At 43.5% G+C, this 143,573-nt stretch overlaps 1 protein-coding gene across 1 annotated transcript; it reads left to right on the top strand.

The window, feature by feature from the left end:
- The first annotated feature begins 22,818 nt into the window (after positions 1-22,818).
- On the top strand, positions 22,819-143,349 carry LOC137324454 (calpain-2 catalytic subunit-like). Its single transcript, XM_067988735.1, has 22 exons — positions 22,819-22,921; positions 79,113-79,722; positions 82,702-82,771; positions 100,952-101,070; positions 101,794-101,927; positions 103,647-103,815; positions 105,411-105,494; positions 107,513-107,598; positions 109,874-109,948; positions 117,202-117,362; positions 118,004-118,173; positions 120,188-120,199; positions 121,448-121,659; positions 124,168-124,210; positions 125,956-126,015; positions 128,552-128,609; positions 129,506-129,570; positions 132,589-132,657; positions 136,115-136,193; positions 138,161-138,277; positions 140,430-140,488; positions 142,416-143,349. Exons 2-22 carry the CDS (start codon positions 79,486-79,488, stop codon positions 142,437-142,439), a joined length of 2,103 nt encoding a protein of 700 aa, XP_067844836.1. The 5' UTR covers positions 22,819-22,921; positions 79,113-79,485; the 3' UTR covers positions 142,440-143,349.
- The last annotated feature ends 224 nt before the right edge of the window (positions 143,350-143,573 follow it).

The following is a 143,573-nucleotide window of genomic DNA, read 5'->3' as shown; positions in this document are numbered from 1 at the left end:
GCCTTTATTCCCCCGCCTTTATACCCCCGCCTTTATACCCCCGCCTTTATACCCCCGCCTTTATACCCCCGCTTTATACCCCCGCGTTTATACCCCCGCCTTTATACCCCCGCCTTTATACCGCCGCCTTTATACCCCCGCCTTTATACCCCCGCCTTTATACCCCCGCCTTTATACCCCCGCCTTTATACCCCCGCGTTTATACCCCCGCGTTTATACCCCCGCCTTTATACCGCCGCCTTTATACCCCCGCCTTTATACCCCCGCCTTTATACCCCCGTGTTTATACCCCCGCCTTTATACCCCCGCCTTTATACCCCCGCCTTTATACCCCCGCGTTTATACCCCCGCGTTTATACCCCCGCCTTTATACCGCCGCCTTTATACCCCCGCGTTTATACCCCCGCGTTTATACCCCCGCCTTTATACCCCCGCCTTTATACCCCCGCCTTTATACCCCCGCGTTTATACCCCCGCCTTTATACCCCCGCCTTTATACCCCCGCCTTTATACCCCCGCCTTTATACCCCCGCGTTTATACCCCCGCCTTTATACCCCCGCCTTTATACCCCCGCCTTTATACCCCCGCCTTTATACCGCCGCCTTTATACCCCCGCCTTTATACCCCCGCCTTTATACCGCCGCCTTTATACCCCCGCCTTTATACCCCCGCCTTTATACCCCCGCCTTTATACCCCCGCCTTTATACCCCCGCCTTTATACCCCCGCCTTTATACCCCCGCCTTTATACCCCCGCCTTTATACCGTCGCCTTTATACCCCCGCCTTTATACCCCCGCCTTTATACCCCCGCCTTTATACCGCCGCCTTTATACCCCCGCCTTTATACCCCCGCCTTTATACCCCCGCGTTTATACCCCTGCCTTTATACCCACGCCTTTATACCCCCGCATTTATACCCCGGCTGCATTTATACCCCCGCATTTTACACTCCGGCCGCGTTTATACCCCTGCCTTTATACCCCCGCGTTTATACCCCCGCATTTATACCCCCGCCTTTATACCCCCGCGTTTATACCCCCGCCTTTATACCCCCGCGTTTATACCCCCGCATTTATACCCCCGCCTTTATACCCCCGCCTTTATACCCCCGCGTTTATACCCCCGCATTTATACCCCCGCCTTTATACCCCCGCCTTTATACCCCTGTGTTTATACTCCGGCGTTTATACCCTGGCCACATTTATACCCCCGCATTTATACCCCGGCCGTGTTTATACCCCCGCCGCGTTTTATACCCCGCCGCGTTAATACCCCGGCCGCATTTATATCCCCGCCTTTATACCCCCACCTTTATACCCCCACCTTTATACCCCCGCATTTATACCCCGGCCGCGTTTATACCCCCGCCTTTATACCCCCGTGTTTATACCCCCGTGTTTATACCCCGGCGTTTATACCCTGGCCGCATTTATACCCCCGCATTTATACCCCCGCCGCCTTTATACCCCCGCGTTTATACCCCCGGATTTATACCCCGGCCGTGTTTTATACCCCGCCACGTTTATACCCCCGCCACGTTTATACCCCCGCCACGTTTATACCCCCGCAGCGTTAATACCCCGGCCGCGTTTATACCCTGGCCGCGTTAATACCCCGGCCGTGTTAATACCCCCGCCGCGTTTATATCCCGGCCCGTTTATACCCCCGCCGCGTTAATACCCCCGCCGCGTTTATTTCCCGGCCCGTTTATACCCCCGCCGCGTTAATACCCCCGCCGCGTTTGTACCCCCGCCACGTTTATATCCCAGCCCGTTTGTACCCCCGCCACGTTTATATCCCAGCCCGTTTATACCCCTGCCACGTTTATATCCCAGCCCGTTTATACCCCTGCCACGTTTATACCCCCGCCGCGTTAATACCCCCGCCACGTTTATATCCCGGCCCGTTTATACCCCCGCCACGTTTATATCCCGGCCCGTTTATACCCCTGCCACGTTTATATCCCGGCCCGTTTATACCCCCGCCACGTTTATACCCCCGCCACGTTTATATCCCGGCCCGTTTATACCCCCGCCGCGTTTATATCCCGGCCCGTTTATACCCCCGCCGCGTTAATACCCCCGCCGCGTTTATTTCCCGGCCCGTTTATACCCCCGCCGCGTTAATACCCCCGCCGCGTTTGTACCCCCGCCACGTTTATATCCCAGCCCGTTTGTACCCCCGCCACGTTTATATCCCAGCCCGTTTATACCCCCGCCACGTTTATATCCCGACCCGTTTATACCCCCGCCACGTTTATACCCCAGCCCGTTTATACCCCCGCCACGTTTATATCCCGGCCCGTTTATACCCCCACCACGTTTATATCCCAGCCCGTTTATACCCCTGCCACGTTTATATCCCGGCCCGTTTATACCCCCGCCACGTTTATATCCCGACCCGTTTATACCCCCGCCACGTTTATATCCCAGCCCGTTTATACCCCCGCCACGTTTATATCCCAGCCCGTTTATACCCCCGCCACGTTTATATCCCGGCCCGTTTATACCCCCGCCGCGTTTATACCCCCGCCACGTTTATACCCCCGCCACGTTTATACCCCGGCCGCCTTTATATCCCCGCCTGCGTTTATGCCCCGGCTGCGTTTATACCCCCGCCGCCTTTATACCCCCGCCGCGTTTATACCCCCACCACGTTAGTACCCCGGGTGTGTTTGTACCCCGGCCACGTTTGTACCCCCACCGTGTTTTATACCCCGCCATGTTTTATACCCTCGCCGCGTTTATACCTCCACTGCGTTAATACCCCCACCGCGTTTATACCTCCGCCTCGTTTTATACCTCCGTCGCGTTTTATACCCCTGCCGTGCTTTATACCCCCGCTGCACTCAGTCGCTGATCCCGCTCTCGCTGTGTCATTTTACATTTGTCATAAACCCCTTTTCTCTGTTTCATTTTAATTTCTATATCTTTAGTTATCTAGGGAGCTCTAGCTTTGGATGCCCTTCCTTTCCCCCTTTTGGGAATGTGTCTACTCTGTAGCCATACCATTTCCTCCTTGAAGGTCTCCCATTGTTCATTTACTGTTTTTTCTACCAATTTTTGATTCCAATCCACCTGGGCAAAATCCCTTTTTAACTCACTGAAATTAGCTCTCCTCGAGTTAACTATTTTTATGCTTAATTGTTCCTTGTCCTTTTCCATAACTATTCTAAACCAGATGTTATTATGATCATTGTTCCTCAAATGCTCCCCCACTGAAACATGCTCCACTTGCCCACTGCTTCCTCCCTCATACCTGCACTGTAAACATGGTTAGCCAATTTTGCTCATCAACCACCACAGCAGTATGCTACATTTTAATTTTTTGAGCTGGAGAAACAAAGCAGCTCACCAGCTTTGTATTTCTTACCCCTCTAATGCCAATCCTTCACTGTTCTGTTCTTTACACTTTTGGTGCGTCTGATCTTGTGTGCCCTATTACAATTCTGCTACCTCGCCAGTTAGCTCCTTGTCAATACCAAAGATATATTTAAGTATTTTTAAGACGAATTTTCTTTGGTTAAAATTCAAGTAGCAGTTTTCAGTAAGTGGCAACTTAAAGGTAAAAACTAAATCTGCAATTGGAGGAAATCAGAAAAAAACCCAGAAAATTCTGGAAATACATAGCAGGTCAGCATTGAAAAGAGTAAAGATAGGCTAATGTTTTAGATGGTCAGAGCCAGAAACTGGAAAATAAGAAGTTTCTTAATCGGACTGAACAAAACAAAGATAGGAGAGGAGGAATCATGGATGTAAGTAGATAGAGATTTGAAAGGAGGAAAGAGGTGCAAGTTTGGTAGGACAGAAGCAAGCTGAAACAATGGGTCAGCCAAGGAGATGGTCAAAACAAGCAGTGTGAGAATAGCAAGATTGGAGGCAGTTAGGGGAACCTCTGAAAGAAATAAGATCAGTGACAATCTAGAAAATGGTGACTTGATATTTGATAGTGGGGTCGTGGTCTGGAGGGAGAGAGGAAGGGTTTATTACTTGCCGTTTGGCCTCAGTCAGGTAGAGGCCCTTGTGCCACACAACAGCACCATTCTTGTTATCAGGTTTAATGTTGTCAGTGTTGGGATTAAGAAGAGTTAACAGTTCAGGGAGAGAAAGATTAGAGTGAGTAAATTGAGTAGAGAAACTCAGATGACCAATATTGCAGAGACAGTTGACACCAAAAAATAGACAGAAGGCAACCAAATGGAAGGGTTGAGAAGGTTGACAAAATTTATGTCTAGTTTTAGTTTTTGGCTATTCCTTTAAGTTCAGTCAGTTATACATAAGTGGGCCAAAAATTCCTCTGCCCCAACAGTATTACCATGGCACAAGTCGAACTGACGTTGGTGGGATTTTGCATGGGACCCAAGGATGCCAGGTGTCTTCTCAGAATCTTATTCATATCCTGTTTATTTAGGGATCTGAGACAGAAGGAAATTTCTACCACCCTAAATATTTCCCCTGACATTAGAGGGGCAAGGCCAAGGGGAAGGAGTTCCCATAACAGGAATTTTCACAGCACCAGCCTCTCTACTGCCCAATGATCTGGATGCCAGGAGAAACTAGGCGTTCAGCTCATTTCAAAGACAGAAGTGGCCTATATCCTGCCCTGAGCCTCTATCAAAATGCCAGCATATGTGAGTAATAAATAGTCAATCGGGCGGCAAAAGAAAACATTTTCAAAGAGCTCCTTGCCAGCTCTGCTCCTCCACCGCCACTCCTGAAGAGGATGTCAAAGATGCATTCATATTGGCAGAGGCACCCACCCAACAAATGCTAAACAGGTCACTCCGCCCTAACCTTGGATACTCTGATGGAATCAGGATTCAGAAGTCACTGGTGCCTAGTCTTCGGTACTTGTGCTGGCAGAGCAGGGCCATGGGTTTTTGGTTCCAGTTTTACAGATCCCTGTACCAAGCTTATTTTTATATATATGTTGCAAGGTTGATTCAAACTGGCTTTCGAATTGTTGGCCAGAGGGGAGAAAAAGTTAACTTTGAGCAAACACAGACAATCGGCTGTAAATTTCCACTGGAGTTCTCTGACGGGAGATCTGTGGAACCCCCGAAAAACGTGTAAATGGCTCTAAACAGTCATTTATGCCATTTCTCCATGATTTCTGCTGATCTTCCTCCAAGAGATTGAGAGAACCACATGGAAATTTAGTGCCAGTGTGACTTGTTCAATTGAATTTATGACAGCCAATTATTTTGAATCTGAGATACAAAAGGGTCCAGAGGGGCAATTTTTTCACTCAAAGGGTGGTGAGTGTCTGGAACGAGCTGCCAGAGGCAGTAGTAGAGGCGGGTACAATTTTGTCTTTTAAAAAGCATTTGGACAGTTACATGGGTAAGATGGGTATAGAGGGATATGGGCCAAGTGCAGGCAATTGGGACTAGCTTAGTGGTATAAACTGGGCGACATGGACATGTTGGGCCGAAGGGCCTGTTTCCATGTTGTAAACTTCTATGACTGTTTGTTATGAAAAATCAAAACAAGTGGAGTAATTTTGTGATCTGGCATCAAACTTTGCACATGTTCCTAAAATTGCTTCTAAGTGATCTAATACACAATGACACACTGACCCAGTATTAGCAGTTTATTTCCTTGTTAAATAGCAAATGATGAGGATTGTGCACATTTACTCAATTTGCACACTGTGTTAATTTCCACAATTGGTGCTGACTACAATGCAGCAGAGGAGCTGAGTTTAAGGACTAAGCATAGTTGGAGGAAACTTTAGGCATTTAGCAAAAAGGAATCTTTCTGTGAACACAGTAGTAGTAATAACAAGTCTCTCCTTTCAAGACTCTTTGGAGGAGGAGTAGGACCATCAGGAAACGACAGCGCGGAATTTCAAGGATACAAGAGGAGGATTTTCAGGATTCACTAATACATGTGCACAAATCTTTGAAGTTGGCAGGACAGATTGAGAAAGCAGTTAAAAATGCACATGGGATCCTGGGCTTTATAAATAGAGGCAAGAGTACAAAAATAAGGAAGTTATGTTTATAAAACACTGGTTCGGCCACAACTGGAATATTGTGTCCAATTCTGGGTACTGCACTTTAGGAAGGATGTGAAGGCCTTAGAGAGAGTGCAGGAAAGATTTACTAGAATGGTTCCAGGGATGAGGGACTTCAGTTATGTGGATAGACTGGAGAAGCTGGGTTATTCTCCTTAGAGCAGTGAAGGTTGAGAGGAGATTTGATAGACGTGTTCAAAATCATGAAGGGTTTAGATAAAATAAATAAAGAGAAACTGTTCCCATTGGTGGAAGGGTCGAGAACCAGAGGACACAGATTTAAGGTGATTGGCAAAAGAGCCAAAGGTGACATGAGGAAAAACTTTTTTACGCAGCGAGTACTTATGATCTGGAATGCGCTGCCTGAAAGAGTGGTGGAAGCAAATTCAATCGTGGCTTTCAAAAAGGAACTGGATAAATACTTGATAGGAAAAAATTTGCAGGGCTACGGGGAAAGAGCGGGGGAATGGGGCTAACTGGATTGCTCGTACAAAGAGCTGGCACAGGCTCGATGGGCCGAATGGCCTCCTCCTGTGCTGTAACCATTCTATGATTCTATGATGATTCTACATGATGCAGAGTAGTGCCACCAACTTAGACCTTAGCGAGTAATGGTGTGTACGGAAGGTAACTAAACTGTTATATTATTGAATCATTCCAAGCAGGGAAGATAGAAATCAGAGCTTTTTTAATTCTCTGTCATTTGTTCCACATGTCATTTTAATATGTAATCATATATAATGGTTGTGATCTTTACAATGCTGAGTGGTTACTTTTATTAATATAAGCGTGCATGCATTCAGTATGTTTAATGTGATGCATCACTACACTACCTCATTGTTCTATGTGTACTGGTGTTCCTGTATACTACTCCTAAGTGATGGTCTCTTGAGAAGAGTAGGTGTAGAGGATTCTGCCGATCGCCTACTTCTATGTGTTGAATAATCAAAAAGTGTTAGTCTTGGCTCAGTGGTAGCACTTTCGCCTCTGCGTCAGATGGTCATGGGTTCAAGCCCCACTCCGGAGACTTGAGCACATAATCTAGGCTGGTATTTCAGTGTGACACTTGAGCACAAAACCCAGGCTGACATTCTCAGTGTGGTACTGAGGGAGTGCTGCACTGTCGGAGGTGCTGTCTTTTGAATGAGACGTTAAACGGAGGCCCAGTCTGCCTCCTCTGGAGGACATAAAAGATCCCATGGCACTATTTCAAAAAAGAGTAGGGGAGTTCTCCCTGGTGCCTTGACCAATATTTGTCCCTCAACCAACATCACTAAAACAGATTATTTGGTTATTATCACATTTCTGTTTGTGGGACCCTGCTGTGCGCAATTTGGTTGCTGTGTTTCCGACATTACAACAGTGACTACACATCAAAAATACTTAATTGGCTGTAAAGTGCTTTGACATGTCCTGAGGTCGTTATGGCACTATATAAATGCAAGTTCTTTCTTTATTGAAGGAGTGCTGCACTGTCGGAGGTGCCGTCTTTTGGATGAGACGTTAAACTGAGGTCCCATCTGCTGTCTCGGGTGGATGTAAAAGATTCCATGGCACTGTTCGAACAAGAGCAGGGGAATATCCTTGATGTGGCTGTTTGTGGAATGTTGTTGTGTGGAAATTGGCTTCCGCATTTCCTATGTTACAACAGTGACTACACTTCAAAAGTACTGCATTGGCTGTAAAGCACTTTGGGGCGTCATTTGCCCCAAACCATGCACTGGCAAGAGACTGGAGATGAATTGAGACCCATCCACCTGTTCTGTGCACACATGCTACTATTGGAGACTGAGCTCTTTGAGCAGACACTATTGCACTAGTACAAGGTCTCTGAATCCCTCCTTGAAGGATGTCCCAAGTGTGCCTCCAGATGCCTTAAAGCTAGCCTTACCACCTTTTGAATTGTTGATCACAATATCTAAGCATCTTCAATGGGAACATTCCTAAGAGATGCTCCAAGCATGCTCGTCACATGAATATCTTACATCTGCCTTTCATATGCCTCTGTGGCATATGCCTCTGTGGCATCTGCCTCTGATGCTGTATGTTGCTCAATGGCAGTCTGCAGATCTGACACTTGCTTCACAATATTGACTAATTGAACTGTAGAATTCACCAGGTAAATTTTAACCATCAAGCGGTTAACTGGCAGAGTGCACTGGCCAGCTGCCTGATAGTACCCGCGGGAAACCTGGTCCATTTTGAGGGCTGACATCAGTGCCGTGCCCCTAGCAGGCTGTGGGCACCAAACAAGCGCACTATTACAGCTCGCCAGCTCTGGTCCAATGCAATATTGGGCGGCTCGGAGGCTGACCTAGTTGACAGCAAAGGTAGGTTCGGGTAAGGGCAATCGCAGAGGAGGGAAGCCCAGTGCAGCAGGTGCCCACATTATTCTTGTGGAGCCCAAAAGAACACTCAATTAAGGTGCTCACCTCAATTAATGTGCATGCTGCAGAGTGCTGAGCATTTTATTCTTGGTGGACCAGTTTCATCTTTCTGGGCTTGTGGCTTTTCTGTAAAAAAAAACAAATGGTACAGGATGAGCACTATGTCACTGTTACTCATAATGTTGTGCAATTTTCATCAAATCGGACATCTTCTTTAGCACATCCTTCTAAGTGCAGTGAGCATAAATATCCAGTACAGTGCCCATGATTAACTCCCATCTCTGTTTAATAATGAGTTGTTCTTCCAACCCATAGAAGCCATTTTACCACTGGATTGCTGCAATGATGGTCTTTATAATATTTACATACTTATTAGAATGCTTAATACTGAGTAAGCAGCATTTTTACTGGTGTGTCGTGATTGACACCTCAGTTGTGCATTAGTTGTAAAGCATCCAACTCCTAGAAAGCACATTAAACAACCTTGTGTATTCCTGTGAATGCATTAAAAAGGAAAAATAAACACCCATTTAATGCACAGTATGCTAACAGCAAATGAAACCTTAAATGTGTGTAGTGTCTCTCCTGACCTCAGAAACCGTTTAAACAGCTGTAGTTAAATCTACAGTATTTAAAAATAATGAACCACATGATGAAAGACAAATTTTTTAATTACCAACTTGGACACACCATCAGCAGGACGTAAAATACATTTTGACTTGGTTTGTTTCATTGTTGTATGTAACTAGTAAAAGACTTTAAATCGGTATTTGTTCAAAATTTAATTAGTGTACAAAGCAAAAACAATGACAAAGACAATGTGATTGCAGTTGCCTATTGTGAGTGCAAGCCTGGGACTAATTATATTGGCTGATCGTCTAACTCAGTACCTTGTTCCCGCTTTTTCCCCATATCCCTTGATCCCTTTAGCATTAAGAAATATATCTATCTCCTTCTTGAATACATCTAATGACTTGGCCTCCACTGCCTTCTGTGGTAGAGAATTCCACAGGTACACACTCTCTGAGTGAAGAAATTTCTCCTCATCTCGGTTCTAAATGGCATACCCCGTATCCTGAGACTGTGACCCCTGGTTCTGGACTCCCCAGCCATCGGGAACATCCTCCCTGCATCTAGTCTGTCTAGTCCTGTTAGAATTTTATATGTTTCGATGAGATCACCTCTCATTCTTCTAAACTCAAGTGAATATAGGCCTAGTCAACCCAATCTCTCCTCATACATCAGTCCTGCCATCCCAGGAATCAGTCTGGTAAACCTTTGTTGCACTCCCTCCATGGCAAGGACATCCTTCCTCAGATAAAGAGACCAAAACTGCACACAATACTCCAGATGTGGTCTCACCAAGGCCCTGTATAACTGCAGTAAGACATCCCTGCTCCTGTACTCAAATCCTCTTGCAATGAAGACCAACATACCATTCGCCTTCCTAACTGCTTGCTGCACCTGAATGCTCACTTTCAGCGACTGATGCACAAGGACACCCAGGTCTCGTTGCACATCCCCTTTTCCCAATCTATCACCATTCAGATAATAATCTGCCTTTCTGTTTTTACAACCAAAGTGGATAACCTCACATTTATCCACATTATACTGCATCTGCCATGTTCTTGCCCACTCACCCAACTTGTCTAAATCACATTGGAGCATCTTTGCATCCTCCTCACAGCTCACATTCCACCCCAGCTTTGTGTCGTGTTGCAGCTTTCTCTGAAATTTAAATTTTAATAAGCTGCATACTCATTTTATTTCAGTTTCTATTTAGAAATGTAAATTAATATGCACTCATTCCTAATGAAGGTGCTTAAAAATAATCAATGAATTGATTATTATATCCAGCCAGACCTACCTCCCTTTTGTATTGCTTGCCATATAACAGGCTGCTGGGTGGGCATCATATGCAGAAACAGTCTGCTCAGTCCCTTTGCTTGCACAATTGCAAATTACTAGGATCACCAGCCCAGTGAAGGTATTATTTCTTCTTGCTTCTTTTATTTTGTTGGCATTTATAATATCAGTGATTCTACTACCAACTAATACCAGAATGAAGTAGCGTACGATGCGTTTAATCAATGATCTTGAAATTACACCATGCAATACTGGTGTATGAACACTTAGAGCATTTATCTGAACTTCCATTCTCCGCTACTTTAGTGGAGACATTAGCCCACTTATTTTAAGTAGGCTAAAGCCTCCTCCAAATAATAGAGAGCAATTTCAGATAAGTGCATTAAGTGTCAGCATGCTACCACAGTGTAATTTCAGGGTCAATGATTTTATTGCTATGAAAGGATTTTGGTCGGCAATCCTGACCATTGAATAGGAATGGTTTGATTTAGAGACATAAGAATTTTATTTTGTTTGCAATGTTGATTTCTTGCCCTTGAAGACCAGATTTCATAATTCTCATTTGAAAATGGTAACATCTTCCAAAATCATAGCCAAGGCTCATGAGGTTGGATTAATGGTAGCATCACGTTGCAATATAAAATATTGACAATGGCAAATTAGAATGAGGGAATAGTTAGATGTCCATCCTAAAGTGAGTTTTAGGGCCTAACTGGGGTAATTCTGGCAGACGGGTATCTGGATAAGCTAGCTGTATATAAATTCACAATTGGAGGAAAAGTCTGACGAAAGGTCTTCGACCTGAAACGTTAACTCTATTTCTTTCTCCATAGATGCTGCCTCACTTGCTGAGCTTTTCCAGCATTTTCTCTTTTTATTTCAGATGTCCAGCAGCCGCAGTATTTTGCTTTTAATTAGGAGGAAGGAAATCAGTAAACAGTTGCAGAAAGCCATCCAGGAGGAAAAGTCTGTTTGAGGAACCAATTGGATGAGGAATATGAACGCAGGGTTTCAATTTTGTTTTATTAACGATCTTTACTGAAGTTAGTTTCAAAAATTCACAAATCATATACAATTACTAAAATGTGTAAGTGCATGAAAATTACACAATATTCCCCCTCTGCCACTCCATCTCCCACTCCTCCTTTAAGGCCCTTTTAAAACTCACCTCTTTGATCAAGCTTTTGGCGACCCCTCCTGACAGCTCCTTATTTGTGTCGGTGTCCATTTTTGTCTGATTGCACCTATGTGAAATGCCTCAGGACATTTTTCTATGTTAAAGACACTATATAAATGCAAATTGTTGTTATAACATGTTATGAAAAGTTCCAGATTAAATAAGGTAAGCCCAAAATTTTTTAAGACTTGCATTTATATAGCGCCTTTCACAACCTCAGGACGTCCCAAGGCGCTTTACAGCCGATGAGGTACTTTTGAAGTGTAGTCACTGTTGTAATGTAGGAAATGGGGCAGCCAATTTGTGCACAGCAAGGTCCCACAAACAGCAATGAGATAATGACCAGATAACTTGTTTTAGTGACATTGGTTGAAGCATAAATATTGTCCAGGACACCAAGAATATCCAGAACAACAAAAGGCTATTCATCCTTTTTTAGATGCAGATCAAGAGACAACCAATAAAGAACTCTGTTCAGGATTAATACTAGGACTGATTTTATGAAATTGCGCTGTGTGGGAAGTCTTAAGTCAGGAGCTCATATTGAGAATTCTTGCATATGCTCCCCATGATTCACCATCATGGGTGGAAAATTACAAGGGAAGGTCCAAATTCCTGTTACGTGCACCCAGCAGGTGAAGCTCCACACCTGGACCTGGAGTGCTAACTTGTAAAATGACCTCTTATGTTTTCATTGAACTTGCCTATGCATTTAGGAAAGTTAAAACCAATTATTTTGAAAATGGTGAAAAAGTAAGGAATCTCTTAGTTTATACTATTAAGAAACTACAAATTGGTACTAATTGAACTAAAATAAACAAGCAGTTTGAAAATTTCCATAAAACTCCATCCTGTGCCATAATTTTAAATCAATGTTGACAATAAAACCCTTGGCAAGATTTTTGTATCGTATCTGGAGCTTTCCCCTCTGTTGTCTATTCAGATCAGGTGGGGTTTGTAATGGGCAGGCAACCATTGGATTATGCAAGAAGATTCATAGACTTGCTGATTTCATGCAAGCATCTCTATGATTTAATTCAATACCAAGAAGACCTATACTCATTACAAAAGGCGGCGTTTCAATAAATATTTCTCAGTAAAAAAAAGTGCTACTGAACTTAAGACTGTTTAGTCCACTGACCAGTATACATCATAATTAAAAACAGAAAATGCTGGAAACATGCTCAGCAAGTCAGGCAGCATCTGTGGAGAGAGAAACAGAGTTAGCAGGGCAGAAATTGCTTACAAAATAACAGTGAGCTCAACAGCGTTCTCCGATGTTAGTAACAAACCTGAGGAGCAAGTTCCGGCGTTCGCATATGCACAGTGAAGCGCAGAAATCCGGAACTTGCTCCTAGTGGTGCGCTGACGATATGACAGCTTTGAATTAAAGGTATATCACACATTGCAATCAGAGAAATCATTGAAAGTGCCAACTTATTTATCTGCCCTGTTGGAAAGTAACTAACTATGCCACAAAACAGGTACACTTAAAAATACCAGGTTTAAACTAAGTTTTAACAGCACGATAAGTCTTAATGACTGCCAAACAACTGAAAATTAACTTTTAAAAATGTGGACTCTCATTACTCCTTATTTTAATAGTTTTTGGTCATTAATTTTTTTTTTAAAAAATTAAAGAATTAATTCTTTTTTACTTTTCCTTTCTGTCTCTTTTATTTAATTCGATTATTTCTTACCCTCTCTTTTTTCACTGTCTACAACTGTTTTTACATTGATTTTAATGTTTTACCTTTCACTTCCTGATTTAACATTCCAAGCCTACAGAGACTGTTAACGCAGCTTGTCAAAAATGCTGCAATCTGATTGGACAAGGGGAGAGATCGATCCTCTCGCTCTTCCCAGGGTCCTAGCTTCGCTTGAACTAACGCTGGGCTCTTCTCCGCTTCCTATTTGAGGAAGGGCTCGAAGAAAAGTTAGTGGGTTTGTATAAATCTGTGGAGTGGTTGATTTGCCTTTTCTATGGCCTTATTAACCTGCGTTGCTACTTTTAATGATTTGTGTATCTGTATCCCTAGATCCCTTTGCTCCTCTACCCCATTTAGACTCTTATCCAAGCAATATGTGGCCTCCTTATTTTTCCAAGTTTGTGCTACCAGTGTGGAGCCTCGTCCACTAGCTGCAAATATTGGGAAACTGCAGGTGCTCAGAGCTAATGCTATCTTGCTCTCTTTTCTCCCTTACTCACTAACTCACAACAGACACACACAAATACAAAATCATATATTGCAATGTTGCACTGTTTGAAGGGACATGTTGCAGCTTGCATTGTGATACATGTTCCTTTTCTGTTTTTGTAGTCTTGGAAGAACAGCCGTACAGCACTCCTAGTGGTCCAATCAAGTCAGCATCATTCTCATTAAGTGTCACAAGCACCAAGCACAGCGACACACACTCTAGAGGACTTAGATAGCTTGAAGAGGTAACAAGAAAAGGAGTCTGCTAGCTGCATCTCTGCAGGGAGGTTTCTTGAAACAGCAGTCTATGGACCTCCGATACTTCTGCAGCAAAGCATCCAGTGGCACAGGTCCTAAGCATAGTAGGAGTATCTCTCGTGAATGCTCACGCTGCTGTTATAGAGGCCTTGGTCTCTAATCTACAAGAGACCTTGCCCAGCTTCAACATGGTGGAGGGTCAGATTGAGATCTCAGGTCTACTCCAACACAAATTATTGGACATGCTGAGAAAGTGCTCAGGAGCAGCTGTGGCAAAGCTGGAGAAAGCACTGCGCACTCTCTCTCTCAGGGTGGCATCATATCCTGCCCATCCAGCCCCCTGCACAAGTGATAGTAGATATGCCAGAAATTGCAGGACCAGCTTACCACAGCAGGAGCAGCAGATGTGGCAGTATTAATTCTAGAGCCATTTCAGGAACCAGCATAAGGTGATACAGCATGATCTAAATCCCAATCCTGGAGTCAGCCAGCAAACTTACTTCTTCCACAAGGGAATTCTTTAGAAGAAGTGCCAGGTTGGGAGTTAAAAATCACACTCAATACACTAGCACGACCAGTGGGTACCACAGGACATCAATTGTTTACTTGGCCCTGACTGGCAAATGGTAATATCACCCGGAGATAATTTTTATTTTTAATACGCTGCATGTATCTTATCTTTAACATTCAGTACTGGATGAGCAAAAATTTCCTCCAATTAAATATTGAGAAGACCGAAGCCATTGTCTTTGGTCCCCGCTACAAACTCCGTTCCCTAGCCACCGACTCCATCCCTCTCCCCGGCCACAGTCTGAGGCTGAACCAGACGGTTCGCAACTTTGGCGTTCTATTTGACCGAGATGAGTTTCCGACCTCATATCCTCTCCATCACCAAGACCGCCTACTTCCACCTCCGCAACATCGCCTCCTAACGTCTCCACTCCTGCCTCAGCTCATCTGCTGCTGAAACTCTCATCCATGCCTTTGTTACCCCTAGATTGGACTATTCCAATGGTCTCCTGGCTGGCCTCCCATCTTCCACCTTCCATAAACTTGAGCTCATCCAAAACTTGGTTGTTTGAATCCTAACTCTCCAGCCAGGGGACACAGCCTCTCAGCATCTACTCTGTCAAGCCCGCTAAGAATTTTATACATTTCAATAAGATCACCTTTCATTGTTCTAAACTTCAGATTATATTACTTAATTGGGAGTAAACTGATTTCACATTAGGGTAACTTATATTTTTCTTTGATTAGAAACCTATGTAAATGGCCAAGATTGAATCTAGGTTTCTAAACAAGAAAAATGGATTCATGTCTAACTCTAGTAGGCTAGATTTAAAAATAGGTTACATTTCCTGAGACTGCACTCTTTGTACTGTGAAGTTGTGGTACCAGCACTTGGAGTCCTGTGGAGGAGGAGGGAGGAGGAATCCCAGTCCCTAATCAAAAGGATGTAGCTGCAGAAATACCAGCACAGCCAAGAAGACTGGTGTACCACGTGTTCATCCAAGAGACTCTCACCAAGAGCTTGCGTTGCCCCTTTAAGGAACGTTGCTGTCAACTGCAATTGTTTGCTCCACTGCACGATCAGAAAACATTCTCCAATCAAAATTCAAATAGAGTTCGACAAATCGATTAACCTACTTTATGTCGTGTCATATTAGTGTCTTTTCCCCACAGTGCGTCTCCTTATTGCTGGTGTGTTGAATGTAATTTCTAGCCTCGAACCTGTGATGTCTTCTAAGTATTTCTCTCATGGAAGGGGTGAGTGTTCTGACCAACTCGGGTTCACTGGGGGCTGGTTGAGATTCAGGTGGTTCTGTGCTTTTTAGTGCTGGCTTGTGAAACTGACCTAGCCAAGTCTACAGCTGCTGTGGCTGGCTGGGCTTGCTGACTTTCTTGCACATTTACTGTCAATTGCGCTGGGGGATTGGAAAAGCTAGACGCGGTATCAATCTGAGAGATGTGAGCCTCGTCTGTGCTTACTCCAGCCATGCCCTACTGCGAGGCCCTCCCTCAGCATCTCCTCTGATTTGTGAAGGAGCACACAACAATGAAGTCTGTGAACTCCTGCTTCAAATTCTCTCCACCTGTGAGCCTCTTGGAGATTGGAGCCCAAAGCTTCTATAATAGCAGTCTGAGCGTTCACAGGAAATCCTGGTGTTCCACTGCATTTGCCCCTGGAGTTGCCGTACGTTTTATGGTGGACTGCAGTGCAGATAATCCTTCCTGCACAACTTCCTAGATGTGGATAGCGGACTTCTTCATACACCTAGCCAAAATAGGCAAGGTTTTCTAGACAAGTACAATTAATTGCTGTAGACAATCCTGCTCAGACAATAATCTCCTTTTATATGTTGGTCCTGTGGTGTCAGAATCGCTGGGCACTGCAGCTGGCTGGCCTTCTAGCTAGCTTGTTCCCACTCCTCCTCTGCAGACACCACCTGCTCCTTCTCACTTATGCACTGTAACTCACCTGATTCTACTTCCTCAAACTCACTACCTACATCTTCCGCGGCCATTCAGCCTCTTCTCAGGTGGATCTGAATTTAGATTTTAAATGAGACCCCAAATCAATTGCATTCATTTACCATGTGATTTTATGTTTTTTGGCCGCATATTGTGACACCACAAGTCCTGGCCAGAATGGAGATGATTGGGTAATTTCCCCGTCAATCATGCCCGGAGACCGCACTGCTCTAAGTAACTGGGATTGATTTTACACACGTAATTTGTATCATGTAACTATCCTGCATTTCACTGGAGAAATAATCCTGCTGTATTCGGGAGACTGTTTGCTGTAGTTTCAGTCATGCGTTCGGAAACTCTCAAGTCCCGCCCCACCTTCATCTCATTGGCTGACACAGTGGTGTCACTATTCACTCCGTTTTTGTTTTCAAAAAGAGTCCCTTTTCTTCACTCGTCCTGTAGGTAACTGGCTTCACTGCTCCTAGCACCCAAGGCCTGCAGCACAATTTTCACCTCCCCCACCTAAAGATGACCTCCCCCAGCACAGACAGACGCTTCACAAGGACACCACCCTGCTAAGTAAGTTCACCTCAGAAGATTCACTGCAGACAGAAGTAGGTCAGGTGGGGTAGACCCTAATAATTCAAATAACTTTATTAAACATTTCTCAATATTAAAGATACTTACACAAAAAAAGACCATCAGAAAAAGATGAGATAGTAAGGCATAAACATTTTTTTATTCATTCATGGGATGTGGGCGTTGCTGGTGAGGCCAGCATTTATTGCCCATCCCTAATTGCCCTCGAGAAGGTGGTGGTGAGCCGCCTTCTTGAACCGCTGCAGTCCGTGTGGTGAAGGTTCTCCCACAGTGCTGTTAGGAAGGGAGTTCCAGGATTTTGACCCAGCGACGATGAAGGAACGGCGATATATTTCCAAGTCGGGATGGTGTGTGACTTGGAGGGGAACGTGCAGGTGGTGTTGTTCCCATGTGCCTGCTCCCCTTGTCCTTCTAGGTGGTGGAGGTTGCGGGTTTGGGAGGTGCTGTCGAAGAAGCCTTGGCGAGTTGCTGCAGTGCATCCTGTGGATGGTACACACTGCAGCCATGGTGCGCCGGTGGTGAAGGGAGTGAATGTTTAGGGTGGTGGATGGGGTGCCAATCAAGTGGGCTGCTTTGTCCTGGATGGTGTCGAGCTTTTTGAGTGTTATTGGAGCTGCACTCATCCAGGCAAGTGGAGAGTATTCCATCACACTCCTGACTTGTGCCTTGTAGATGGTGGAAAGGCTTTGGGGAGTCAGGAGGTGAGTCACTCGCCGCAGAATACCCAGCCTCTGACCTGCTCTTATAGCCACAGTATTTATATGGCTGGTCCAGTTAAGTTTCTGGTCAATGGTGACCTCCAGGATGTTGATGGTGGGGGATTCGGCGATGGTAATGCCGTTGAATGTCAAGGGGAGGTGGTTAGACTCTCTCTTGTTGGAGATGGTCATTACCTGGCACTTGTCTGGCACGAATGTTACTTGCCACTTATGAGCCCAAGCCTGGATGTTGTCCAGGTCTTGCTGCATGTGAGCACAGACTGCTTCATTATCTGAGGGGTTGTGAATGGAACTGAACACTGTGCAATCATCAGCGAACATCCCCATTTCTGACCTTATGATGGAGGGAAGGTCATTGATGGAGCAGCTGAAGATGGTTGGGCCTAGGACACTGCCCTGAGGAACTCCTGCAGCAATATCCTGGGGCTGAGATGATTGGCCTCCAACAACCACTACCATCTTCCTTCATGCTAGGTATGGCTCCAGCCACTGGAGAGTTTTCCCCCGATTCCCATTGACTTCAATTTTTCTCGGACTCTTTGGTGCTACACTCGGTCAAATGCTGCCTTGATGTCAAGGGCAGTCACTCTCTCCTCACCTCTGGAATTCAGCTCTTTTGTCCATGTTTGGACCAAGGCTGTAATGCGGTCTGGAGCCGAGTGGTCCTGGCGGAACCCAAACTGAGCATCGGTGAGCAGGTTATTGGTGAGTAAGTGCCGCTTGACAGCACTGTCGACGACACCTTCCATCATTTAGTTGATGATTGAGAGTAGGCTGATGGGGTGGTAATTGGCCGGATTGGATTTGTCCTGCTTTTTGTGGACAGGACATACCTGGGCAATTTTCTACATTGTCGGGTAGAAAACTGTGAGAAAAGCAATGATAGTGTCGCGCAGATTCACTAAAGAGGATTACATAATTTCCAAGATGACTTATTGGGTTAACGTGTTACATATTAATTAAAAATAACCTGTATGTGTTAACCCATTCTCATCACATTAGCAAGATGTTATTAAGAATATAAATGGTACAACACACAAAAGCTCAGTGGGACTTCTAGCTTCGACCAGCGTAAACAGAGTAGAACTAGGCACTTACAACGCTTCCTGATTCGTCCCCCATGAGTATGTCTGTACCCAGTATTCTCATGCTCATTATATATGGTGGGTTGTGTAATACGATTAAATAGCATTAAACCGACGACTCATTGTTTCCTAGTTTCCGAGCATGTTTAAAGGGGTCTGGATACAAATTATGTTGTAAAACCCAATGAATATTTAGCTTATAACTTAACATTTACTAGGGTCAGTAGCAGACATTTCATGCTGTGATCACATGAGAAGAACCATCCTTACCTCAGTAGATGTGAATGTTCACTCTCTGAACTCTCTCATTTTCATTATCTAAGGCACTCAGATTCAGACTCTTTGCCTGACTCCTAGGGGCTCGATTTTACCGGCGGGTTTCCTGTGGGTTTCCAGCGGGGGGGCCCCGAAAATCCCGATATCCAGGCACGTGACCGGATCGCGCCACGATCCCGCCCACTTCCGGGTTCCCCGATGACGTGCGGGGGTGCGTGCGCGGCCCCCGCTGGTGGGAATCCCGCAGGCAATTAAAGCCAGCAGGATGCCACTTGAGGTTATTTATTTTGCTTGTTCAGGTCATTAACTGACCTGATTAAGGGACTGTGTGTGATTTTTGAGAAACATGGGACTGTTTCACACACTGGGGGAAACAGTCCTAGTTGAACTGGACGTGTTGCAGCCGTCAGCCTGTGGCAGCTGCAAAGGTCCATTTGACAGGTGGTGGGGTGGGGGGGAGACCCTCACCCATTGCAGGAGGCCGCTCTGTCAGTTAGGACAAAGTGTGGCCTCCACCACCCCCCTCCTGACGGTCAAAGTCACCAACCTGCACACTCACCCCGGGGTCCGGAGACATGTGCCTACCTTGCGGACCCCCTCAGATGTACATCTTCCGGATGGGGGCCGTCGTAGCTGCAGTCATGACCCCCTCGGAGGGCGAACAGCATCACCAGCCTCGCCATCCACGCCGTCCGCCTCTGACACGTGGAGCTCCACAACAGAGTGCTGTGACACATCCACCTGTACAGCAGGAGGGAGAGCTACCGCAGAGGGAGACGCGTCGCAGAGGGCACTACCCTCGCCACAGGGTCCACAGACCGAGGCGCAGCTCCCCGGACCTCTCCGAGCAGCAGTGCACACGGAGGCGCAGATTCACTCGACATGTAGTCGTGGACATCTGCAGCCTCTTTCATGCCGAGCTGCTCCTGGCTGGCCCCAGCACCATCTTCTTACCTGTCGCTGCCAAAGTCACCACTGCCCTCCACAACTTCTCCTCCGCATCCTTCCAGGGTGCAGCTGGGTACACCGCCGATGTCTCTCAGTCGTCTGCGCAGAAGAGCCCTGCAAATACACCTGCACCTACTCTGCAGTAACACAATGGGTGGCATCAGTGGTGGGTCCTCATAGTGATACCCAGGAGCGGGCATTATTGCACACAACAGACAGGATTCGCGGAGACATGGCAGTGGTGGTGCCAATATAATGTGTGATGTTTGTTGCTCTGAAATTCAATATAGGTAACACCCATGGCAAACCCTCAGACACTCTTGTGCATCCCCTTCATGCTCACGACACGTTTGCCTTACACTGCCTACTGCACATATGTGATGCATGCCCTGTGGCTGCAGCACAGGTGGTGGCAGGTTGAGTGAGGCTGGCCGTGAGGGAGATGCACGAGAGGGTGAGTATGGGATAGAGCCATGAGATTGTATGAGGATTGGGTTGCGTGTTAGTGGCGGGGTGAGTACTGGCGAGGTGAGTAGGTGCAGGTAAGATGAGGATGGGGTTTGAGTGGGTATGAGGGGTGATGTGACAGAGTAGTGTTGGCGGTGCCGAAGGAGATGTGGGGTGGGGGCAGTGTTGTGGCAGACGGAGTGTCGGGGAAAGACTACGTGTTCTCACTGTGGCTGACCTACTGCGGTCATTGGAGCGCCTCCTGCACTGTATGCAGGTGGGCGATATGTTGGTGGCGCAGGTGACCCCCTCTGCCACCTCGAGCCAGGCCTTCTTGGTGGCAGAGGCAGGCCGCTTCCTCCCGCCCGCCGGGTGGAAGATCTCTGTCCTCCCCCTCCTCCTCACCCCATCTGATGATACCTGGGTTGAGGCATCATTAAACTGGGAGCAGCCTTCCCCCTGGGCTGCTCCATGCTGTAATTTGTTACATTGGTTGCAGCATCTGTCAGTGGAGGACTGCCCCTTTAACTAGAGAGCCTCCAGCTGACAGATCGTACTGCGCATGCGCAGCCCGCCCGACGCGCCGACCAGCAGCGCGGAGCCCGGAGGAGCAGGTAATTGATTCCAATTAGTGGATTGCCTGCTACGATCGCGCGGGCAACCCACTAATTTCACCGAGCGTGTTGACCACGCTCCCGAAACCCAACCCGCCGGAAACCCGCAGGCCTGGTAAAATCAGGCCCCTAGTCTATATTTCCCAGGTCTGCTGTGAATTTAACCCCTTAAGAGCTACATTTAATTTAAAAGTAAATTACACTGAGATCCTCCTGTGGCGGTATATTCAGAAATCCCAAAATATGACGATGCCTTCAGTGAAAATGAGGACAGCCAACCCGTCAGATCCATCAGCATCAGATCCACTGCAACATAACCAAATCTGCACAATACAAATGCTCCATTAGATGTTCCACTGCATGGGCAGTTGCTCAAACATACACAAGATAAGCAAATCCTGAAGATCAGAAGTAAACAGCCATTCGAAACGACTCACAATGTACTGTTTACCTCCATTTGTGTGAAAACAGGAATTTCCAGGTTTATATGTACCACATCTGCATAATGCAAAATAGTCACTGAATCACTGTGCTTACTCAGGTGAAGTATTGTTCTGTTAAAGGGACTCGCATTGTCCTGGCTCCAGCAGGTCCTTGATCAGTGCCAGCAGGGTGACATAGGTCAGCAGACACAATGTTCGAGGCAATTTGTCTTCGAAAGGTTAGGAATGTCCCATGATGAATGGAAGTGGGGACGCAGCATGCTGCAAAGAGCTGGCATATCTTCAAAGAGAAATATTAAACACTGGAAGACTGATATATACATCTGAATCACATTTTCACCAGTTCAGATATCCTCTCAGTAAAAGTGTAAATTGTTCAATGCGCTATATCGTAATTTGTCTTTGGCAGATCAACTGTATTCAAAATCAGTTCTCAGCTCTATCTTCAGCCATTAGTCAGTGTAACCCAGAAACTAATTTCTAAGGCAGTAATAGTCTACATAATTGAAAGGGAGAACAGCTAAGATACGCAAGCTATGAATAGATTCAAGCTAGTTAGCAAACATGTGAGTGGTAATGTTCTCGACATCATACGATATGTGGATGTTTACTCAACATTATAGGTTTTGATAACAATAAGCAAACTCAATCAAGAGAGGTCCATTTGTGCAATATTAACATCCTAGTTCCTAGAATAATAAGTTATGATACAGATCAATTATTTTCTTGAATGGCTCCTGGGGAGTCGTAGGGAAACATGTGAGGAGATGTCCCCTCTTCACCAACACAGCTGGATACAGGTACACATAGTGATTGCTCCATGCAGCCTGGATCCAGCAGCGTAAAGACTGATAGATGAGATCATTTTCCCTCCTACCAGCATGGCTGAACAAATAACGTGAACTGATTTTAAACCAGCCTATAATTCTGGACAGATATCAATAATTGATTCAAAATCTTTTTCTTCCACTGCCATCTACAACCATTTCTACAATCTGATTAGATGCTGCATTGCTTACATCAGTTTTGTACTGGACTTATATTGTTTATAATAGCTTAATGTTGAACAAAAAGCAAAATACTGCAGATGCTAGGAATCTGAAACAGAAAATGTTGAAAATACTCAGTCAGGCAGCATCTGTAGAGAGGAAAGTAGGGTTAACGTTTCAGGTCTTATGACCCTTTGTCAGAAGCACTCATAAATGGATCCATAACAGGGAGGGTGGAATTTAAGCCACGGGGAGTGAGTCAGAGCCGATGACAGTTGCTGAGAAAAGAGATGTGGCTGGAAAAGTGAATTTTAGCGAACACATTATCAAACACAAGAGGGGAAACAGATAGCAATGAAGGTCAACAGGGTAAAAGAGAAAAATGAAAATCATGTCAAAAAGAAGAGCAGAACTTCTTCAAGGTGGGCATTCTTGGAAGAGAAGTGGCCGTGAATTAAAGAACAGTACAAAAGCAAAATACCGTGGATGTTGGAAATCTGAAATAAAAACAGAAAATGTTGAACACACTCAGCAGGTCAGGCAGCATTTGTGGAAAGAGGAAGGTAGGATTAAAATTTCAAATCTTATGAATGTTCATCAGAACCCGTGATTCTGACAAAGGGTCATAAGACCTGAAGTGTTAAATCTACTTTCCCCTCTCCACAGTTTAATGTTGAGCTAGGCCTTTCATATATTAACATTATAATTGGTCAAAGTAAACTGCACAGGGGCATATTTCACAATTTATAGGTCCCACATTTGGATCTAGTTCAGGGAGATGAGGTGGGCCAAGTGTCAGTGGGGGATCATTTAGGGAACATTGATCATAGTATCATAAGATTTAGATTAGCTATGGAAAAGGACAAGGACCACTCTAAAGTAAAAATACTCAATTGGAGGATGGCCAGTTTCAATGGGATGAGACCGGATCTGGCCTGGGTAAATTGGAATCAAAGATTGGAAGGCAAAACTGTAATTGGACAATGGGTTGCCTTTAAAGAGGAGATGATCTGAGTACAGCGTAGATACATTCCCACGAGGGAGAAAGGTACGGAAAATAAAACCAGAGCTCCCTGGATGACAAAAGAGATAGAGAGTAAGATGAAGTAGAAAAAAGGGGCATCTGACAGATGTCAGGTTGATAATACAAGTAAGAACCAGGCTGAATATAGAAAGTTCAGAGTCGAAGCGAGAAAGGAAGTAAGAGGGGCAAAGAGAGTATGAGAATAGACTGGCGACCAACATAAAAGGGAATCCAAAAGTCCTCCATAGGCATGTAAACAGTAAATGGGTAGTAATAGGAGGGGTGGGACCGATTTGGGACCAAAAAGGAGATCTACGCATGGAGGCAGAGGGCATGGCTGAGGTACTAAATGAGTACTTTGCATTTATCTTTACCAAGGAAGAAGATGCTGCCAAAGTCACAATATTTCCACAACATTCACCTGAGGAAGGAGGAAGCCTCCGAAAGCTTGTGAATTTAAAATAAAATTGCTGGACTATAACTTGGTGTTGTAAAATTGTTTACAAAAGTCACAATAAGTGAAGAGGTAGTTGAGATACTGGATGGGCTAAAAATTGATAAAGAGGAGGTACTAGAAAAGCTAGCTGAACCTGAAGTAGATAAGTCACCTGGTCCGGATGGGATGCATTCTAGGTTGCTGAGGGAAGTAAGGGTGGAAATTGTGGAGGTACTGGCCATAATCTTCCAAACATCCTTAGATGCAGGGATGGTGCCAGAGGACTGGAGAATTGCAAATGTTATACCTTTGTTCAAAAGAGGGTGTAAGGATAAACCCAGCAACTACAGGCCAAACAGTTTAACCTCGATAGTGGGAAAACTTTTAGAAACGATAATCCGGGACAAAATTAAGAGTCACTTGGACAAATCGTCACTGGGTCAAAATCCTGGAACTCCCTACCTAACAGCACTGTGGGAGAACCTTCGCCACACGGATTGCAGTGATTCAAGAAGGCGGCTCACCACTACCTTCTCAAGGGCAATTAGGGATGGGCAATAAATGCTGGCCTTGCCAGCGACACCCACATCCCATGAACGAATTTTTTAAAAATTGATTAATTAAAGAAAGCCAGCATGGATTTGTTAAAAGCAAATCATGTTTAACCAACTAGATTGAGTTTTTTGATGAAGTAACAGAGAGGATCGATGAGGGCAATGCGGTTGATGTGGTGTATATGGACTTCCAAAAGGCATTTTATAAAATGCTGCATAATAGGCTTGTCATCAAAGTTGAAGCCCATGGAATAAAGGGGGCAGTGGCAGCCTGGATACGAAATTGGCCAAGTAATAGGAAACAGAGAGTAGTGGTGAACAGTTGTTTATTGGACTGAAGGGAGGTATACAGTGGTGTTCCCCAGGGGTCGGTACTAGGACCATTGCTTTTTTTGATATATATTAATGACTTGGACTTGGGTGTACAGGGCACAATTTCAAAATTTGCGGTTGACATAAAACTTGAAAGGGCAGTGAACAGTGAGGAGGATGGGTATAGACTTCAAGAGGATATAGACAGGCTGGTGGAATGGGCGGACACATGACAGATGAAATTCAACGCAAAAAGTGTGAAGTGATACATTCAGTAGAAAGAACGAAGAGAGGCAATATAAACTAAAGGGTACAATTCTAAAAGGGGTACAGGAACGAGAGATCTGGGGGTATATGTGCACAAATCGTTAAAGGTGGCAGGGCAGGTTGAGAAAGCGGTTAAGAAAGCATATGGGATCCTGAGCTTTATAAATAGAGGCATAGAGTACAAAAGCAAGGAAGTCATGATGAACCTTTATAAAATATTGGTTCGACCACAATTGGGGTATTGTGTCCAGTTCTGGGCACCGCACTTTAGGAAGATGTGAAGGCCTTTGAGAGGGTGCAGACTAGATTTACTAGAATGGTACCAGGGATGAGGGACTTCAGTTACGTGGATAGACTGGAGAAGCTGGGGTTGTTAGAGCAGAGAAGGATGAGAGGAGATTTGATAGAGGTGTTCAAAAATATTGAAGGGTCTAGACAGAGTAGATTGAGAAACTGTTCCCACTGGCGGACATAGATTTAAGGCAATGCAAGTGGTTGTGATCTGGAATCCACTGCCTGAGGGGATGGTGGAGGCAGATTCAATCATGGCTTTCAATAGGGAATTGGATAAGTCCTGAAGGGAAAAAATTTGCAGGGCTACAGGGATAGGGCCGGGGAGTGGAACTAGCTGGATTGCTCTTGCAGAGAGCTGGCATGGACTCGACAGGCCGAATGGCCTCCTTCCGTGTTGTAACCATTCTATGAGTCTATGATTTAAAGACTGAAGTGCGTCTAAGTTGGATTGGGAGTCACTGATTCCCATTAAGTAAGGAGCTGAGTCAGCTGGCCTAAAAAAAAATCAGCATTATTTCATTTCCTGGATGCCAGGCCAATGGCAATGTAGAAATCCATACTAGCAATCATTGACTTTGATGAAAAATAAAACCGGGCTGCCTGTAAAACAGGCAGCCGATCTGATCTCGTCAGTTTCCCACCAGGCATGTAAGGTTAATCTTACCCCCATGGATTAGGACAGAACTTTCAATGTGATGGATAATTTGAGAGCTAACAGCAGCTTCCATAACTTTGAAAAGTACCAATGTGATGGCAATATGGTGGTAGGGTAAGAGAAATCATGGTCCTTAGGGATAAGATGAACAGATTTCCTATGATGAGGAAAGGTGCAGAGGTCAGCAGGTCTGATCCACACCACGCTCTGTGAAATTGGGCACAGAGGTCAGCATGTCTGATCCACACCTGATTCTTCAATCCATTTTCCTGTTGAGTAAGGCTCTCCACCAGGACAGCTGCCACAAACAAATTTACCCTATGGTGTCAAACAATGTGGAGTTGATTTATAGAGTGTGATTTGTTGCAGACTATTCTGTAAGAGATAGGTATGAGATAGTAGTCAGAAAAGCCCAGATAGGGGTAAAGTTTACAAGTTAGGGCTCCCAGTGCAGATTCTCATTTAATAGGAAGGCAGGTTGGACATTGAGACACAGATGTTAGCATTGCCTGATTCATAGCCCAGCAGATTTTCTGATCAGAAAATGTAGAGGGCTGTACATCAGGCGCACTGACCTGTATGCCCGATTGTCCAATCTGCCTTCCTGTTGAATGAGCTTCCATGTCAGTGGTGTTAACCCATAAAATTTAATCAGTGGAGTGTAAGAGTTAGAACTGGAGATGAGGAAAACATCAAGGAGATCAGCTGAATTGCTGCAACAATCAGGAATACTGATCAGGAAGGCCAACTGACAAGTTGCTTGAGGTCAGTTAAAATAGCAAAGGAATTTGCATTAGTGCTGTCCTAACCAGTAGATGAGCCATTATTAATTGTAAATACCGAAGCCGCCAAGAATGTTGCTTTCAGAAGAGGAGAAATTGAAATTGTTAGATTTGATTTTCCTTTTATAAAAAGTTGAAACGTTCTATAGAGCTATCGGTGTTAGGAAAACAACTGAGACAGGAAATGAATTTAATGATGTGTAATAAATATATATTTTTAGTCCCAGGAAATTTAAGTTCATTGACTAAAGAAGCTAATGAAAGTAGGCAAGTTGTCAAAATGTGTTTAACTACCGGGATATTGTTTTGATTGGAAGTTGGAATAAAAAGTTTAAGAGGGAAATTGGAAGGAGTAAACTTGGGTTTCAGTGAGAAACTGAAGACAGGATTAAGAAGACTGGAGATAGAAATGGACAGAATCTAGATTTGAGAAGATTACACATATATTGCAGATGAAATAGTCAATATAGCACTTAGAGATGGTGTCCCAGAGACTGTGGTAAATTGTAAATATTTAGGTTGAACTTTCATGTTGTTTATGATGTCAACTGAGAAGAAAAAGCAAAGATAAGGAACTGTCATGATCAGGTAGCCCTGCTATTGAAGCTCATTTGATGGTAATTCCTTCCAATAGGAGCAAGCCTCCTAAAACTTCGAGTAGTGACAGAGCAGAAGGAGAAAGTTTGATGAAAATTTGGGGAACTAAAATGGTGGACTCGGAAAGAAAACAAAAAGTTCAACCTTATGATTATTAAAAAAATGGGTTATTGCCTCCATAAAACAGCATGCTAAAGAACTTTGTATAATTGTGTTTAGCATTCAGACACTAATATTTGCTTTGCATAATTTCCAGGGCCATAGTTTCTCTTTGTTTCCTTTCCCATTTGAAGTAGTCAGCAATTATCATGCTGGCATGATTGAAATTGGGGAATCTTTGACACCGGCTGCATCCTGTCACTACTATGGATTATGTTGATGCATTCATAAGTCTGATTCTCAAGTAAGACAATGTTTGGGATTGTGGCTGTCAACAAAAAGTTAATGAAACAACATTGCCACAGACTCTCCTTCATCATAAAGAGGTATAAAGTGGCATGTTTACTGTGAATGGGTGGCAGAGAGTTACAGGGCAGTGATTCAACAGAGTGCTTCTGATGAGATAATTTACCACAAGAGAACAGCTTAACCACTTTATGGATGTCAGCAGATTAAATTACTACTTAAACTGATACGCAAAATAATATTTTTTAAACAGATAGTGTATGTTTACATTTTAAGTACCATTGGTTTCTTTAAAAATTCCTTTTGTTTGCTTGGGAACATTGAATTCAATAGGTGAAAGGGTAATAAATGTGTCATCACATGATTGGTATTATAAATGTTAAATGTCTTCTAATTAACAGATTACTGGGAAGTAACTGGGTATCACAAATTTTATGGAAAGTTTACATTGGCTGGGAGTGAGTAATAAGAATTTAGTGGTATTCCAGAGCTCAGATGGTGTTATAGGGCACCTCAAGGTTGAAGGTTGAGCGGTTTACAGTCATCTGATCCCCTTGAGTGTGGTGTAGCCTTGACTGCATTTGCCAACACTGTTTAATTCCTTTATATGTGTGGTTTAGTTCTGATCTTTACAGAACTTTCCTGTTGAAGTTTTCTCTTACGGAGTTTGTTACTGCCCTTAGTACATCACCAAGTTTTCCATGCAGATTCTTAGCGAATGACAACTAAAACTAGATGCTCGACCAGCTTTATAATACAGCCGGGTAATAAAAAAATGACAGTTTTACTGAAAAACATTAACCAAAAAACATTTTTGGACAAAGTTACAACATACCTGGGGGCGATATTCCCGCTACTTGTGTGTAATGAAACCATAAATATGTTAATTATATACAAGTTTGCAATTTCACCTCAAATAGTGAACAGAGGAAATCTCCCCCCATATTATATTATATACTCTGTGTTACAGAAGCATTTCATTCTGTGTATATTATATAATCTATGTACAGAAGTATTATCGCTGTAGATCTTTTAGATACTATGTTACAAAGGTATAACATTCCTGCACATATTCGTCAGGAATCACCTCGAGGGTTGTCCTGCTCAGCCACCATAACTTTGGTGGAAATGCTGTGGATACCCCAGAAAATAGACACAAATGCCGTTGAGGCTGTTTTTGCATGGTTCCAGCGGTACTTCCAGCCAAAGGTACAGCAGCCGAGCAGGAAAACCCACCGAGGAAATTCCCAGCCATTATCTAATACACACTTCTGTAACACGGTGTATCTATAAATATTAGCATCGCTCAATGGATCAATACATTCCATTTCAAAATACACGGAAAATTCCTGTGTCAACCTCTCCTCAGAACTCTCTTCATTTTAAAAGTGTCCACATTTACCAGCAATACCTCCTCCATATGTAGATGGTTCTCTGATAGGCTTTTACAATGTTTAAAGTCACCTCATGTAACGTTACTTTCAAAAAAGTAGTAGCTGCCACTGTGTATAGGAGTAGTCTGTACATACAAAAAACACCAGTTCCCAGTCTAGCAAAATGATTTCGGTATTGCCAAAATTTCTTACATTTTGTAAGTCTGTCATGAATTGGAACGATTGTATTGTAAATTAAATTAGTTATTTCAAAGTAGAAGCTCACCCTCTCTCTACCACCAAACTATGTTTTAGGTGCACTGATAATGCCTGCCTAAAAGCCCCTGTGCAAACTGATAGTCACTCCTGAGTCAGGACAGAGTTGGTGCTGGCGCCCTGCATTGTCGTGACCCCGACCTCCCAAAGTCGCCACTCAACATCTTGAGATATTGTTGCCGGTTCTCATCTGCCCATCCCAATGGGAACTGCCCGAGCTCACCTCCATCTGCTGAGAAAGCTCCCCCACCCCCCACTGAGAGAGATTCCAGCCGACACCCCCACCTGGGAAAATACTGGAATCTATTATTAAGGACATGGTAACAGGGCACTTAGAAAATCATAATATGATTAGGCAGAGTAAACATGGTTTTATGAAAGGGAAATCGTGTTTGACAAATCTACTGGAATTTTTTGAGGATGTAACTAGCAGGTTAGATAAAGGGGAACCAGTGGATGTAGTATATTTGGATTTTCAAAAGGCATTCGATAAGGTGCGACAGAAAAGGTTGTTTCACAAGATAAGGGCTCATGGGATTGGAGGCAATTTTTAGCATGTATAGAGGATTGGTTAACGGACAGAAAACAGAGAGTAGGAATAAACAGGTAACGAATAAATTTTCAGGTTGGCAGACTGTAACTAGTGGGGTGCCGCAAGGATCAGTGCTTGGGCCTCAGCTATTTACAATCTATATTAATGACTTAGATGAAGGGACCGAGTGTAATTTACCCACGTTTGCTGACGATATAAAAGTAGGTGGGAAAGCAAGCTGTGTGGAGGACACAAAGAGTCTGCAAAGGGATATAGATGGGTTAAGTGAGTGGGCAAGAAGGTGGCAGATGGAGTATAATGTGAGGAAATGTGAGGTTATTCACTTTGGTAGGAAGAATAAAAAAACAGAATATTTTTTAAATGGTGAGAAACTATTAAATGTTGGTGTTCAGAGGAATTTGGGCATCCTTGTACATGAAATGCAGAAAGGTACAGCAAGCAATTAGGAAGGCAGATTGTATGTGGGCCTTTATTGCAAGGGGGTTGGAGTACAAGAGTAAGTCTTGCTGCAGTTGTACAGGGCTTTGGTGAGACCACACCTGGAGTACTGTGTACAGTTTTGGAATCCTTACCTAAGGAAGGATATACTTGCCTTGGAGGCGATGCAACAAAGGTTCACTAGATTGATTCCTGGGATCAGAGCGCCCCCGCCCCCCCCCCCCCCACACCGTCTTTCCCAAAAGCCAGAGGGGACCGTCCCCAACGGTCCCAGGATCAGGCTTTCTACCGCTCGCTTTCCCGCCTGGCAGCCAGCCAGCCTGTCAATCTGGCCAGCTGTTGGGCGGGAAAGGGAATTAAAAAATAATAATGCTGTTAAATTCAGCAGGACCTCCGCGTTCCCGGGATTTCCGAGTTTCCCTACTGCAACCGCACTCCCCCACTCCATCCCTGCCTCCCCGTAAATATCAGGGCCATTGAGTGGGCACGTGTGTTGGTAAACCTGGATTCAATTCCAGCCCAGAATGATGGGATGAAGTTGTCTCTCTCTGCTAACAGTAAAGATCCTTCATGAAATGTGTTTGTATACTTCCACAACAAAAAAAAATGGCATTAATTAACATTCTCATCCAAAGAGGACAAAAAGATGGCTGAAATGAGAAATTAAAAAATCACACCAGTGCAATAGGGAGAGCTTTGCTCTATAGCTGGCTGTGCTGTTCCTACACTGTACAGTGCTTGATGCTGGCACTGGATGACAAAATTGAAGAAAAGTTCCACACCAAACACTGGCTGCTTTCACCTTCAGGAGCACAAAATGTGCCCCCTCCCATACATTGTGTTTAAAGAAAAATCAATGTAGTATTTAAATTACTATAACATTTGCAGTATTCAATTACTAAATTCTGCTAATACTTTGGACACATTTACACAGTTCCTTGTTTATTATTCAAGGTCTGAGATGGTGTACATCAGTCTCCAAAGTCAAACTGTATTATCCACATTCTCCTTTTGTTGAATAGCAATGTCCTTCATAGATGTGTCAAGTAAGAGAGTACAGTTTATTCATTTTGCAAGGACACATTGACTATTGTTGCATAAATTTAGCAGTGCTGAAACAAATAAATTCTCCCTCCTCTCCTGACGATGTGGGCTCTTGCTGGGGTACAGCTCTTTAGGCATCATCAACTCTTTGATACCTTGTGTGTGAGTCTCGACGGTGAGTGTTTGCAGTCTATTCAACTATGAAAGTCATCATAGTTGAGTCTGACTTTGGTGTCACCTGATATCCATCCACATGCAGGGGTATCCGTATGGATCTGTCAGTAAGCTGTCTCCTTATGTTTGTGCTTTGTTTATTTGTGGGTTTATTTTTCCCTTGGATGCCTTTACTTTACTGTCAGAGTAATGTTATAGTGGATATCATTTTCTTTCTTTTGCAGCCTTGATCATTTTATAGAATCACTTAAGTATTGCTTTGAAAGAACATTATGATTTTTGTTATTTATATAATGGGGAAAAGTTGGATTACAAATTCTGGCAAGGCAATTAAAACCATAAATTCTAATTATCTGGATAAAATATAAAGCACACAGATGTTGACATGATAATAGCAATGGAAAGTGGCTGAGTTGTAAAGAGCAAGACGATCCCATGATCGGCCCCCAACCTGTAGTGAGAGCTGACCTCAGGGGCGATGGTAGGAATGCTACAACTGCCTTCAGCTTCCCTGGTTTAGGGAGGGGAAAACCAGCCAAGGTTTCTGATGCTAACTGCTATCCAGCAAACCCTACTGCAAGTGCACATGTATGGACATCAGGTAAGGATGGTATCAGGGTTGGCTGTGATGCCCCAGAAGTTGAATACCTGCTAATACTCAATGTCAAGGTTCACATATGATTAAGGGCCACTTGGATGAGATGCCAGAGGGCAACTTTCACAGTAGAACTGCTCCGCAGCGAGGAGTGAACATTACCAAGAGAAGGGGGAGGGAATACAATTGGTGGAAAACCAACAGAAAAAATGTTTTTAAATAAAAACAGGAAGTGTTTGAAATCCACAGTTGGTCAATTAACATCTCAAAGAAATGATAGATTAGCATTTTTGTTTTTACTTCAGATGTTAATTGATATTAATGGATTTCCAACACTTTCAGTGAGTTTTTACTTCATATATAAATTCAAAATGTTCTTTTTATCTACAGTGTTAGTTGATGATCAGAAGCTAGGGGTGTCCCCAAGCTTTTTGTCTTCATAGGCCATATAATCTGGCTGTTTTTTCCCTCTCTAACCCAGAAATACTGAGGCCAATTGTAGCATTCCTACAATAGGTACATACAGGGGCCACATATAAAGTTTAAATTAATTTTAAATTGCTTTACAAAGTTTAAAAAAAATTGAACTGCAACTCCAAGCTCTGCTGCAAAGTTTTCATGCTAAAGTCAGGACGCTCGCAATATGAGCTGGCTCAAAGATAATCAGTCATTTCTGATAACATGAGTTAAAGCTAGGTACATATCATGTGGAGCTGTAATATCACAGGAATAGTAAAATATAAGTTAAATGTCTAACACGTGTGGATAGAAAATATTGTCAGCAATATGAGCCCTTAACAACTTTCATGTCAAATTCCTCTCTGCTATTTTATTGGAGGCATTAAGCCATTTAAAATAAATTGAGTTAAATAGCATGCAGAGGAATTTGGTACAAACATTTGAGTACAATAACATTGATGACAATAACTTCTGACCTATAGTGAAGGCAGTGCAAAGTAAAACGTTTCCCTTGTAATCTCACCGCACGACCACTAGAGGGAGTATATTTGGTAGAAAACCCAATTACAGCTATGAATTCTCTCAAAAGTAGGGCCCCAGAGATTCGACCGCCATTTGGATGCCATTTTGGGCACTAAACAGCATCCTAAGCCTCCAAAATTGGCGGGAAGGAAGCGCGCGCTCATTACGAGCCGGAAGTGCTCACCCACCATATTAGTATTGGCAAAACAATCGTTAACCAGGGCCCACGCCTGAAACAGGCATTAGTCCCTTTGCATATTCAAATATGGGGCCTAATGCCTGTTTGAAGCCCCCTCTGCAATATTGGGTTGCCCTGAATTCATCCGGCGCCAGACTGGCTGCATTCAGGAAAACCAGGTCCACATGCGGCCTAACAGACGGTCCTTTAAACAGGCCGCTGCAGGCCGCAACCAACAAGGTAAGTGTATAAAATATACTTACCTGAATATGCAGCCGGGAGGAGCAGGAGTGCCACATTAAAACCACGCGGGCCACTGTCAGGCATCGCTCCCCCCACCATCGCGACAGAGGCTCCCCCCGATCGCTGCCGCTAACCACCCCCCCCTCCCCCGCATCGATTGCCGTCATTAACCCCCTTCCGATCCTGGCCGTTGCCCTCCCTGATCCTGGCCTCTGCCATCTCCGATCACCGCCGACTGTTACCCACCCTTCCCGATCACTGCTACCCGCCGCCCAACCGCCACTACCCTCCCAACCTGATCGCCCTCTAACCTGATCCATGGTTAATGAACACAACAGCAATCCTAATTTGGGAAGTTACAATTACTTCTGCATTTATACTTCTGCCTACACGAGCAAGGCTTCAAAATGATGATATTAACCAGGAGAGAGTTCTGCATGCAGGAGAAATGGTGTGTAAAGCTTGGCCATTGACATTCACTGGTGTCAGCTTCGCTTGTTAACATCACACTTGTTTTTAGATCAGAAGATTGTGGGTTTGAGCCTCACACCAGGACTTGAACATATAGGGTACATTTTATGAACGTGCACTCCCAGTACATAGCCTTGCCCAGGAGGACCATTTATTGGTAAATCGTGGGGACCACGCCTGCAATTTCCTGATAAATTGAGGCTTATTCAAGTGGACATTGACAGTAGAGGCCATTCAGCCCATCATGTCTGTGCCGGCGCTTTGGAAGAGCTATCCAATTAGTCCCACTCCCCTGCTCTTTCCCCATAGCCCTGCAAATTTCTACTTTTAGGAGGGTCATAGAATCATCGAATCTTACAGCACAGAAGGAGGCCATTTGGCCCATTGTGCCTGTGCCGGCTCTTTGAAAGAGCTGTCGTATTTAGTCCCACAACCCAGCTTTAGTCCTCTTCTTGTACGTGTCCAGTTACCTTTTGAACGTTCCTATGGAATCTGATTCCACCACCCTTTCAGGTAGTGTGTTCCAGATCTTAACTGTGTCGGGATTGGAAGGGGGTTAATGACTGTGTGAAAAATCTTCCCCATATTTCCCCTGTAGTCTGTTTGCCAATTATTTTAAGCCTATGACCTTTGGTTACCACCCTACTTGACAGAGGAAACAGTTTCTCCCTACCTGCTCTATCAAAACACCTCATAATTTTGAATACCTCTATTTGGCCTCCCCTTAATTTTCTCTGCTCTAAGGAGAACAATCCCAGCTTTCCAATCTTTCTGATAACTAAAGTCCCTCATCCCTGGCATCCTGATGAACCTCCTCTGTACCTTCTCCAAGGCCTTGACATCCTTCCTAAATTGTGGTGCCCAGAATTGGACACAATACTCCAGCTGAGGCCTAACCAGTGATTTGTAAAGGTTTAGCATGACTTCCTCCTTTTTGTAGTCAATGTCCTTATTTACAAAGCCAAGTATCCCATACGTTTTCTTAACCGCCTTATCAACTTGCCCTGCCGCCTTCAAAGTTTTGTGAATGTGTACCACCAATTCCCTCTGCTCTTCCCCCCCACCCCAAAATGGTACAAGTTAGAAAATACTGTCTCTCCATGTTGTTCCTCCCAAAGTGCATCATTTCACACTTATCCGAATTAAATTGCATCTGCCATATGTCTGCCCATTTTACCAGTCTGTCTATGTCCTCCTGAAGTGTGCTTCTGAAGTGTAACAGGCTCAAACGGCTGAATAGCCTCCTCTTGTTCCTGTGTAACAGGCTAGAGGGGCTGAATGGCCTCCTCCTGTTCCTGTATAAAGGCTTGAAGGGCTGAATGGCCTCCTCCTGTTCCTGTATAAAGGCTTGAAGGGCTGAATGGCCTCCTCCTGTTCCTGCGTAAAGGCTCGAAGGGCTGAATGGCCTCCTCCTGTTCCTGTGTAAAGGCTCGAAGGGCTGAATGGCCTCCTCCTGTTCCTGTGTAAGAGTTTTAAAAATTGTGCAAGGGAGGGGTTGGGAAATGTCCAAAACAATTTAACTAGATTGCAGTGTCTAACAACTCCCTGACAGAGAAGTTAATTACAAGATAACTATGGATGAAAGTGAGCTTTTTGGCCCATCTTATTTCATTCATCGAGAAAACGTGACATTGCCCCATTATAGCATCTTACTGACCCTTAAATGGCCTCCATTCCTGGACCCAGAAACCCATTTCAAGGGTAAACTACTCCGCTTGAAGTATGTCCTAACAATCGGTCCTAAATTTACCTTTCACCAGTTTGAAGCTACGTCCCCTTGTCCTGTTCCCGTGTTATACCTTGAAGGAACGCTCTGGATTTGTCTTTTCTATACAATTTAATATCTTTTACAAACTCTATAAGGTTCACTCTCAGTTGCCTCCATTCAAGCTGAAGTCGAGTTTTTCTAGGTCTTCCTCACATTGCAGTTCTCTGACGCTAAGGGCACAATTTTAATATGCCGGTGGGAAGAGTCCGGGGGGGCGGGGGGTGATTTTCGGGCGCCAACCCCGGTGGGGAAGTAAGCGGATTGTGCAATCGCAACCCTAATGGGGCCAATCAAAGCCTCTTCCGGGTTTTGCGTTCGGCAGCCAGCCTGATTGACAGGAGCTGCTCATCCAAAGGGTGGGGAGGAAGAAAGAGAGAGAGAGACCTCATCGGCAGTTAGGATAGAGATGGGCGGGGGGGAGGAACAAAGATTAGAGTGGAGACATCGGACATTGGGATCAGAGGGCAGACATCGGATATTGGGATCAGAGTGGGGGGAGGTCCAGGCAACATTGTTTTTAAGGTATGTTTATTTAATTTTGTTTACAATGGGAAATGTAATTTTATTTAATTTATTTAGTTTATTTTTCACAGATTCGGCCTTTCCCGCCTGGTTTTACCAGGTATGAATGGGAAGCCGTGAGACACAATACACAAAAAAAAAGTACCTCAACGAGGTACATTTCCTCCTTTTAATTATTAGCCCGCCGGATTTAAGTGGGGGGCGGGACTTCCTGGTGATTGCTGTTCACACACACACAGATTTGCCTGAGTCTCATTCAAAAATGTGTAGGTTCCAGCCGGGATGTCTGCCCACTCCCAAAAACAGCGAGTTAGATTGTCCCCCAACCCACCCGTTTTTCCCTTTTAAAATCGTGCCCTAAAGATCAGCCTCGCAGCTCTTGTTTCAGATAGTTTGGCTGTGCAGTTTATCACTATTCAGTTTGGAGACTTTCTTCATCATGAGCACACATTGCACTTAATGTTTGGACTTTATTTTAAAATAAGGCAGTGTGTCAACAATGTTATCGACACCGATGAACAGCAGATTTTGAGAATGCCCTGCCAATTTCTGAACAATCTATTTCTTCATGCTGTTAAATGCTACTCGCATTTGTTTTAATACAAGGACATTTATCTCTTTGACCAGTGCAGTTTGTATCCACCAGACAAAATGAAGACTATGGCCCCGATTTTAACTGTGGGCAGGTTTTGGGCAGATGGGTGGTGAGGTGAATTGGAAACCCGCCCACTGCCCAAGAATTGAGGCCTGAGCTATTTTAACTCCCGGACCTCACTGAAATCCCGCCGAGAGATTTCCCAGCTGTTCTGGGCGGGAAGTCAGCGAGTGGCGGTAGAAAACCGTGCAGCCCGCGGGCTACCTGCTGACACTAGGTAGGTGGTGGGGTTGGCTTCAGGGGCTGTCTCACAGGGGTCGCGCTTTCGAAAAGTAGGAGCAGTCCACGGCAGGGGATGCGTAAGCTTTCCTTATAGGGCCCGGCGCAATACACCTGCTCGTTTCTGGACCCACAGGGATAGTAAAGAAACTTACGTGCTTGGGCCTCTTCTGACACCAGCTCCCTCCCCCCTTGATCTTCACATGGCGGGAAATCTACAGCAGCTTCCCTGCTCAGTCCACCAGTTAAAATTGCATCCGACCTGTATAGGTGAAGAAAGACTGCCAGTCTTGGGCGGGTGTCCTTGCTGCCTGCTCTGTAGAGCCAATTAAAATTTGGAACAGTTATTTCTTGGCGGCTTTCCGGCAGGTAAGTAACCTGGGTGATTTTAACTACCCACCTGCCTGGTTTCTGCCCCCTGTGTACCAATCTTCTGTTCCTTCAGTGGGAGAATAAGAATAAGAATACAAATCACTGCCTTTGTACACAAGGCATGTGGTTTAGCATTTCCCATTCTCCAGTTACCAAATCAACCATTAAGATTTACTAGGATGCTACCGGGACTTGATGGTTTGACTTATAGGGAGAGGTTGGATAGACTGAGACTTTTTTCCCTGGAGAGTAGGAGGTTTAGGGGTGATCTTATAGAAGTCTATAAAATAATGAGGGGCATAGATAAGGTAGACAGTCAAAATCTTTTCCCAAAGGTAGGGGAGTCTATAACGAGGGGACATAGATTTAAGGTGAGAGGGGAGAGATACAAAAGGGTCCAGAGGGGCAATTTTTTCACTCAAAGGGTGGTGAGTGTCTGGAACGAGCTGCCAGAGGCAGTAGTAGAGGCGGGTACAATTTTGTCTTTTAAAAAGCATTTGGACAGTTACATGGGTAAGATGGGTATAGAGGGATATGGGCCAAGTGCAGGCAATTGGGACTAGCTTAGTGGTATAAACTGGGCGACATGGACATGTTGGGCCAAAGGGCCTGTTTCCATGTTGTAAACTTCTATGATTCTATGATTCAACAATTAAGAACAGCATTCTAGTGAGATTGACAGAGCAGACATACCACAAACCCAACAGTCATCACAACAGTACAAAGGTGAGAGATGGAGGGTTGGTTCAACAATCAACATGTGAGAAAGGGTATGGAAGGTAGGAACAGGGTGGCTTTCAAGTGTGAAGGTCACAAATAATGCTTTACTAAAAGGAGAGAAAAGGCAGCAATGTATCTCAGAATCCCAGAAATGCTTTGGATTTCATATGAGGTCATCAAGACCCCCAAAGTACTAGAGTCCAAAGTGATCCCCAAATCTCCAGCTGATTTGGTTACACCTCATGCTTTCATTGCTTGGCTGAGTCTTCACCCTCATAAAATTTTCCTCAGCTTGGAAGCTCTGTACTAGTACGGCTGGAAATGTCTAATTGAAAGCGGTTATAGTTAATTGTTCCCATATTCTTCATATCTGATCAGATATTAAACTGCACTCTCATTTTTCTAAAACCATTGAAACCAAGGAGTTGGATACCCCACAGAATACTGATCTTCACCAAATGCCAGATGCTAAAACATATCGTACCTCCTTCATTTGTAGCTTTCCTCAGTTACACTAAGAAGTTTACAGTGAAAGGCCAGAAATGCAGCTGGTTGCTGTTCGGTTCCAAAAGTGCTTTTCAAGTTAGGACAAGAGATTCCACTTAGAGAAACTCCTGTGATCTGAGAAGCTTAGCAACAACAAATTTTAACATTTTAACAGAATTTCATGGGACTCTTTTTCACATAGAATTGCATGAAATCTACAACACAGAGACAAGCCTTTCAGCCCAATCAGTCCATTGGTGTTTATCCTTCACGTGAGCATTAGCCCTAATCCATGTATCTGCTCTGTTCCCATATCCCTTTATTCCCATATTTTATAAATAATAGACAAAAATGTTCAAAGAAATTTTTTTAAAACACATTTTTTATTGGCCGTGTGATTTTTCTCCTGGTTTGCTCTCAGCAGTGCCATGGAGATCAGTCTTCAATTCCTGGAAACTCCAGGACAATCCTGGAGGGTTGGCAACCCTAGATGCCAAGCAACACATTATCTGCCCCATTGGCCTTCAGTTGTAGGGAAGATATAAGTAAAGACTTTATATAAAATACTATAAGTGAAATACAATTATGGAGAGTACCCGGTTATTGAGGATACCCAACTTGGCCTTAGCAGATACAGGTCATATCTCACTAACCTGATGGAATTTTTTGAGGAAGTGACTGAAATGGTGGAAGAAGGTAATCCAGTGGGTATTGTTTACTTGGATTTCCAGAAAGGTTTTGATAATATTCCACAAAGATGTCAAGATATTATTAAGTAAATATAAAAATGGTTTGAGTGTTAGTTGACACTGTGTAATCAGAGAGTGGTATTAATGGGAAGGGTTCAAACTGGGGCCTGGTGATGAGTGGAGTTCTCTAGGGTTCAGTGCTGAGTCTTTTACTGTTCATTGTCACCATCAATGTTTCATGCTGATAATCATTGTTTTGGGGCCTTGCCCACATGCCAGAGTTTGTTGATAAAAATGATCCCCTTTCCCCACCACACTACCCTTACCAGAGCCCTGTTGCTAACGGATGCGATTCCAACACCTGCACGCTATAGGCAGGAATTCTTGCAAGAACATAAAAAGCAGTCAAGTAGGAGCAGCGCTGAGGAGAGAGGGGAGGAGGGGGAATGGGTGGCCTTGAATGGGAGAGGGAAATCAACGGCACTGTAGACTAGCTTCTCCCAAGCCCTGTCTGAGCTGGCCACTAGGAGAGTGGCTCACAGGCAGTTCTCCTATTTCAATTTTACACAGCACAGTGGAAGCAGTTGGGCACAGCAGTGTCAAATAAATTGAATTTGCGGTCAGCACTCCATGTGCTCTGAGTTGGTAACTTGTGGATTAGCGCCAGAAAAAAAAAATTACCATGAAGTTGCTGGATTGTTGTAAAAAATCCAGCTGGTTCATTAATGTCCTTCAGAGAAAGGAATCTGCCAACCCTGACCAGTCTGGCCTACACGTGACTTCAGTCCCGCACTACGTGGTTGACTCCTAATGCCTTCTGAACTGGTCTAGCAAACCACTCAGTCAGAGCAACTAAGGATGGACAATAAATGCAGCTTTGCCGGTGTCGTCCACATCCCAAGAATAAATTTTTTTAAAACTCCGACGCAGTGCATCTGCATACTGACTTCCCTTTCCAGGCTTTTCGAAAGTTAGGCTCCATTTTATAGGAACCTCCCTTCCTAAACAACTGTAATCAAGTCAGCAAATACTCATTATCTATTTATTAGTTTGGATATGATGTGTATGAAAAATGGTTTCATTGTTATATTTCTTGGAGGTACTCTTTAAACAGGAAACACAAGAAACTTCGACAAGGTTAATTATTTCTTTCACAGATTGATGGCGGAACATGGTTTAATGTACCAAAACACAACTGTCTGAGGGCAGTTGGCTGCAGTCTGTAGATAATAGAAGCAAAATATTCAAACTGCATTACCCCAATACAAATCTGTTAGACCAAAATGCAGACAGAGGCACCCATCAGATCCATTATCAAGGCATTATTGGATTGTGACCCTGCAGGGAATTAGACACAATACATGTAAAGAAAGACAGCTGACCTGGGAGAAAAGCTCATTTATTAAAACAAAATACATTGTTTGAATATGGTATTTTTCCCATTTTCTCCTCCCCTAGATGTAATTAAGGCATTAGCTAGCAGGGCAAGAGAATGGGGTAAGGTTGGAGAGAGGTAGGTAACCTACTCTTAGGCCTTTGTCAACTAGGGTGATTCCCTTCCACCCTTTGGGGAGTGCCTTACCTTCTCCCGGAGTTCCCTGGGACTGTATAGCTGATAACTGGAGCTGAACTCAACATATGGAGCGACTTAAACACTAACCCATGCTTTTCCATGTTGTGGAAGGTAAGTTAATTATCAAAATAAAAATAAACAAAATAATGTTTCAGCAGATTAGAGGAATCATTTACATCACACAGAAATACATGGAAGTTACAACACGGAAACAGGCCATTCGGCCCAACCAGCCCGTGTCGGCATTTACCCTCCTCACAAGCAAATAGATCGAATCACATTTACTCATCCTGTTCCGATATCCCTTCAACCCCTTTTCCTTCATCCACTTACCCAAACTAATCTTGAATGTTGACATAGTTTCTGCTTCAACCACTAACCCTAGAAGTGAATTCCACAACCTCAGAACTCACAGTGTAAAGAAGTTTCTCCTGCCCTCTGTTCTAAATCTCTTACATTTAATCTTGTATCTACTAACCAAGCCCCTAGTGATTGGACCCCTCAGCTACTGGAAGCACTCTGTTTCTTTCTACCCTGTCTCATCCTTTCATAATTTTAATCACTTCTACATTGTTCGAATGGAAAAATACCTCATTTTTAAAGTCTTTCTTTGTATTTGTATTTTTTAAAATTATGTTGATCCCATTGGGAGCAAGCCTTTTCTAAAGTATTTATTGCCTTCACTCACAGAATCACATTCTGAATGCAATCCAGCAATATTTGCAGATGAGATCTGCCCTTCAAATCCAAGTCAAGTTTCACTGAAAACACAACACCCTTTTTTGTTATCTTATGTAACAGAAAATCCTTGTATTCAGCCTTCAAACAAGCCAGCACAAGCATTCCTTCAGTTATGGTCTCATTCCCAAATATTATTGTTGGATGATACAGATTAATTGCAATAGCAACTAATAGATTAGACAAATTCCATTTGCTGAACCAGTTTTAGCTCAAATGCAATTTATATTTTAGATGATTAGTAGGTATTCACAAAACACATACTAAAAATATTGGCGATTCACAATTGACTGGGAATCTCTCAGAAATGTGCGTGCAACTGATTGACATTCAAAGCTAACTGGTGCAGTTGCTTCGCAGAATAGCAACTAAAAAACTAGGAACAGGAGGCAAGGAAGGGATTGCTCGATTTGCCTCAAAGGTGCGGAGGCTGTCTCTCATGGAGAGTCCTGAATGTTACCCTATCTATTTTGTAACTCTTACTGCTTTTGATATGCTCCCAACCATCATTATTAATTGTGACTGACTTTTCTGTAGATTCATCATACGTGCTCAGAGGATGAGGATGGGCAGGCTGGTTAGACAATGCGGAAAGCCAGACAGACTCTATGCAACCTTCTAATCTATACACAGAAGCCAGTTCTGCATTTTCTTCCATCCAAAAATAATTGCTAAGAGACGGAAGGTAACCTGGCAGAGTAGATCACCCCCCTGTTGTAGAACCCATCCGATTTTCGTTCACAAAGTAGAAAGGTCAGCAGGTGAAAAATCTGTTTATTCTTTGGGAGAGAATTTTCTTGCGCAACTACAAAAATGGATCGAACAGCTAATTGCATCTTAGGCTCCTGCCTGTTTACATTCCTTCCATTTGTAAATTGAGAGGTGGTCAGTCAGTGTGCATATACTAGGATCAATTTTCACTTCTGCTGCTGTTTGGGTGTCCGGTGGATGGGACAGGTAGGCTGCTCACCTGATGCATTCAGTGATGGTCAGGCCTCATTTGAATTTAATTGCCGGCTGCCCATGCATTTTCTAGTGCTGACAGGCAGCTATTAGGAGAGACGGTTTCTGAAAGGCCCGGAGCCTATTTAAAGCAAGTTTGCACCTCTTAGAGGGTGGTGTCTTTTTATATTTGGTGAGTTTCTATTGTTTTTCAGTGAGAGGTGGCATATGCAAGGCCACTCAGGTTTTGGATGCATCAATGGAAGTCTGCTGGGGTCGATCGGGGCTCAGAGACACATATTGTCTCCCCTCAAGTGGCAGGAGGGTGCCAAGGTAGATACTACAGAGGCCTGGAGGGAGGCGGAGGAAAGTATGAAAGCTGCAAGCATCATCCCCAGGAAATGGGTGCACTGTCAAAAGAAGTTCAATGACCTTACCTAGCCAGCCAAGGTGAGAATCACTTCCTGCTCTGTCTCACTGCTCTGCCTCAATCTCTGCATCAGACTTTGCCACAGTAATTCTCCCACCCTCTCCACAGCACTCTAAGCATTCCCCTCACTCACTCCACATGCTTCTCCTCTCAGGACACTGTGGCACCAGCCAAGGCGACTTTGATCTAAGCTCAGACTGGTACCATTCAGCCTCCACCCTCGCCACATAGATAGGGGTTTCGATCATGTCACAGACCTCCTACAATCTGCTCTCTCACAGATCAGTGCAAGTGCTGAGCTGCAGCCCCAGGAGAGCGGCAGTGGCGCTACAGGAGTGGAACATGCTGTCCTCTCTCAGGACGACAGCATGTCTGCTCCCTCACCACCGCCCCACCCCCCATCCACTGCCCACCCAGATGCCCTGAAGCCGGCTCTATGTAACTCTGCAGCTGGGCCCTCTCAGGCCCAAGCTCCTAGAGGTCGCCAATTACAAACATCTCAAGAGCCCTTATTTAGGAATCTGAAACCTTCCACCAGCCATGCTGAAGCCGCAGGAGCAGCACCATGTATGAGAGTGAGCAGCTAAAATATCACTGAAGATAGGCACTATTCGATAACTCCTGGGTGATAATGTTATCTCATAGCGTCACTGAAGCCATTAAAATGAGTATCTTTTGAAAATCTGACTTTATGTGCCAGGTAGTTCTATAGTTTTTTTAAATGGTGAGAAATTATTAAATGTTGGTGTTCAGAGAGACTTGGGTGTTCTCATACAAGAAACACAAAAAGTTAGTATGCAGGTATAGCAAGCAATTAGGAAAGCAAATGGCATGTTGGCCTTTATTGCAAGGTGGTTGGAGTGCAAGAGTAAAGTAGTTTTACTACAATTGTACAGGACTTTAGTGAGACCTCATCTGGAGTACTGTGTACAGTTTTGGTCTCCTTATCTAAGGAAGGATATACTTGCCTTAGAGGGAGTGCAACGGAGGTTCACTAGATTAATTCCTGGGATGAGAGGGTTGTCCTATAAAGAGAGATTGAGTAAAATGGGCCTATACTCTCTGGAGTTTAGAAGAATGAGAGGTGATCACATTGAAACATATAAGATTCTGAGGGGGCTTGAAAGGGTAGATGCTGAGAGATTGTTTCCCCTGGCTAGAGAGTCTAGAACTAGGGGGCATATTCTCAGGATAAGGGGCCGGCCATTCAAGATGAGACGAGGAAGAATTTCTTCATGCAGAGGGTTGTGAATCTTTGGAATTCTCTACCCCAGAGGGCTGTGGATGCTGAGTCATTGAATATATTCAAGGCTGAGATCGATAGATTTTTGGACTCTAGAGGAATCAAGGGATATGGGGATCGGGTGGGAAAGTGAAGTTGAGGTCGAAGATCAGCCATGATCTTATTGAATGGCGGAGCAGGCTCAAGGAGCTGTATGGCCTACTCCTGCTTCTATTTCTTATAGTAGCTGCTAAGCTTGCATTGTCAGATGACTTGTATATAAATGTTGGTCACTGGTTGAAAGTTCATCTTTGGAGGGTGGAATGACTGGTAAAGATGTTTGGCAGGACTATGAGTGCAGGGTTGGGGTTGGTAAGTAATGTAGATGAAGCACTGGGCTATGAGGTAATCCCAAACATCTATTGCTGCTAGCCGGTGATGCTCTGCTGCTTCTGCTTCATCCTCAAGGTTTTCATCATCAGAAGATGCCAGGATCTTGTTGGAGTTCCAGTTCAAGTTGTTGTCCACGCTGCAAGGCGAAGTTATATAGTATGCAGGAGGCCACCACCATCCGGGACACTCTTTGGGGGCTGTATTAAAGGGCTCCCCCAGGCCTGTATAGGCAACAGAAGCGTTGTTTTAGGATGCCATTAACTTGCACATTGATTGCTCTTGTGCTGCCATGGTTCCTGTTGTGTCTTCTTTCTACTGGCGTAGGGAGGGTTTCTCAATGCCGTCAGCAATTAGATGGTGAGAGGTGGTGCCTCCAAGCAGCCATCCATGCACTGGGTGATCCTGCTTGAAGAGTAGGGGAAATGGACAACTGCCACAGAATGGAGGCATCATGGTACCTCCCTCTCACAGATTTGCATGATCTGTATTGCATGATTACTTACCAGCTGCACATTAAGCGAATGAAATGTCTTTCAAATCACGTAGGCTGCTGGTTCATGGGGTGGTGCTCTGCTGGCCACGTGTGTGCGGTTGATTATTCCCTGCACTTAGGGGAAGCTGCAAGGTCAACAGCCCACTCCTGCAGTCCAAGGAGATAAAGTAATTGGCCTTGCTGAACAGAGCGGCCGTCACCTATTTTATGCAGAAATGTTATGCTGACTCGTTGATGTTTACCATTTCACCAGCTGCAGCCTGGAATGAAACTGAAAAATATAAATTCAGTGCTGTGGTTACCTTCATGGCCACAGTCAAAGCACATCCAACTGTGAGGAATGGCACAAGGCAGCTACAGCCTCTCTGCTGAAGTGCAGCCTCCTCAAACACTGCTCCTCATTAAACGGTATGTCTGTATACCCTATGTGGTGGGTATGTACATGTTTGTTCTGCCCGCTGTTCCCTGGTGGTCTCCTCTGTGGCTCCATTGCAGGTGCCTGTGGTCTCTCCAGCTCTTTCTCCTCCTCTTCTTCCTCCAACTAGAAAAACCACTCCATTCTCCAGAAATTTTGCAAGCAATGAAAAAATCTTCTCCACATAAAACCCTAACAGTCTGTATCAAGACAACCTTGTATCTACATAGATCCACTGATTCAAAGATTTGCAGGCCCCTTTAAATAGCTCTCCAAATGACCTGTTCCCTGCCTGTGCTGCCCATTCTGCTAGGAGGGGGCAGGCCCGCCATTTGGCCTGAAAAGTGCATCAGGGTTCTATCTATGTCTTAGGCTCTCAATTTGCGTACCGCAATGAGGCTCCCACCGCCCTTCTCAGAACCCTGCACAAGATGGTGGTGAACTGATCAGGAGTATAAAGGGGCAGTAAGGTCAGCACTGCAATTTTGAGGCCACCAGCACCCCATTTATATTGGGCAAAGTGAATTAAAATCAGTCCCACTAAGTGGCTAGCTCTCAATTTACGAATGGAAGGAATGCAAACAGGCAGAAAGTGTCCTTCACAATTGTCTGCCAAACCGGGTACTGAAGGTACTCACACTGCTGCATCCTCTGGTTCATCAGACCGCTCAGCGATGTCTCCTAACTTCCTGTTCCATATGGATACTATCTTGACTAGCGAAGTTATGGAACACGTGCACACCGTGGTGATTCTGGTAACTTTTGGAGGATGGCCTTTGACCTATCAGTTCATCGGAATTGCCACTGAAGAATGCCAATGGTTGTTGAATGATGGCTTTGTTGGAGGAATGGATCTCTTTATACCTGGAATCCGCTGTTGTCCCATGGATGCCATAGAGGAATCATGAATGAAAGTTGTATCAGCTATCCTTTGACTTTCTGGATAGTAGCAAATAATAGAGGCAAGCTGGGCTGCCATAAAATAAGCATCATGACTACCTCCAGGGAAGTGGACATTCACCTGCGTTATTCTGCACAGATGATCACACACAAGCTCCACCTTAAATGAGTCGAGACCCTTATAGTTCTTGTATTATACACTCTTGTGTCCAGGAGCACATAAAGCTATATGCATGCCATCAACTACATCCAGGACTTTGGGGAATACTAACATCTGGAAAAATCTGTACCACTGCTCTCTCTTACCCATGCGAAAAATTATGTAATTCCTTGCTCTTGCTTTATGCATTGTTGCACTGCCGGATGACTGATGTCCCCCTGCCAGCCTGGAAAGAGTTCAAGAATGATGCGACCATCACCGCCAAAGGCAGCACTGTGCCGGCACTATAGTTTGGCTGGAGGCACAAATCTGTCACCACCTCCTTGGTGAATCTGAACCTCTGCATGCATTACTGCTCTATCAAGTCCTGATAATTCTGCCTTGGTGAATATATACAGTTTCCAGGGTAATGTTGGGTAGGAGCCCTCCTCCTGCAATGCAGCCTTGCTTTCCCTGGTATTCAAAAGTTCCTCTCCATTCTCCTCTTCTTCCTGCAAGTAACATGTGTACAATGGTACTCTGAAGGGGACACCAATTGTGAAAATGGATGTAGCGGATGCTTCAAACTGTAACCCCAAAGCTGGACTAAAAATCTCTTTGATTCACATAGTGCAGCTCAGCGAAAGTTTCACAAAAAGAATTGAAATTTCTGAGGATTACCTTACAATTCCAAGTGGAAGTTGCTGACTGCTCTTAAAAGACCTTTTCACCTAAAGGCGCAACCTAGCAACGCTTAATTGAAGATTGAATGAGCCTAGCTTAAAGACAAAAGTATTACGCAAAAAACATTGTTGTGTTACTTTTTGCAAGCTTCCATCTGTTTCAGTAAGGCCCTTCCTGCACTTGTCTGTTCACCCACCGCAAATGTGTGTAATGCACAAAAGGGGCAGAGACCCAGCATTACAGCTTTTCATTCATCTTTCTGTGCCTTTATGCCACAGGAACTGGTGGACACAGGGTGGTGGCACCAGGAAAATCGGCCCCTATGGTCTCAGCCACAGCTAACTGGCGTCAACTTTAAAGTACATTAGTCTGTCTATTCTATTAAATATAACACAGAAATTGTCCCGTTTAAGACATGATGGAGCTCCGCTCCTATTACAACTGACAGGGAACTTTCCAGGTCTCCATGGCTCAGTTCTACACTGTGCAGGGCATTCTCTAACTGGCTATTGGGGAAGTTAAGGCATACTTTCTTATCCTTTAAAGAGGGAGCAATTAAAAGAAAACATGATTAACTCTCATATTATTTCTTTCTTTCTATTCCACTTCATTTGGAAAAATGTATTACTTGTATAATCAGTGAATGCTGGTGATGTTATTGCAGGAACTGAATGATTGAGTCCTCCAATGTGATGGAGTGGTTGAAAAATCAACTGTTCTGGGTTGGTGGCAACATTTCAGCTGCCTCTAACCGTCCAACTCAGTGTCTGCCTCCAGCCAGTTTATCAATGGTGCATCAATATTCACTGATCAAGCAGAATATATTCCCGTCAAGTAACCAAATAAATAAAATAACTGTGAAGAAGTTAATCATTATTTAATATTAAGGGATAACTGATGGTGAGACTCAGTCCTTGATTTTATGTTTTATTAATGAAATTAATGAAACACATTGGACTAAACTTTCTTCTAAAACTGAGAGAATTGTTTTTCACATCAGTGTTGGAAACACTTGTATATAAGCATAATAAATTTAGGTTGTACCTTAACACCTGGCAGTTAAGGTGTTTCAACTTTTTGAGCGCAATAGTGGCAACACAGACCATTTGAGTTACTCTGTGTGTGTAAAACTCAGGGACACAGGTTTAAAATTAGCAAGCCTTAAATGAGTGCAGAGATTATAAAACTTTCTCTCAGAAGATTAAATAGGAGGAATAGTGTCCTCAATAGAGTAAAACACTTCTTTGCATAAAGGTGATAGAATGTGGAGTTCATAAATTCTTTTAAAAGGGAATTAGATGGTTGCTTGCAAAAGAGGAATATTAAAGGGTACAGGGTGTGAGTAGCAGAGTAGAATTAGACTGATGACACAGATGGAGAAAATAACAGCACAGACTTGGTGTCCTGGCCAATATTTATTCCTCAACCAATGTTACTAAATCAGATGATCTGATCGTTATCTCATTGCTGTTTGTGGGAGCTTGCTGCGCACAAAATTACAACAGTAACTACACTTCAAAAGTACTTAATTGGCTGTAGAGCACTTTGGAGTGTCCTGAGGTCATGAAAGGTGCTATATAAATGCAAGTCTTTTTTTATATAGGATCTCAGGGGCTGAAATTCTGGGGTGAGGTCCTGTCAGTCTCATACTGTAACTCTGATGGTTGACTGGCCAGAACCCCCAGGGAAATGGCGAAGACCCAAATGTGCTAGGTCTCTGCCATTTGCAGGAATTTCCCATTTTGCTCAGGGGGGTCCATTAGGATGATTGCCAGTGTAGAACAAGGTTAAAATTTCTGGCAGCACAGGGCAGGCAGGGACCGGAGCTGCATTCTAAGTGGGGCTTGCCTCCTGCTAATCTCTAGCAGGTTCAATGCTGAAGGGCACCATCAGGGGTGTTCCTGACATACCTGCCGTGATTGCAACCCAAGCAATATCAGATCCGCATTCTCTAGGCTTCCACATGTAGATTGGCCACTTGCCTGAAGTACTGGAGAGCTGTCAATAGTATCCTAGCATTAATCACCACCTTTTGTGGAGGAGGATTAAAGGCAGAAAATTGGGGAGATAACACTAAGTTAGCTGAAAATCTGAGAGAAACAATCTCAGTGCACAGGAAAGATTTTAATATGCAATTATAATTATACTCTCAGTTAACTGGATTGCCAGGTGGTGAAGGATAGAATACCAGAGCCTGATCATCAGTTGCTTCCAAGCCTTTATTCACAGAGATCCACATTACCCACTCCACACCCTAGATAAGTTCTCATATAAAATAGATACAAGAGAGCCTCCAATTGATACACACCACCTGAATACAATTAACACTAATTGATACAAATCATTTGGATACAATTAACATCAGTTTGAATCTCCAGTCATGTATTTAAGGTCTAGATGATGTAGTGAGTTGAAACACTTCCATTTCACCTCTGGTTCAAATCAAGCCCAGATTGATGGGATAAATAAGGTAGAAATTGGTATGCATTGCAACCACTTTTCGGGTGTAAAATAGTGCAGACCATATAAATTTAGCAGTTAGACAGCCTACACTCAAACTACTCAAGCATTGGTCCCATTGCTTCATTTATGGCGCTCGTTTTCCTGAGCAGACATCTGAAACAGGAGTTAGGTCCCTTGAATATGTTAATTAGGAGCCTATCACCTATTGAACGACCCCTTCACAAAATTAATGATTGATGAGGCAAATTGAGGGGCCTCCTGCTCCTCCCGGCTCCACTTTCAGGTAAGTATATTTTAAACACTTATCTTTTTGATTGCGATCTGCAGCAGTCTCTTTAAGGACCGCCTGTTAGGCCACATGTAGACCCAGTTTTCCTGAATTAGGGCAACTCAATATTGCGGAGGGGGCTTCAAAGAGCCGTTAGGCCCCTTACTTGAACATGCAAAGGGTCTAACCCCTGTTTCAGCTGTGGGCCCTGGCCGCTGAATTTTTTGCCAGCACCAATATGGCGGGCGGCGCGCTTCCAGTTCGTAATGAGCATGCGCTTCCTGCCCGCCATATTGAAGGCTTAGAAGGCGGTTTAGTGCCCGATAAACGGGCGCAATGCGGTCAAATTTCTACGCCAATAAGTCTGAGAAGCATGGTGAGCTGGTTTGTTTGTAAAAAATCAACAGTGAAAAAACAACTATCTGACTTCCTTCAGTGGATGATAAGATTAAGATCATCATTAGGGTCATGTTGACCGTTACTGTTGCAGTGCATCTGTATTCAAAATAGGTAAACAAAGATGTTGCAAGAGGAAGAGAAATCCAAGGCACATGCAAAGGATGCACACTGACTATCAAGAAAATCATAAAATGTTACGCCTAAATAATCTCCATAAATTAAATTGAATCATGGTTCAACATACAATGGCATTGGTACCTTTCATTTTGTAATCATATTTTGAAACTTCATCCGGTGAACAGAGGCAAATGAATGAAATGAGAGTGAAAAGAAAAACAATTTAAAAGGAGTTCTAAAAGAATTTGCAGGTCATGCATTTGACTTATTTGTTATAACTAGTTTTACTTCTACCTATTTGAAAGAAAGAACTTGCATTTATATAGCGCCTTTCATGACCTCAAGAAATACCAAAGCACTTCACAACCAATTAAGTAGTTTGAAGTGTAGTCAATGTTGTAATGTAGAGAAACACAGCAGCATTTATATAGCACTAAGTTAGGAGGTACAGTAAACTGTGTAGATGAGACCAAAAAGATACAAAGCAACATAAACAGATTAACTGAGCAGACTATGCCTCCCCCAATTTGAATAGGCTACTGGCACATGGAAAGCTTGCCCAAAGAGGTTAGCTGGGGAGCACAAAATTCCGCAAGGCAGCCGCTCTTAAAGGACTCCAGATTGCCCTAGAAGGGAAAGGTGTGGTGGTGAGAGAAAGACTAATTATTCACAAAGGCATCACAGAAGCAGGTGGGCAGCACTGCTTCCAATGATACTGAAGGGTTGAAAGTTCTGCTGCTGGAGGTGCAACAAAGGAGGGTGGCCCAATGTGGGGCAGAATGCCATTCACCAGGTGCCAACCGCATAGAGGGAGGTCACTGAGTCATTGCAGTCACCTACGTAACTTGTACCTGGCTGTAAATTAGAAGGACGTGTCATAGTATCCTCCTTCAATTTCTTTCCTCTGTTGGTCCAGCTGCTCTTGCATGGTTCCATTCCTACCTATCCGATTGTAGCCAGTGCATCTCCAGTGGTCAACTGTATCAAACACTATGGAAATCTTTTAGGAGGCCGTGGAGGGACATCATGCCACAGAGCATGTCATTCGTGACTTTGCCTAGGGCCGTTTCAGTGCGATGAGAAGGACAGAAGCCAACCAAAGAGATCTGAACAAGGAATTACGGGGAAAATGGGCACAGAGCTGGGAATCAGTGACAGGGCTTTAGAGAAGAAAATTTGGTTGGGTATGGAATAGTAGTTGGGGAGGACAGATGGGTTGAGAGTTCTTTTTTGAGAAGAGAGTTGATGATTACATTTTTGAAAGGGAGAGGGATGATACTTGTGGAGAAAGAACCAGCTGAGATGTCAGCTAGCCTGGGGGTCAGGAAAGGTAATTCAGCCGTCACTGGTGGGAACCAGTAGTGATGTTATAGCACCACACATCCACTGGCAGGAGGGAGTAATTACAGCATGGCAAGTTTCCATTGGCAGTTTCCAATACAAATGTGAACACAGAAATTTATAACGGAAATATAAAAATGAGGACATAATTTATGCCTTTAAAATGGAAATTGCATTACATCTGTAAACTCTGGTCCAATTATTTCCCCACCCTCTAACACCACTTCACCAGAAGACTACAGTTGGTCTTGATTGCCTATGCACAGGAGATCGACTCATATAAATAAAGGTTATGGTTCAGTGGAAAATGAATGTATTATGTCTCTATTAATCAAGAATATTTATTGGTATGCAGAGTGAGGTGAAACAAAGAACACTGAAGTTGTATTGTCAAGTAAAGACACATTTTATTCATCATCTTTATTGAAGGGCAATTTTTTTGTTATTTTTCTAACCAAAAATGGATTGAAATATCCACTCTTAATCAGCTTATAATATTTGTTGAATTTCTTTTTCTGATACCAACAGGTTCATACACATTCCAGTGAGATAAAGAATGGAGTTAGTCACATGATCAGCCAATCTCATGGCAAACAGTGGATTTAAGCTTATATTTAGACCATGTTACATGGGAAACAAACCAGGGCATCTCTAAGGGTTACAATCAGATTCTAGTTCACAGAGACCCCATAAAAACTGCAATCTTCCCAGTTGAACCTGGAACTCTTCTTTCCTCCCCTCCAGTCCATGTTAGCACTCTCCTTCCACCCTACACAGTCTATGCTGGTACTCTCTCCCCTCCCCCAATTCATACTTCCACTCCCCCTCCTAGCCATTCTATGCTGGCATTCTTCATACCACCCCACCCCCCAGTTCATGTTGGCACAATCCTTTCTTCCCCACCCCCCAGTTCATGTTGGCACAATCCTTTCTTCCCCACCCCCCAGTTCATGTTGGCACAATCCTTTCTTCCCTACCCCCCAGTTCATGTTGGCACAATCCTTTCTTCCCTACCCCCCAGTTCATGTTGGCACAATCCTTTCTTCCCCACCCCCCAGTTCATGTTGGCACAATCCTTTCTTCCCTACCCCCCAGTTCATGTTGGCACAATCCTTTCTTCCCCACCCCCCAGTTCATGTTGGCACAATCCTTTCTTCCCCACCCCCCAGTTCATGTTGGCACAATCCTTTCTTCCCCACCCCGCTGTTCATGCTGGCACTCTTCCCTTCTCACCTCTCACATTTCATGCTGGTGCTCTGCTCCCCTTCCCTTTCCTAACCCTCAGCATCACTTCTAGTTGTTCACCTCTCCTTACTGCTGCCCTGGGGCTCCGACCCAAGTCTTGTTGTTGCTGCTGCTGCTGCTGCTGTAAACTGAAGCAATTTACACCTTGGGACGAAGCCCTTAATCCTGAGAGAATTCCTGCTGAAAATGCAGCTGTGTTCAATCGCTTTGACTTACAGCAGTAGCAACAACAGGACTTGGGTGGAAATGCCCTGAGGCAGTGCTGAAGTGAGACCGAGAGGAGAAGCTGGAAATGGAGCTCCGGGTGGGGTGGAGGGAACTGGTCCAGTTTGTTTATTGTCTGCATATATGGACAATGGGCTGGGTCACCAAAATGCAGATGGTTGGCAACTATGAAGGCAACATGGACATTGTGCAAAGATAGGACAGGGCTCATCTGTGAAATCCTGCACAATTGAATAGTTTATCAACACTCACCGTCCAGGCTCACACATGAAAATTGGCTGCTTGGAAATAATACCAGAGGGCACCAAGCATTGTGAAGCTGCAGCCCAGCAACAGTCAGAATCTTGAGGAGAAGGGGGGTGGGGGGTGTAAAGGGGAAGAAATTATCGAAAAACATTAAAAATAAGTAAGTCTTGCTCAGCAGAATCTTAAGGTCAAATTTTACTTGGTTTGTTTAGTAATGTGTGCCTAATCTACTCCAACCTTCTCTGCACTGTTTATATTGTGCTGCAAAATATGCAGAAAAGTGCTATCTCTAGAAAAAATAGTAAAAATAATAATGAAATACTAAAGGTCAACAAGAATATATAAGGCAAAAACAATTTAAAGACAAACAGAAATTAAACAAGACAAAAACGCAAAACAGATCAATTAACATCAGGAGGAAAGTTGGAGGTAAGTTGACTGCCACCTAGAGGACATTCTGCAATATGCAATTACTACTTTCAAAGAATGGCCCTCTAATTCCACGCGATGAATTATGCCAGATATGTGCCAATGAGACAGGACTTGCACCTGCCAATGTTCTGCAGTAATTGATGGGGTCAGATAACTTCAATATCCATTGATGGTTCAGTAGCACAAGTCCCATTTTGGATTGAGTTGGGGGTGCTTTCAAATTAAAGTGTAGGGTTTAAAAAGCCAAGTCTGGCTGAGGATTGCAGCAGCAGGTGAAGTGCCTGGCTCAGTCAGTCGACTGTCAGATAGGTGGACTGAATGGCTCAAGTGTGATTCTGTCCCACTTTTCAAGAACATAGAATGATAGATTATTACAGCACAGAAGGAGGCCATTTGTCCCATTGTGCCTGTACCGGCACTTTGAAAAAGCTATCCAATTATCTAATTAGTCCTACTCACCTGCTCTTTCCCCATAGCCCTGAAAATTTTGCGTCTTCAAGTATATTTCCAATTCCCTTTTGAAAGTTACTACTGAATCTGCTTCCACCACCTTTTCAGGCAGTGCATTCCACATCATAACAACTCGCTGCATAAAAACATTTCTCTTCATCTCCCCCCTGGTTCTTTTACCAATTATCTTAAATCTGTGTCCTCTGGTTACCGACCTACCTGCCAGTGGAAACAGTTTCTCCTTATTTGCTCTATCAAAACCCTTTATACAGCAGATAACCATGTTTAATATTAGGCTGTTTAACTGAAAGCTATGGCTGGGAAATATCTTGGAGCTGCTCCTGCTCCACCAGCATTACTTCGCCTGGGTTTCTGACACACTTCTGACGGAGTAACGCAGCTTGGAGGAATTTCCCGGCCATAACTTTCATCCCAATCCAATTGGCACTGAAGAATAGGATTTTTTTACCCACAGTGATTGTTTATTAAACACAAAATTCTATTAAGAAATAAAAATTGCAGTAACAATTCGGGTCATCCTGCCATTTTACATGGAATGAAAGGCTCAAATGAAAGCTCATGGGATCGCAGAGGAAGTTGTAAACTGGATAATGAATCAGCCACATAATAGGAAACAGAAGTTGGTTTATTAGTGATGACCATTTCAGTTGGGCAGCTGCGATTCGTAGAGTTCCCTGAGGATCAGTTCTGGCACACCTGATGCTCCAAATATTTATTACTGGCCTCAATGAGCACATTGTAAGCGGACTGTCAAAATCTGCGGAGGACATTAAGTTGTGTGGGAAGATCAACAGCTCAGAAGAGAAGGATGTAAAGCTACCTCACAACTCAGCCAGCTGAATAGCAGATAAAATATTAAAAATTGAGAAATGAAAGGTAATGCTTATTGGTGCTGAACGTAGCAAAATATGATTATATATTGAATAATACACAACCAAGTAAGGTGTAATCGGGGTAAGATTTGGGCTTGTTGGCTGAGCAAACCTTGAAAGTGTTGTGTATTATTACAGCAATTGCCAAGGCAAATAAGGGTTGTAAGTGTACAAGTAGAGGACTAGATCTGCTGCCCATTGACTGGGAATAGGAGACAATAAAGCCCAAAGAACAAGAATCAGAAAGTGATCGTCACACTCAATAGCATTAGTGAGGTAACAGATGGGTCTCTAATTTCCTCTGTGCATTGAAACGAGCACATGCACTAATTTTGTGCATCAGAGTTAATAAGGGGCTGATTTTGTGAGCTGCTAAGCTCACATGCCTGATATTGCGACGTGCATTTTTGTGAGGCCACACTCCCAGCTACGTGGGCCTTGTTAGCATAGTCATACTACTATAATCAGGTCCCATTCAGAGTTTTATGAATTCAGGCGAGGTTCTGCGCACAGCCATAAAAAACTGGGCAAATTAGTGCTAGTAGGTGAGGTCTTCCCCACAGAGCTGTTTAAAGGCAGCTTGCTGTTTTTCAGCCTACACTGTAAATTTTGGGGTTTTTTTGCCCTAAAGCATTTTTAATCTCAGAATTATAGAATCATTGGGGTTAAAATTCAACTTTGGCCGGGATGCAAAATGGGCAGCAGCAGATCAGCTGCCCATTGTACACCCTGCCTGATTTTCCTTTCAACTGACTATCCATCAATTTGCTACCACCTATTTTGCACCCCCAAAGTTGAATTCTACCACCTTCCCCCCCATAGAATTCAAACAGCACATGAAGCTTCTCCAATGATCATTTTGTAAAGTTTTTTTGGTTTCCTGATACTGTCTTTTTGTATGGACTGGCTTGCATTTAAAGCAGCAAATAGCTGTAATAACATAAGTAGCATCTAAGGTTAGGAAGATGTGCCTTGCACTGTCAACTCCCATGACCTGGATGAGGAGGACCACTTCATGATGGGACATCATCTGCAAGTGCAAAGACACCTCAGGCTCTATATTTACACGCGGTGCTACCTTGAGTCCTGTGTTTATAAACCTCTCCACATGTACCTGGACATAGCATATGGCATCTATCTTTGTCACTTCTACTTCGCATACACCCCATTGCATATTGACTTTCACGCAACATCTGATTTGGAGCGCTTCTTCCCATAGAAGTGCAGGTTACCACAGCGTGAAGCTGTTATGCTAACAGGTCCTTCCAAACCATCCCAGGAGACATCTACCACATTAAGCAGTCTGTAGTACACACACATATCAATCAAGTAACAACTGGTGTGCTGAAAGTAGTATCAGCTGGATTGGGATACAGCTTTCACTGGGAAGCAGGGTTCCTTTGAGTGCAAAGTGCCACACGTGGTATTATCAGGGGACCCCATATCAATTCCCTGACCTTCATGAAAAGAACAGGCTTGCACAAAAGGTTCAGATGGTATCTGGCCACAGAAACATTATGTACATCAGTCGCCGTGATCCAGAAAGCAACCATGATGTTTTTGAGGTTTAGCATTCCATTGTGCCCATATTATATGAACATAACAACATAAGAGATTGGAGCAGGAGAAGCCCTATAGCCCCTCGAGCCTGCTCCACCATTCAATAAGATCATGGCTGATCTCCACTTTCCCGCCCGATCCCCATATCCCTTGATTTCCTTATAGTCCAAAAATCTATCGATCTCAGTCTTGAATATACTCAACGACTGAGCATCCCCAGCACTCTGGGGTAGAGAATTCCAAATATTCACAACCCTCTGAGTGCCCTCTCAGAATCTTATTTTTTCAATGAGATCACCTCTCATTCTTCTAAACTCCAGAGAGTATAGGCCCATTCTATTCAATTTCTCCTCATAGGACAACTCTCTCATCCCAGGAATCAATCAAGTGAACCTTGGTAGGATGTGGTAGAACCTGTGGTAGAATGTGGTAGATGTCTCCTGGGATGGTTTGGAAGGACCTGTTAGCATAACAGCTTCACGCTGTGGTAACCTGCACTTCTATGGGAAGAAGCACTCCAAATCAGATGTTGCGTGAAAGTCAATATGCAGCGGGTGTATGCGAAGTAGAAGTTGGAAAATGTGAGGTTATGCACTTTGGCAGGAAAAATCAGAGAGCAAGTTATTATCTTAATGGTGAGAAACTGGAAAGTACTGCAATACAAAGGGATCTGGGGGTCCTAGTGCAAGAAAATCAAAAAGTTAGTATGCAGGTGCAGCAGGTGATCAAGAAGGCCAACAGAATGTTGGCTTTTATTGCTAGGGGGATAGAATATAAAAACAGGGAGGTATTGCTGCAGTTATATAAGGTATTGATGAGACCGCACCTGGAATACTGCATACAGTTTTGGTGTCCATACTTAAGAAAAGACATACTTGCTCTCGAGGCAGTACAAAGAAGGTTCACTCGGTTAATCCCGGGGATGAGGGGGCGGACGTATGAGGAGAGGTTGAGTAGATTGGGACTCTACTCATTGGAGTTCAGAAGAATGAGAGGCGATCTTATTGAAACATATAAGATTGTGAAGGGGCTTGATCGGGTGGATGCGGTAAGGATGTTCCCAAGGATGGGTGAAACTAGAACTAGGGGGCATAATCTTAGAATAAGGGGCTGCTCTTTCAAAACTGAGATGAGGAGAAACTTCTTCACTCAGAGGGTAGTAGGTCTGTGGAATTTGCTGCCCCAGGAAGCTGTGGAAGCTACATCGTTAAATAAATTTAAAACAGAAATAGACAGTTTCCGAGAAGTAAAGGGAATTAGGGGTTACGGGGAGCGGGCAGGAAATTGGACATGAATTTAGATTTGAGGTTAGGATCAGATCAGCCATGATCTTATTGAATGGCGGAGCAGGCTCGAGGGGCCGATTGGCCTACTCCTGCTCCTATTTCTTATGTTCTTATGTTCTAATCTTTATTGTACCACCTCTAAGGCAAATAAATCCTTCCTTAGGATGTGGTCTCACTAAAGCCCTGTACAATTGCAGCAAGACTTCCTTACTCTTGTACTCCAACCCTCTTGCAATAAAGGCCAACATACCATTTGCTTTCCTAATTGCTTGCTGTACCTGCATGTTAACTTTCTGTGTTTTGTGTACAAGGACACCCAAATCTCTCTGAACACCAACATTTAATAGATTCTCACCATTTAACAAATATTCTGCTTTTCTATTCTTCCTACCAAAGTGAATAACCTCACATTTCCCCACATTATACTCCATCTGCCACCTTCTTACCCACTCACTTAATCTATCTATATCCCTTTGCAGACTCTGTGTCCTCCACACAGCTTACTTTCCCACCTAGTTTTGTATTGTCAGCAAACTTGGATACATTACACTCGGTCCCTTCATCTAAGTTATTAATATAGATTGTAAATAGCTGAGGCCCAAGCATTGATCCTTGCGGCACCCCACTAGTTACAGCCTGCCAACCTGAAAATGACCCATTCATTTCTACTCTGTTTTCTGTTTGTTAACCAATCCTCTATCCATGCTAATATATTACCCCAAACCCCATGAGCCCTTATCTTCTGTAACAACCTTTCGTGTGGCACCTTATTGAATGCCTTTTGAAAATCCAAATATACCACATCCACTGGTTCCCTTTTATCTACCCTGCTAGTTACATCCTCAAAAGACTCTAGTAGATTTGTCAAACACGATTTCTCTTTTACAAAACCATGTTGACTCTGCCAAATCATATTATGATTTTCTAAGTGCCCCGTTACTACGTCCTTAATAATGGATTCCAGCATTTTCTTGACTACTGAGGTCAGGGCTAACTGGCCTGTAGTTCCCTGTTTTCTCTCTCCCTCCTTTCTCTACCTTCCAATCCACTGGGACCGTTCTAGAATCTAAGGAATTTTGGAAGATCACAACCAATGCATCATGAAGGAGAAGAAATACTTCAATTTCATGCAAAATTATGGAATCGATTATCAGGAGTAAACTTGAGGGTTATCTGTACTACACAAATCCAAAAGAAATTTCTATTGCGCCTTTCATGACCTCAGAACATCCTAAAGTGCTTGACAGTCAATGAAGTATTTTTGAAGTGTTGTAACTTTTGTAACAGGTGCTGGATGTTTAGAGAAAGAAGAAACAGACGAACAGTCTGGCACATCTGTAGTGCCCATTCCCACACCTGATTCACTGACTATATCATAGCACTTTACTTACTTATTCAAGCATGAGCCCAGATACACCCACTCGGTAAATAGTGAGAAAGAAGGTATATTGCAGAGTGAAGCACAGAGCACCAGTAAGCAGGGGAAGCTGAGAAGCAATGATGAAGAAACAGCCGTCTCTTCCAAGTGGAAGTGGGGGGAGGGAACAGAAACGATTGCCCTCAGCTGAGGAGCCCAGGAAGCCATATTTCAAGAGCCTGGTCTTCAAAAGAAATATGACCTGGGAGCATGGATCTCGTGTGCAGGCAGTGGTGACAATTCTTCTCATGTGATACAGATAGTGGATAAGTTGGAGGAGTCCACAACCCACATCTACAACACCATGCAAGAGCTATGTCAGGGCATGCAGAACATCCTGGTGAATGTGGCAGCCCGGGAGATTTCTGTGGCAACAAAACGCCAGGAAGAGGTTCTTTGCTTCCGGAGTGACAGCCACAACTGTTACTAAAGATTTCCTCAAAAGCACCCTGGCTTCAATACTACATGACTTAATTGGGACAGTTTGGTTTGTTCTCATGCAGCCCATTAGCCCATCTGAACCCTTGCCCAGCACAAATGGGCTGCAACGAGTGGTCGCAAATGTCACCATTTCTCATGATGATGACAATGTGGCTGCATCAATCCTGTTCCCTCCAATGCCAGCTTGGAAGCTTCCAGCCTGGTCCCAATAAGCTTTGAATTGGGAAAATTTACAAAAAAAGAGGAAATGAACAAGTTCCATCATAAAACTTAGAACAACAAAATGCAAAGATCATTTTGAAATGGACGTCTTCTTGACAGTGGAAATAATATAACTGCTCACAAGGTGGCAGCCTTTGCCATCAAAACAGAAATCAGGTTCCCTTCTCACAAAACAGCATTTGTGGGAATGCGTATCATTTTGATGTAACCGTTTATAATTAAGTAGATCAGTAAAGAAATGCAGTGATCTTAGACAAATGAACTGCAAAAAACATTTCAGAACTTATTGCTGTCCTTTGTGAAAATTATTTTAAAATTGCTACAATCCTTTTCAAAAAGATTTTTGAAGTGCAAAATAAGTTTGAAGGTTAGGAGTTAGTAAAAACAGCAACTCGTTGAGCAACACGAACTAAAACACAACTACACCATGAGCAGTACAACAAAAATATAGTCATTTTTATAATCTTGCCTAAAGTGGGAACAGCTTTTCACCTTGGTTCACTAGCTTACAAATGAAGGTACTCACTCACCCACTGTGAGGAGCTTAATGTTTCATAGAAATTTAAGCACAGGGAGAGGCCAGAGAGCAAGGAGAGAGGTTAGGGAGAGCAAGGGCTGGGAATTCAGTGAGAGGAGGATGGACAGGCTGGGAGCTCAGGGTATACAATATCTTCAGGGTGCAGCGTTACATAGAAATTAGAACACAGAAACAGGTTGTGTTTATCCTCCACACGTGCAGTAGTCCTAACCCTATCTGTGCATCCATTTATTCCCCTTTTCTTCAACCACCTATCTAACTTATTCTTAAAACCTGACATGGTCTCCACTTTAATCTCTAACTCTGGTAGTGCATTTCACAACCCTCTGTTTAAAAATAAAACGTCTCCTGCTCTCTGGCCTAAATCTTTTACATTTAATCATACATCTATGCCCCTCTTAAACCCTTCAATCACTGGAAACAGTAGATTTCTATCTATTTTATCCAACTGTTGGTTATTTTAAACACCCTGTAATTTCTTCTGTTCTAACAAAAACAGCCCCAATTTTTCAAGTCTGTCTTCACATTTATATTTCTTCATAACAGGTGTCAGCCTTGGCTCAGTGGTTGCTCTCTCACTTCTGAATCAGAAGATCATGGTTCAAGCCCCACTCTAGAACTTGAGCACATAATCTAGGCTGACACTCCAGTGCAGTACTGAGGGAGTGCTGCAGTGTTAGAGATGCCAACTTTAAACTGAGGCTCCATCTGTCCTCTCAGGTGGACGTAGGAGATCCCATGGCAGTATTCAAAGAGCAGGGGAGTTCAACTGGTCAATATGTATCCCTCAACCTACACCACTAAAAGCAGATTATCTGGTCATTTATCTCATTGCTGTTTGTGGGACCTTGCTGTGCGCAAATTGGCTGCTGCATTTCTCTACATTACAACAGTGATTACACTTCAAAAGTACTTCATTGGCTGTAAAGCACTTTGGGACATCCTGAGGTCATGAAAAGCGCTATATAAATCCAAGTTCTTTCTTTCTTTACTCAGCAGCGTCCTAGTGAATCTGTGTTATACTCTCTCTTTTGCCACAACAGCCTTGCTTTGGTGTGGAGCCAAAAACTGCACACAGTACTCCAACTGTAGTCTTACTAAGGCTTTATATAGATTCACCATTACATCTCAACTTTTATATTCTGTACCCTTTGCCATAAAACCCAGTGCAGTCCCCAACGCTTATAGGATCGGTGCTAATGCAATATGGGCTGGATGGTTTAACCCCTCCATCTGCAACTTGCATGATGTTCAGAAGAAAGAACTAAAAGAACAGCGAAATAGATTTCATGCTAAAATGTCGACAGCTATGAATAAAAAAGTTCATTTATCAAGATTCAGCTATTCCTTTGTAGAAGTGTGTAATGATTTTGGTTATTTAAGAATATTTCTTGGGTAGGTGTAGTCAGAAGGCTGAAAAAGAAATGATGGCAAGTGAGGCACAGTTGTAAGGATAGGAGATGGTGGCTGTACTACAACGGAGACCAAAGATTATCTGCCGGCTACTTTGTACTTTGGACGTTAACGAGGTGTTATTTACTTTGTTATTGCAGTCAGTACTGAGTAGAGCAAACTGTAACCCAGCACCAGTTAGAGGTGATTAAGTATACAAGGGAACTGCAACTTAACGAGGTACAATCTTGTGACCTGTTTCTGCCTGAAATACCCAGCGCGCTTAACTCGCTACAAGCAGCGACTTTGTAATTGACTATAATGGAAATGGTTAGCACTTTTTGGGCAATTTAAACAATTGCCCAGTTTAAACGTGGGCAGATTAAGTGATGGGGACTGTATTCCATTAGCTTTTTTCTGGCCTTATTCACTTGAAGTGCTGCTTTTAATGTCTTGTGAACCTGAACCTCTTCCATATCACCCAGCCTTCCCCTATACAAAATATAATTATTTTTTTAAACCAAATGTTCCACTCCACATTTACTGACATTGAATTCCATGTGTCACATTTTTGTCCATACCACTATTTTATCAATATTCCCTTGAAGCTTCCTTTAGTCCTCAATTATTTACCACACCCCCTATTTTAGTATCTTCTGCTAATTTGGACACCACTCTCTCTAGTTCTATATCTAAATCAAAATTAGGAGTTTTGATAGAGTAACTAAGGAGAAAGAGTTTCCACTGTCAGGAGGGTCAGTAATCAGAGGACACAGATTTAAGATAATTAGCAAAAAAGCCAGGGGGGAGATGCAAAGATTTTTTTTTACTCAGCGAGTTGTTATGATCTGAAATGTACTGCCTGAAAGGATGGTGGAAGCAAATTCAATAGTAACTTTCAAAAGGGAATTGGATATACATCATTTCCTTCAACATTCTTGGATATATCAGGTCAGGTCCTGGCCCTTTGTTCTGCTTTAGCTTAACTAACATCTCTAATACATGCGCCCATAAAAAAACTATCGAAGGGGATAAAACATCTCAGTGGGAGGGAAGAGAGCGAGAGCAAAGATCTCAGGGGAGGGTGGGAGACTGAGAAATGTCAAACTAACAGCATAACAACAACACTTTCGCTCCAAGGATCTCAAGCCAAGTTTTATAAAAAGGCTTTCAATCTGAGGCCAGTTTTCCTACATTCTCCGGCAGCATCCTTGAAACGTTTTAATAATCCTCCACTCTCGGACACTCTCTCCCCTGGATTTCAACATTACAAAAATTTATAAGCCTTCAGTTCCCGGCCTGCTCACCTGCCTGCCACACATCCAGCATTAGAAAAAGTTACAGGCCTCCAAAATGTAGATTTTGCAGAAACTGTGATAAGGCTAGGAAGAGGAATATCAGCTTGGGTGCTTGACCAGATGAATAAAAAGGGTGTGTGAGAGCTGCAGTATACACACAAAATGAAGACATTGTTCTAGAGGCCAAACATGATGTATTGGAGGTATCTTAAACAGATCCCATATGCACAAGCATAGAAGTAAAGGAGATGGGTACAAAATGAAAAGGTCTCAAATAATGAATGCTTGAGGTTAGAAAGCAGTTAATCCATAGCACCTTGGACAAATTCACTTGTACAGAAGCATTATTGTTCTGGCTAGGAAATGTGTCAGCAGCCTTTCCTGTTTTCAAGAGTAAAAACCTAGGCATGTTTATAATGACCACACAGAAGTTGCAGAGGTGGTAGAATCTGCATCTGGTCCATCTCGGGGCAAAGCTGCCAGGGGGCCAAGAACCGTCTCAATTTCAAGAGGCTCACGCAGCAGTCAGCTACTTCACCAGCTCTTGCCCCCAGGTAGCTGAAGCATCAGGTTAGGTCCAAGAGGGCCTCCATCACAAAGGGCAAGCAACCGAGAACGAAACAGTTCCCTGGGGGTGATCGGGTGTGGGATTCCCCCACCCGAAATTGGTTCCTCTAACCCTGATTTTGACCCAGAAATTGGGCGTGAAACATACCAATTTCTACTCCTTAGTGTTCCTAAACATGACGTAGTTTGTCTATCAAACAAATCGCAGTCTGCTGCCAACCTATCTGAGTTAACCATGGCCAGACAAAACTCAACTGATTGCACTGCTGTCTGACATTATCACACATCTCTGCTTTCCACAGGTATTTCATCACCAGGAGCAATACCGAAGCCTTCTCTGAAGAATGTTTCACAACTGCTGATTCTTAAACGAGATATGTCACTACTAAGCTTTAGCTGACAATTTTTTTTTCAAAATTTACATCTTTCCCCGAATTTCCTTTAATTTTATTCGACTTTCCCCCCTCTTCTGAAGGTAATGACTTGTGCGAGCGTATGGTGTGCCAGGCAACAGCAGCCTAGGTACAGAGCGAATTAATCATTCTTGGAGTCCAGGGCAATAAGAAACCCCCCCCACCCGCCACCCCACCCACAGACCTCCCTACTCCCCCCGATCCATTAAAATCTCCCCCAATGCAGAAAGCTGGCCGGCTGTTCTCCGGTGCTGGGACTGGTAAGCTTGATGGACGGCTTGTTCCAATGAGAAAGAGGGCGAGGAGGCTGAACTCCTCGGGTTGTAACTGACGGGCTGCCTATTGGACACGGCTTGCTGCCGTTAGGGGCCCCTTATTTGGCAGGGGCTCATGGGCGGCATCCGCAGTTTGCCGGTTAAATGCGGCTCGGTGCCAAATTTGGCATGGACCTCGCGCCGGCACGCGGAGCAATCGCTCTGCTGACTTGCTGCCCGTTTCGGGCCCAAGTCCAATTTCTAGCCCGATCCGTTGCAAGGAGCAGCCCACATGACCTGTTCTCGAGCTGTGTTCATTCTACAGTTCGCACATTCCGTAAAATTTGTGTCACACAATCTGCAATATTAACAGGTCATTTCGTTAAAGTGAATTTCAGGGAAGCTGACTGCTTCTATGTAGTATGTTACTCAAAGAAAGTCAAAGAAAAAGTAATTACTTTACACGAAAGTCATGCTTCCTGCCAGTGATGACAATAAGTGCAAACATATAATTTAGAGTTAAGCATTAGTTGAAACTAAAAAAAAAAGTGTCTCTGCATGCAGGGACTTCTGGAATCCTGCTCAGAGCAATGTGAAGGATTTGTTCTATTTAGCCTATCCCATTCTGAAACTAAATGTGAAAAATAAAAATTGGGAGGAATTAAAACCAACCAATCCAATTTAAGTAAAATGCCTTTAAGCAGCAAGTGAAACAAGTGAACGTAAGCATGGGCGGTGCCTGCTTACCTCCCGGAACTCACTTCCACCCTGAAAATAGGCCCCAGGGAATTTGTTGGTAGAAAGAGAATTCTAATTAGTTTTCAACTTTCTTCATAGGTTTTCTTGCCAATGGTTTAAAAGTTGATTATTTGGAAAGTTATAGTTGAGTTTCATTGTCATCCTTTAGGGACTCTACATATGCTGAACATATTTAGTTTGTTGTTACCCATTTATAAGCCAGCAACTTTAAAAAGCAAAGCATATTGTACAGTGATTTTAGACACGGTTTTCTTACCTTTAAAATAAACGGGAGGATAATTGCAGCTGGCATGCACAGAGGCAGAAAACCCCAACCACATAATTTTTCTTGTTCTTACACGCAGATATATCTAATCTAGGAAACTGCTGTTCTTTAATACAGCCACAGTCATGGGGGACAATTCTAATCTCAATTGCACCCTGGAAAAGAGCACAGGCAAGAGGTAACAGAGCGTAAGATTAGGTGAACAATCCTGACTGATTTTCACCCATTTTGCAAGCCGCTCAAGTTTCTGGTTGGGGTTGGGGATGGGAGATCCTATCTAAAGCAGGCAAGACTTTCAATTAAATATGGAAATGGGAGCACAGACATCCAGCACACCATTTCCTGATGCTTAGAGATGCAAGATATTCAGATGAAACAGTGTTAAGGAAATTAGGCATCCAGTTTTTCTGGGGATTGAGAAGTGAGGCGGCAATTCATTTAAAGAACATAATAATATAAAGGCAAGTGCTTTTAGGCCATTTCTAGACCATTTTTTTAATGCTGGGACCTAGGACCCAATGAGCTAGTTCTGTTTTGCCCCCTGACCCATTATTGGCACCAATGAGTTTCCCAATGGGAATAGCACTCCTGAGTTTTTTGAAAGAAGAGCATGATCACCGAAGGCATGCCAAGCAGGTCAGGCTGCAGAAGTAGTGTTCCATGCCTCCCTGAAGTACCTGCATGTCAACAGCTGCAAGTAGTTGTGAGCACACTTTGCTTTGGCAGATGATTGTAGGAAATATCTTCAGCTGCATTCGTTCAAGCTTGAAGTTGCTCAACTTGAGGAGCACACAAGGGAGGCAGAAGGCTTTTTGGAATGCATGCTCCAAGTAATGGTCACTTCATAGGTAGACAGGGTGATAGAGAAGAAGGACTGAATGTTGGTGACTATCCAATGAGATGGATATAGAAGTCAGAAGAAAGTGAAAGAATGAATAATTGAAAGATGCCTTAGACCATTGCCTTGGCAAGTAAATTTTCAATACTATTCAGAGCTGATTTTCTCATGCCACTCCCCATCTGGGTGCATCAGGTAGAGCAAGCTCAAAGTATGCTCTGAGACCTGAACCAGCCTGTATTTCAAGATATAGTTTATTACCATAGGTCTGAAAAGTTTCATCCCCCTGCAGAGGCTTATGCCTTAAAGCAGGGGAGGAAAGTCCACCAGCAGCAGTAATGGTCCCAAAACAACGGTCAGAAAGTCTCCAGCCGCCAAATCCTGTCTTGCACCTAGGGAGAAAAGAATTTACATGTTTTCAGCCTCCAGAAGCTTGTCCCCAGCAGTCCCGTCTCAATTCCTCTGACCTGAGTACGTTGGGTTTAAGCAGTGACACCCAATATTTGTGGCCACTGCTCTATTTAGGCATCCATCAAGCAGAGACCTTGGAAAATAAGGGGGTAATGTCAGAAGGCTTCTACAATAATGCAACTTAGTCACTTGTTAATGAGCCAACCACAACTGCTTTAAGACACCCATTTTCTGGTAATCTAGCTATGACTCAGGAAAATTGCTTCAAATGGCGCAAATAAGACTTCAAACAAAACCAAGATTTAGTGAAAATGCCCTTGAGAGCTTATAGATGGACGGAGAAAGTGACTTACTCACTATGGAGCTGAAGACAGGCATGGGAGGGGGAGAGAGTGTCAACACATTGGGCAGATTTTCCTCTCTGGAACTTGGGCATAAAGTATCACGTGGACAGAGCACACAGATAAAAACAGGGCCTGTACCGGAGACCCACCCAGTTTTCTATGTATTTAAATTAATCTATGTATTTAAATTAATCGATGAAAAATCGAGCAGGCTCCGTTATAGGCATACAATCCTTCTCCCATCCAATTTTCCTCTATGCGCTCTGCCCAGTGATGCTTTATGACCAAACACTAAAGAGGAAAGTCCTTCACAGTAACTTACAGGTTGAAGTAGTTCCTGCAAAATTCCAAGGTAAACAAAGAATACTAATGAGAAAACAGACCCTGTATAAGGACATGCAGTTATCTCTCCTACACTCCCTCTGCATATATGAAATTAGTTATACTTTGTGTAATTCTTATGCCTTATCTAATCAAGGGCTACATAATGAAAACAGAGGCAAGCAACGAAGATCAATGTGCTTTAACTCTACAGTCCATATATGAACATGCCTCTGAGGTGCACCTGAGATAGCTATATGGATAAAAATACCATCTTTACAGAAGGTGTCAAACCAGGGAAGAAGAAGCACATGCTCAGATGAAGACGCTGCTTCTATACAGCAATGGGCTGAGCACATGACATGCTATTCTCCCTACCTGCATCAGGACCTCTCCAGATGGTAGCTGCTGTGCCTCCTCATCATCATCTCAATTCCTGCTGCTCCTCAGCCATTGCATTGAAGATACTCCTGTCCATTGCAACGTTGTGCAGTTTGCAGTACACGACAATAACTTTGGAAATCCAATCAGGAGCATATTTCAAACCCATCTAAATGTCAGAATATTTGCTTAAGTAGGCTAGAAGTCTGCTCAACGATTTGCCCATGTGACTCATTATATCTGTGCTCGGCTGCTATATCAAGATGTCATTTACAGCTGTCACTCACTCTGTAATTATTAAAATCAAACATTAATTATGGGCTATGCTTATTCATAACTCAGCTACCTATTATGTTGATTACAAAACGATATTCCAAGTGGTAACTGTGAACCCAAAAATATTGTTGCCTTCTCATTTGAATTGAAGTGAAAACATAGAAGGGGTTCTCCAAAGAGGGGAGGATGGAAACCAGACGAACAGTCACCTTGCACTGGTCTGAAGTATGTACTTGAGATCCAAAAGGATTTCTGGGTAGGATATTGGAGATTAAAAATTTTTATAGTCATTTAAGAGACAGTTGGATGTTGCAAAATGGAAATATTACACGGATACAATAGAAGATCGATTTATCAATGGAGGACCTAGGTCGAAATTTCCACTTTCCATACTTTCTATTTCCAATCTTCAGAAGTTTTACGTAGGTCCGATACATGCAAACCCTTGATCAGCTAGTTTCCACACTTCTCGCTCACATGCAAATTCCATTTAAGTTGTGCAGTTTTAACCACTAGGGCATGTTATACATTGTTCCTAAATTGTATTCCATTGTTGGATTGAGCAGTGCATTGTTTCTAAGGAACTCATTAATGAATGTCCAGTGATGTGGTGGTAATTATGGACCTCAGGAAAACTGACATAATTTCATTGTGTGCTGCTGAAATAAGTCAACACAAATTGGAAATCTCAGTTAAAAAGGGTGTAAGAACGGATTATGTGGAAAAACATAAGGGAAAGTTAATCGACAAATCCTGGAAATTAACTGCTAAACTAACCAATAGGCTTCTTGGCTTTGCATGAACACTTGAGTGTGAAATTACTGTCTTTGTTAATTTTAGTGAGAAGGTTGCTGTGAGAACAAAACAAGACTCTATTCATTCTCTAGTCAACTTTTCATTAAAGTTAGCAAAACTAGGGATTCATCCTCCAGATGTCACATGTGACAAATTTGGACAGGCTTATCAATCAATCAACCTTATTTTTAGAATAGTTCCATACCAATGACAACAATCTTCATGTTAATAGTGTGTAGGTGATGAGTTGGCAGTCACCTAGAACTCCACCCACTCAGCTGTCATTGTCCACACCTCAGGAAATAATAGACCTGTAAAAGTAAGCAAATATATATAACCTAATCAAATTTAGACCTCACTTCAAGAGTTAATTAATCTCCAAAGCACTTGAGAGCAAATTTTAACCATGAAAATAGACCAATTTGGCAGAATTTTTTTTTCAAAAAATATACTTTATTCATAAAATTTGTAGCAAAAAACATACAATACAGTTGTCATATCACATTCCAAACATACACAATACAGATTATACAATTTGCAGGTTACATCAAGTACAGTTCAGTGAACACATTGTACATAATTACAGTTCATCACACTCTAGGGTGCCTCGTTGCATCACACTCAACACAGATTATTGCTTACAGATTCATTTCAGGTACATTACAGATTCATTACAGGTACATTACAGCAATTTGAATTTTACATTCTGCCCAAGGTGGGTTTTTCCCTGATTGCATCCCCTCTGTTTACTATGGCGGGAAGGCTCTAAATGGTTGCCTGTCCCCACAGAGCCTTTGCAGCGGCCGCACCCATCCTCAGTGCGTCTCTGAGCACGTAGTCCTGGACCTTGGAATGTGCCAGTCTGCAACACTTGGTCGAGGACAGCTCTGTGCACTGGAAGACCATCAAGTTTCGGGCAGACCAAAGGGCGTCTTTCACCGAGTTGATGGTCTTCCAGCTACAGTTGATGTCTGTCTCGGTGTGCGTCCCCGGGAATAGCCCGTAGAGCATAGAGTCCTGTGTTACGGAACTGCTCGGGACGAACCTGGACAGATACCACTGCATCTCTCTCCAGACCTTCTTTGCAAAGGCGCATTCCAGAAGGAGATGGGTGACGGTTTCGTCTGCACCGCAGTCTCCTCGGGGACAGCGCGCGGTGGGGCTGAGAGTCCGGGAGTGCATGAAGGATCTGACGGGAAGGGCCCTTCTCACCACCAGCCAAGCTAATCTTGGTGCTTGTTTGAAAGTTCTGGCGATGAGGCGTTCTGCCAAATGACATTGACAGTCTGCTCGGGGAACCGACTGACAGGATCCATCGTCTCCTTTTCCCGCAGGGTCTCGAGGACGTTACGTGTGGACCACTTACTGATCGCCTTGTGGTCGAAAGTGTTTTTTTTCATAAACTTTTCGACGAGGGACAGGTGGGACGGAATGGTCCAACTGGACGGAGTGTTCCATGGCAGCATGGCCGGGCCCATCCTTCGCAACACCGGGGATAGGTAGAACCTCAGCACGTAGTGACATTTTGTGTTTTCGTACCAAGGGTCCACGAAAAGCTTGATGCAGCCGCACACAAAAGTGGCCTTCAGGATGAGGGCCACGTTGGGCACGCCTTTCCCCCCTTTCTCCAGAGATTTGTACATCGTGTCCCTGCGGACACGGTCCATTTTTGATCTCCAGATAAAGTGGAAGATGGCTCAGGTGACTGTCACAGCGCAGGAGAGAGGTGTGGGCCAGACCTGTGCCAAGTACAGCAAAACCGAGAGCACCTCGCACCTGATGACCAGGTTTTTGCCCACGATCGAGAGGGATCGTCGATCCCACAGTCCCAGTTTCTGCTTCACCTTAGAAATACGCTCCTTCCAGTTTTTGGTGCACGCCCCGGCCCCCCAGAACCAGATCCCCAGCACCTTCAGGTAATCCGACCTGATGGTGAAGGGGACAAAGGATCGGTCGGTCCAGTTCCCAAAGAACATGGCCTCGCTCTTGGTGCGATTTACCCTGGCCCCTGAGGCCAGTTCGAACAGGTCGCAGATGCAGAATATATCAACTGTTGAGTCCTTTAGAAGGGTAGGGCTTGCTGGGTGTCAAAAATAATAGTGTGATAAGAATGGTGCACACATTCATACGTAGTGGTTAAAAAATTAAATATAAATTTTACCTGTGTAAAGCCTTTGAAATTTGTCCTCTAGCTTATCTTCAGGTAATCTTGAAGTACAACTAAGCAGAAATTGCAAGACGCTGTCATCTGTCAGCACAGCTGATTGAATGTTACTAAGGCATCCTGTGAAATTAGGTAGAATGCAAATGCTCAGAATGCACAGTGCAAATTCAGCTCACAGCATCACAGAAAAATATCACGCCCATGCCCAGGAAGAGGCTGAAGCATTCAAGTAAAAACTTTAATCAGAGGATAAAGTTATGATGAGAGATTTGAAAAACTAGAGCTGTATTTACTACAGCAAAGAAGGTTGGGTGGGTGATCTAATAGAAGTGTCCAAATAGATGAAAGGATTAAAGAGACTAAATAAGATTATTTCCACTGGTTGGTGAATTGGTACTAAGGGGCCATAGATTTGCAGAGTGCTCAAAAGAATTTTTTTCACCTTAAGGTTTATTAGAATATGGGACGTATCACCATAAGTGGATATTGAAGCCAGGTCAGTCATACCATTTAAGAGAATTAGATAAACATTTTAAGCAGAAAAATATTAAAGGGCCTGGGAATGGTGCAGGAAAATGAGATTAGAGTAGATAACTCCAAAATGGAGCTAGCATGGGCACACAGGTCAAATGGTCTCCTTCTGAACTGAAATTTCTATGATTTTATGAAATACAGATAACAATGGTTCTCATGCTGATATGACCAACAGAGTGCCATCTGTGAAAAATAGGCAATCAGAGTTGCATAGTGGGAATTACTTTTAAATCCATGGAGAATTTTTTTTAACTTTCACTCAGGAAATTAAATAATTGGGCTAGAGTCTATGAAAGGGCGGATTTTACATGTTTTTTGGAAAGAGCAAATTTCTCAGTCCATGCTTTCTTATGTTCTTAGCTCTATATTCTGGATTGTAATTGTTGGATATGACATATATTCCTGAATGAAGATACACATTTGTAGCACTCGACATATTGGCCAGTTTAGGATATCAAGTACTTGCATTTGATGATTGTACAACTATTGTTGGGAGTTTTGTAAATCACAAGTATTGCAATTAATGTTGATGACTGTCATCCATTTGTTGACTCATTTGGGGTAACTCCTATGTAACTTTTCCTGGACTTTTAACAAGGCAAACCTGCTTGCATGAGTCACTGGATGATTAACATTTTATTAATATTACACAAATTAAAATGGTGGCAGTCTTGGCTTTCAGTCCTGACTCCTCGTCCTCCTCCCTGTTTGTTCTGTAATCTGAAGCTTTATCTGTAAAACAAGATGTTCTGGTTTCCAGAGGTCATTCTCTTCTATTTTGACCAGCTGACGTTGATTCTCTGGTATGACTGTAATATTAGTAGACTTTTTGTGCCAAACCATCTACTCAGAAGCACTGAAATAGCATTCATTTTCACCTTCTTTGTAAATATTACACTGAAACATCTTGTTAGGAGTGCTTAAGTGCATGCAACTCAAGTGTGAAAGAAAGAAAAAAAGAATGAAAGAACGAATAAACGAACGAACGAAAGAACAAAAGAAAGAAAAGAATAACCGTGTGATCTTTTACATCCACTTGAGAGGGCTTAGTTTTAACATCTCATCTGAAAGACGGCACCTCTGACAGTACAGCACTCCCTCAGCACTACACTATAAGTGCCAGCCTAGATTACGCCTTTGGAGTGAGACTTGAACCACAACCTTCTTTCTGACTCAGAGGTGAGAGTGTTACATCTGAGCCAAGACTGATACTAACCAGAACCACCCCAATGGCTCAGTTGATAAATGCAACACCCAATGTGGAACTGCACCACACAGATCAGGAAGGTCAAAGGCATGATCCCTGATCAATGATTGAGTTAGCTGATCTCAGCCAGGGTGGTGGCAGGAGTACCCACATGAAGCTGAGGGTTTTATCCACAGTGAACCACTTGGATACAAATCTATCACAGATGGATGGATTAGTGTCAGCTCTTTCTCTTTGCTATAAACATCCTACTTGAAAAAGTTTGAGCAATAGTTTTGCAGAACTTAATTCCTGCTATTTTGAGAGAGTTCCACTCTGCATCAGTGGGTCTCCACCTGATGGCGACACTAGATGCCCAACCAGTCACAATGATCCTGCATGAGGTTGCCACAGTCCACAATCCACAACTTGTAGGTGCCCAGCTGCACCAGTGCCAATTTTAACCCAGCTTGCCCGGCGGGAACAGACTCCTCCGCTCATCCTCTAACTTTCACTGGCATCATGCACAGTCTTATCCTGAGGGTGAGTTCCTGAGAGTGAGTGTTAGTTGAGAAGGTGCGTGGAGATGTGTGGAGCTTGTGCATGTAGAGGATCTGGTGAGAGTTGTAGAAGAAGCAAGATGGAATGATTCTGCAGGCAATTGGGAAACCAGCCCTTCAAATTTTAAGGAGGCACAGGAGTTAAAATGGCCTAGACCTCACGCCAACAATGTAATGGGGGCTTGCCTCCGCCCGCACAATTCCCACCCTGAATTCAGTAAACCACATGCTAGCTAGCATAACCAACTGAAAGAACATGTTCTAACAGATCATTGTTCGTGCTTTGGTGAATAGTGTTTAAATCATAGTTTGTGAGACTAAATGAAGCAAATCCTGGAACATATTTAAAATATATGGTGCTGGTCAGATTTCTAACATTTACTTGAGCTATTGTATGTAAACAGTAGGGGGATGATTAATCTTTCAGGAACTGCACCCTAGTTTTGCATAATTGCCTTCAGTAATTTTCCACTCTTCATATTTACTGAGCTAATCACGTTCAGAATTTGTGATGTTCCCCAGAACTATTATATGTAAAATGCAGTCAACACAGAGATCGGGCAGATGGCTGTTTACAGGAGCCAAATGCGCAGTTTCAGGTACATTTGCTGTGACATGTGATATCTATACTCAGAACACTTGAACGGGATGTCACAAACTCAGGTATTGTAATTAGATTCAAGAGGTTACACCGAGCAAAAGCAGGTCCATACTGAAAAATTTAGTTTAAAAAAAGTGATTCAGGGCTTCCAGGATCTCTCCCTGTAACTCTCTTGGGCTACACGTTATACAGTCTGGGGGGAGAGATTTCTATTATTAGTCACATGTGTAAACACATAAATATTACACAAATGTAGTCCAAACTTCCAACATTTCCTATCCTCCATTACAAATAACTGGCCAGTATACAGCTGCAAAACACAGTTTAGAGTCAATAACACTGGAGTTATACTGCAGGCTGCCCGTGAATGTGAATCTGCACGCCTTCCATCATCCTACAACTCTATGGGAGTAATTTTCAACTTCGTCACCTAGGCCGTGACCTGGTGGAGCAGATCACCTGCCCGTTGTAGAATCCACCCGATTATCATTCCATTTATCTGCTCTGCCAGGCTACTGCCCAGGCGGTGAGTTGCAAATTACCCCCTATGTGTGTGTAACCGTGAGTTGCTACAGAGTTTGGCTTGCAACTACTACATTTTTAATGTTTATAGAGCATGGCCAGAAACATTCATAGTCTTTGGCTATGCTGCTCCTCGGGCCATGCTGCCCCATGGCGACATCATCCAAAAACACATCAAATTTCACATGTGCGTTGACGACACTCAGCTCTACCTCACCACCATCTCTCTCGACCCCTCCACTGTCTCTCATTTGTCACACTGCTTATCCAACATTCAGTACTGGATGAGCAAATATTTCCTCCAACTAAATATTGGGAAGACCGAAGCCATTGTCTTTGGTCGCTGCTGCAAACTCCGTTTCCTTGCCACAAACTCAGGCTGAACCAGATCGTTCACAACCTTGGTGTCCTATTTGACCCTAAGATGAGCTTCCGACCACAAGACCACCTAATTCCACCTCCATAACATCGTCCATCTCCACCCCTGCCTCAGCTCATCTGCTGCTGAAACCCTCATCCATGCCTTTGTTACCTCTAGACTTGACTATTCCAATGCTCACTTGGCCAGACTCCCATCTTTCACCCTCCATAAACTTGAGCTCATCCAAAACCCTGCTGCCCGTATCCTAACTCGCACCAAGCCCCATTCTCCCATCACCCCTGTGCTTGCTGACCTACATTGGCTCCCAGACCAGAAATGCTTCGATTTGAAAATTCTCATCCTAGTTTTCAAATCCCTCCATGGCCTCACCCCTTCCTAGCTCTGTAACCTCCTCCAGCCCTACAGCCCTCTGAGATCTCTGCACTCCTCCAATTCTTGCATCCCTGATTTTAATCGCTCCTCCATTGGTGGCTGTGCCTTCAGATGCTTAGGCCCTAAGCTCTGGATTTCCCTCCCTAAACCTCTCCACCTCTCTACCTCTTTCTCCTCCTTTAAGATGCTCCTTAAAACCTACATCTTTGACCAAGCTTTTGGTCACCTATTCTAATAGCCCCTTATGTGGCTCGGTGTCAAATTTTGTTTAATAATGCCCCTGTGAAGCGCCTTGGGGCGTTTTACTACGTTAAAAGCGCTATATAAATGCAAGTTGGAATTGTTGTTGTTGAGATATTTTGTAATGTTTTTGAACTATGAATGTCCCATGAGAAGAAGGAAGGGGCCAAGGATAGATCCTTGGGGGAGCGGGAGCGGGAAGAGAAGCCATTGCAGGTGATTCTCTGACTACGGCTGGATAGATAAGAATGGAACCAGGTGATCGCAGTCCCACACAGCTAGACGACGGAGGCGAGGCGTTGGAAGAGATTTGTGTGGTCAACCGTGTCAAAGGCTGCAGACAGGTTGAGAAGGATGAGGAGGGATAGTTTACCATGGTCACAGTCACATAGGATGTCATTTGTGACTTTGATAAGGACTGTGGCAGAGGTGGAAACCTGATTGGAAGGATCTCCGCTTAAGTTTATAAAGTGCCCAACACTCTGATTGGTGGGATCTAACAAGTTATGTTCTCCATGGATCTGTACTGGTGCCTCAACTTTTCACTATATATGTTAATAACTTGGATGAAGGAATAGAGATTGAATATCCAAGTTTGCAGATGAGTCTAAGTAAGGAAGCAGAGTAAGCTGTGTTGATGGGAGCAGAAAGTTACAAAGGGACATAGGCAAACCGAATGAGGAGTGGGAAAAACTGTGGCAGATGGAGTTCAATGTGGGGAAGTGTTAGGTCATCCACTTTGGATCCAAGAAAGATAAATCGGAATATTTTCTTAATGCTGAGAGACTAGAAACTGTGGAGAAGCAAAGCAATTTAGGTGTTCATGTACTCAAATCACTAAAAGCTATCGCGCAGGTACAGAAAAAAATGAATCAAAAAGGCAAATGAAATGTTGGCCTTTATCTCAAGAGGATTGGAATTCAAAAGTGAGGAAGTGATGCTTCAGTTGTACAGAGCCTCGGTCAGACCCCATATGGAATACTCAGTTTTGGGTACCAAACCCCAGGAAAGATATCAAAAGCAAAATACTGCAGATGCTAGAAATCTGAAATAAAAACAGAAAATTGACCTGAAACGTTAACTCCATTTCTTTCTCCACAGATGCTGTCTGACTTGCTGAGTATTTCCAGCATTTTCTGTTTTTATCTCAAGAGAGATATATTGGCCTTGGAGGAGGTGCAGCGCAGATTCACTAGAATGATACCAGGGTTAAAAAGATAAATTATGAGGACAGGTTGCATAAACTTGTGTTCCCTTGAGGTAAGAGGGTTGAGGGTTATCTCATCGATAAAGGAATTTGATACAAAGAAACTATTTCCTCTGGCGGGGAAATCCAGAACAAGAGGGTATAATTTTAAAATTAGAACTAGGCCATTTAGGAGTGAAATCAGGGAGCACTTTTTCACGTAAAGGATAGTGGAAAAATGGAACTCGCTCCCACAAAAGGTTGTGAATTCTAGGTTAATTTAAATTTTCAAGACTGAGATCGATAGCTTTCTGTTGGGTAAGGGTATCAAGGGATATGGAACAAATGCAGGTAAATGGAGTTAAGGTACAGATCAGCCATGATCTAATTGAAAGGCAGAACAGGCTTGAGGGGCTGAACAGCCTACTCCTGTTGCTATGTGGACAAATGCGGCGACTATTTTGCGTACAGCAAAGTCCCACAAATGGCAATGAGAAGAATTGCCACTTAATCTGTTTTTTAGTGGTTTTGATTGAGGTAAGAATGCTGGACAGGGTACCAGAATAATTCTGTGCTCCACTTCAAAATATGCCACAGGATTTTTAACATCCAATTGCACCACACAGATACAGCCTCAGTTTAGCATCTCATGCAAGAGCTAGTGGGGTAAATTTTTAACTTAGCGCCTGAGTGTAAAACTAGCATTGCGGATTGGTTATCCATTTTAGGAGCTGCCTGATTTTCCGTTCCATTGAAGTTAATCAAAGTGAAAATTGAACGGTTTCTATAACAGGTGGCCAATCAGCAATGCCAGTTTTATGCCCGGGCGGCAAGTTGAAAGTCTACCTCCGTGCTTCTGGCAATACTGCATTTCAATTTCGATTATGTGCCCAACTGATGGAGTGCAACTTGAATCGCCAACCTTCTGACCAAAAAGCAAAAGTGCTAACTACTGAATCAAGCTAATCCTTGACAGATTAATGTTCCATTAGGGGGAGTTGTGTGTTGTGCACTAACATTTACTGGAAATTAGGGAACTGGATTGAAATTGCAAAGATTCAAGGACTTTCACTGTATCCATTTGGGCAGGGTTTTGGCCGATATCCCAGTGTAATCCATTCCCTGCTAAGATGTTGGCACTCATTGTTTACACAAAAAAACATTTTCTTAAAAAAAGACTGAGATTGACAGGAAAAAATGGAGCGAGATTAATGCTATTCATGATACCTCATTCAAAGATTTGACTTCAAAAAAGATGTTGATGGTGAGATTCTCTGTCCAACTTAACTAAAGCAACTCTGTAATGTAAAATTAACCTTAGTTCCCACTCCTGATCACTATCCAGTGAGCCTTCGAAGGAGGTAATCTCCAAAAGTTTGTGATTTTCAAATAAAATTGTTGGACTATAACCTGGTGTTGTAAGATTCTTTACATATATGGATATTGGTTGAGGACAGCATCATGCACAGCTGTGGCATCCTCCATTGTTGAATACCCTGTCTTGGCTCACACATAAAGAATGGCCACCTGGGCAAGGGTTATTGGTGCCTATGGAACAAAACTTCAGCCCCAGTCACAGTCTTCAGAAGCTGAGATGCCACCTGCCCAATTTTTGAGTGGGCTGTTTGGAAAAGTTTTAGATGTACACTGGATACAATAGTTTGTTTTGCATAATAGAGGTCAATGGGGGATAATTTCCTTGGGTTAGTATGTGTTTGAAACATTTTAAACATTATAGGAAGATAGTCTTTGGTTGGTATTTCTAGCAATATGGTAAATCAGAAGAAATTCTCTTACTATGATTATAATGCCACTAACACAAGATAACAGGAGGAAATGCTCCCAATATGTTTTTCCCATTCACTTTTGTCTTAGGTATTAAGCATTTTAATGAATTTTCATCAGCACCAAAGTATCTGAAGGTATATTTTTCCATTTGATTAAGTTCATGGATGAAAGCTTAATACCCTCATACTAACTCTGTGTTCTATCTTTAGGCAGGCATTAACCATTTAGCAGCTTAATCTTGGAATGTCAACTTTGTCCATCAAAGAATAGACCCGTAGACTCAAGCTACGATCCCATCCCTGTTCCTATCTTGCGTCCTGTTTGGATTTGGGTTTGGCAGTGGGCGGTAGGAAGGTTACGAAAATCGAGAACAAAAATAGTCATCTGCCCACACGCTGTCCCTTGTAAGGCAGGTGTTGCCGCAGATGCAGACACACCCAGCTTTTGACTGACTGTGCCTGGGAAAGCTGCAAGACAAGAATTTCCCTTCGAGTCCGCTCCCATCCAGTCCAGGCAGAAGTCTGTTGCTGCTTTTCCCCCTGATTCCGAATTTTACCAGCTGTAGGCCGTGCAGCCGTCATAATGTCAGGAATGGCAGCTTGCATCAAGAAGCGGAGGGAGCAGGCGGCGGGGATCGGTTCCTGCGGGAAAGCCGTGAAATTCCTCAATCAGGATTATGAGGCGATCCGACAACACTGCTTGGAAACAGGTAGCCTCTTCTGCGACGAGTCCTTCCCTGCCTGTACCGCGTCTTTGGGCTACAATGAATTGGGGCCAAATTCATTCAAAACCAGAGACGTCGAGTGGAGACGCCCAAAGGTATTGAACTTTCTAACAATAAACATTTATTTGCTAATTATTTTCTTTCTTTATTCTGATTTTTCTTCCTGCCACTTACAATGTTAAAAACAGGAAGGGGAACTTGAACTGGTTTGTTTTACTGAATTGTAATTGCGTTTAACCAGCGCTGCCAAGAAACGCGTACCTGGGGTGTGTGGTGAAAGTCCTCTATACGCAAAAAATTGGGAGATTGCCCCTTTCCTCCAAAATTTGACAACCCGCAATTTGAATCATATTCTCGGGTTGATGGAAGAAAAACAAAGGTGGAATTTAAAGCTCCTACAAATATCTAGAGTGGCTGTTAACATTTGTTTGTTTTATTTGAACAGCTGAGCAATATGTGTGTATGTACCAGAGGTAATGTTACAAGGCTCAGTTCCTGGTGGGGCGCCTTGCTAGATGGGAAGACGGGCTACCTGGTGTTACAGCCCCCAACTCCCAAACCGCACCCCACCCAGTGAGGCTTCCTCCAAGAGGGGAGCCTCGATCCTTGCTGTGGGAACTCCTTCGAAGCAAAGGTTTTCTATGGCAAATGTTTTTTAAAGAGGGGTTGTAGCTGTTTCAGGGAGGGTCAGACCAAGGAGAGCTTGATGTGAGTCACAACAGTGGTATTTTTACAGCACAAAACAATTGTGTGGTGGTAACGTTCACTTGAAAATGACACCAGTAGCTTTGTAGTAGTTAAGACTTCACGTTAATTTTTTTTTCAGTTTTCCTTGGGTCATGCACATTCCTCAGCCGTTTGCTCCCAAGCTTTTGCCAGTGCTGTTCCGAGGCTGCACAATCAGTGCACAACTAATCAATTTTATTTAATCTATTTATGCCTTATGTTACAGATGTATTTTAAAAGCATGTTAGATGTTTCCTTTATTTTTCAATAATTTCCTTCTCCACACCCCCCCCCCCCAAGGTGCAAAGAAACCTTGCATGACGTCTCCTCCGGTGTTGCCACTCACCACGGCCATGACTCTCCCCCTGCCTGCCATAGCCATCACGTTTCCTTCTGCGTGGCGACAGGGTGAGCTCGGCCTCCTCTGGTCATGGCCGCCTGCTGCAAGTTGTGCATGACCTCCTCCTGCAAGAAAGAAGGGAGTGTGTTGGTGACGTTCTTGTGAGCCTTTAGATAATATGCCTGCCGTGGTACAATATGGTGTGGGGAAGTGAGGGTTGCCATCGTGGTGAAAGTAGGAGGTGCAGGGTGTGTGAGCAGGTGGAGTGAAATGTGGTGTGGTGATTGTAGGAAAGTGAAGGGAAATGGGGGAGAGGAGTATTGAGAGTAGTGAGGCTGCAGGTGGTGGAGATGTGAGGAGAGAGTCATTGCTATGAGAGGTAAGATTCTTACCTTGACAACTCTGGTGAGGTCACTGAACTTTTTCTAACATTGCAGCCATGTCTGAGGAGCTAGGCTCCTGGCATTAACCTCTTCCGTTTGGTGGCAGAGATGTTGCCTAAAGGGCTTTCTGCCCCCCAGGGGAGGAGAAGAGGATGTCCCTCGTCCTGTCCTGTCCCTGGTCCTGCTTGGACCAAGGCCTCCAAAGTGGCATCGGAGAACCTGGGGGCCTGATTGGGTCTTGCAGCCATTTCTCTCTTCAGAAAAGTTCCTGGTGTCTGCAACCAGTTGCTTTTTAAGTGGCGTCAGTGAAGCCCAATGTCGCATGCCCCAAAACAAGCGAACAGCCAGTGAATGGTGCAAGTAGCATTGGCTGCACACCTGATTCGTTATAATGAGCTGTCAGCACCAATCAGGCCCATGCACCATCCACCCCTTCACCTCCCCGCACCCCCGCCAGGTGCCTGTTTTCTAGGTGGTAATGAATGTGATTCCCATTTAAAACTAACTATGAATGTATTATTTTGACATCACTACTGTTCTTATTTGTGATGTCACCTTCATGATAAAGGCAAATTATGTCACAGATGTAACTTAAAAATGCCTGATACATTGTCAGAATGAAAATAAAGTTTTGCATTCGTTTTTTGAGAACTACCAGCATGAGGAATGTTGTCAAAAGAAAATAAAAAAGCTCTACTGACTTAATAATAGTGTTTTAAACTTTAAATACACAGACCGATGTGTACAGACAATACGGACAATTTACCCACAGTTCAACAATTATTGGGGCTACATTGGCCTCATCCTTGATGTTTGTTGCTAGCCCAGCTTTTGGACTTTGCCTGTGTATGGAGACAACGTTCCAGTAATGAATTTTGGGGAAATTTGCTTGGCAAGAGTGGGGAATCAAGATCCTATGCCCTCTCAGTTCCTCTTTCTACCCAAAAATTAAAAGTTGAGATTTTCTTTTGTGGGAGGAGGGAGGAGTTTTGTTAACAAAACTGCTGAGTTGTTGTACAGTTTTTTGGGATTTTAGTTTTAGTATGCAAGATCAAAATAATTCATAATATAGGATTTTTTGAAAAAATCCCTCCAGTTTTGAATATTTTTGTTGATCAAGCCAAACTTTTACACACTGAGCATTCAGTAACTGAGTGTAAAATTCAAGTTTTTAAGAAATCAGGAGCTGTTGTCCAGATAGCGTTTCTGAAACCATTTAATAGCCCAGGGTCCAAATTGAGCCCAGTCTGATGGGATGGTAGTCTACTGACTGTAAGGTTCCTGTGTGAAGTGAGTTTGGGGCGTCTCAATGCAGTTCCTAATGGACATTGACCTACAACACATAACTTGCCATAGAATTGTCACTCTCTATGAAAGAGGCCACAGGATAGCTGATGTGGGAAATGGATTGTTAATGGGGAGAATGCTAATGTGTGTTCTGAAGCTTTGTGCATTTTAGTGCTTCAGGTAGATAACTATACAAAGTATAAAACTGTTCACCAGTGCTCTGTTCTCTTGATAACATTACATAATTAGCAAACTTCCCTTCCATTCTTTCATCTTGTTTTGCCCCAAGAAATGAAGTCCTTTTTCCATTTGTCTATATATTTTTTTGTTGTTTTCAGGATTTGTGCTCGAACCCCGAGTTTATTGTTGGAGGAGCGTCCCGCACGGACATCTGCCAGGGGGCGCTGGGTAAGTGGCGAGAGACTTTGGCAAATGTTTCTTTTGGAAAGCACAAGTTATGATGTCTCCCGATACATGGGTGATTGCAAGATGGTCACCTTTTAGAACAAAACTGTGCCGGGGCATGATTGGAGCAGGGACAGGGATGGAAACATGTTCATAGGTCTGCTGACTTCTTTAATGATGAAAAATTAATTGAAAATTGTAATTAATAATGTAAGTGGAAAAACAATATGCTGTGTGTTTTTTTAATTGACTTTTGATTTCAGTTTTTAAATTTAGAAATTTCTTGCCAGTCTAGAGATACATAGAGGTTACAACACTGCAACAGATCTTACCCTTTTTAATTAAGAAATGTTGCACTCAGTCCTGGTAGTGCTTTATTGTGGGTTAGTAAAGCAAACATGAAAACCTAAGCCCTTCCTACCTATTGTCTGTGGTTGGACTTGGCAAAAGGTTACTCTCTGTAACGCGATGAAGTGCTGAAGTGGATAAGCAAGTTTTGCAGAAATCCCATAATAAATGGTGAGCATGTCACGCCTTGAAGAAAAAAAAAATAGGGTTGCCACTTGTCTGATTGTTGAATTGGCTGTCCAGCAATATCTAAAATGTGAATCAAACACCCAAAGTGTGCATTTTTTAAAAAGTATTTTTTTCCTTTTTTCTGCAGTGTAGGCTTTAGTAGTTAAGACTTTCAACTAATTTTCATTATCAGCAAAATAACCTCAAAACACAAACCATGAACCCCCTCTTAATAGCTATGAACTCCTTCCTGTGTGATTTTGGATTTGGCAAAAGAAGTTGGGGAGTAAGGAGGAAAGAGTATGCTGGGGGGGGGGTTGTCTGCGGGCGTGTTGGGGGGGGTTGTCTGCGGGCGTGTTGGGGGGGGTTGTCTGCGGGCGTGTTGGGGGGGTTGTCTGCGGGCGTGTTGGGGGGGTTGTCTGCGGGCGTGTTGGGGGGGTTGTCTGCGGGCGTGTTTGGGGGGTGGTCTGCGGGCGTGTTTGGGGGGTGGTCTGCGGGCGTGTTGAGGGGGGTGGTCTGTGGGGGGGGGGTGTCTGCGGGCGTGTGTAGGGGGGGGTGTCTGCGGGCGTGTGTAGGGGGGGGTGTCTGCGGGCGTGTGTAGGGGGGGGTGTCTGCGGGCGTGTGTAGGGGGGGGTGTCTGCGGGCGTGTGTAGGGGGGGGTGTCTGCGGGCGTGTGTAGGGGGGGGTGTCTGCGGGCGTGTGTAGGGGGGGTGTCTGCGGGCGTGTGTAGGGGGGGGTGTCTGCGGGCGTGTGTAGGGGGGGGTGTCTGCGGGCGTGTGTGGGGGGGGTGTCTGCGGGCGTGTGTAGGGGGGGGGGTGTCTGCGGGCGTGTTGGGGGGGTGGTCTGTGGGGGGGGTGTCTGCGGGCGTGTGTGGGGGGGGGTGTCTGCGGGCGTGTGTGGGGGGGGGTGTCTGCGGGCGTGTGTGGGGGGTGGGGTGTCTGCGGGCGTGTGTAGGGGGGGGGTGTCTGCGGGCGTGTGTGGGGGGGGATGTCTGCGGGCGTGTGTTGGGGGTGTCTGCGGGCGTGTGTGGGGGGGGGTGTCTGCGGGCGTGTGTGTGGGGGGGGTGTCTGCGGGCGTGTGTGTGGGGGGGTGTCTGCGGGCGTGTGTGTGGGGGGGTGTCTGCGGGCGTGTGTGGGGGGGGGGTGTCTGCGGGCGTGTGTGGGGGGGGGGTGTCTGCGGGCGTGTGTGTGGGGGGGGGTGTCTGCGGGCGTGTGTGGGGGGTGGGGTGTCTGCGGGCGTGTGTGGGGGGGGGGTGTCTGCGGGCGTGTGGGGGGGGGGTGTCTGCGGGCGTGTGGGGGGGGGGGTGTCTGCGGGCGTGTGTGGGGGGGGGGTGTCTGCGGGCGTGTGTGGGGGGGGGGTGTCTGCGGGCGTGTGGGGGGGGGTGTCTGCGGGCGTGTGGGGGGGGGGTGTCTGCGGGCGTGTGGGGGGGGGTGTCTGCGGGCGTGTGGGGGGGGGGGTGTCTGCGGGCGTGTGTAGGGGGGGTGTCTGCGGACGTGTGTAGGGGGGGGTGTCTGCGGGCGTGTGGGGGGGGTGCCTGCGGGGGGAGTGAATTGGGGGGGAGGTGCCTGCGGGGGGAGTGAATTGGGGGGGAGGTGCCTGCGGGGGGAGTGAATTGGGGGGGGGGTGCCTGCGGGGGGAGTGTATTGGGGGGGGGGGGGGGGGTGCCTGCGGGGGGAGTGAATTGGGGGGGGGGTGCCTGCGGGGGGAGTGAATTGGGTGGGGGGTGCCTGCGGGGGGAGTGTATTGGGGGGGGGGGTGCCTGCGGGGGGAGTGAATTGGGCGGGTGTACCTGCGGGGGGGGGGGCGGGAGTGAATTGGGCGGGGGTGCCTGCAGGGGGGGGGATGGGAGTGAATTGGGGGGGAACAAATTGGGGCTGTGCCTGCGGGCGGGGGTAGGGGGAGAGTGATCGGAGGGGGCGTGGGTGAGTGGTGGGGGGGGGGGCGCGTCTGCGGGTGGGAAGGTGAGCGGGGGGGGGCGCGTCTCCGGGGGGGGGAAGGGGGAGTGAGTGGGGGGTGGGGGGAGCATGTCTGCAGGGGGTGGGGGTGTTTTCGGGGGCCGTGGGGAGGTGGGGAATGTGACCAAAGGAGAAAAGGCCTTTATCCTAGCATTTGTTCGTGCAGTTTAAATGATTTTGCATTGTTTTGGCCCCTTTTGGTATAGGTGAAATAAGGATTTTAAAAAATGAAGAATACCTGCACATATAACATGTGGACATGCAAATGTTACATATTGCCATGGAGACACTTTCTCCCCCTTTTCCCATTTTAGCACCTCATTTGCAAATTATGCTAAATTAAACAAAATAAACAAAGACTGATTTGAATTTTGTTGGTACAGTTTGCAAGCTGGCAGTGGCTATTTTAATTCATAGCTATGAATAGAAGAGTGAACCCTAAGCTTTCGCACTGATGGGAATGCCAATTTTCTGAAGTTTGGAATGAAGACGTTCAATGCTTTCCAAAAATAAAGATTGCTTGGAACACCGTACTTATCATCTCACTAACTACCTTGAGTTTATATTTTTTTCTCATTTTGCCACTGCAAAACAAAGAAACTTAAGACTCCATTTATTTGCAGTCATCCTTTGTTAGTGGTACCGTTCATTGCAAAGTAGGGAATCTTACCATGGAGAAGAGTACTTTCAATTTTAAAATGCTTGTTTTCCTCCCAAAATAAGTTAAGAAGACATTCATGCGATGAGTTGCTTTATATAATTGGAAAAGTAATTTCATGAAGACCTGTCATGATGAATCCAATGAATCAGCATCCTTTTGACTTCTGAGTATTGATTGGAGTGCTGAAATGTATAAACAGTGTGGTAAATCTGTTTATTAGTGTTCTTCCGAGAAAGTGTTATTACTTCTCATTAAAAGATCAATATATCTTGTACTTCACTAGTGAATTTCCTTTAGCATTCTCATGATCACTGAAGGAAATGGTGGGCTGGATGGTCCATTGCATTACCACTTGTTTTCTGGTGGTTTTGAAAAGGTAAATGGAGTAAAATGGGACGGTAATTTGTATCACTTTTAAACCGCCAGTATAACGTTGCACCAGATGTATCATCACAAAAGGAATCGCCAGTCCCCTTTAAGGCTTGCCCAGAGCCTGTCCCATCGCACTTGAGTGGGGTCAAGTGAACATGGCTCACTTGCCCAATCCAATTTCCCCAAAATCCCATATAATGACTGCCTGTGGTAAGAACATCACTAAGGTATCCCTGAGGCTCCATCCTCAACTCTGACTAATTTTCAGATAAAACCTCTTCCCAGGGGCCTTTTAATCTGCATCATTCTCGCCTGGATTAGAAGGAATCATTTAAATTAACTGTCGAAATTGTGCAAAAGCTGCATTGGGGAGTGTGGATTGGGAACTTATATAGAATGCACAAGATATGCAAATCCTGCATCTCAAGGGTACGTGGCCAAGCAAGTGTAGTCATGGAAACCATTCATAATGCACTGTTTATCATATACATGGAAACAAGAATTTCCAGACTTGTGTTTAACACAACACAAACATTTCCTGGTAGATATTGTCACTAATTTGAAACATAAACATTCCCAAATGTGACACCAATGCAGTTGATGTGAAAACCTTGTCATTCTAGATTCTTCATGAGAGTATGGGTTAATTTCACAGGTGGAGCAAATCGATGTTAGCTGACATGTTGAAAATGAACACCACCCATTTGAGCAACATATTTATTCCACTCCCTTTTGCCTTTTCTAAAGGGTTTCTTTTGTGAATTTAGTTCAAGTAAGATTAATTCCAGAGGACTGATACAATGTGCCCCCCCCCCCAAAAAAAAAATTCAATGGTGTGAACATAGGAAATCATTAAAGAAGCATCTTGTGGGAAACTTACCTCCATTGAGACAAAAGGGGAGGGTATGATGACATAAACTGCGATGTTGTTCATGTGTGGTGCCATCGATGAATATTTATTTCTAATTTAAATAAATACTGAGTTACTGTTCTGCGACTGCATAAACTTGACATGGATTGCCAACGTGGCAGTGAACAGAGTTTTTGGAGCTGCTGTTGCAGGATCAGAGCCTAGCTTAAAATCTTCAGGACACAGATGCTGCCCCTTTGTAAAGCCCACATGGATCCTTCTACATTCTGCCTTTTCAAATACTTATCCAGTTCTCTTTTTACATGTTGTTAGTCTCTGCCTCAGTGGGCATTTGTGGTACGGTATTCTGTGTTCTAATAACCTCCTGTGTGAGGGGGCAGGGATAAATCTATTAGCTACTCCCTTTGTTCTAGTACTAATTTGCTAAGCAGCGGAAACAATTTTTCACTACTTATTACACTGGATAAGTACTTCCAATTTCACAAAAATAATCCTTACATATTTTTGTTCATTTTGTTTCAAAAAGAAATACACAATTTAGCTCATGGCCTCCTGTCATGTAAGATTAGCCCATCAAGTTCCTTAGAGCGAAGTCCTGATTTTTATGGAAGTAGCAGGAGATGAAATGTGCAGGTAGATTTTAATCCAGTCACTGGCCACATGTTTATGGATTAATCTGCCCTCAGAGCCCAGGACCGCTCAAACAGGGTGTAACTACTGGAGGTCATAATCACTGACTCATTGAAAGATGCCTATTTAAGTTATTTTTATTCAATTAGTTGATGCGCTTATAAAACAGCAATCTCCATCCTAAACTCCTATTGTAAACTTTCCACTGCTGCTATTCCCATGTCCTTGGAGCGATACTTCGTGATGATAACACATCAAGGTGGAGTTCAGAAATGCAAGTTCTGAAACACAGCATCCAGTCACAATGTCAAATGATAATTATCCAGGTATCTGTCTTTATAACATTTATGATTTAATGTGACAACTCAGCATTTTTTTTCTTTAAATGTAGTTTAAGGCTATTCGCAATTGACCTTGTCAGAGACATGTTAAAATGCCTTAATAATAACTTTAATCCTGGAAGTTGATTTATAAGGATTTTTAATACCATCTTTCATGACTGGATTTGATTGAAGGCCCCTAAGGTGAAAGAACTGTGTTGCAATTCACTGTGGCACCCAGGCCTCAGGCCTGATCATAGTGCACTGTTAAAATGTGCTGGAAAAACAGATTGGTAAAATTTCAGTCCTGGCCCATCCTTGATGAGTGCTTGTGCAACAGACATTTGAAAGGACTATTTTTAATTGTACCTCTGAGTGTTTTTCATAGTTCAGGTGAACATGGGTGAAACTTTCACATGCCTGGGGCTGACTCTGTTTCGCAAGGAGATAGATGGGGGGTGAATGACTCTTTGGGTGGGAACATGGCTTTGGTTCTGAGTTCCAGACTTTTGTGTGCCCTGTTAACATTTTAGAAATTTCCAAATCTCCCACTCTAAATCTGGAATGTCCCACTCAACACAAAACACAAGCCTTTCGAAGTCTCCTTCATTTCTAGGATAGAACCCTAATTTCTGAACAATCAGCCATATTTTAATATTTTATACATGCACTTATCTCATTATTTAGTTTATTAGTGTACAGGTCCCACCGTTTATATCTGTTGCATTGATGTTAATGCAGTTTGCCTGCTATATAAAGGGGATGGTAAAATGAGTAGTGCTTCTGAAACATCAACCTGACATTCAAAATGCCCCCATATTACCAGTAAACAAAGTAAACCAGCATGTATGCAGGTTGACAAACTATTTAAGCCACACTTGTTAATAAAAAGTCAAAAAAACAGTAACTCCTAATTTCATTATAGAGCAGATAATTGTACCGTACCTTACAATTTGCAGTACACTCTATGGTGAAGAACTCTGTAATCTGGGCCTACACTCTTTTTCTTAGCGTGTCCCAGTCTGTGTCTATATCGGGATGCTGCTCTATGGCACACCGCAATGTTAATACCACAGAGTGAACATCGGCCAGCGTTACCTCTGGCATCTGAATTAAGTTTTTCTCCATGTGCAGGGTGGAGCCCTCTGTTGTGATGAGACTTCCATCTCTGAAGCCACCCTTTAACGGGATTAAAATTGGGCCTGCCAAGTGCTTCAGCAAAGGGGCCACTAAGGAGCGCATCTCTCCCTTGTGCATTCTGAAACCAGTGCAAAAATGCCTCCTCAACCTCCACACCCTTTTCTTCGTGCTTCCTCTTTCAATCAGGGTTGGAATTTCTGTCTGGGTTGGAATTTTGATGCTGTTCATTGAACAGCTGTTGTCGCTGTAAGTCGGCGACAGTAGATTTCGGTCGGCGGAGGTGCTGCACTATGTCGTGCTGGCTCATCTTCAGCAGCTCATCCATTTTTTTGTTAGGAGGTCAATTTTTGTGCTGGGGCTCATCGCTTTTCTCTTTCCAGCCATGTTTGCTGTTGCGGTCAGTGCTGTTAATGCGCCGACACTAATGAAAGGGCATTAAGTAGCCAAGGTAAGTAACCAAGGCAGTTTAACAAGGTGAGAACAGCTTAGTCTACCCAAAATAGCCGGAGTGTTTAATATGCAACAAGTGGTGCCTTCGTCATTGACATCTATGGGAGTGACAAATGGCTAACGTTAGCTGCCTGGTGTAAACGGCTGGCTGCAGTAACCACGGGTGGTATAAGTGGTGGGGACTGTATTTTATACTAAGCAGAATAAATAAAAGGTTTAGAGAAGCCAAGGATTCTGGGGACCTAAGGGAAAGTCTGGGTCTCAATAAATCAGCCTACATCTCACTCATTAAAAAACCTTCTTCAGATTGAAAATCCCACAATAACTTCGTCCTTATCTCAAAAAATTGACAGTCACTTCTAATAAATGACATTTGGCAGATCTTATGAGTTATTCTGGATTTTATATGATTTATCTTGGTGGTGGTTTGGTGGGGTGGGGGGGCATAAGGGAACAATACAAATCTTCTGCAGAACAAGTGATTTGGTTGGGTAAGGGAGTCTCAATATATCTGTGTATACTGCTGATGGGATGAAAGTTGCCATAATTACAGCAGGGAAAAAAACCAGTAAAAAGACTGAGGAAACAGTGAATCAATCAATAAACTGACAAAGAACAGGGGTGCAAGAGCTGGAGGGGGGAGCAGAGAAGCATTGATACCCTAGGGATTCCCAAAGAATGGGATAAGCTGTGCTTGCTCCTGCCATCAGTCCCCTTTGGGTGGTGTTTGTAGGTGGCTTTCCTGTGGCTGCAGTTGGATGGGATGTTTTGTATTCGTGATGTGAGCAAGTGGAACCTTGTATCAGGCTTAATCGTAGGATATGAGGTCGGCCATTCAAGACTGAGATGAGGAGGAATTTCTTCACTCAGAGGGTTGTGAATTTTTGGAATTCTCTGCCCCAGAGGGCTGTGGATGCTGAGTCGTTGAGTATATTCAAGAATTAGATAGATAGATTTTTGGACTTTAGGGTAATCAAGGGATGTGGGGATCGGGCAGGAAAGTGGAGTTGAGGTTGAAGATCAGCCATGATCTTATTGAATGGCGGAGCAGGCTCGAGGAGCCGTGTGCCCTACTCCTGTTCCTATTTCGTATGGATCCTGGGAGATCGATCGCACATGCACACGCACACACCTGTTCAGCGTGACGAGGCAGAGTCGATACCTGCAACTAACCCGAGTTGTAAAGGCTGCAGCGGTGGTCAGGAAGTCCCATGTTGCAAACCAAACCGTGCACGTGTGCGGACTTTTACGTTTGCAAAATGTTGAGAAATGCTCACCTTGCATACTGGATAAAAGATGACACTTCTGAGATCATATAAGAATGAAAAACTGGATGAAAACCAGGCACGTACTCAAAATAAAACTGATGTTTGTTGTCCATATGTGGTCAGAGTTGTCTGGACCTTGCATACATCAAGCAGCTTATCAGCAAATTGTGAGTGTACTGACCGTGATATTCTATCCATTGAAATTAATCGATGGAAAATCACTAGCATCGTGCCCACAATTTTCCAATAAGCTGCCTGTTGTGTGTGGTGGCGCAGTGCCTGAAGAAATTCTGACTAATATATCCAGCATGCACTCATCACAATTCAGACGTCATGCTACAAAGTATCACCAGATACTTACAGACGAGGAAGGCCATTCGGCCCATTTTAATCCATCAATCCAGAAGAACTCTACACTCTTTCCTTCTCCCCCCCCCCCCCCCCCCCCGCCTCCACTGCTGCATCTAGTTGTTTCTTCAATGATTCCAATGTTTTCGTGCCTCCCATTCTGCCCAGATGTCCATTCCAAGTGTTGAACACTGTCTGCGTGAAGAAGAACCTCCTGATTACCTTTTACTTTACCCTTCCTAGTTTAATATAAGCTGCAAAAGTAAATAAAGAACAGTCATTTCATGCTGTTTTTTTTAACCTTGATAACTTCCACAACTTCGTCCCTCCCTATATCCAGGAAAACCTCCAAACCTATATCCCTACTCAAACTCTCAAGTTCTTCAACACCAGCCTACTTTCTGTTTCCTATTTCCCTTCTCTCCCCTCTGAGTTCCCTCCTTCAGCACCTCTGCCTTATCACTTCTCACCCTATTTTCAAAAACCTACACAAGACTTTTCTCTCTGACTGTGTGCTATTGCTTCCTCCAGACCCCTCTCCTCTTTAAGGGTCGATGATTCACTGCACTATTCAGTCCCTTAATTTGTTGGCTTGTGTGAAGTTGATTCACTTATTTACTCTTGGTGAATTAGGAATAACTTTATTTTGCTAGTATGGAAATAAGAAAACAAAATAAATGAGGGTGTGGTTTCCAAACAATTTTTCCAACATACTGAATGAAATGCAGAAGGAATTACATGAGCAAGACTGGACGGCAAACAGCAGCCTGAAGATGTGCTTGCAAATATTAAGCAAATGAGCTGATGCACGGAGTTGAGATTGTTGGTAACTAGACTGTATATGGGAGGCCCTTCACACTCTTATGCTCATTTTGATGAATTAAAATTGCAATAATTTTCAAGTAACTTGAAAAGAATTTCTATTGGGGCTAAATATATAAAGAGGAGCGGCAGGATCAAAGTCTAGAGTGATGTGTGTAGCGTGCATGATGTGGACTTGCCTAGACTGGCGTACCGTCCAGGGTGAATACACATGTATGAAGTGTACAAAAGTTGCATTCCTCGAGCAGAAAGTTGCTCAGCTTGAGAGTCAACTGCACACGTTTCAACATTTGGGAGGAAGAACATTTTCTGGAGCTGACGTCCGGTAGAGCCTGGCTGAGCATCGGCAGACAGGGTAGGAAGCAACAGGTGAGGGTAGAACAGAGATCAACTGCGGATCTGGATTTGTCTTGATAGGTATACCTGTTTACATACCAGTGATGTGGTCAAAATGGGTGACAGAGGAGGGTAACTACAGTTAAGAGCACTGAAGAGCTATCCATGGAGGAAACAGTACAGGTAGTAAGAATAGGCGAGTGGTAATCATGAGGGACTTTATTGTCGTCGGTGGGGGGGAGGGGGGGAGGGGGGCGTAGATATTATTTTGTAGACATGATCCAGAGTCCCAAATGGAGTGTTGCTTCCCTGGTGCCAGGGTACCGCACATCACTGAGTCAACACAGAGCTGAAAGGATGGTGCAGAAGGGAGGGTTTTGGGTTCCTGGAACACTGGGATCATTTTTGTGGCTAGGAAAAGGTGTACAGATGGGCTGGCCTAAACAGGAGAGGCACCTATATCCTCGCAGATAAAGTAACTGGGCAGTGGGGAAAGATTTAAACTAGTTGGGGGCTGAGAGTGGAAAATCCACATTGGGTCAAATGGTGTGAGAAAAAGCAGAGCAGGGCTTGTGGCCTGGGTGGGGCCAGTTACCCAAGTAAGAGTTCTGTACATAAATGCACGTCGTCTAAGAAATAAAAGAAGTGAGTTAGAAGCAAAAATGGTGTAGTAGCCATTATAGGGACACCTGGCTAAAAGGTGGACATTATTTGGAGCTAAATATTCCAGGCTATATGGTCTTTAGAAAGGACAGGGACATTATTAAAGGAGGGGGGGAGTAGAAATATTGAAAAAAGGCACAATTACAGCAGTAGAAAGAAAGGATTTCAGTAAGGGTGATCAGGTAGTGGAAACAAAATGGGTGGAATTAAGGAACAGCTAAGAATACAAGACTCTGATAGGAGTTGTCTACCAAGCTCCTGATCGTAGTGATGGTGGTGGGGGGGCGGGTGGTGGTGGTGCTGTATAAATACAGAGATCAGGGAAGCATGTAGCATAAGCAGTGTGATTATAATGAGACACTTCAATTATCAAAAACTAGGAGAAGCAGAACAGCTCAAGTAGTAAAGACAACAAATTTCTAGAATATATTCAGGATAGTTTTCTAGAACAATATGTTTTAGAACCGACATGGGAGCAGGCCGTACTGAATTTAGTGATGAGTGACAAACTAGATTGAGTTAATAATCTGACAATAAAGGAACATCTTGGGAGTAGTGACCATAATATGATTGAATTTGATATTAGGTTTGAGATGGAGTAGGGAAAGTCACAAACCAAGGTTTTCAATTTAAGTAAGGCAAACTTTGGAGGGATGAGAAATAAATTGACCGCGGTAAACTGGGCTGAACTGTTAATGGGTAAACCTATAGACAAATAGTGGGAAATATTCAAAGAAGTATTTGATATGATATAAGAACAGCCCAGACTCCTAAAAGGTTAAGGGAGTGAAATTCGTTTTGGGAGGTAGTGCAAAATGTGCGCTAGCGAATGGGCAGCCTATTTTCCACTCCACCCAATTTTTCTTATCCATTGATATCCTCCTCCTCCCGGCTCCTCAGACAGGTCCTTTTTTTAAAAAAAAATTAAATTAACACGTTTTGTTGCTGCTGCAGAATCGTGAGCAGGGCAGGCCCCTTGAGGTGAGCGCCAAATCCCTTGACCTCGGCAGTGTGAGAGACCCGGGCGATTTTAACTCCCGGGGCTTGATCGCATGCCGCCTGACAGTTGCCTGCCCAAAATGGCCGATTAACGAGAGCGGAAGTTTGGGCGGCAGGAAGCCGCTGGCTGGTGCCAAAGTGAATGGTCGCCGCCAACAAGATAAGTCATGGGGAGGGTGTTTCGGAAGGATCTCTGGCGTGGCAAGGGGTGGCTTAACTTTTATTGCACGGCCCGTTGGAACACTTACTACTCCTCCTGGCCCCATGTGGAAAGTGTACAAAACCTTATCTGTTTGGCCCCCTTCCGCCCCTGGATCCTTTTCATGTTATCTTCGCTTGGTGAGAGTGCCACAATGGCTTCTACACTACGATCTACATATTTAAAGAAGGACCCCACTGGCTTCAGGCAGGTGTCCTTGTCACCTGCTCCAAAGAATAGGTTCAGATTGAAGACTGCGGGATCTGTGTGGGCGTCAGCGGGCAAGTCATGCGGCCAGCTTTAAGGGCCCACGCGCCCTGTTTCCGCTGCGCAGTTAAAATGGTCCCTTAAGTTATCTATCCTCTCCACACATACCTGTTAAGTATTTCCAGAATTTTTATTTTTGTTTGATTTCCAGCATCTGCTTTCACTATCCTGCTGTAAGTTTGATTCACAGCAGCCATTTTGAAAACTGTTCTGTTCACATCAGTTTTTCTTTGAATCCTCATATTATTAATGCTGTTCACAGGAGTCTCAATGTTTACATTTTGCCTAAGGCCACAGAAAGACCAAAGGCAGTTCTGCTCACCGACACAGGAGTAAAAACGGGAAGTATAGAGAGGGTGAATAAGCATGATCTGAAAGAAGGGAAAAAGGTTGAGTTCTGATCATGAGTTTACACCCAAAACACTAACCTGCCTTTCTCTTTCATGTACTGATTGATCTGCTGTGCATTTCCAACATTTTCTGCTTTTATTTCATATTTTTAGCATTTGTAGTTTTTTCTTTATAACGTCATCTGACGCACTGCCTCACCTTATCTAAACACAAATATAGATTTAAGTAATGTGATCTAGGCAGGTTTGATGAATAGCAATTATTAAGCCGGCGAATGACAAAGAAAATTGGACCAGGTATAGACAAGAGGATTTGTGAGGCCTTTTTGTGTAAAGGCAGATTACTTCACTTGATCCTTCTAATGTCAAGAGTTGGCAATGATCCAGTTCTTACCCATACAGTGAGTGCACTTTGGTTCTGTAATTTGAGTTCCCATTCAACAGCTGGCATGACAGCTAACTTCATATTGAACTAGAAATCCAAATGAAGGTCATTTTTCTGGGATTCAGGGCCATTAGAAATGCACCAAGGAAATACTGAGGGTTCGATGGACCAAAGGGAAGAGAGAAAAATTGCCAATGTATTTTAGTTTACAAAATAGATGTAAATTTAGATGAATGTGAGATCTGTTCTGTAAAGTCATACCCACTTTATATTCTAGAACTGCTTCAAGTTAAAATGGTTCCATAATTATTATTAGTGTTTTTCCTTTTGGCAACAGACTTTTACCAGTGTAGAGGAAGATTCCATAGGCCAGCCACATTTTGAGAACACAGCATGCCTACGGTTAGAATCAATATGACAGATCCAGTGGCAAATGCCATCATGGGAGCTTTTACGTTTGCCACCAGTGGTACTTTGCCTCCAGAGACAGAGTGCAGTTGCCTTCTCTGCGCACTAGTGCAGACCCCTCTACCTCACTCTCCAGCCCAGCCACGGTGTCAGTCCCTGTGCTGGTGCTTGGAAGTGATGGAGTGCATGATGGTGCCTCCTCTGAAGGATTCTCCTCCTCTGAGATGTCGTCTTCGGGGAGGCTCTGGCTGTTGAGAAGGACCTAGAGGAAAAAGAAAAGGGAGCAGAATTAGGATGACACTAGGATGCTGCACAGTTGCAGCAGATATGCATCGCAATATAATTTGAGGTAGTCAAGCTGACTGACTGTTTTTCCAGTACTTAATGAAGGGTTTCTTTTTATTCATTCATGGGATGTGGGCGTCGCTGCAAGGCCAGCATTTATTGCCCATCCCTAATTGCCCTTGAGAAGGTGGTGGTGAGCTGCCTTCTTGAACTGCTGCAGTCCGTGTGTTGAAGGTTCTCGCACAGTGCTGTTAGGAAGGGAGTTCCAGGATTTTGACCCAGCGACAATGAAGGAACGGCGATATATTTTTCAGATCAGGATGGTGTGTGACTTGGAGCGGAACATGCAGGTGGTGGTGTTCCCATGTGCCTGCTGCCCCTGTCCTTCCAGGTGGTAGAGGTCATGGGTTTGGGAGGTGTTGTCGAAGAAGCCTTGGCGAGTTGCTGCAGTGCATCCTGTAGATGGTACACACTGCAGCCACAGTGCATTGGTGGCGGAGGGAGTGAATGTTTAAGGTGGTGGAAGGGGTGCCAATCAAGCGGGCTGCTTTTTCCTGGATGGTGTCGAGCTTCTTGAGTGTTGTTGGAGCTGCACTCATCCAGGTAAGTGGAGAGTATTCCACTACACTCCTGACTTGTGCCTTGTAGATGGTGGAAAGGCTTTGGGGAGTCAGGAGGTGAGTCACTCACCACAGAATACCCAGTCTCTGACCTGCTCTTGTAGCCACAGTATTTATGTGGCTGGTCCAGTTAAGTTTCTGGTCATTGGTGACCCCCAGGATGTTGATGGTGGTAATGCTGTTGAATGTCAAGGGGTGATGGTTGGACTCTATCTTGTTGGAGATGGTCATTGCCTGGCAGTTGTCTGGTGTGAATGTTACTTGCCACTTATCAGCCCAAGCCTGGATGTTGTCCAGGTCTTGCTGCGTGCAGGCACAGACTGCTTCATTATCTGAGGGGTTGTGAATGGAACTGAATACTGCAATCATCAGCGAGCATCCCCACTTCTGACCTTTTGATGGAGGGAAGGTCATTGATGAAACAGCTGAAGATGGTTGGGCCTAGGACACTGCCCTGAGGAACTCCTGTTGTGATGTCCTGGGGCTGAGATGATTGGCCTCCAACAACCACTACCATCTTCCTTTGTGCTAGATATGACTCCAGCCACTGGAGAGTTTTCCCCCTGATTCCCATTGATTTCAATTTTACTAGGGCTCCTTGATGTCACACTTGGTCAAATGCTGCCTTGATGTCAAGGGCAGTCACTCTCACCTCACCTCAGTTCAAGTAAATGTCAAGAGTGCCTGTTCAGTGCAGCCCCCAGCCTCGAAATGCCCGATGTGCACAGCTCTGGCAGGCCCACAAATTTCCATGGCTTGCTGCTCCAGCTCGCTGAGGATTGAGGTTGGGTGGTCCTTCAATGGTCTTGCTTCTCTCGTGATTATTTTGCGCTGTTTTATCCTGCAGAAAGAGAGGGTGAGAGTTAGAGCGTGGCTACTGAAAAGAAGAGCGCAGATGTGTGGGGCTTGTGCTGGTAGTGCATATGCTGAGAGGGAGAAGAAGCAAGATGCAAGCAGGATGACGAAGTGTTGAATGGGAAGCAAGTGTTTGGAGTGTGAAGTCCTGATTTGTAAGTTTCTGATTCTGCCAAGGGTGGCAAGTGAGAGGAGAATGCAGCTAGTGGCTGGCGTGAAGGGAGAAAGGAAGAGGTGAGTGTGTATTTGTACAGAGAATGACGTGGTGTAGTGTGTCCTTGATTACTCAGGTCAAAACTGATGTTTCTAACGAAGTTTGGCGAGATTCAAAGCCTGTGAACTCGGCTACTTCTTGGCTTGACAAGCCGTGCTTGTAACATCTTTTTTCGACAGGCTTTAGTTAGGTCAGGTGAAATTCTGGTGTAAATCCTGGGTCAGCAGGTTTTGTCCTTATTAACCTGTCATGTGCATACATGCAGCACTTTAGGGACAGGCACACCTTCTGCTGGCAGTTACTTCTTCTAGAATTTAGTCTGCATTTTGGAACAAATGTAACTGGTGTATCTGACTTGTGCCTCACATTCCACCATAAGTACCCCACTTTTTTGGTCCAAAAAAGATGGTAGAATTTCTAGCCCTTCGGCCCTGAAATTCCTGAGGCCTTTCTCTGACAGTGCAAGTGCAGCAGAGTGGAACCCCTGTCTACCCATGCTGGTGGCTACAAACCCCATCCCAAATTGCAGCGATCGGGTCGTCCGTGTGGACAGGATGGGTGAATAGTGCCTGAAAGGGCACTTCAGCAGCAGCTGCCCCAAACTGCCATTTAGAATTTCGGAGCGTAGAGAGGAGGCCCAGCGGGGGGGGAAAAAAAGTATCCTCTCTAGCCTTCAGCTCTCCGTGGAGCATGCAGGCCTATTGAGGAACTTAATTAATCTTGGAGGGAATCAATTACCTTTCTGTAGTAAAGGTTTGGGGCCCCTTAAGGGGTGAGAGTTCCGCTGAGGCCTTTAAAGGGTGGTATTCTTGGAGTAGCCCAGGAACTCTGCCAGATACGCCCCCTTGATGTGGGTGTGATGACCCCTATCCCACCCCCACCAACAGAATTTAAAGGCCATTCCAAACGGAATGGAATCCTGGCATAGCCAGATTCTCCCCCAAAATTCCCTGGCCCTGCTACCGATAGAAATCAGGCATTCAACCACCTTGGAAATTCTTTCTTTACCGTCTTTTTTTTTCTATATTTATTGATAATTTATTTTCAAATACATTAAATACAAATCATTGAAGGTTCAGCCTCTAATTAAAATGTGTGACTACATAAACCCTAAGTACAAAAATATGTCTCACTACTGACTAAGAATCCTTGTTGGTGTAGGTTTGGTCAACACTAAGTCTCCAAAATAAATGGAGACTTCAAATATTTTGTATCAATAGACAATCTTTCACTCTGTTCCCTTTTGGAATGATTTCCAGCTTGTAGGATAAGGAGGTCGTTCAGTGCCTTTTGGCTCAGAGTTTTTTCTGAACAGTGTTTTGATTTGAGCAGTCTGTTTATATTGGCTAATACCTGGTGTGCTGAATCTGACACTGGGTTTCATTTATAAAAGCAGCCATTTCCCCCCTATTTTCTCTCCACCATTGGTGGCAGAGCCTTCAGCTGTCTTGGCGCTGCTCTCGAGCCAAAACTCCCCGCGCGACCCCCCCCCCCCCCCCCCACCCTAATCATCTCTCTTCAAGAGGTATTTTTTTCGACTGCGCTTCTGATCATCTCTCCTAACTCTTCCATTTTGGTATCCATTTCTCCTCTGCGAAGCATATTGGGGCATTTCCTACATTAAAGCCACTATATAAATGTCAATTTTTGCTGCATACGTGACAACTTTTTACTTATCAAAAATGTGGATGGAAATTGGGTACAGGTGATTCAGTGTATTAAAACGCTGTTCATTTCCAGGATCTTGGTTCCAAATACTTCTCTTTTTTTTTCTTCTTTCTTTCTCACTTTGTCTTTCCCAACATGACTTCCCGGCTTCCACAGGCAGCTCACTGTACGGCTCGCTATGTATATTTAATGAAATTAGTAGCAACTGCTATGTACTACAAGTCAGGCATAAGAAATAGGAGTAGGCCATACGACCCTTCGAGCCTGCTCCATCATTCAATAGAAGCGCCAAGACAGCTGAAGGCTCTGCCACTAATGGAGAGAAAATAGGGGGGAGATGGCTGATCTTCGACCTCAACTCCACTTTCCCGCTGATCCCCATATCCCTTGATTCCCTAGAGTCCAAAAATCTATCTCCGCCTTGAATATACTCAATATCCACAACCCTCTGGGGTGGAGAATTCCACAGATTCACAACCCTCTGAGTGAAGAAATTCCTCCTCATCTCAGTCTTAAATGACTGACCCCTTATCCTGAAACTATGCCCCCTAGTTCTAGACTCCCCAGAGGAAACAGCCTCTCCGCATCTACCCTGTCAAGCCCCCTCAGAATCTTTTATGTTTCAATGAGATCACCTCTCATTCCTCTAAACTCCAGAGAGTATAGGCCCATTCTACTCAATCTCTCCCCATAAGCAGATGTCCTGTGGTGCAGCATTCCTACCAAAAACATGCCCATATCCAGCCACTTAATTGGCCAGTGCTGTTTCCCCTGGAATAGAAAAGAAAATGTAGTTATATAGCAATTTCCAAAGTACTTGACGTTGAGGGAGGTTAATCTTGTGTTTCAGTGAGGAAATCAAACATGAAGGGAGAGTGAGTCAGAGACAAGAGTTACAGCATTGTAGCCTGATTCTCCAAAGCGTGCTCCCTGTGAGAATGGCTCCCAGTGGGAGCACAGGATTGCAGGAAAAGCCTTGAAATGAATTATTTTGAAATGTAATTCAGCCGTTGCTTTTGTTATGTAAGCAAATGAAGGAATGGTCACCTGACCACTCTGATCAGCTTCCATGCACCATGTCAAGGACTTTAAAGGAGCTTGTTGTGCCTCCACATATATCCTTCATAGGACAAGCTGTCTTTGTATGCACAGAGTATGTATTACATGCTATTTACACAGATAATGGTGAAAACCCCCACAACCAGGTGTGTACATTATTAACAGTAGGCTTATTGATGTGGGGAAGCTGAATACGACTCCAACTTTCAATTCAACTGGTTAAAGACGGTCAGCTGACTAAAGACCAGCAAAGAATCCTTTTTTCCTTCTCTGAATCACTAAGGTGGACAACTCTACAATATCTTGTCTCTTCCCCAACCCCCTCACCCCACAGGTTCCAGTCACATTTCTCCTTTATCTTCCAACTGCATACACAATGACCAAAGCTCTGATCGGCTTGAGGAAACATCCAGAACTTTGAAACAGATAAACAAATAAAGCTGACACCTGGGTGTGTGTATTTGCATTGATTGGAGAATATAAAATCAACATGACTGTGGTTATCTCTTGTTTTCTTTATAGGTGACTGCTGGCTCTTGGCTGCCATTGCATCGCTGACCCTGAATAATGAAGTCCTGAGCAGGGTGGTCCCCTGTGAACAAGACTTTGGCTCTGATTACGCAGGAATCTTCCATTTCCGGGTAAATCACATCACTATTACTTCTAGATGTTACTGCTTTGGAGGTGGATAATTGAAGACTCCAATTCTGGCTCTTACTGAAGAGAGTTAAAAGGAGCCTTGCCCATCAGGAGCATATATTGGAATTTTGGGTGCTCACTGTGGGGGGAGAGGCAGTGGGAGGGGTAAGGAGAGGGGGAATGGGACGAGAGGAGGCGAAACGGAGTGAGGGGAGCAAGGGTTGGGAAACTATCTGAGTGAGGAGAGGGAAGGGAAACTGGCAGCTGGGGGCATACAACATCTTCGGGAGTGCAAAGTTATATAGAAATTATACTCAGAAACAGGCCGTTCAGCCCAACTAGTCTCTGTCAGTGTTTATCCTCCACACGAGCAGTAGTCCTAACATCTGTGTACCCTGTTTCCGTATCCTTTTATTCCCCTTATGTTTATGGTTCCTCGTACTGGATCCCTCAATCACTGGAAACAGTTTGGTTATATCAATTCTGCCCATCCTTTGATAATTTTAAACACTCTGTAATATCTTCTATTAGAGCTGTTTTTATTGGAACAGGAGCACTATCTACGCAGAGGATTACTAAATTGAAAAGACTCGAATCTGAGAACATCTAAAAATGTCCGAATTTATAATTATAATTCAGACTGTTCGTACTTTTTGGAGTTGTGAGGAGGGGGGGGCCCGAGTTCTATCCTCACAATGTAATAATTTCTCGATATTTCTGTTCAGTTTTGGCAGTACGGAGAATGGGTGGATGTGGTGATCGATGACAGGCTGCCCACAAAAGATGATCAGCTGATGTTTGTGCACTCGGCATCAGGAAACGAGTTCTGGAGTGCGCTGCTGGAGAAAGCCTATTCAAAGTAAGTCCACATTCTCATCATGGCCGTTATGAGGTTCTTTATCTGTATGTGAAAGAGTGGTTTCAGTCTTAACTTTTTTGCTTTGTGTATTTGTTTTTAATATCTGTGTAAATCTCCTCCCTGATAAGTGGGTAAATGCATCACGTGGTGCGCTACTAGGCCAACATCATGAATCTCTCCTTACTGCTGTTACTGAGCCAGACAACAGCAACTACCTGAACTTCTATAGCACTCCTTATGTACAGAAAGATGGCTCAATACCCTTCACAGGACACAGGCAGAGATGGACATCATGCAGGAGGGAGGGGGAACAGAAAGTTGAGGGTTCAAGCAAAAAACAGTCAAAAAGAAAGGTTTGTAGACACTTTTTGAAAGTGGGGAGATGGTAGGGTGGAGATATTGAGGGAGAGTTCCAGAAACCATGGGCATAGTTACTGATGGTGGAGCAGAGGGAGTGAAGGACAATGAGTGAGCTGGTGTCTGAGGAGCATGTGGAGATGTATGGAAGGAGGTGGTGATTGAGGTAGGGTGAGGCGAGGCCAACGAGAGATTTGAAGGTGAGGATGAGATTCTTGACATCAATTCACCAGGGAGCAGGTGAAGCTTGGCAAGGACAGAGGCTCTGGGATGCAGGACTTGGTGCAAGTTACGTTGTAGGTAGCAGCATTCTGATTGAGTTTTAGTTTGTGGATGGTGGAGGCCAGCAAGGAGAACGTTGGAACAATCAAATCTTGAGGTAAAGACGTCAGGATTCAACAGCAGTTGGGGAGATTGGTGTAGCAGTGTGCAATGTTGCAGAGGTGGAAAAAAGTCTGTTTTCACTATGATCAGACATAGGAGAAGAAACTGAACTTGGGGTTGAGTAGTATGCTATAGTTATTCACCTCTAGACTTGGGCTAAGTTGATAGCTGGAGAGGTCGATAGCACATAGGTGCTGGTGGGAGTTGAAGAGGATGTCTTCTATTTTGTTGACCTAAAGCTGCGGGAAATTTTAGCTTATCTAAATCTTAATTGTCAGTTGGAGAGTCTGGGATCGATCAAGGATGCAATGAGCTTGGATGTCATAGGCATACATGTCATATAGACCAGGAAAGTCCTAGGTTCTGCCCCTGGTATGTGTTGAGTTAGCTGATCGCAGGTAGGATGACAGTGAGGTTGTTAAAAGTTGGTATTCCTGGGAGGGAAAGGAAAAATCTTACAGAATTCCTGCTATTCATTGCTGTCCAGTAACCCTGCTGGAAAACATAACATGCATCAGGTGAGGGCAGGATTGGGGATGGCTGTGATGCCTACCACATTAATAGAAGCCACAGTGGCTTTCCTGCCAGGTGAAGATAGCGGGGAGAGGATCTGGGGCCCAAGGAAGCCCAGACAAGTGTGGTTTTTAACTTTTTTAAAATAACTTTTTCCTTTTGGGGATAGGGGGAGCTAGAGTGCTCCTTTGGGTCCCACAAGGAAAACTTAGACCTCCTCTGCTGTGAACTTCCTGCCCCCCCCCCCCCGACTTTTCCCATTCTCAAGACCCCTGGGGGCAGCTCCGGTAGCCGATCCCTGCCACCTACTTGCTGTCGGCGTGTGGCCTCCAGACCACACTATTTTTCTGCCGCTTCCAGCCGAATTCCACTTTCCTCAGTAGGAAACTGGCTTCACATACTGGGCTGAAACTTATAATTCAGTTATCTGTCAGAAAGACTAATTGAAATGTGCCTGTTTCCCAGGTTAAATGGATCATATGAAGCACTGTCTGGAGGATCCACCACTGAAGGGTTTGAAGATTTTACAGGAGGGATTTCGGAGTGGTACGAATTAGAAAAAGCACCAGGCAATCTCTTCAAGATCATCCAAAAGGCATTAAGATGTGGGTCACTGCTTGGCTGTTCTATTAATGTGAGTCTCTATTTAATCTAAAATGTCAGCAATCTCATCATTTCCGGTTTTTGTCTACTTCTAAGTGTTTGCTTACTATAATGATGATCCATCAAAAAGGCTTTGTATGCACTTAGCGAGTGCTAATTGGGAGATCTAGGTTGTTAAAATCTGCCAAATTGGCCAATTTTGCACCTGGTTTATATTGCAGTGCAAACAGTTCTGTAATGTGTGAAAGTCTGCTGCTGCACTAACCAGGATGAAATCAGAGCACTGGCATCAAGACTGAAGCAGCTGCACGTGTGAAGTTGCTCCAAATTCATAGTCACAGCTTTACGTTTCTGGCCGTATACCTTCCCCAGTGATGGTCGGAAAATCTGTATTAACAAAGTAGAAATTGTCACTGGTCTGAGAACAAATGGCAGCTTCCAGCATCCGGCACCACTTCCATGGGACACTTGCATTTGCTGGCAGTGACAACTTTCCTCCAGAGGCCTCTTGGAAATCTATGTCATAGGGTGGGTCTGAGTAATTCTGGAGTCACCTGTGCCAACTTGTTTATAATGCAATGCTTCCTCCGTAAGTTGCATTGTAATATAAACAATGTTTAAAATATGCTAAGACTTGAACTTTGTCAGACAAATTTTCCTCACTGTTTGCCTCCACTCCCTCCATAGAACGTCCTATTTTTCATCCTATAAATGCTATATTCATTTTTTTTTCAATGGACATCAATGAATAACTGTCACACCTCAACAGTGTGGGTGAACTTCCTCTTTGCTGTGCTCTGATGTACGGTCTGATGTATTGTAGATATAATAGAAATCAAGCAGATAGCAGGGTAGATTTTTGACTTCACTGGTTGGGCGGATAGCACGCCCTTTATAGAACCCACTTGATTTTCTTTCCATTCACTGAAAGCCAGGTGGGTTCTATAAAGTGCGTGCAATCCATCTCACGAGATTACCATCCAGGGGGTGTAGACGAAAATCTATTCTGGTGAGTGTGTAATTCGGGCTATAAATGTGTGATTTTAGAATAAAGTCTGTATTTAGGCCATTGCAAATATAATTCAGTTAAGAGGAATTAAGGTTTTTCATTTCTGTTTATCAATATCTTGGTCTTCAATCAGAGAGCTGATCATATTTGCATCTTTTAAATTTTTGGCATCCGTGTAAACTCACGAACCTAATGCAAGCCTCCAAATATACTGAACTGCACACTCTTCATGCTTCCTGCATCTTTGCCGTTTTATCGCACCATCTCCTAACTAATTCTTTTCTAGGACCCCAAGACTCTGGAATTCCCTGCCTTCACTCTTCCCTTCATCCTATAATCTACAGGCCTTTTGAAGTTCAGGTTTAGCAGAAAATAACTACTTCTTGATTTACCTCATCATCTTCTCCTATTTTTTTTAACTTGGTAATGTAATGTGATATGGATCTTGACCCTTCATCTTGGGTTCTCAAATACAAAACCTTGTATTGGATAAAATTTTGTGCTGCAACAAAAATGGAAAATAGTATAACAAATTATGCATTGAGGGTGGAAAAAAAATATAAATGGCCTGTATGATATGTGAATATTAATTTAATTGATACTGTTTTATGCATTAGATCACCAGCTCAGCAGAGACTGAGGCAATTACTTCACAGAAGTTGGTCAAAGGTCATGCTTACTCCATTACTGGGGCAGAACAAGTAAGTCTAAACCAATATGTTTTTAATATTCCCCCTTCTTCCTCTTCCCTTTTAAATGTCTCTGAAACATGTACTATTTTCTGAGAGGGCGAGGCATTGTTTCTCCACGGTCTCTGCCAAATCCAATTTTTAATGAATTCAACAATCTTTTTCTCCCTTCTTGTCTTAAAGGTTGTGAGTCATACTGACAGGACAGGTGGTTATACAGGTACAGCAAGCCTCTGATACCTTGTCCATTGCTCAAAACAGTCACTTACAACTGCACTTTGAAACTCCCAACTGTTTAGCCTTTGGCCCTCCGTTTGCCAGAGCACTTATGCAGCTGTAGATCTGCTCAAATATTCCCTCACCGCTGCCTTTCATGCCCTCGTCCCCAATAAAACCCTTACTGTCTCCCACTCTGGTCGTTCCCCTTACTACGGCCCCTATCCTCAAGTCCAGGTGTTGCAAACTTGAACGTATCTGGCACACAACTGGTTCAGCCATTCATTGCCAGATCTGGCTTGACCACATCAAGCATTATCTCTTTTCTGCCAAAACCAAAATTGCTATTCCAGGATCATCCTAGGATGTAAAATAACACCCGGCTTTTCTCCACTACCAACCATCTCCTTAAACCCTTCTCCTCTGCCACCTCTACCCTCATCTCCAACGAGCGTGAGGAGTTCCTGGACTTCTTTGTCACTAAGATTGAGACGATCTGTTCAGCTGCCTCTGCCGCATCCCCCTCCTTGCCTTGCTCACAAAGCCAAACTTTCCCCATGGTTTACCCTTTCCCTAGCCCTGAATCTGCATCTTTTTGCCATCCTGATTGAGATCGGCTAATTCAATATAGACCAAGAATCAACCCTGGGACTTTCTTGTATGGCTCAGTGTCATTCCTGGTGATGCATTTATCTAATGAGTATTGTATTTTCTTTTTATAAGGATCTGGACCATAATCTAATGTAATAAAATCTGATAGTGAACTCTGATGTCGAGGAAGTGTTCATGGCGACCGTTCCAGTGCCCTAATTGCACTTAACATGTAAATGAGATTCTTCTAGTGAAACTGTTATCCAGTAAGAGACCAGATTGGAACTTCATTAATGAGTGGCTTAGAACTCACTGAACTGATCAGGAGGAGGATGGCGGTGATCGGGATCTGAGACAGATGTATTGAGTGAAGGCTAGGTTGGGTCCCTGTATGTTAATGCTATTCTTTCATTCTCAAAACTGAAAAATTATTCCTTTTTGGCTGCCTGGCCAAGTTTTTCCTCTGTCTTCTTAAGGTACCTCCACATGGCTAAGACAGGGCTGGCTGCAGCCTTCCAGGTCTCAGTGGGGCAGTTATACACTTCAGGCAGTGAGCTGAATTGTGCTCGATTTATTTGTTGACCCCAGTCTGTTTCATTCCTGCAATATCACATGTCTGGCTCAATCTCTGAACGCTAAAGGCATGCATTGATCTACTAAGTGGAGGCAGGTTGACTGGATCCTGTTAGATGGATAAAACTTTACTCTAATTCAAAGTTGAGTGGAACGAAACTAAATGGAGAGTTCTACTTTTGTTCCACTTAACTTTGCTTGTGGATGTGTTTCTTATGCAGTGGCATAAGACTTTATTTGGTTTTGTCAATGTTTGTACGGGTGTGCAAATTATATATTAATTAAAAATGTAATACAACTTTGATGTAGTGATTGGCTTGAAAACTAGAGATTATAATGCCCTTTCTACTTGGGATGCGCAGTACCCACAGCCAGCCACCTCCTGCCTGTTGTACAAGTAGAGCGGCATTTCAATGAGTGTGGTCACATCACCAGCGACTTGGGTAAGAATCATCTTCCGTTGGGCACCATAGGGAAAAACTAGCCAGGTGCCTAGGAAGAGAAATGCCCCATTTAAAACCCTGCAGTAATTCTTGCTTTATTTCTCCTGGCGGGTGTTACACACCTGACACTGAACATTCATTTCTGAGGCCACGGATGAAATAGCAACATTATGGGAATGTAGTTTTCTTTTTATTTTAATCTTGTAGGTGAATTATCAAGGCGATGAGGAGAAACTGATCCGCATCCGGAACCCCTGGGGTCAAGTGGAGTGGAGTGGATCCTGGTGTGACAAGTAAGTTCTTTTGGGAGTACAAGAATACCATTTCTGTTACAATGGTTATCAAATATGTTTTCAGTTACTTTTATGATCTTGCAAGATGTCAGTGTAGGTGAAAATCTCAGTATTCCTGAATTATCTACCTTTTGAAGCTTGCTTCCATGTCATAATTTTTATTGAAATACTAGTGCAACTCTGTGTCATTGCTCTTGGTAAATCAGAGGATATACTGTTTTATAATGGCAGGAATGCAATGCCACGGAACACACTGGTTCTGAAGTTCAATGACGTCTTGTTTCTGGGGACTAAAATAAGGGCATCTTTTTTTATTTATGAGCACCTAAATTTCTGAACATAATTTGGCCCTTTCTGTGATCCACCCTCCAAATCCACTATTTAAATATATTAGAGCAAGGGTCAGTGGTGCTGGCACACCGAATTTCCTGTATTTATACTTACAAAGCACTCGGGATAATTTAAAATGAGAAATGTATGGCACAGCTTTTGCCAGGGCCACCTAAAACTGGTGGAAGTGAGGGTTTTTGACCCTCAAGACCATTGAAAATTTGAGTAGCAATTACTGCAGCTGACTTTTTGAAGCGTTTTTTTTTGGCATTGAACCTAGACAGCCTTGGACCTACTCCTCACTTTGGGAGTGGGAGACCACTGGGAGATATTGACGAACCCCTCCGCCATGCCAAATCTCTATAGAGGGAGAGCTTCTTAGAAGCAAATATAGCATTCCCTATTGGCATTCCTTTGTGTGCCATTATCGAGGAGGAGGAGGAGAACAGGGATGAAGGAAATGACTGAGGCAGCATTTAAGGAAGATGCATCCTACAAGATGTTACTCACAAAGAATATGCAGGCAACGCAGGTTGTATGAAAAGCCTAGTGAGGAAAGGTGTATTTGAGAGCATTTCACCAAAGAAGCAATAAGGGAACTGTGCCAACGACTATATGAGTATACATGCTCAAACGGCACACTAGCTGATATTACAGGCAATCTCTGTAATATCAGCTAGCGTGCTGTTTGAGCATGTATTCATCAGGTGACTGATGCACCTTTCCGCAGGGCTAGGTATTCATCCAGTTTGTTATCACGGCAAGGCAACAGTGAGATAGGGCCATAAAGTTTTATGGATTTGCTGGCTTTCCCTAGGTCCAGGGTGCAATATATTCCATCCTCAATTTCATCAACACTCTCTGAATGTCCAGATTGTGCATGAGAATGTGCTGAGGATCCTGTACATCAATGCAACATTTGCTGGAAATTGTCACAATGAATTCATCCTTCACAATTTTGCCCTTCCATGTCAACGGATGGTTTGTGGATGACGAGCCATGGCCCCTCCTCCCATGGGTAATGACACCACTAAGAATTACTCAATGGCAGCACAAGGCATATGCTTCAACAAGAGCATTTATCAAGGGTCTTTGAGTCAATTTCACTGCTTTGACAGGTCAGGAAGGGGTTCTGCAATATGCAGTAGTTCATGTGTGCCAAATAGTTGTGGCCTGCTGTGCCCTGCACAACTTCATCAATGAAAAAAGCCTGGGCATGGTCATCCCTGATGAATGATCCCTAGCAGAAGTACTTGGAGGAAAGCATCAGGATGACCATCACTCAAAGGACTTCAATGCCAACCTTCTCCCATCTTCAATTAAAAATCAAATCCTAGAACCCATCCTAGAACATCAATATACATCAAATCTCTTTGTCCCTGCATGATTATGCCAAAAATACACACCTGATTGAATGTTAGCATGAAATAAGTGCATCATTTCCTGTATGACTGTAATTCTCATGAATAACAAAGCACAACTTAAGTGCACATTCCTTTTTAATCCAATAAACTCCAAAGTGAACAGATGCCAAATGTTCTTTCCTCACTCTGAGCTTCCCCGTGGTGTCTAAACGAGCCTTTCTTTCTCCTATTCTGGTGTTTCCACCAGGTGCAAACCGAGGGCCAGAATCACCAGAGGAATCTGGCCTTTGTGTGAGATCTAAGATACTAACTAACAAAAATATATTTTTTAAACCATTTTTGAAATTCTAGTAACGCTACTCGATCAGACAAAAACCTAGATTCAGCCCTCCAAACCAAATAAGTACGTTATATATAGTACTCCCAAGATCAGCTGTGTCTTTCCTAAATGTTTAAGGCATTAAACATATCACTAAAGCAATTTGGCACCTGACCAAATAATGGAACCTACTGTGATGAAAGCAGACGTTCATGTGCCACTTCTATAACTGTTTTTCAAAACGTTGTTCATCTCATTCCAGCGCACCTGAGTGGAATAGCATCTCTGATGAAGAAAAAGAGCGTCTGTGTAACCAATCAGATGATGGAGAATTCTGGTAAAGTTGATTCAGTCCACTGACCTTATTTATGGGTTTTATGACTTGTTTACACATGGTTATAATAATGGTATAAGCAGGGCAATCAGGTAGTATCTGAAATAAAACTGGAAATGCTGGAAACACTCAGGTCAGACAGCATCTGTGGAGAAAGAAAAAAAGTTATCGTTTCAAGTCTATGACCCCTTTGCCAGAATCGGAAAATGTTACAGATGAACAACTTATAATGAGGAACAGAGCAAGAGAAAAGGGGATGGGACAAAGTAATGACCACATACACAAGAAAAGAGAGAGATTGCTACTGCACCAGTTCTTTTTCACCTATTTCTCTTTCTCCAAAAGTATAGGTGCATAGTGAGCTCAGAAAATGTTCACTTTTATGTATTTTCTGAAAGCAGTAACATTGAACATCTGAACGGGAATGTAAAAGGACTTAGATTTCACATTGGAAAGTCTACAAAAGACTATTTCCTTAAAGTTTAGCAAATTGTTGGACTGTGTAAGAAATATGTTCTAGAGATGATGTTTTAACAAATTGTGGACTGATTTTATCTTTATTGTTCGTGTATCAGCATTTTGTGTTTTTCTGCTGTGTAATTATCTATCTTGCAAATAAATCTAATGTTGGGTTCAGCCTGAACATAGGAGCTGGCAATGTGGTATTTACTGCCTTTCAGAGTAGACAGGAGAACATTGTTTGTATTTTGCGTTGCCCACCACGTAACACACATAGGTACAACAACATCTTGCATTCATTTGTTCGAGCAAGGCCATGAGGGCATTTAAACACCAGGATGAGAATTTTAAATTTGAGGCATAGGGGGTCTGAGAGCTAATCTAGGTCAATGAGGATTGAGGTGATGGGCAAGTGGGACTTGGTGCAGGATGTGATACCGATAGCCTACTTTTGGATGAGCTGAAATTTACAGAGGGCAGAGGATGGGAGGCCAGGCAGGAGAGAAATAGTTGAGTCAGGAGGTGACAAAGGCATGGATGAGGGTTTCGGCACCATATCGGCTGAGGTGAGGGCGGAGTCGATGTTACAAAGGTGGAAGTAGGTGGTCTACATGACGGAGAGGATATGAGATCGGAAGCTTTGAATAGAGTTGAATAGGATGCTGAGGTTGGGAACAGTCTGGTTCAGCCTGAAACGGTGGCCACGGAAGGGTTTGGAGTTGATGGTGAGGCTATGGAGTTTGTGGTGGAGGCTGAAGGCAATGGCTTAAGTCTTCCCAATGTTTAGCTAGAGAAAATTGTGGCTTATCCAAGATTACATGTTAGATGAGTAGTCTGACAACACAGATGCAGTGGAGGGATAGAGAAAGCCGTACATGTGAAGTTGACCCTATGTCTGCAGATAGATGCGGAAGATGAAAAGGCCAACGACTGGTCCTTGGGGAATTCACTGGTGCTAACTGTGCAGGGGCAGGAAGAGAAACCATTGCTAGAGATTCTCTGGCTATGACTGGATAGCATAGATAAGAGTGGAACCAAATTATGTCACTCCCACTGAGCTAGACAGTGGAGGAGAATGATGTGGTCAATCTTGTCAAAAGTGCAGAGAAATCATGGAGGACGAGAAGGGATTATGCAGCATGGTCACAGTCACTGAGAATGTTGTTTGTGATTTTGGTTAGGAGCATTTCAATGCTGATTAGCGAGATTCAAACAGGAAATTGTGGGAGAGATGGGCACGGATTTGGGAGGCGACAACACATGGAAGAACTTCACAGAAGAAAGGGAGGTTGGCGATGGGCAGTAGTTTGCAAGGACAGAGGGAATGAGGGTGGATTTTTGAGGAGGGTTGATGGCAGTTTTGAAGGGGAGGGGTCAGTTCCCGAGGCGAAGGAACCATTTACAATGTTGGCTAACGTGAGGGTCAGGAAGGGAAGTTGGGTGGTCTGCACTGGGAATGTGGTCAAGCTAGCAGGTGGTGGGTCTCATGGATGAGATTAGCTTGGACAGGGCATGGGGGGGGGAGATAAGACTGAAGCTAGAGAGAGTTGGGGGTCAGTTTGGCAAGGTGAAAAGGGGGATGCAGCATAGGCATGGATGGTCTGATTCTAGGTTACAAAGAAGTCCATGATCTCCTTGCGGTTGTTGGTGAGGGTGGAAGGCGCAGAGAAGAGGGGTTTAAGGAGATTAGTGAAGAAAAGATGCCGAAGCTAGTTGTGTGCAGATATGCTCAAGTCTGTGCCCCTTGGACTTGAGAGAGTGAAGATGAGGACCGTACCAGGGGGACCAACCAGGATGGCAGACAGCAAAGGTTGCCTGAGGACAAGGAAATCAAAGGTGGAGGTGAGGGAGTGGTTGAGCAAATCAATGGCTGCAGAAGTATTGTGGCAAATGGAGGTACAAAGGCTAGGTAGTTGGGAGTTTAAAAGTGCAGTTGTAAGTGACGTGTGGAGAGTTTTTCCCAGGGGCAGACACAGAAGAGAGTGGGGTTGGAAGAGGGTAGGCGGCATAGTTGGTAAGGAATAGAAGGAAGCTGTCAGATAGGACCTTGTCTGTGATCGAGACTATGGGCATAGGGAGGGCACGAGATGCCATGGTCAAGAGGGTGGCCATGGATATGGGTCAGAGAGTTTATATGGAGGGAGAGGATTAGGGAAGACAGGTGGACCATGAATTCAGAGGAGAGAATGCAAGGAGAGCTGCGATGGAAACTCGGGGTGGGGCTTGGGGCTGGGATGGTAGATGATGAGTTTAAAGGAGGTGAGAGGGTGGAACAATGAGATGCTCAAAGGAAGTGCTGGTGCCAGAGGAATAGATGAAAGGGATCAAGATGTGTTTTTGTGATGAGGGCCACACCCCCACAATGACATTTTGGGCAGGGCAGGTTGTGGAAGGTATAGCCAGGTGGGAAGGCTTCAGTAAAAGACAAGGTGTCATCACCATCGGCTTGGCAGAGATTAGGAGAAGCATGTCCTGGTCATGGAGAGGTCAGGGAGTAGACGATATGGAAGGTAAGGTGTAATTGTTAGCCCAATGGCAAATTATGCCACTTGGTATACACATAATGGTTTTGGTTGAAAGATTTGGTCCGCTTATGGAAACTACCTTTTTGCTGTGAACGCAAGTTAAGTGTTGAGAGAATGCCCAAGTTGTAATAGTGGACACAATGAGAAATAAAGGTAGATTTTCCTCTATGGGCACCCAAGGAAGTAGCTACCCATATTTTTCCTCACTTTGGCCGTTTGCATGGCTTGGGTGAACTCCGGACACAGGCTGGAAAATGAGGCAGGAATCTGGAACGTTCCCTGCCACCTGATTATAATACAACTGGTGAGCCTGCATCTACTACAGGAGCAGGCCCAGTTAAGTATCCAGAGGAAGCTCCAAGGAAATCCTGGAACAACACATTACGGATAGAGGATTGACATAATGGTCACTGCCAATTTCCTCTTCCCTGCATCTGAGGAATAATAAATCCCCAGGTGCAAGGAAGAGAAAAGTCTCCCCACTAACATCTTAACTCTTCCTTAATTCACTGTTGCATTTTTTTCCTTACGTGATGTTATCTACTTGGGTTTAACGTTACTGACTGCCACGTAAGCGAACCTCGCATCCACTTCTGCAGTTGGAGTTTGTACGTGCCTTTGCAACATGCTGCCCCTCGGCGACATCTTCTAAAAATACAATATCAGGTTCCACACATCCGCTGACAACACCCATCTCTACCTCACCACCCCCTCCCTCGACCCCTGCGCTGTCTCTCATTTGTCACACTGCTTGTCCGACATCCATTACTGTTGAGCAAAAATTTCCTCCAGTTAAATATTGGTAAGACCAAAGCCATTGTCTTCGGTCCCCACCACAATCTCCGTTCCCTAGCCACCGACTCCATCCCCCTCCCTGGCCACTGTCTGAGGCTGAACCAGACCGTTCGCAACCTTGGCCTCCTATTTGACCCTGAGATGAGCTTCCGACCACATATCTGCTCCATCACCAAGACTGCCTACTTCCACCTCCATAACATCACCTGTCTCCGCCCCTACCTCGGTTCATCTGCTGCTGAAACCCTCATCCATGCCTTTGTTACCTCTTGACTTGACTATTCCAATGCTCATCTTCTATCCTCCATAAACTTGAGCTCATCCAAATCCCTGCTGCCTGTATCCTAACTCGCACCAAGTCCCATCACCCCTGTGCTCGCTGACCTACATTTGGTCCGGAACGCCTCGATGTTAAAATTCTCATCCTTGTTTTCAAATCTCTCCCTGGCCTCGCCCCTCCCTATCTCTGTAACCTCCGTGATTCCTACAATCCTCCGAGATCTCTGTGCTCCTCCAGTTTTTGCCTCTTGCGCATCCCTGATGTTAATCGCTCCACCATTGGCGGCCGTGCCTTCAGCTGCCTAGGCCCTAAGCTCTGTAATTCCCTCCCTAAACCTCTCTGCCTCTCTCCTCCTTTAAGATGCTCCTTAAAACCTACCTCTTTGACCAAGCATTTGGTCACCTGTCCTAATATCTCCTTATGTGGCTCGGCGTCAAATTTTGTTTGATAATAGCTCCTGTGAAACGCCTTGGGACATTTTACTATGTTAAAGGTGCTATATAAATGCAAGTTGTTGTTGTTTTTTGTCTAATATTGAGGTAAATAATAGCTATACCCAGGGATTCAATAGAGAACCCTTGTCACTGTACACCGGCTCACTGGAACATACCATGTGCTGCCAAGTAATTCTCTTTGGTGGGCCGATTGAATATACACTCTTGAGACCAAGGCTCAGGCTAGAATTTCACAGACAACTTCTTTAAATAAAGCAAGTAAATGAACAGTGTTCAGTGTAAAATACTATAATACAAACTTTGCTAGTTTTCACAATGCATCAAAACAACAAAGATACCGCCCCGGGCTATCTCTCTACGTACATTGATCCCTTAAAATGGATATTCATTTCTTATATAGTGAAACACAGCCACGGAGTCAGAGACTTGCAGTACATCCTCCGCTGGTTGAAGCCTGTTGACTGACTCACAGAAGCTTCTGTTCACTATATATCAATGATTTGGATATAGGCTAGAGAAAGTGGTGTCCAAATTTGCAGCCATTACTAAAATAGAAGGCATAGTAAATAATTCTGAAAGCTGCAAGGGGGTGTTGATAAGATGGTGGAATGGGTGAAAAAATGGCCTAGAATTACATAGAATCTAAGCATAGAAACAGGCCATTTGGCCCACTTGGTCATGCCAGTGTTTATGCTCCTCATGAGCCTCCTCCCACTCTAATTACCTCTTTCCATCCTGCCCTCACATATCCCTCTATTCCCAATTCAACGTCATTATGTGTGAGTTGGTGGTACTTGACTTAAAAAAAAATGTACTTTGAATGGGGGGGGGAGGTTGGATGATGTGGAAGAGCAGAGGATTTTGAGGTTCAGGTTCAGAAGGTATTAATAGGAGCACCTCAAATGGATAAGGCCATAAAAAAGCAAATAGAATTCTAGGGTTCATCTCGAGGCGTATAGAATATAAAATTCAAGAGGCAATGATCAGTCTGTATAAAATCTTAAGACCTCAGTTAGAATACTGTGCGCAGCATTGGGCTCCACACTATAGGAAGGATATTGAGGTTTTAGAAAGATTCACTAGGATGTTGCCAGGAATGAGGAAATACAAATATAAAGAAAGACTTGGAAAAATTGTAGCTGTTTTTGTTAGAACAGAGGAGGTTATGGGATGATTTGATCAAGATGTTTAAAATAGATCAAAGCAGACTGTTTCCAGTGGGTGAGGTCTCTTGAACAAGAGGTTACGAATTTAAGATTAAATGTAAGTGATCTAGAACAGAAAGCGGAGAGACCTTTTTACACAGAGGGTTATGAGGCTTTGGAATGCACTACCAGAGTTAGTGATTGAAGCAGAGGCCATGTCAACATTTAAGAATATGGGTTGTTGAAGGTAAGAGGAATAATAATGTGGGAACAGAGCGGGGGATGTAGGATTAAGACTACTGCCCATGTAGAAGATAAACACTAAAATGGACTGGCTGGCAAAATACTGTTTCCAGAGGGTGATGGTCGAAGGTTGTTTTTGTGACTGGAAGCCTGTGGCCAGTGGGGTACCACAGGGATCGGTGCTGGGTCCCTTGCTGTTTGTGGTCTACATTAATGACTTGGATATGAATGTAAAAGGTATGATCAGTAAGTTCGCTGATGATACAAAAATTGGTAGGGTGGTAAATAGCGAGGAGGATAGCCTCAGTCTGCAGGACGATATAGATGGGTTGGTCAGATGGGCGGAACAGTGGCAAATGGAATTTAACCCGGAAAAGTGCGAGGTGATGCACTTTGGAGGGACTAACAAGGCAAGGGAATACACAATGAATGGGAGGACCCTCGGCAAGACAGAGGGTCAGAGGGATCTTGGTGTGCAAGTTCACAGATCCCTGAAGGCGGCGGAACAGGTAGATAAGGTGGTAAAGAAGGCATATGGGATACTTGCCTTTATTAGCCGAGGCATAGAATATAAGAGCAAGGAGGTTATGATGGAGCTGTATAAAACACTGGTTAGGCCACAGCTGGAGTACTGTGTGCAGTTCTGGTCGCCACACTACAGGAAGGATGTGATCGCTTTGGAGAGGGTGCAGAGGAGATTCACCAGGATGTTACCAGGGCTGGAGCGCTTCAGCTATGAAGAGAGACTGGGAAGATTGGGTTTGTTTTCCTTGGAGCAGAGGAGGCTGAGGGGGGACATGATTGAGGTGTACAAAATTATGAGGGGCACAGATAGGATGGATACTAAGGAGCTTTTTCCCTTCGTTGAGGGTACTATAACAAGGGGACATAGATTCAAGGTAAAAGGCGGGAGGTTTAGAGGGGATTTGAGAAAGAACTTTTTCACCCAGAGGGTGGTTGGAGTCTGGAACTCACTGCCTGAAAGGGTTGTGGAGGCAGGAACCCTCACAACATTCAAGAAGCATTTGGATGAGCACTTGAAATGCCATAGCATACAAGGCTACGGACCAAATGCTGGAATATGGGATTAGAGTAGACAGGGCTGATGGCCGGCGCGGACACGATGGGCCGAAGTGCCTCTATCCGTGCTGTATAACTCTATGACTCTATGACTCTATGTTGTAAAGTCTATGTATCATTCCAATTTGTCTAAAGTCATAAGAGACAAAGCTCATTCACAAATAACTGCATTTCGGGTAATTAAATTACAATTAGCCATTCTTTGACAATAGTAAAGGTTCTTTGTCCCTAGTTGTCTTTAATTTTTTGTTGTTCCTCTGCCATCTCCTTGCAGGATGTCATTTTCTGATTTTCTAAGCAATTTCTCCCGAGTGGAAATCTGCAACCTCACTCCTGACACTCTTGCCAGTGATGAAGTTCACAAGTGGAGTGTGATGACGTTTAATGGGAGCTGGAGAAGTGGATCGACTGCGGGAGGATGTCGGAACTACATAAGTACAAAATTCCAATTCACCTCTCTGCTCTTTGGCATTATCTTTTGTAGAGAGTCCAATTCTTTCCATTTAGCACCTTGGCAACACTGTGCCGGAGCAATGCCATTGCATCTTCTCAGCCCTATACCCTTTGTTAACATGCGGTTCTGACATGATGCTCTATTCACTTTGGGTCTAAGATAATTTAGTAGCAAGAAACTATAATTCTCCTCGTGGTTTCTATTTCAAGATCAGATACAGCCACTTTACATCTTTTTCCTGTGCTAAATCCGAAATATTCAGTCTGTTTCAAATGCTTCAGTTGAGTCAGGTTTTTTTTTAATAACTTTGAACTCCTGCCAACCTATTTTTTTCATCAGTAATGACAACATTTTTATTCAAGTGCAGCAGAGGCCAACCAAAGTTCTAACGTTACTTCCCTGCTTTTGTATTCTATTCCTTTGTCCACCGTTCAGTGGAGCTGTTAACCATTTAAAATAAATGGGTTGGTCAGTGCCAGTGTTAAAATAGCAGATGACACATTGTGTTCATTCACTCGTATCACCAACAGTAATTTCTAGATTGTAGTGACTGGAATGATGTGTATGTTCATCAACTTTTGAATGGCTGATCTCATTGATGACCATTGGCGTCCATTTATAGAAACGTTTTGGACAAATCCTCAATTTAAGATCCAGTTGGATGAAGCGGATGATGATCCTGATGATGACGATGAGAAATGTAGCTTTCTGGTTGGTGTGATTCAAAAGAATCGTAGAAGATGTAGGAAAATGGGCGAGGACATGCGCACCATAGGCTTCGCTGTTTACGAGGCAGGTTTTAGGATTTTACTTACTTGTTGCCTTGTAAAACAAAACGGTAAAACAAATACAATAATAAAGATTCTTGCAATGCTGATCTCCAAATGGCCTTTCCAGGTTCACATATTCAATGCAAACAAAAAAAATGTTACCACACCAAGCTAATGTGGCAGACCATTGAAAATTTGTCTGCATTTCAATAAAGTAGTAGTCTGTTATCATGTATAGCGAAAAGCTATTTTCAAAAGCCAGTTTTCTGTTGGATTATTAAGGTTGAACCAGACCTGTCACTTCACTGGACTGTACATAATTATGATGCTATACCCTACCAGTCATTTGCCACTAGCTTTTATAGAAGTGGGTACCTTACCGTGATGGCTGTAATACACTGGTTCAGGTGGTGCAGCACATGCAGTTTGGTTAGCATTGAGCCACGTCACTGCACATTGTAGCAAAATGCTAGTTGAACCTCTCTTAAGCCAGCACACTGAGCTGGTCAACAACTTTGGTAAGGTTATGTAATGAGCATGGTGCTATATCATAGTTTATTTAAACTTGTAGACAAAATTGGAAAGAGAATAACCACTTATTGTAATACTATCAGTTGTTGGGAATGGAATTGAAGGTAATGAAGGGGGGAAGAACATACAGAAAGAAAAGAACTTGCATTTGTATAGCACCTGTCATGACCTTGGGATGTCCCATTGGCTTCACAGCCAATGAAGTATTTTTGAAGTGTAGTCACTGTAGGAAAATGCTGTAGCCAATTTGTGCACAGCCAGATCCCACAAACAGCAATGAGTTAAATGACCAGATAATCTATTTTAGCAAAGTTGGTTGAGGAATAAATGTTGGCCAGGACACTAGTAGAACTACCCTACTCTTTGACTAGCAACATGGGATTTTTTAATGAGGGCAGAAGGGACTTTCGTTTAACATCTCATCTGAAAGACAGCAGTGCAGCACTCCCTCAGTACTGCACTGAATTTTCCGCCTAGATTACATGCTGAAGCCTCTGGAGTGGGGTTTAACTCCACAGACTTCTGGCTTGGTGAGAGTGCTATCAATAAGCCAAGGTTGACAAGTTAAGAAGTTATGAAGTCTGTGGCAGGCAGAAGACTAGTAAGCTAGTGATTATGGTACTGGTAACCCAGAAATCTATGGCAAGTTGTGACATTAAATTTAATAAATCTGGTAATCTGCGGACTGGCACCAGAAAATGACCATTAAAGCTACCAAATTGTTGTAAAAATCCAACACCCTTAGAGAAGAGAATCTGCCACATCTACCTGATCTGGCTACCCTATGACTCTAGTTCCATATTATGGGTTGATTCTTAATGTCCTTGGGGTAACCAGGGCTGAGCAACAAATATTGCCATGGCAATGTTTCCAAACCCTGAGTGGAAACACGAGAATGGTTGATAGGGTTAGATGAGGTAGGGAGGGAGGAGGCTCGTGTGGAGCATAAACACCAGCATGGACCTGTTGGGCCAAATGGCCTGATTCTGTGCTGTACATTCTATGTAATGGTTGAATGTTCTTGGGCTTTGCTTGATTACTTTGGGTATAGAAAAAAAATACAGAACCTTTCCCTCAAGTGATTAAATGAGTGGAATAGTGTCCTTGAATGGTGAATTTTGTACATGGTTAGTGATTTGAACTCACTTGATGGGGTAAATGGCCTTTTCTCATTCCATGATTTCTTATGTTCCTTATGCAGAAAAAATAGTGGTTCCCGGGAGCAGATGGTGACAAACGTTCCATTTGCACGTAACTTAATTGTGCTAACATTGCTCAGTACCATGCCATAGCTTTACCAATATAAAATGGCATTTTAGGGCACAGACATTACTAACTCTGTCATTTGTATTGTTGCTGAGATGTTACTATGGGATTCACTGTTATCATAGTACTTGAAAACATCACCTCAGTTGTGCTCGAATTACACAATTTATGCAGTTTTTTTTTAGCCTTCTTGCAAAAGCCTTTAGACTTATGCTGTTACCTTTTTTTTTATTCCATAGGTCCCTGACGAGGTGCGTAGGACAGTTTTAAGATCCAGAACTACAAATTTAATTAGATTTTTCTATGCAGGTGGTATTTTGCTAGTTTTTAATAATACATTGAGTATTACCCAATTAGTCTTCAAACCAGTTCTGAGAGGGCTACTGAAGAAATTGTGGGAGGTTTTTTTTCATTTACTTTTTTCCCCTAATTACACACCTTACTCCAGCCAAGGGAGCAAGTGACTGACCTGCTGTCGGTAGTACTCCTGCTAGGTGGTGCACAAGAGTGGATGTGGTGATGGAGAATCTCGTTTTTTGACATTGTGCCTGTAGGAAAGGACTAGCATCTTACCATGCCATTGAATCGCACAATGAAACTCCAACTCCAGCATGTGTCCTTTCTGGAAAAAGTGGCTAAACATTGTCTAACTCTTCCTTAATTTTTGGCTCTAGAATTAGAATTAAGGGTAAGTATTCAGAAATCAGTGTGGGGTAGAAATCTATCTTGGGCAGTAGTGCAAAATGGGCGGTATAGCATCAGCCACCTGATACTCAGTTCTATTGAAGTCAGTGGAACTGAATATCGGACAAGACATTAAACAGAGGGCTGATGCCACACTGCTTGCTTTTTGCACTTCTGGCCAAGATGAATTTCTGCCCCTGTGACTTTTACTTTGGAGCTTTTCTTTTTTTAATGTTGTGAAGGGAATTTTCCTTGCACCTATCCAGAAACTTCAAATATGATGCTGCCAGTAGCAGATATTGAATTTAGAGTTCATTATTTTTCTTTTTTTTTAAAACTGTGCTCCAGCTTCTTTGCATCCAATAAAGTCGTTCCACAATTGACACTTCAGCCTTTGGATCTTTGGGTGCTGTGTAGCTCCTTGTTAGTTCTGTGTGGAAAATACATTTGAAAATTACCAAAATGGATGAAGACTGCCAGATAGATTTGATTTTTCTCTTGCATTGTCTACCTAACACTACCCTACATACTCCCCAAGGGAAACCTTAACGAAGAGGGCGAGGAGTTGATGAAAACTCTTTACTGCTTTGTTGCTAGCCCATTAGTGGTGATATCGTGGTGAAAGGAGTTGGAGGGGATACCCATTTGGTCATTTGCAGGCTGCGGAAATGAATTGTGTTCTGCTTACTTTGTTCTGTCTATAGTATAAATCTTAAGATTTGAGGAATTTTATATAATCTATGTGCTGTAATAGCATTTCAAAAATGTCTCAATCAGAAACCAGTTGATGCCATTTTTTTGTTTCTATAAATTAGTATAAAGACAAAAGTAATATTCAGCTGAGGAGAGATTTCTTCGTGACCCATGCATCCAGCGCGAGATCAGAAACCTTCATCAACCTGCGGGAAGTCATGAATCGGTTAGCTCTTGAACCTGGACAGTATTTCATTGTACCGTCCACTTTCCAGCCAAATGAAAATGCAGACTTTGCAATTCGTGTGTTTACAGAGAAGCAAGCTAATGTGCAGTAAGTATTAATAGCAAAGAGGTAAAGGGATTGGGTATTAGCAAATGCTGTGAAGGGCAGTGATGGTTAAAACTTTTTTCTTATATAAAGGGAGCGTTTGGGAACTGGATGGTCCCATTCCCTTTTTTTTTTCAAAACTTAACAATATTTTTCACCCCTCGACCTAGTTTTGAATCCAGCCCAGGCCAATGGGTGGGAAGGTCCCCTGAGCTGCTCCTGATCCACTGGCGTAACTTCACCAGAAGTGAGGTAGAAACCCTGTTTACATGTGTACATGGGATTTCCACCACTCTTGTGACGAAGTTATGGTGGAGCAGGAGCAACTCTGGAAATTCCAAGCCATTGTCCTCTCTCGGCCAGTTCTAAAGGGCCTACACAAAATGTGTTTAAGTCGTCTCAACCTAGTTTTTTTGTGAAACTGCAATATCACTCATACATGTCCAAAGGCTGGATGGTGTGCAAAGTGGAAATGTTACATTGGCACCGTCACAGGCACTCTCTTGAACATTAGTAAGTTATTGGATCAGTGTAGACGGAGCTTCATTGTGCATCTAATTTATGCTGACCTGCCTGTCCTGGGAGTGTACAATGCTACCACTGCAAAATGTGTTTCATTTCCCAGCACTTGCATCCCTCAGGAATTTTTTTTTTAATTCATGGGATGTGGGCATCGCTGGCAAGGCCAGCATTTATTGCCCATCCCTAATTGCCCTTGAAAAGGTGGTAGTGAGCCACCTTCTTGAACTGCTGCAGTCCATGTGGTGAAGGTTCTCCCACAGTGCTGTTAGGAAGGGAGTTCCAGGATTTTGACCCAGCGACGATGAAGGAACAGCGATATATTTCCAATTCAGGATGTTGAGACTTGCAGGGGAACGTGCAGGTGGTGTTGTTCCCGTGTGCCTGCTGCCCTTGTCCTTCTAGGTGGTAGAGGTCGTGGGTTTGGGAGGTGCTGTTGAAGAAGCCTTGGCGAGTTGCTGCAGTGCATCCTGTGGGTGGTACACGCTGCAGCCACAGTGCACCGATGGTGAAGGGAGTGAATGTTTAGGGTGGTGGACGGGGTGCCAATCAAGCGGGCTACTTTGTCCTGGATGGTGTTGAGCTTCTTGATTGTTGTTGGAGCTGCACTCATTCAAGCAAGTGGAGAGTATTCCATCACACTCCTGGCTTGTGCCTTGTAGATGGTGGAAAGGCTTTGGGGAGTCAGGAGATGAGTCACTTGCCACAGAATACCCAGCCTCTGACCTGCTCTTGTAGCCACAGTATTTGTGTTAATTACACACACAAACATTATACTGTTAATTTCAGGCAAAACAGCAGATAAATAGTTTGAAAAGCAAGATTCCTTTCTCGCATTACAGTTTGCTAAATCTGAGCCTCTTACGTAAAAATTTTAAAGTTTAAGAACGTGCAGAGTGAGGTATTTTTCAGATGTCTAGGATAGAATTAAATTGCACGCAACTAATGTATTTGGTCACAGCACAAATGTAATGAAAGATTACTAAACCAAGCTCCCCCCAATGGCTCAGTGGGTTTACATAGATACAGAATGTACAGCACAGAAACAGGTCATTCGGCCCAACAGATCTATGCCAGTGTTTATATTCCACATGAGCTTCCTTCCCCCTCTTCATCTAAGCCTATCAACCTTCTATTCCTTTCTCCCTCATGTGTTTATCTAGCTTCCCCTTAAATGCATCTATGCTGTTTGCCTTGTGGTAGCAAGTTCCACATTCTAACCACCCTCTAGGTAAAGAAGTTTCTTCTGAATTCCCTATTGGATTTATTAGTGACTATCTTATATTTCTAGCTCCTAGTTTTGGTCTCTTCCACAGTGGAAGCATCTTCTCTACGTCTACCCTATCAAACCCTTTCATAATCTTAAAGACCTCTATTAGGTCACCCCTCACCCTTTTTTCTAGAGAAAACAGCCCCAGCCTATTTAGTCTTTCCTGATAGTTATAACCTCTCAATTCTGGTATCACCCTTGTAAAGGTTTGCATATGGTATAGTCTGAACCATACAGACGAGGAAGGTACCAGGTTTGATTTCTAGTCTGTGCTGAATGAGCCAATCTCAACTGGGGAGGCACTATAGTTGGTCTATGTATCCCTAAGCTAGGGTAAGCTTGGCCAAGGTTTCCCCCCCTGATTGCTGTCCCGCGTACACGTGGATTCTAGCTGAGTACAGGATTAGACTCGCCTGTGATGTTCCCCATAGTAAAATAGCCTGCAGGCCATGTGAAGTACATCTATTTGAGCAAAGTACTGGAGAGCAGCTGGTGCCTATGGAACCATACCCCAGTATGAGTCAGTACAGAACCTTCAGTAGAGGAGGAAAGTTGAAGGAAATGATAAAAATTAGTAAACCTAGAAAGAATTAGTAGTCATGTATTATAATTTGTTATTATTACTGATGTGCTTCTAGCTTTTTAATTGAAATGTGCTCAGGACACATGGAACACATCTGAAAGTTTCACTGTGTGTAATGTGTATTGTTTTTGTATTACAGAGTGATCGATATTGAAGTTGATGCAAAACTAGAAGATGAGCAGGTACAGGACTATTCTCTATTTGCTTGTTCTTTGAGGAACTCTAATTGCCTGCTTGTTTTGCTTGGCCTTCCGTGTAACAAAGGTTGTTATTGAGTGTCACCAACCCTGTGTCCCAACTTTCCCCAGAAAACATTGGAACGGCCATGAGGACTTTTAACAGCCTCCTCTCCCTCCAACCTGGCATACATTTACATGCAGAGGCCTACAAAGCTGTCAATTTCCCGATCTTTAGGGCTCTTCTGCCCCTTTAAATGCCCGGCTGCCTCTTCCCTTGTTGCAGGACTGCCAGGATTTTGTGACTGATCATTGGCTGACTCCCTCTTGACAGTGGGAATCCCGCCAGGTATATCTGATGAGCCAGTCGGGGTTGAGACGTAATTGGAGGGCTGGGTGAAACTCAGCCCTGAAGAGGAGAACAGCCCCATAAGCCAGAGAAAGTTATGATCAAACTGTAATTTGCTCCAATCAGACTGCAGCTTGAGTACTGGTCACTGAGACATTCAAGTGTGGGAGGCAGTGCAGAGAAGAGCCACAAGGCTGATTCCTAATCTTAGAGTCCTGAGTTATGAGGAAAGACAGAAGAAACTTGGGCTTTTTAGACTTGAAAGAAGGGGCCAGTGAGGCAATTTTATGATTGATTATAAACCGAACAAAAAAGATAAAATCTGGAAAATTATTTTAAATTAAATTACAGGAACAGGACAAAAGATCACCAGTTCAAACAAGTAAAAGAGAAATGTAGGACTCGTATTAAGACGTTCTTAACACAGAGTGACCAACATACGGATTAGACTCTCGAATAGAGTAGTGGAGGTGAAAAACCTGGAATCATTTAAGAACCAATTGGATGCTGCAATGGTGGGGACTTCAGGGTCATCCTGGATGGATGGACTAAGAATGGGACAGATGATCTCCCTCATCCATAGGTATCTTGTTATGTGTGGCAGATACGAAACATCATATTGACTCTGCTTGCAGTTCACTCTCAGGCCGGCTAAACCCGGTGCTTATTTATTAGATGCCCTTGAGATCCATAAAAGGTTTTTCTTTTCTTCCTTTCAACATGTGGTGTGAGAGGGAAGCCCGTGAAAGAATAATCATACTTGGAATCTGGATGTCACAAATTTGCTGGGCTAAATGGCCATTCACACTCTAGATTTTCATGTGTCTTCACATCGTCGACTATAATCCTCTGGGCATGTGAGGAATTATGGACACAGACCCACGTCCCATTACTTTGTGGTACAGCACATTGGAACTGGTCCTCAATAAAAGGTTAATGAGTAGCACAATAGTTCATGGTTTTGTGCTTCTTTGAAAACTAATAGGAGCTTCCAGTGGAACCAGTCTTGGGGCTAGGCAGGGTGATTATTTTCCCTCCTGCCGAGGATTAGTAATCCTTGAAAATGCCAAAACAAGTGATCCAACAAAGTTGGTGGACTTGCCTGCTTCCCTTGTGAAACAATGACTCTGAGAAATGCGGACTGAGAGACCTTCCTCTGCCCCCTAGGTTTCAGTCAGGATGGTGCTGGACATATATTTGTCCTCTACAGAAGAATATCCTGATATTTCATGCAACTTTATTTTATGCTTTTAACACTGTATGTGACACTATATTAATGGTACGTAAGCTGCTACATTGAGTCTGATTACCAGATATGCAATACTAAATAGTACTGCTGTTAATGTCTTATTTTTCTGGCTATGTGCACTCAATTTTTTTTTCTTATGATAAAATCCTAAAGGTTGATGAAGAAGACATTAGCTCCAGCTTTGAGAATTTGTTCGATTATTTAGCAGGGGAGGTGAGAAATTTACATTCACTACTAGGATTGTTCCATTTGTCTTTTGCAACTGTAATCTTGCCATTAGAAGAGTATTCTCTAATTATTTTAATTTTACCTATTCTAAAGTAGATTGAGATAAATCATATTTGTGGTCGAAATGGGCTGGGATTCTTAAAATAAAACCAGGAATATTTCCTTAATTGGTATGGTGTACGGATGTAGTGAAGATGCAGAGCAGTTCTGGATAATGAAACGAGATAAATAGGTGACCTGAAGCCTAGGAGATCACTTGAGAAACAGTGACCATACCCTAATGAGGTTCATGTTAAAAATTAAATAAACAAAGGTGTTGGACTGAAAATGAGCTAATTTTAAAGGCTTGAAAGGATCCTCGCTCAGATTGTGAGGAAAAAATGGCAGATTAAACAGCAGGCCATCAATAGGAGGTAATTCAAATATGAAAAAGTACAGTTAAATGTATTCCAACTAGAAGTGAAGGCATATGTCAGAGGCAGGAGTTCCTTGGATAAATTGAGAGATTAGAGCAAAATTAAGATTTTAAAAAGTCATATTATAAGAGGTATAGAAAGAGAGCAAAAAAACAAGATTAGGCAGGCTAACAGTGAGTATAAAGAGACTGGCAGTCAACATAAATGGAAGTAGCAAGGGCTATAAGATAGTCAAAGGAGGAGAATGACCACTTAGAGACAAGGGAGGGCATTTTGCATTTCAGAGTAGGGGAACAGCAGAAATGCTTAAGTGTTTCACATCAGCTTTTACAATGGAAGTAGGTCTGTAGGAGCGCCTGAGGAGGTTGTCGAAGAGCCATGATTGCAGATAAACATTAAAGAGGAAACTGTATTAAAACGGTTAATGGGACTTTATATAGAAAAGCCACCAGGCTCAGATAGTATGCATCCCAGAAAGCTGAAGGATGTTGTGGAAAAGATAGCATAGACACTAATCATGATTCCCCAAAAATCTTTAGAAATAGGAACTGTGCCAAAGGACTGGAGGATGGCAAAATGTTACTCCCCTGTTCAGGAAAGAGGAAAAGGATCGGCTAGGAAATTATAGGGCAATTACACTTACCTCAGTTATGGTAAACTTTCCACTAGTTAGTGAATTGGTAACAAGGGACATAGATGAAGGATTATCACTAGAAGAACAAAGATTTTTTTTAAAATTTATACAGGTTGTTAGACTATGAAACAAGTGGCTATTGAGGCAGAGACCATAACATCATTTAAAACGGAATTGCATAATTTGTTGAAAAACAGGGAAAAGTGCACCCCAAATATTTTCCTTCCACTTTGAGACAAAACGTTGATCCTGGCGTAGAATCATAGAATGGTTACAGCACAGGAGGAGGCCATTTGGCTCATTGAGTCCGTAATGGCTCTTTGTAAGAGCAATCCAGTTAGTCCCATTCCCCCCGCTCTTTCGCTTAACCCTGCAAATTTTTTCCCTTCAAGTATTTATCCAATTCCTTTTTGAAAGCCACGATTGAATCTGCTTCCACCACCCTTTCAGGCAGCGTTTTCCAGATCATAACTACTCGCTGCATAAAAAAGTTTCTCCTCGTGTCGCCTTTGGTTCTTTTGCCAATCACCTTAAATCTGTGTTCTCTGGTTCTCGACCCTTCCGCCAATGGGAACAATTTCTCTTTATTTACTTATCTAAACCAGTCATGATTTTGAACACTTCTATCAAATCTCCTCTCAACCTTCTCTGCTCTAAGGAGAACAACCCCAGCTTCTCCAGTCTATCCACATAACTGAAGTCCCTCATCCCTGGAACCATTCTAGTAAATCTTTTCTGCACCCTCTCTAAGACCTTCATGTCCTTCCTAAAGTGCGGTGCCCAGAATTGGACACAATACTCCAGTTGTGGCCGATCCAGTGTTTTATAAAGGTTCAACATAAATTCCTTGCTTTTGTACTCTATGCCTCTGTTTATAAAGCCCAGGATCCCATATGCTTTTTTAACTGCTTTTTCAACCTGTCCTGCCACCTTCGAAGATTTGTGCACAAAAACCCCCAGGTCTCTCTGTTCCTGCACTCGCTTTAGAATTGTACCATTTAGTTCATATTGCCTCTCCTCATTCTTCCTGCCAAAATGTATCACTTCTCTGCATTAACTCTCTGCCGTGTGTCCGCCCATTCCACCAGCCTCTCTGTCCTCTTGAAATCTATTACTATCCTCCTCACTGTTTACTTCACTTCCAAGTTTTGTGTCATCTCAGATTTTGAAATTGTGTGCCCTGTACACCCAAGTTCAAGTCATTAATATAGATCAAAAAAAACAGTGGTTCTAGTACTGACCATGGGGAACACCACTGTATACCTTCCTTCAGTCTGAAAAACAACCTCCACAATTTCCACCCTTACTTCCCTCAGCAACCTAGGATGCATCCCAGGTGACTTATCTACTTTAAGTACAGCCAGCCTGTCTAGCATCTCTTGACTTATTTGGATTTGGGCTGGTTTCCTGGGATGGACATGGCAGCTATTTGAACTTTGATTATGTTTTTTCTTTGCTCTTTCAAATTCAGGATGCAGAGATTTCTGCTTTTGAGCTGCAAAGAATACTGAACAAAATTGTGTCCAACCGTAAGTAAAGGAACCCATTTTATAGGTTCACATCAGTGACTGAGTGCACTGGTGCTCGAATTGGAGTTGTTGTTGACATTTTCACATTTGCACAAAATAAAGGAACCAGGTCCTTTTTGAGCTTCCCATGGTGGTAATAGAGTGCTAACCTTGATCACCTGTGACTTAGTTGATGAAAAACTGCCCACTGTAGTCATGACCCATGCAGATTAAGGATCCCAGGTTCAATGCTTAGTCTGTGTTTAGTTAGCTGATCTCAGCTGGGATGGTAATAGGGGTGCTACACATGGCCAAGGGGGGGAAACAACGGCCAGGATTCCTGTCTGATCAGTATTTGTAGAACGCAGAGATATTTTGACATTGCAAAGTTACCCCAGGAGCACAAGCTAAGTGAAGCCAGTGGAATTTACCCTCCTTTTCGGCTGAAGAGGAAGAAAACTGAGTTTTCTGTGGACACAGGATACCAAACTCTACTTTTCCCCTGATTCTGCTTAGATTTCTTTGGACGAGTGCAATTCGACTAGCGTTCCAGGTCCCAGAACACACAGGTGATTAAAACAACTCCAATGTGGACTCAATAAAGGTATAAACACACCAGGTGTTCCCTGAGTTTCAACTCCCTCTACTATGTGAAAAATCACCATGGAAGAAACCAGAGTCAGGCAGCACCTAAGGCCTCTAGGTTTGATGGACTGTATAGAACTACAAATATTACTATAAGTCTTGATTGGAAACTTCATTAAATTGAAAGAAAAGATGGACCTCTGAAGCCTCCTGGACGGAAGGGGATGGAAAAGATTGTGTTGCCTCAATAATAATGAATATAAATAAATATTGACTTTAATTATCGCCTCATGACCCCCTTTCCGCGATAATATACGCTCTTTACTTTTCAGGCGATGACATTAAAACTGATGGTTTCAGTTTGGAGACCTGTCGAAATGTAATCGGTCTAATGGATGTATCCTTTTATTTTATTTTTTTTAATTATTCGTTCACGGGATGTGGGCGTCGCTGGCAAGGCCGGCATTTATTGCCCATCCCTAATTGCCCTCGAGAAGGTGGTGGTGAGCCGCCTTCTTGAACCGCTGCAGTCCGTGTGGTGACGGTTCTCCCACAGTGCTGTTAGGAAGGGAGTTCCAGGATTTTGACCCAGTATTTTAGTGACTCCATCTGCGGTCTTTCTCCCTTCCCTCTTTCCCCAGATGAAATAAAAACCTGAGTGAAGCTTAATTCATTGTCCTATCAGATACAAAACCTTTCAGTCATGAAAAGCTCTGAATGTCAACTTTATTAAGGCCCTGTAACATCCTCTTGCCACTCAGGTGATCTGCATCCAGGCTTCAGCTATTGTCAGTCTCTAATCAGCTGTCAGGTGGTGCTTAAGAGCAGCAATTATCATAGTACAGCACAGGAGCCTGTGCCGGCTCTTTGAAAGAGCTCTCCATTTAGTCCCATTCCCGCATTTTTCCCTTCAAATATTTATCTAATTCCCTTTTGAAAGTTACTATTGAATCTGCTTCCGCCACCCTTTCAGGCAGTGCATTCCAGATCATTACAACCTGATGCGTTTTTTTAAAAAAAAGTGTTTCCTCATGTCGCCTCTGGCTTTTTTGCAGATTACCTTAAATCTGTGCCCTCTGGTTACTGACCCTTCTGCTACTGGAAACAGTTTCTCCTTATTTACTGTTATCAAAACCATTCATGATTATCAAATTTCCCCTTAACCTTCTCTTCTAAGGAGAACAACCCCAGCTTCTCCAGTCTCTCCGCATAACTGAAGTCCCTCATCCCTGGTAACATTCTAGTAAATCTCTTCTGCACTCTCTCCAAGGCCTTGACAGCTTCCTAAATTGTGGTGCCCAGAATTGAACACAATACTCCAGCTGAGGCCTAACCAGTGTTTTATAAAGGTTGAGCATAACTTCCTTGCTTTTGTACTCTATGCCTCTATTAATAAAGCCCAGAATCCCATATGCTTTTTAACAACCTTCCCAACTTGTCCTGCCTCCTTCAAAGATTTGTGTATGTGCACCCCCAGGTCTCTCTCTTCCTGCACCCCCTTTAAAATTGAACCATTTAGTTTATATTGCCTCTCCTCATTCTTCCTACCAAAATGTATCACTTCGCACTTCTCTGCATTAAATTTCATCTGCCATGTGTCTGCCCATTTCACCAGTCTGTATGTCCTCCTGACGCCTGTTACTATCCTCCACATTGTTTACTATATTTCCGCGTTTCATGTATCTGCAAACTTTGAAATTACACCTAAGTCCAGTTCATATATATCAAAAAGAGCAGTGGTCCTAATATTGACCCCTGGGGAGCACCACTATAAACTTCCCTCCAATCTGAAAAACAACCGTTCACCACTACACTGTTTTCTGTCCCATAGCCAATTTTGTATCCATGCCGCCACTGTCCCTTTAATCCCATGGGCTTTAAGTTTGCTGACAAGTCTATTTTGTGATACTTTATCAAATGCCTTTTGAAAGTTCATTTACACATCAACCGCACTACCCTCATTAACCCTCTCCGTTACTTCATCAAACAACTCAATCAAGTTAGTCAAACACAATTTTCTTTTAATAATTCCGTGCTGACTTTCATTTATTCGCCCATAATTTTCCAACTGCCAATTAATTTTGTCCGGGATTATTGTCTCTAAAAGTTTCCCCACCACCGTCGTTAGGCTGACTGGCCTGTAATTGCCGGTTTATCCCCCTCCTTTTTTGCACAGGGGTGTAACATTGGCAATCCTCCAGTCCTCCGACACCATCGCCATATCTAAGGAGGTTTGGAAGATTGTGGCCAGAGCATCTGACTACCCTTTCGCTATTTATATGTTCATAAAAGTCTTTTGGAGCCCTTTTATGTTAGCCGCTAATCTATTCTTGTACTCTCTCTTTATCCCTCTTAGTCCCTTTTTTTAGATCTCCTCTGTACTTTCTGTATTCTGCCTGATTCGCTACTGCATTATGAACCGTACATTTGTCATAAGCCTCCTTTTTCTGTTTTATTTTAATCTCTATATCTTTAGTCATCCAGGGAGCTCTAGCTCTGGATGCCCTTCCTTTCCCCCTTGTAGTAATGTCTACTCTACCCGAACCAACTCCTCCTTGAAGGCCTCTCATTGTTCAATTACTGTTCTGCCCACTCATTTTTTATTCAAATCCACCTGGGCAAGATCCCTTTTTAACTCACTGAAACTAGCCTTCCTCCAGTTAAACATTTTCACATTTGATTGTCCTTTTCCATAACTGTTCTAAACCTAATGATATACTCCCCCACTGAAACATGCTCCACCTGCCCCACTTCATTCCCCAGGACTGAATCCAGCACTGTTTCCTTCCTGGTTGGGCTAGAAACACATAGTTCCAGAAAGTTCTCTTGATTTCAGGAATTCCACTCCCTCTTTGCCCTTTACACTGTTAACTGTCCCAGTCTATATTGGGATAATTGAAGTCCACCATTATCACTACTCTATAGTTCTTGCATCTTCCTGTAATTTGACTGCAAATTTGCTCCTCTACCTCCCTCCCACTATTTGGCCTATGGTATACACCCAGTAGTGTAATAACTCCTCTATTGTTCCTTAATTCTAACCAAATAGATTCTGTCTTTGACCCTTCAACTACATCATCCCTTTCCAGTGCTATAATAGTTTCTTTGATTAATACTGCACCCCCCCCCCCTCCTTTCTTCCTTTCCCTATCTTTCCTGAATACCTTGTAGCCAGGAATATTAAGTACCCAATCCTCCCCTACTTTGAGCCAGGTCTCTGCTATTCACTATGCCACTATATCATAGGCCCATGTGGCATCTTGAGCCTGCAGCTCACCAACCTTATTTACCACGCTACGTGCATTTACGCCACGACTCCCTCACTTCCAAATGGCCTAGCTGTAACCTGGTCTGACTGGAATTTGGTATTTCTATAAATTCCAAGTTGTTTTTCTGAATGAGAATTCTAAAACAGAAGGATGGATCTGGAAAAATTGGACTAGTGGAATTCAAGTTATTTTGGAACAAGTTACAGAAGATGCTGGTAAGTAAAAACTTTTTGCAACAAGCTTGTTTCCTGATTAAAGTCAGCCTCCCGACTGGATTTCCTGCTCCCAGATTGGCAAGCTGCCTATAAGGAGTATGTTTCACATGGACACCTCGCCAGATTTATTTAAATGAGGCCCAACCAAGAAAAAGGCTCAGGACCCACACTGACTCCATCGGGATACCCACCCACCACCTGTCCAATTAACGCTATATATGAACTGTTTAAAAAAAAATAAAGTGAGGGGAACAACTAATTAAAACAAATTAAATTGCCTGTACAGCAACGTGCACAGAATTAGGGGCGGAAAAAATGGGGGAACTGGAGGCAATAATTCGTAGTGAGGAGTCGGTTGCAGAAGGGATAACTGAAACATAAAGGACAGGACTGGCAGTTAAATATTGCAGGATATAAGGTATTTAGAAAGGATAGGAAAGAAAGGGGGGGTGAGGTAACTGTACGAATTAGAGACAACATAATGGCAGTATAAAAAAGGGACATAAGTAACATTAAGATAGAAACAGAATTCATATGGATTGAGACAAAAGATAAGAAGGGATTGATCATGTTAATAGGTGCATTCTACAGACCACCAAATAGTGGGGGGGGGGGGGGAAGAAATATGTAGGCAAATCTATGAAATGAATTTAAAAAATCAAATAATAATCATGGGAGATTTCAACTACCCCCAAATAAACTGGCAAGAGGAGGTAAGGAAAGGGGAATGGAGTTTTTACAGTGTGCGCAGGATTCATTTCTTACCCAGTATGTTACAAGCCCAACAAGAGAAGAATCACTGCAGGATCTAATAATAGGAAATGAACCAGAGCAGATAAGAGAAGTAAGCATAGGGGAACAACTTGGCAATAACAATCATAACATCATAGGCTTTAAAATAATGATCGAGAAAGACATAAATAAGACAAAGACCAAAGTAATAGATTGGGAAAAAAGTTAATTTTGAGGGGCTAAGAATGGAACTGTGGAAGGAAAACTGGAAAAAACTGACAGAGATAGATCAACAGTGGGAAATATTTAAAATGGTGATCAAGAGAAATATATTCCTCCTTTTTTTAAAAAAAAACCAAACTAGCCAATAATGAAACACCATGGATGAATAAAGAGGTAAGGGTAAAACTGAAACTAATGAAAAAGGCATACACTAAATACATAGACAATAAAGGAGAGGATGACAAAAGGGAGTACAAAGAGGTTAGGAAAGTCATCAAAAAAACAATTAAGAAGGCAAAGAGGAACTACGAGATTAAATTATCAAGAAATATAAAAAGAAATAGTAAAGTATTCTACCATCACATAAATAACAAACGAAAAATCAGAATAGGGATAGAGCCACGGAGGGATGCACAAGATAAACCCACAGGTAATAACAGCGAAATGGCAAAAATATTGAATAGTTATTTTGCCTCAGTGTATGCGAGGGAGACTAACAAGGTGGGCATGAAATTAGAAGAGGAGATCAAAAAGGATATAGACATTTAAGATAGAAAGGGGGGGGGGAAGATAATAAACTAATCAAACTTAGGATAAAACCCCTGGTCCGGATGGATCACATCCGCGCATATTAAAAGAAGTTAGGGAAGAGATAGCAGAGGCACTATTACATATATATATAAATTTATTAGAAAAGGGAATAATGCCAGAGGACTGGCAGACAGCTAATGTGATTCCTATATTTGAAAAAGAAGATAGAACAAGCCCAGGGAACTATAGACCAATTAGCTTAATGTTGGTAGTAGGAAAGATATTGGAATATTTACTCAAAGATGTAATAGAAAAAAATCTAGAAACCAATAATATAATAGCGTAGTCAGCATGGATTTCAAAAGGGAAAGTCATGCTTGACCAACCATATTGAATTCTTTGAAGAAGTAACAGAAAGAGTAGACAAGGGTAACGTAGTAGATGTAATGTATTTGGATTTTCAAAAAGCCTTCAATAAGGTACCGCATTGAAGACTCATGACTAAGGTCAGAGCATGTAAAGTCAGGACAGATGTCACAATGGCTAGCAAGCTGGCTATAAAACAGAAAACAGAATAGGGGTTAAGGGTAGCCACTTAAACTGGCAAAGGGTGGGAAGTGGTGTTCCACAGGGATCAGTGCTGGGACCACTGTTGTTTACAATTTATATGAACAATTTGGATCGGGAATCAGAAATACAATTTTAAAATTTGTGGACAAACCAAATTGAGGGGTGTAGTTAATACAAAGGAAACATGCGACAAAATACAAGACGACATTAATAAACTTGCTGAGTGGGTGTATAATTGGCAAATGAATTTAATTATAGACAAGTGTGAGGTGCATTTTGGTTGGAATCTGCATACTGATTGGATAACAAGAGTCTATAAGGGGTAGAGAGCAAAGGGATCCTGGGGTACAGATACACACCATTAAAAGTAGTGATGCAGGTTAATATGGCCATAGAAAAGGCAAATCAAGCACTGGGGTTCATTTCTAGAGGGATAGAATTGAAAAGCAGAAAAGTTATGTTAAACTTGTATAGAACCTTGATTAGACCACATTTGGAGTACTGTGCACAGTTCTGATCTCCATATTATAAAAAGGGTATAGAGGAATTGGAGAAGGTGCAATAAAGATTCACGAGGATGATACCAGAATTGAGAGGATATCTTTATCAGCAAAGGCTGAACAGGCTGGGGCTCTTTTCTGTAGAAAAGAGAAGGCTGAGGAGTGACCTGATAGAGGTCGAAAATGTTTCCACTTGTTGGGGAGTCCAAAACTAGAGGTCTTAAGTATAGAATAGCTGCTAATAAATCCAGTAGGGAATTCAGGAGAAGCTTCTTTACCAAAGAGTGGTAATAACGTGGAACACGCTACCACAAGGAGTGGTTGAGGCAAATAGCATAGATGCATTTAAGGGGAAGCGCGATAAACACATGGGGGAGAAAAGAATAGAAGGGTATCCTGATAGGTTTCGATGAAGAGAGGTGGGAGGAAGCTCGTGTGGAGCATAAATCACTTGGGCCAAATGGCCTGTTTCTGGACTGTAGACTCAATGTAAGACCCAACAGCAGCTAAATCTTCTAAAGAATTTTTTAATATATGTGTGATATGTGCACCCTCTGGTGGCTGCTTGGAGTGGCACATTTAAAGAAGTCCATAGAACAAGTGAGCTTGCAATCGTGACTGAAAGGAATGTGTAGAGCATGTGACATCCATGGGAGAATAATTTTTTTTTTCAAATTACATGAAAAAGCACTTTTTTATAAAAGTTATGGTGCTGTTCGTGAACTGTGGTTCCCACCTGCCGGATTTATCCAGCCTGGTGCATCTCACTGTTTTGCCTGTTAGTCTTTGATGTTCCTTCTGCTGTGGAAAGTAGGGAATCAAGAGTTTTTAATTCTAAAACTTTGATGTAGATTAAAAATAAGAATAGAAAACATTAAATCATTTTCTTTTCCTTCATTTAGAAAATCTTCAAGAAGATGGATGCTGATCATTCTGGTACCATGAGTTCACATGAAATGCGAATGGCGCTTGAAGAAGCAGGTAATATTTGAAGAATTCCTGTGGTCCAGCCATCCACACTTCACCGAGCTGCATTTGGAAGAGCTGGTTATTGATTCTAGGGTATAATATGCACAGTGTTTTCAAGCATTTTTGGGAGCAACCCAGTGTATACTTAGCTGACATAAGAACATAAGAATTTTTAGGAATGAAGGCTTTTAGCCCCAACAAGACCAACCTTTTTGTTGTCCCAGCAACCTGCTTTATCATCAGCTCCTTCAGGCTTTTCCTAACAAGTCCTAGCCTTAATTTTCCTCTTACTGCCCAATTTTCAGGTGACATTCCAGCTGGCAGGAGCAAAATTTAGGCAGGGATCTCCACCCAATGTTCTACCATAATATGGCCAACTGAAGGGTCCACCCTAAAATGGTGGGGGGTTATTTAAATAGGTTGGTAATGATGTGGTGACAACATACATCCCATTTTCCATCTTTATTGCCTCATTATTGCTAAGGATCAATTACACTGATATAAAATGGGCATCCAACTTTGCACAGGAAAAGACGAAAGTTAATTTAAAGTGTTCAGCAGCTACTGTACAAGGATTCACAGACAGCTGATTTCTTATTTGGAGGTTTTTTTTGAGACTTACTTCACCATTAACCTTTCTACTTCTCTCTGTGGGACTGACATTTTTCTTTCCTCCCATCCCCCATTTTAAAACCGGCATAATGGGTTTCCCATTGGGAATACCCATGTAGATTTGTTTCTTGGAGAATGAACATAGGAGCAGCAGGCGGCCATTCAGCCCCTCGAGCCTGTTACACCATTCAATTAGATCATGGCTGATCTGTATCTTAATTTCATTTACCAGCCTAGGTTCCATATCCCTTAATACCCTTACCTGACAAAAATCTATCTGTTTAAAGTCAGTCCACTATGCTTGTACTCATTCACCCAGAAAGGCAATTCTCTGGGTTGCTCCTGGGAGATCAAGGCTACCCTTAACAGCCATATCTGCTTTCTCTGTAGATAGCAACACCTCCAAACCCTACGGTTCTCCCCTGCCCTAGCTCTGAACTTGCATCTTTCTCTACTTTCTCTCCTATCTCCCCTCATGCCCTCTCTGAGCTCATCTTGACCATGAGACTCACCTCCTGCTCCCTCAACCCTATTCCCCACCAAACTGCTGACCACCCAACTTCCCTTTCTGGCCCTCATATTAGCTAATATTGTTAACTATTTCCTCTCCCCTTCAAATCTGCCGTCATCACCCCACTCCTCAAAAAACCCACCCTTGACGCTCCTGTCCTTGCAAACTACCGCTCCATCTCCAATCTTCCTTTCCTCTCAAGTCCTTGAACATGTTGTCACCTGCCAAATCCATGCCCAACATTCCCGTAATTCCATGTCTGAATCCCTCCAATCAGGTTTCCACCCCTGCCACAATACTGAAACTGCCCTTATCAAAGTCACAAATGACATCCTATGTGACTGACCATGGTAAATTATCCCTCCTTACCCTTCTCGACCTGTCTGCAGCCTTTGACGTGGTTGACCGCACCACCCTCCATCCTCCTCCAACGCCTCTTCACCTTCATCCAGCTGGGTAGGCTCTGGAATTCTCTCGCTAAACCCCTCTACTTCTCTCTCCTCCTTTAAAACGTTCCTCTAAATCTACCTCTTTGACCAAGCTTTTGGCCACCTGTCCTAATATCTCATGTGGCTCGGTGTCACATTTTTATGATAAACGCTCCTGTGAAGCCCCTTGGGACGTTGTACTATGTTAAAGATGCTATATAAGTGTAAGTTGTTCTTTCTGCACATCAACTCTAGGCTCCCATTCATGTCACCTCATCAGAGTCAATTCTAAACCTTGCCAAAACAATTCATGCCCAACAACTTTAGTGCATCCACAATTTTGCAATGGTGAGAAGTAGGTACACACAGAATGAGTCGTCAATAAAATTAGCGATTGTATTTATATATACCTCTGTTTTTCTCCCCAGGTTTCACCCTGAACAATATGTTGATTCAGATCCTTGTTGCCCGTTACGCAGACACTAGCCTTCTCATTGACTTTGATAACTTTGTTGGCTGTTTGATCCGTCTGGAAACCTTTTTCAGTAAGTTTTTTTTCTAAATGTCTTCTGTTACATTAAAGCTCTCAGTTCAATAAGCGTGTTGGGACTGAAATTCCAGGATTCCCGCTCCACTGGCAAAAGTGCAGCAGAGCGGAACTCTCATCCACTCATGGAGACTGACCCATACCCTCTGCCAAATCACGGGGACGGGTCATTTAAACACTCACGGCACGTGGCCTATGCCTATAAGGGCGTATCAGAGGTGTTTGTCCCAACAGTCAGGAAGAAAATCAGAGCAGCACCACAACACTCGACGGTGGTGGGCTGAAGAGTAGTAGGTGATAAATTTTTAACATGCAATTCATGGCCATTGTTGGAAAGGTAATCAATCCCTTCTCAGCTGGGCCTAACAGTATATTGAGCAGAATTCCAAAAGGAGCCCAGGAACTCCCCCAGACATGCTCCAAACTCGGCTCATCAGCAATTTATTCTTGTTCTCTTCATTCTATTCTGGATATGCCACATCGAGAAGATCCACTTCCCAGCCAGAATCTAAACAGGGTGGTAACCCTGCGGACAGAGGTTCTGCCCTAATTCTGGCCCCGTGGTAGTAACGTGCCCCCCACCCCCCAGCCACTTGGATTTTGGCTCAGTTGGGTCTTATAGGAACAGTTAAAGTCCATTAAGCACTTTTGGCCAGAAGCGTCCGACAAAAAGTTATTGTAAAGGGAAATCAGGTGGGATGTATAACGGACAGCTGATCTGATATCACCTGTTTTACGTCCCTGCCGAAGTTGAAAGTTCCAGCATCTCTCTTTTGAATACATCTCAACCCCACTTACCTGCCTTGTCACAATACCCCTCAATTCCTCAAGCCTCCAGAAATTAACTAATTACAGTAAATGATTTTTAAAAATTTGAACCATTTGTTGATCTATTGTGAATTTAATATACATGGTTAATGATTATAATACCCAGTGGGCCTGTGAGGTTGCGAGATCTAACTGCCTAGTGCATGGCATACAAAACCTCATCTGGCTTTCAATGCGATTTGCGCAGCTATATATGTACGTCTAGGATTGGGCTCTTATCTCATCAGTGCACCCATAACTGAGACTCATCCACCAATTTGACGGGAGACTCCATCTCACACAGCAGAGCCTTTGCTGGTGGTGTTCAAACGCAGCATGCACCTACATACAAGTGAGCTGGCCTCACCGATAATGCAAGATCATCTCATTTACATTGTTTTCTAGTATTCTGAGCACATCGTTTGTGACATGCCAGGGCCACAAATTTGGGGCACCAGAGGCCAGTGAATGACTGCTGGCTACTTGTTCAATACTAGGCAATTTTCCAGGGGGAAGGGGGGGGGGGGGAGAAGAGAGGAGGGGGGGGAAAGAGAGGAGGGGGGAGGGGGGAGGGGAGGGAAGGGAAGAGGGAAGGGAAGAGGGGGGGAAGAGAGGAGGGAGGGGGGAAGGGAAGAGGGGAGTGGGAGAAGAGAGGAGGGAGAGGAGGGAAGAGGGGAGGGAAGAGAGGGGGGAGGGAAGAGGAGAGGGGGGAGGGAGAGGGGAGGGGAAGAGGAAGGGAGGGGGGGCAGCAATGGTAATAAGGTTTTTTTTAATTGCAGCCTCACCTTCAGCGCCCATTCCAAACAGGCGCTCTGCGGCCAGTGCGCTGCTGGTATGGCCCTTAATATTAATATTTTTGGGGAGCCTAGCAAACCTCGTGCATGCCCTCATTGTACTGGCTGCCTCAGGCATGTTGCAGGCCTCAGGCCTCCATACCTAATCTTACAGGGAGTGGTCACCTGATGCAGCTCAGCACGCATTGGGTGCCAACTGTTGAGATTATTAGCCTCATTATTTCCGTAACCTTGTTTTTGTTCAGCTGGCACAAGTGTACAACCGTAGTCTTGATTTCTTATCAACTAAAAATATCAGGCTCTTTGCATACAAACATAGGTGAAAGGTTACATTTCAAACATATTTCTTGATCAGGAAGATTTCACTCTGTTTTGCTGCTGCATTCAGTTATACTTTGCAGAATTACCTTTTCTCTCTCTTAAAAAAGGTACTGAAACACCTGGCTGTTTTACAGAAAGTGGAAAAAGATCCTCAACCCTTATTTCTTTTACTTAAAAAGGTTTTGAAATGTGCCCAAACAACTTTATTTTATGTTTTTGCCTTTTCAGGAATATTCAAACAATTAGACCAGGATGATGAGGGATTGGTGGAGCTGGATGTATTTCAGGTAAGTATTTAGTGCTACAAAATGAAAGAGAGGCCGTATAAACTCGGGCTTGTCATGCCTTAATATATTTATATTCATCCAGTTCATTGTGATGGATTCATTACATGTTTTCTGACAGATGCATTGGGAATGAACAAATTGAATATTTCAGCCCTAAAATTCCTGGGGAGCCCTGGGTGGATGTGGGGCGGAGCAGAATTTTCATATGCCCATTGTCAACAATCCAGGCCCCAGGAATTTCAGGGCCTTCCTGTGTCAGTGTGAGAGAACTGGGAACATACCTGAGGAATATAGAGTAATGATTAGCATGCACAATATATTGAGTCAATTTAAACAAAAACATAACAAGTGGGATTTTCCTCAGCTGCACAGCCTAAATCAACAAAGTCCCATCCTAATAGAAAAGCAGTGGGTTTGCATCTGATGCATATTTTGGTGTAATGTCTGCCTCATGAGTGGATGCTTCATTTTAATACATATCTGGGGCTGTGTCAGGCTTGCACTCCAGTTTCCACAGTGCTGGCCTGCAGAATGAGCATCCTGGGTTGATGGCTGTTAACAGTCAGGTGGTCATAGAAAGGACACAGGAATATAAAGGTCAGTGTACTTTAGCCATTTCTTCTTTCCACCCCCCTCCTAGTACAAAGGATTTTATGAGCCTTTGTGCCAATTGATGAAAATTAGTTTTTCCCTCACCATCATTACTGCCACCAATAGGTTTCCCAATGGGAATTTCCCCTTGTCTGGAACAAGAGGAAAACCGATAAAAGGATGCCAGGCCGATCAGGTTGCCTGAGAGATGTTCTGTGTCCAGTCACCAATGACTGCGTGCCCAGTGAAGAGGTTAACAGGCCTCACTGAGGTAGATGAATAATGCAGATAGAGGTCCATCTTCCCAAAGGAAGCTGGAACAGCAGACGAGATTTGAGTGATGTAGATATGTGGATGTTTGACTAATCCTAATATCCTTCAACATATCCCCTGCTTTCAGTGGCAGTGCATGAAAGGAGGTTATTAGGTTGCTCAAGAACCAGTGAAGCCTGATTGGCTGAAACGACCCACGATGCCACCAACCATTTCTACAGGTCATTACACATCTACCTGGCAATGACCATGGAGAATGGTTTGGATCAGCAGACAGGATGATGCAGAGCTGTGTGAACTGCTACATGGGATACCTGTAACTACCATGCAGCAGATGGCTGGCATATGCAGTGACTGTAATGGTCGGTTGTGGCTTGATACTTGGCTTCATCTCCCTGCAGGCATATTGTATTACTGACCTTTGGGGTTGCTACTGTGGAGTAGCACAGAGCAACCTCACCCAGTACATCCACCATCAGCTGTTTAAAAAAAAACTGCTCCATTGCTTGTTTGCAGAATTATGCCTGCACCTTGGAATTCCTTTCCCTTCATTTTTGCCTATTTCTTAGTTCCCTGCCCCTTCAGCCACGGTTTCCCATTCTGACTTTCCCATTTAATTGTGCTCATCCCTTCAATATTGACTTTTCCTCTCCCACCACTAGTCTGCTTTTTAGATCCATTGTTATGCTAATGAGTTGAGAGGAAATTGGGTTTAAACTTTCATTTCAATCTGTCCAAAATCTGCCTGAGTGCACAGATTCAAACATAGTTTGAAATGATCCTCTTTACTTTAGTTGATAGTTACTTTAAAATGTTAATAGCATTCTGGCCATTCTCTAAAGGAAAGTTAACATTCTAATTTAATGTGCCTTTGTCCCTGATCTAATACAAAAAGCAAAGTTAGTGTTTGCTATGTTCATGCACAGCTAAGAGCTCCTGCTTTACAATCCAAGCTTTGTGTTTTTTTCTTCTTCGATGGCCTGAACATGATATGGTCTCCCTAGTCTGAGTGTAACCTGAGATTCATTTGTGATTGTCTCATTTTCTCTTTCTTTCTCAATAGTGGTTGATTCTGGCACAAGGCTAAAGTGTTGCTCTGCTGCAAGAAGCCAGGCTTCAATCAACAGACACTTCCCACAGACATCTCTAAGCTATAAAAGGAATAAAATGCAAACTAATTTAATTGAGTTTGTTGGGCATCATGAATGTGTGTGGAGTGAGGGAATAGGTTTGTTTTTCTTTTAGTGCATTGCTGTCCTGTCCTTTACAGGATTCTGGGTGATAGTTATTTAACCAATCAGAATTATGCATCAATCCATGTCATATTACATGCATGTAAATATCTTCCAGTATGGAGAAAAGTTGAAGTATAAATGTGTTCCTGAAAGGTATTTTACATCCTGATCAATAATATATAGTGCAATGATTTGCATTTCTGAGACCCCCATATTTCATTACAATTGTCAACCCTTTCAATTTTTTTTGGCCCAAAGCTTTAAAATTTCACACACCAATTATTTTAAAAGTGGGACTTCAGATGCAGGCTATGGGCACATGAGGTCAGAGGCATGATATCCAGACAATACAGGAGCATCAGGATGGTGATTTTGGACCTCCATAATATAGTTTAAAATCTAAAAGTAATATTCAAGCTGAAATGAGCTTTAAATTTAAAGAATACTTGCCTTCTGCTCTGAGCTAACCTATTTTTACACGAGAACCTAAGTATATAAAATTAATGGATGTGATGTCTATGACCTCATGCCAATTTTTACTGATTAACTTTTTTTAATAGAAATTAAACTAATGTTTGTGTCATTGGCTAATAAACCAAATAGCTGGTGTTTTTACTATATATTTGATGAGGATGCTGGATGGTTTTGGTAGAGCTATTTGATATTATCTGATTTTATACTAAACTGATTATGCTTTAAATTTTAAAACTGCTTTTCTTTGGACAAGAATGTATCTGGAAATTAAATACAGAATATGGTTAACTTTGGTTTGTTTGCTTAAGATTTGTTGCCGACTAGCTTTTTGTGAAAGTTCTGATACTCTTCATCCTAATATATACTGATAAAGGGACAGTGGTGATTCAGCACGATACTGCAATATTCACTGTTGATACAATAAGTAATATCTATATCTTAAAAAGTTTATGTCTCCATGTACTGCCTAGCAACAAAACCTTACTGTGTAAGTTCACATTTATAATAGAGAC

The sequence above is a fragment of the Heptranchias perlo genome, chromosome 8 (genome assembly GCF_035084215.1).
Source record: "Heptranchias perlo isolate sHepPer1 chromosome 8, sHepPer1.hap1, whole genome shotgun sequence".
In the NCBI taxonomy this organism is placed as follows: domain Eukaryota; kingdom Metazoa; phylum Chordata; class Chondrichthyes; order Hexanchiformes; family Hexanchidae; genus Heptranchias; species Heptranchias perlo.
This window is presented reverse-complemented; position numbering and strand designations above follow the sequence as displayed.

What these genes read in the sequence shown, in the direction of transcription:
- LOC137324454 (XM_067988735.1), top strand. Translation starts at nt 79,486, where the DNA reads ATGTCAGGAATGGCAGCTTGCATCAAGAAGCGGAGGGAGCAGGCGGCG. An exon ending in GAACAAAATTGTGTCCAACC is followed by an intron (nt 128,610 to 129,505) that starts GTAAGTAAAGGA and finishes TTTACTTTTCAG; the next exon opens with GCGATGACATTAAAACTGAT. An exon ending in AATGGCGCTTGAAGAAGCAG is followed by an intron (nt 136,194 to 138,160) that starts GTAATATTTGAA and finishes TTTTCTCCCCAG; the next exon opens with GTTTCACCCTGAACAATATG.